The sequence below is a fragment of the Phascolarctos cinereus genome, unplaced genomic scaffold, assembly GCF_003287225.1.
Source record: "Phascolarctos cinereus isolate Bilbo 61053 unplaced genomic scaffold, phaCin_HiC Scaffold_7;HRSCAF=346, whole genome shotgun sequence".
NCBI classification, from domain to species: Eukaryota; Metazoa; Chordata; class Mammalia; order Diprotodontia; family Phascolarctidae; genus Phascolarctos; species Phascolarctos cinereus.
The window spans coordinates 79,431,449-79,575,627 of NW_027556180.1; the positions used below are offsets into that span (position 1 = coordinate 79,431,449).

Below are 144,179 nucleotides of genomic sequence, written 5' to 3' on the forward strand. Positions count from 1 at the left end.
GCTTCTGCATTCAATCTGTTATGATATTGTTCTGGTTGATTATACATGAAAAAAATCCAGACATAGTTGGAAAAAAGAGGAGTATTATAATAGGCAAATAAGTCTTAGTATCTTGAAAAGCTTCTTACCTCATGGATCTCCTTGAAAGGGTTTTGGAAACTCAAAAGGTCCATGGATCACATTAAGACAAGTGTTGCTCCAAGCTAGAAGACAGCATCATAGGCAAAAATGGAGTGGATACGGCTTTCTCATAGATATCCCCTTCTTTTTTCAAAGATTAGAGAAAAGGGAAGAGAAACATGTGGATAGCCTTAATTTTCTCAGTAGAGTAGATGAGGCTATTTTTTGAGAGGGAACGAGTTGGTGTACCTGGTGTAGGGGAGAGTTTCAACAGCCACCTTGAAGAGTGTGATAGTCAATCAGGGAAGTCTGGGATGGGATGACTTGAACCTGTAACAGACCCAGGCAGCATGGTTGTGGTGTTAAGTAGGTCAAGAGAAGACAGAGAGTGAGAGTCACTCAAGATATGGATTTGGCAGCCTGTCAATGGAAATCCATTCAAGGCTGGGACAGATAACTGAAGAGAGAGAAGTGAGGCCAGAAAAATAACTACAATCACTGAACATCAGTTATTTCCCCTAAAGTTGAACAATTTAAAAAAATCTTTAGAATCTTTTCATTTTCTAAAGAAAACAGGTGAAGAAATTATCCTCTTTCCCCCTAATACTTTAATGTCATGATCATACAATAATAAAACTTTTTACAGTACCATCTTGAGTTCAGTTATCTAGTTAGTCCAACCTCCCACCCACGTCATTCCTTCTCTTTCACTCACAGTCCATGTAACTTATTAACACCTTCAATTCACTCAATATAAATTACTGTATCCCAGTGGAGAATCCTGTACTTAAAATATGGGCATGCAATGATATGTGGCAACAGAAGATTTACTACAGTTTTCTGGTATTATTCTACCCAAGGATTTCTTTTATATGACACTTCTATTAGCATTTTTGCTCATGTAACAAAATGAACAAACATAGATAAAGCTCAAAGAATATCATTTGTCACTACTGTTTAAAAATATATGTATATCCCACCCCCAAAAAAGAGACATAAGCATTTTTAAAAGCATGTTTATGTGACTGCACATAAATGTTGGTGTAAAAAGGGCATTATGACAGTTTATACCACAAAGATTACAGTAAGAAAAAGCACTTCTTTATGACAATTCACAAATTCACAATGATCACTTTAATATACAAAGCAATTACTATCATTCTGAAACACAAAGCAGCTAGTATGTACATAGTGTTAATAAAATGCATTATAACTCAGTACATTTTTTCTTTTACATAAAGCACAAAAAAGATTTAAGTAAAAAAAAGTTAAAACAGGGATATTTCTAGAATGTAGGGAATTTTAATAGAAACTTGTTTTCCCTATTATAGTTCTTTATTTTTAATCCACTCCAAAAGAAATATTAAGAATTAAGATCAATACCCTGTTTTGTGCTGATGGTTCTGGGTAAAGTAAGAAATGGATAGAATTAATCTTTACCTCAATTTTCTTAAAAAAAGAAAATAAAACAACTCTAGAAACTTCCCTGATCATATTCTTTTTTAAAAATATGTTTCAAATTATAAATTTGGAGCAGAAATCATTCTTTCTTGGTGATGACAACCAAATGTGAATAAATCAGGCAGGGACAACTTTACACAGAAAACTGATAACCCAGCACTCTTACTCACCCCTAATAAATCCATACTAGCAGGAAATATTGAAGGTCAGACATAGGCAAGTTCTACAATTTACTCTCCCACTTTTAATATAAATAATCTTACTTCACACATTAAAATGGAGTGGCATCTGGATAAGATAACACATTCTATAGAGCATTTTACCAATCCAATTAACATAAAATAAAATAAAGCCCCCAAACACATGATAGACTACTTCACTTGGCCAACTAAAATAAGACCTTTATTTTCAGGGATCTCTACCTCTCCTCACCAATTTCAAATCATCTTAGATGTTCCCTCCCCTCAGGCAAGCTAGTCCGTTGAGGCTGAAATCTTGAAAATCCCATGCTTAAATAGGCAAGCATTATGTAACATTTACTCCAAATAGGTGAACTGATTTACCTGTTCCTCCACCCTTCCAAAAACATTTCCTGAGGACTGATTTTTTTATTTGCAGGTGAGAAAACCAACCCCAAATTGTCACGATATACTAACCCCCATTCCCCCCTCCCCTTTACTTCCCCGCTTCCCCCATCTAGGACCTGCACCCACAGTACCAGAATGCAGCCCACAGGTCAATATTTTTTACTTCTGTGCTAAACAATTCTGCCTGTTTACACTATCAACTTACTTTAAAGGCTTCACTGTATTTTTTAAGTTTTATATTTTTTAAAAAATAAATTTCAAGCTAAAACACCTGAAATACACTCATTCCTTTCAAACTGTATCTGGTCCCTCTTAAAATCTGTCTGCCCCTGAGGACACATACAAAGGCTTAAGTTACATTCACTAATTAATGTGAACTTATCATAAAGCAGATGAGACAGATGGAACTTCAGCACCCTGTTTAAAATTTATTTGAAATCCTTCCAAACTGGCTCAGCTTAATGATATGTTCAAGCCCCTCTCCTAATCATTGAGTCTACAAAGTGAAGGAAACCAGTTCCTAATACATATAGTTACAGTCAATTGCTAAAGTCAACATTAACAATATTCAGGATATATACCTAGGTCATCAATTCATCTTCATTGCTGCCTAACAAAAAAAAAATCTAGTTGTGCTTTTTATAAATGAATGAACAAATTATTCCATGCACCTTTTGTCTCTAGGTCAGCAAATTTTATTTTTCTTTCACTTGAATTAGACTTTTTCAAATATATAATCAGATTTAGGCTCAACACAACCAATTCAGAGTGAAAAATTCAGCACAATATTTTATTTGGTTTACACAATGACAAATACTTTTTTTTTTTCAATCTCTCACCTAAATGCAATTCATATGGATGTTTTGGTATCACATTGACAGTCTTAACGTTGGGGAAAAACAAAAACGGGAAAATTTTGTCAGAAGGAAAAAACTCAATTTGCTATTTGTTGAAAAAGAAGAAGACAGGATTTACTCTATTTAGTGGCCCTGACAAATCTCCCACCTTAGCACCTTAATGTAAGACTAATCTTCAGGTACTAATATTTCAAACACCAAATGTCTGTGTTAAAAAACAGTCACATGATTTAATCATAAGGAAGAGAAAGCTGGACAATCAGTTCATGATTACTTGCTAAAAGAAGCTTCTCATATTGTCAATACCCAAGTTCCTAGAAACTGGGTAGTTTTTTTTTAAAAAGTGCATTTTATACCAAACATTTACAAAGAACAGAATGCAAAAAGAACCCAAATAAATACACAACTTTTGTGTCCGGCCAGTGGAATATAATCCACTAGCAGTTTTCAGAGCTCAAAAATAGGAAAGAAAGAAGCTCCTTCCAAAACTCACTAAAAAGCTGTATTATTTCCACTATTCTCGAACCCTGAAATGACTTCAAAATTTTAACTTTAAGATACTAGGCCTACTTAAAATTGCAAAATGAAATAACCTTTAAATTTTCTAAATAACCAGAGCCCAGTTTGTGCTGGTGACCGGCTACAACTGCTCCTAAAATAAAAACTGATTTAATGTACATAAAGAAAAATCTAGGCTAAAAACACTTCAAGTAAGTAAAGCATTCTTGGTCAACCCAAACACTGTTGTTTTTTCCTAAGCCTTTGCATGATTCCAAATATTACCTCTCCTGGTGTAGTACCCAAGTGGGGATTGGGCCTGAGCAGAGAGAAACATCAGCCAGATGACTCCTCCTCGGATAGCCAGCCTGGCTGGAATTGTGCTTTCAGATCATAGCAATGTTGCTGACTGTATCAAAATACCATTTCTGATAACATCCTGCCTAAGTAAAACTCTTAAATCCCTCCCCAGAATGGTTAAGAAAACCAGTGGCTCCTTTTCAAAGAAATCTTCCAATTTTTTTTTAAACCACCATTATAGCTGCCAGAGACAAAGCAAAAAAAGAAAACAACAACAACAACAAACAAACCAACCAAAAAAAAACTTTGGGGGGAAGTTTTCAGGCAAGTACAAACATAATTTATAAGTATTAGCCTAAGAAAACTAACAATAAAAAAGAAACAAAATAGTTGGAAGAGTAATTAGAACATAAAAAATGCAATCACGAGCGCTGGAAGAACACAATCCAAACACTACTAAAAGGGATGCAACAGCACACAAAAATGTACGAGCTGTATCTGACCTCAATAGACTATAATACTCAGCATTCCTGACTTAAGAGCTCTCAGAGCTTCAGATTATATACTGTGTGTATATATATATATATATATATATGTATGTATGTACATATATTATACATATGTATTTTCTCAAGAATATCTAAATTAACAGAGCACCTCTGACAATGTCACAACTGTCAGCCTGGTACTTTTATTCGTAAAATAATGAAAATAAAATAAAATTTGAAACCAAATTTTTGTACTGTGAACATAATGGATCTAGCCCTTTCTAACCTGCACTTCTGTTAAACCCTACCAAAACCCCAAAACATATAACTTTAAGATATAAAAAATCCCCCCCACACACTTAGTTTTTATTAGACTTGATCTGTCCTACAGACAAAAGTGCCAACAAGCCCTAATTTGCAAAGTGAACAATATCAATTTTGCTATTTTCTACAACATACGTACAGATTCCTATGTTTTCTTTCCCTTTTGGCCAAAATGAAGAGTAAAGTATCTATTATTGGTAGCCATTATATGTTCTCGGTTAAAATTGATTTCAATGTGGGTTTCTTTTAAAAACTTACTTTCTAGATGATAATATCCATTTTCCTCAATTCTGTTATATGCCTGAACAATGAAACTTTTCTAAATTTTGTTTTAAAAAACAACCTGAAGGAAAGTAGCCTGATTTCTGTTTGTGGAAACTGAAGGATCTACAGTAAGTTCATCTTAAGAGCATACTCTCTTCTTTCCTCACCACACTGTGTTGCTGATTTCAATTCAGTGTTACAACCCTTCAGGTGAAAAGAGCTAGGTCACTCTTCATGACCCAAATATAAATAATATTAATATTATGCCATTATTTACCAGGAAAAAACAGGCAAACTGTCAACTAACTTCCTAATAAAGTGAGAAGTACCAACTTTTGTAAAACATACCTTTAGAGGGGAGAATCAACTTGCTAGGCACTAAGCTATCTATAGTTGTAAAAATTTTTTAATGGAATTCCATATTTGATTACTTAAAAAATAAGAAATAATTTTACCATGAAAACAAGTCCCTGGATTCACTTAGTTTTTTCATTATGGCCAATGCTGAGGATGTTGAGTGTACACTGGTACGCTAAAATGCCAATTAAAAAAAAACACCATTATTTGTCCAGGTAGCTCAGTCAGGTAGAACACTACACTTCTAAGCTGTTTGAAAGCCTTGAGAATTTCAAGAATGCATCCATATTTATAAGCTATATCACTTTAAAAGCTACATTCTTTAATGGTGTTCCCCCACTCTGTTTACATTAAACCCCCCCCTGCTATGACAATAAGCCATTCATAGCTTAAAATATTGCTTTTCAAAATTGATCCAGTAAAAGCCGACATGACTTTTGCATTTAATAGTAACAGTCTAACACAATTTGATTTCAAATGATGATGACCCAAGACAAAACATTAATCCTACAAGTTTTAGCATTTCTTAAATTCTCTTATAAAACTGAATGTAAAATCATAACTGCAAATACTGTGACAATGATCTTAAGCCAGCATTTTAAAATTCTTGTATTTCATGTGAATTATACCTACTTTAACAAGGTGAATATCAATTTTATTTCAGGTAGATTTAGTGAAAATAATTTAGCAATGAATATTTCAAAAATTTTTAGGTAATCATTGTGTGATACACACACACAGCCACACATTTCTTATTTAGGAGTTTAGACATGCAGTTACTTTATCAAATGACAAAGATCACATGCCATACGGAAAGCCTTAAGCATAACTAACCTTTTAAGGCAGAAACAAAAATTCAGGACTTTGGTGGTTTTGAATGTGCACGTGTGTATGTTTAAATAAATGAAACCCAAACTCTTTGACACTGCACTGAAAAAAAAAATGCATGCATAAATTAACACTGATGCTTTTCTGAATGTCCTTACAACATTTTTATAGCTTTCACCAATAAGATTCAGCTGGTATAAACTTATACTTAAATGAATCAATTTCATTTTTCCTACAACATTAATTTTCATTAATATAGTATTTCATTTTCTCTCTTTAGCATCTTGAAGGCTTTTTTGGTAATGATAAAATGTTAAGTGCAGAGGGGAAGAGCGGGTATTGAAATGTTTAAAAAATAGTAAATGATTACTGTTCTGAAGCCATGGACATGAATATTCATAAAAACATCTGTTTAATATAAAGGGGCTATTCTATTCTTTAACAGTTCTCTTCACTGAAAAATTAATAATGCCTTAAGTAAAAAGCTCTTCACACCTGTACTGGTTAATTTTACTTCACTTTTGACCCAAAGGCTATGCTATACTATTCACCTGGTGACTTCCTTAAATGCATTCAAAATACAGAGCACACAGAGAATTGCAATTAAGAAGGGAGTGACCTAAAAGAGAGCCAGCCCCAAAATGCTTGACAGGTATGAACAAGTTTTTAGCACTGCAGAAATTAGAGAATAGAAGATACACAAGAAACTCTTTGAATTAATTCCTAATTTTTTTCTATATATAAATCCCTCCTTTTGGGGTATATCATTAGCAACAAATTTAAATAATTTACAATGAATACAGGTCAATTTGGCAATCATCACTTCTTCATTGCACCTTACTTACTTTCTGCATTCAGTTCACATGATACTTCAAGAGGCTGGGGTGGGGGAGGGAAATGGAAGGGGGGACATTTCTGTTGCTAAGGCAATCAAGGAACTCAGCACAAACCCCTGAAATTATTAAAAAAAAAAAGGATTCTTCTCACCTTCCCCCAACAATTCAACAAATAACAAATTATTACTCCTTGAAGAGTGTAGAGGGGATAAAAAACAGAAGTCTCTTCTTCATGATCAGGAAGATGACAATTTCTTGGGGTGGGGAGAAGTGGAGGCAGGTGTCTGAATATTCACAGTTTAATGCAAAGCACAGATGAATGAAATTCTGTAGTTGCTTTCAGGCAGTTTTGCGCATAGAAAAAAAGAGAACTGTTTAGAAAACAAGAAGTTTACTTTGTCTTTCTGGCTGTGGACAAACCAGTCAGTTTCTCCACCTTAGGAGGTGAAAACCAAAATCCAAAATTAATCCGATTTGTGGCAGTAAAGGTCCTTAAGTGCTTTCAGCTCCTCAATCAGTGTCTTGTTTTGGTTCTCAAGCACAGCCACTCTGTTCTCTAGACATTTCACATATTCCTTTTTCTTCCTACGACACTCACGTGCTGCTTCCCTACAAACAGAAAAGAACATTTTAAAATAAAAGTCAAAGATAGCTCTTTGGGAGGAGCAAAGATGATGGGATACAGAGGGAAAGGCAGGTGATTAAAAACAAGAAATACCAACTAAAATCTATTTTAAAAATACATAATACAAAGTATCTTTATGGGAGCTCATTTTGGACTAAAGTAATTTGAAAACATTTTGAAATTAAGTTTCATGAATTAAACATTCTTAAATCTATAAGGAATTAAAAGGACCTTAATAATGAAATACCAATCTTACTTTCTACCAATAGCTCCAAACTATGCTGCCTCCCCTTAGGCCACCACGCCCACTAAATCTGACTCTGGCAGCAGCGCAACTCTGGGCCTTTGGACAGGTGAGCTTTTCCCTTAGCCTGCCCAGAACCAACCCTTACTTCCTGGCCACCACCCAAAACATGGTATCACATCCCTAACTCCTTCATTCAATCTCCCTTTGATGTCTTGTCTTTCCCCACTGCAATACAGAACGTTAAGTCCCTTGAGACCATCTTGCTCACTTGTATCTGGGTCCACAGTGCTTAGCATACTGCCTGGCACATGGTACATGCCAAATAAATGCTTGTGATATCAATTTGTCAACCAAAATATTCTATTATGTACCATATAAAGCATAAGCAGCATGAGGAGAAAGTTTGGTCACCACATCATCTCAGAAAAAAACCTCTGTTTAAAAACTACCAAATGAATTTTTTGTTCACCACTCCCATGTTAACACTGTCTACCTCTCCAGTTTTCTTCCTAATTTTGGCTCTGGACCTCTGATTTCATTGGGATAGGGAAGTCCTAGAGCAGAAACCCCTCTATCAATGCACATCTGCCATGCTCTTGGCAACTTCTGGTCTTAGGAGAGTGGCCCGGAGCACTGAGAAGTTAGATGACTTCTCCATGGTCACACAGCCATCATATGGGGGACTTGAAATCCAATCTTTGTGACTCTGAGGTGGGATATATATCCACTATACAACGCTGTCTCTTTCTCCCCATGTCACAAGATAATAATTTACCTATGAAGCTTAAAGGCATTTACTCTGACTTTAAAAGACCTAATAAAACATACGTGAAAAATACTTGCAACTGAAAATTTTTCTTAGTATTATTTAAACTTCAAATCTCTTCCAGCACACCAGCATAATTCTTTAGGTGTAAAAGTACCTGATCTTGGTACTTGATAGCAGAAGAAGCATTGATCTTGGAGTTAAGAGAACTGTTTTGAGTGCTGGCTCTGACAACTGAGACCTTGGGCAAATCGCTTATCATCTCACTGCTTCAGTTTACTCATCTGTAAAATGGGGGTAATAATAACTAGTATTTATATAGCACTTTAAAGTTTGCAAAACGTTTTACTCTCTCATTTAAAAAAAATCCTCACAACAACCCTGGAGGTAGGTGGTATTATCGTCATTTTACAAATGATGAAACTGAAGCAGACAAGGGGTTAAACGACTTGCCCAGGGTAAGTGTCTGAGGTCACATTTGAACTCAGGTCTCTTATGTCCAGTGTTTTGTCCCCTGTGCCACCAACCTGTCTCCAAATTGTACTTCTTATCTTACAGGGTTGTTGTGAGGAAAATGTTTTATAAACCTTAATTTAAAGCACCGTTAAAAAATGCCCAGTGCCTGCCACTCAGAGAACACTGAATAAATGCTTGAATTTAATGTGAATATATTAAAGTATGATTAATATTATGCCCAAAGCCTCTTTTAACACTTTTTCTCTCTGTACTGTTCTTGTGTACAAATCAAACTGTATCCTTCTTTGCTTTACTCCTCTTGCTGTTTTCAACCACCCAAACTGTTAATTATTATTATTTTTTTTTCAGAAGGCTGGCCTTCAAACATTTGAATATAGGCACTGGGTGCCCCTGACATCTTTTACTTTTCCAGTCTAAACATATCCAAATTCCTGTAATTTATTCTGTTACAGATTCCAGATCTCTCATCATCCTGTTTTTCCTTCACAAGACAGTCAACACTCCTCTTAAAATATGGTCCCATGAAAAATGTTAGTTATTATTGCTAAAGTTATGCAAAGGGCATGGATTATCCCATTTCTTAATTTTTAAAATTCTTAATTAAATAAATTAACTTAAATTCTTACTTTTTCTTCCCCCATAAAAACTGCTTGCAAGTCAGGTCTACTTTATACTTATATATATACTTATATATTCCCAAAAATTAGGTACCAAAAACATTTATGGGACTTTAGATTAATTTTTGTTAAATGGAGATATTATTTTTAATACTAAAGTTAGTAACCATTAAAAATTTTTCATTTAAAAATAAGAAACAATGAACTGTTTTCCCTACATCCAGTCTCTCCCTTTACTGATTCATCTCATAGACAATTGCCAAAATGAAATTCCTAAAGCATAGGAATGACCACATTCCAGAAGCTCTAATGTGCCCTCCTGCTTACAGGGTCTGCCTGTTTGACTTTCAAAGTCCTTCAAAGTCTAGCTCTACATTCCCTGTGCAGGCTTAGTCAGCATCCTTCTCTCTGTTACTCTCTACATTCCAGCTATTTCCTGTTCAAGACATCCCATTCTTGTATCTCCATGCTTCTGTATAAGGTGTCTCATGCCTAGAAGATATCGACTGCCTACTGAACTCCACCTTTGGAATCCCAAGGTTTCTTAAAGTTTCAACCCACGTACTACTCATTAATTACATTTCTCAATCTTGTCTTCAAGAATTTCATAATATTAAGAGGTCTTGCTGTTATCAAGATACATCAAGTCTCAGCACTCCCACAACCTAAATCTAAAAACCCTATTCAAAAAGGAAATGAGGTTAGTAAGAACTGCTCTAAAGTAGCCTTATGAACTCTTTTCTAAAATGGTTATAATCTTGTCTAGAATTACAGTGAGAATGAACATCAAGTTTACTAGTCTTATTTTCAGAATATCAGTCAAATGGTAAGGGTAAGAGTAGATGTTTATTAGGCACCTACTATGTGAAAGAAATTGTACTAGGTGCTGGGGGTGGGGGGAAGGGATGGACACAAGAATAAAGAATGAAAACAATCTCTACTCTCAAGTAGCTTAGCTTACATTCCAATGGCGGAAACAAGAGGTACAAATATAGCAAAAAGATAATGAACAAAAAGTAGTTAAATACAGGGTAGCAGTTAGAGTGATCAGGAAAGGTTTCACACTTGTCTGTATTGCATCTTATAGAAACTCAGGCTGAGATAGGAGGGTTAGAGGCATCCCAGGCATGGGAACAGAAGGTACAATGTCCTGCGGAAGTTTAGTTGAATTATAGGTGGTCATATGGTTAGACCTACACTCAAGGAAAATTACTTGGTCATCAGTATATAGGATGGACTGGAGTGGGGAGAAACCAATTAGGTTGTTGCAATAATCTTTATGTACCACTTCTTGTTGAAAATCATATCTGAACCCCCTCTAGGCTTCACACTTCCATCGGTGGTTTCAGAATCACACATAAGTTCTTTCAGGACACCCTGGAATGAAATCTGTCTGGGAAAGGAGCCACTCATTTAAAGTTGTTTTATTTGGAAGAGCTTCCTCAGAATAATCTTTTGGAAGCTCTTTTATTTGGAAGACTTTCCTTGGTTGAGAAGAAAAGCAGTAAATAGCTCTGCTTTCTCCTAATCAAGTATTGGCGTTAACAATCACCTCTGCTGAAACAGTGGCCCATGGATTCCTTATTCATTTTTGTGCTTTAAACATAACTAAAAAACATTCCTTGTTGTCATTTTTAACACACACAAAAAAAGCTTTAGTTCATTCTGGCCTTTATTCTTCCCAGTACTATATTTTCTAACTTTTCCTCCTATCTTTTGTATAATTTCTTTTTAGTTCGAACTCATTAAAGAATACCCTAGGGGCAGCTAGGTGGCAGAAGTGGATAGAGCACCGGCCCTGAAGTCAGGAGGACCTGAGTTCAAATACTGCCTCAGACCAAACACTTGACACTTACTAGCTGTGTGACCCTGGGCAAGTCACTTAAACCCAATTCCCTAAAAAAAAAAAGAAAAAAGGAAAAAAAAGAATACCCTATACTACTACTTGATTGGTTTCTTTAGCAGCCTTTCTCTTGGGTTTACCTGCAATTGTATAGTCAGAATTACATTTTATTTAAAATACCTTCCCATCTTTCAAGCTTTCCTTTTTAGAATCTCTGCCTATGGAACTGGAATACAATTATCATGCATTATTATTATTATTTTTAACAATCTGATTTTTCTAAAACCTAGGGCACATATTTATGTTTCAAAGGCCTTTCTTTAGCTATTATGAATTCCAAGACAGGATAATTACTTTTCCCTAGATTCATGTCATTTCCATAATACTAACAAGTCTTTCCTAGTTAGTCTGAATTAGCAGAGTCAAAATTAATTCTGAAGTAGCAGCTCCCCTCAGTACTTCTTTTGTATCTTTTCAGTGATATTATTGTCACCACAATAAGTTAGACACTCAGCTTTTAGGACAATCAGATTTCAGAGGCTGAGATAAAGTTCACCCTCAACATTCCTCCTTCTCCCATACACACAATTCATTACTTTATAATTGTTACAATTGGCTTTTGTAATTAGCATCTGATAACACTGTCCACATTCTTCATTTGCAGTTTACTCATCAAAGAAAATAAATTTAGCTACAAAATTAAGGTATCTTTTTTCCAGAATGTCAACAAAGAAATTAAATAAAATCAAATAGTGATTTTTACTTTTTGTGGATATACTGCCATGCAGATAGATGAAAGTCATGAGCTACTGCATTCAAAGAAAAACCAAGAGTCTTCAAAGCTTTAATTTTATTTTCCCACCATGATGCTATTACTACGTTTTAAATAACAGTACAGCTGTTGTCTCATGTAATAGAACTCATGTTCTCATGTAATATCTACGCACTCAACAACAGAACTGGTTGTCTAATAAAGCAATTTTAATTCATTAAATGTTACTTTCTGACAGGCCAATATGCAACTAAATAGCATTTATCAAATATCTTCCCATAGTGCTAAGCATAAAAAAGCAAGATGAGAAACTGTCTCTGGCTTCAAATAAATAAAAACAGGTGGTAATCAGGAAAAGGAAAGGGTATAACAACTTGGGAGATTAGGAAATGCCTCCTCTAAAAGGTGGCATCTGAAATGGACCTTGATGCAAACTGAGAATCCTAAGAAAGGAGAGAGAGCAGGTGAAAAGGCAGGGAGAGAGGACACAGAATGCCAAGGTCAGGGAAACAGCAAGTGGCCAGTCTGGCTGGCCACTGGAAAAGTCCAGGTGAAAGCTGGCTCTGAATGGAGGGAATGTGAGATGCAGTGGAAGCAGAATGGACAAGATGTAGCAACTGACTGAACGCAAGGGAGAGAGGGAGTCAAGAATGATTTCCAAAGGTGATTGGAAGGATAAAACTGGACACGTGTATTAAAAAAAACTTATCAAGATAATAAAATAACTTCCCACACAGGCAAGGTCTCATCTTGCCCACTGCCTTTCTCCTCTATACTCTGTCTTCCCCACAAGAAAATTCACAGCCCAGAAAGAAGGTACACATACACAAGTATGTAAGTACATTGCGCCCCCCCCTCCATCCCTAGTTTTAAGCAGCTATGAGAGAAAACGATACTTTCCCTACAGAATCAGAGAGGCACATGAGCTACTCAAGATCATAAAAGTTCAGTTAGCCCAATTTCCTCATTTTATACAAGAAACGAAGAAGTAAACTTTTCTTGCTAAAGAGCTAAGAGTGGAACCCAGGTTTTTTGTGCTAATCAATTAACATTTATTAAGTGCTTACTAGGTATCAAGCAACATGCCAGATATATAAAGACAAAAAAACCAAACTATCCCTGTCCTCAAGGAGCTTACATTCCGTTAGTGAAGATAACACGTACATGTAAATATCTGCAAAATACAAACACAGACACAGTTAAATTTCACTACACAATGTTTGGTTTCCTAGATGTTTCACACAGTTATATCTTTCCTTCCCAACTACAACCCTGGCAGGGTTGATGTCTATTTCTTTTGTATTTCTTAAAGGTGTCAGCCACACATTAAGTGTTTAATAAACACCTGATTTATTAATAATACCATTTTCTGACATTGCTTTATGGATTTGGTTTGCTCATGGAGGTCTGTGGCACTCTAGGGAAGCCAGATAACATTTTAGATAAATAAAATAAAATATGTAGGATGGCAAAGGAAGAAATGAATTATACTGAAACTAAGTCATCAAAATATAACACCCCCCCAAGTTCACAGATCTGAAGTTAAGAACCCTTCACTCATCTAGATAATGGAAAAAAGAAGTATCAGGAATAATTCACATTATTGGTAACTAATTAGATTTCCAAAGATCAGGAATATTGTCCCTATTAGCTTTCAGATTTATACAGTAAAGCCACAGAAGATAAGAGTGAAGTCAAGAGACAAATAGCAATGGAAGGGTTAATTTTAAGGCCAAATTTGAGATTTGGGATGGAAGGTAGTTTTAGGCAATATTGCATTAGGAAAAGGTATGAGAACTAGGTAGTTTCCCCTCAAAGAATTCTTCTTTTTTTAAACAAGTTTGTATTAACATTTTCTGTTTTTTACATCACTCTAGTGTTCCATGTAGCCCTTCCTCCTTGCCCTCCTAGAAAACCCCCATATAACAAAATTTTTTAGGGGAAAAAAATTATGTGCAACTAATCAATATGTTGAATAAGTCCCAACATGTTCAATGTGCAACACCTGTGGACCTTTCACCTCCACAAAGGGGTGGGCTGATCCCTACAGATTTCTACACAATCTAGGAGCTGTAGCTCTGATTGCCTTGTCCCTAAACTGGGATTTTTCTTTCTTTTTTAAAAGGAGGTGAGGGGGGGTAGGGGTGGGGGTTGGGGTGGCACAGCGAGGTAGAGCAGTGGATAGAGCACCTGGAGTCAGAAGGACCTGAGTTCAAATCTGACCTCAGACATTAGACACTTGACACTTACTAGCTGTGTGAACCTGGCCAAGTCACTTAACCCTGACTGCCTTGCCAAGAAAAAAAAAACAGTGGGGCTGTTTTGCCTTTTTATTTGTATCCCTAGAACTTCACACAAAAAAACATTAACTGCTTAAAGATATATTAAGAATTACCAAAAATACATAAAACCAAGGTAGGAGGTGCTCTTGATGGCTAAATGGTCAAAGGAGTCAGTTTTTGAAAGAATAGTAAGCTATGACCAACCTTTGGAAAGACTGCTTAAAATCCCTAATGAGAGAAAAGCAAATCAACCTGTTGAAGTTTCACTGCCAACTGACAGAGAGGACAAAACACAGTAAGAATCCGTGCTGGGAAGCCATAGTGAGATAGGAACCAACAGGCTGTTGGAAGAGCTGTGAAATGGCCCCACTATGCTGGAAAGCAATTGGGAACTTTGCTAAAAAAGTGACCACAATGTTTATACCCTTGGACTTGGAGATTCCACTGCTAGGCATAAACCTGAAGGATGTCAAAGACAGAAAGAAAAGCTCCATAAATCCTAAAGTGCCACTTTCTGTGGGAGCAAAGACCTGGAAATGAAGCAGGTGTCCAATGATTGGGAGATGGCTAAACAAACTCTGAGCATGAATATAATGGAACTTGCACTATACTTCATCTACTTCTTAAATGCACTGCACTAGTGCTGAGAACACAAAGAAAAAAGGTTCTGTTCTTGTCCTTGAAGAGCTTCGGTTTTATTGAGGAAACAGCACGCACATTGAAAATACATACAATGTTAAAAAGGAGATTTGGTGGGTAAGGCACCAGCAGGATGAAGACAATGAATTTAGAGAATACTTACACAGCAAACAGAACTAGACTCCAAGACCTGGCAGGGAGAGATAACATGCCTAACTTTCTTTGAAGCCATTGGGATAAATGATCAAAGGAGAATGGCTTGAGCTCTGACTGAATATAGTTCTCAATGTGGATAAGGTTGGTCCCTAGATACAGAGGGGGCATCAAGTAGTGTGTCCTGGGCATTAATCTTCTCTGGGTATCTTCCTTAGAGTTTCTGTGGAGACTGAGAGGCCTACCTTGCATTTTTGGGAAATGCTGTCTGCTGTCCTTTTGTTCCATGAGCACCATGAGTATGGGTTAGTCAGAAGACATTAATCTATTGATGTATGTTAATTACATTAATACACGCCAAGAACTGTGGATATAAATAAATACAAAGAATGAAAGAGTCTCTACTCAAGAGGACTGTATATTTTAATGGAATCCTCAATAACCTGGAAGGTATTTGTCAGAACGGTGATGAAATGCCAATTTAGACATTTTCTGGGGGACATGGCCCATGTGGGATCAGTTTTGCTTAAATATGCTTATTTGTTGCAAGGCTTCTGTGTTTTTCTTTTCTTTTTCGGGTTAACACTGAGGGGACGTGGAAAGGAGAGAAAATAGATTTTTGTTAATTGGAAAAAAAATTTAATAAAAAAACCTCAAGAAGTCAATTATTCTGTTATACTTATTGATACTTTCACTTCAGAACTTCAACTGTTCAGAGTAAACTCTATACCCAATACATTATGAAAATGAATAGGTATGTGTGTCTTTTGCTAGTTGACACAGGTAAGTTGCTGATACCTGGTTGACTGAGAAAATGAAGATTCCTTTTGGCAAGGTCTCCCTAAATGCTTAATTACCTTTAAGCCAGACAGGTTATTAGGCAGCTCCTTCAATTAGTAAAGGTCATGTCCCCAGGGCATGAAAAGGTCCACTATGTACACCTCCTAAAAGGAAAGGACTTTTTCAGTGATCCAACAGGGAGGAAATGGCGCGTGTCAGCAACATTTTAAATATTCCAGCATGTCTATCACATGATGCTCCTGAAGATTCAGAAGATAAGAATGAGAGTAGATTGGGCAATCTCTCTCAGAAGGTAGATTATCCACTGTTTAAGTTCAGGGTATATATATAGGACCCTATGTATACATCCTTTACAACTTACTAATGGGGATAATCTGCACAGGAATTGAGCTTTTAAGTTTTTATTGATCACAAGACTACAGACATGTCAGAATTTATTTTGGCTTCAGTTTTTTCATCCCACAAAATGAATACGTCCAGGTCATGATTAATGTGAGTTCAAATAATGCAAAATTCGATTTAGTACATATTGTAAAATGATACCAAGTTGCATTTAATGTGGACCAAAATTCAATTATTCTAACGCATGCAAGTTAGTCGACAGTCAGCCTTTGCCTTTTGTCATGTGTGGATGCGCTGCTGTGCACCATAATGCCAACAGTTGCATTAATTTTTTAAGAGTCCTTAACAGAATGGACAAAACGAAAGAATACTTGTGATAGGAACACTGCCAATACAAAAAAGGAAAGTCTTGTTATACTGAATCAAAACAAAAATTTGATGTAACTAAATGACACGAATATGGTCAGAGTAACTCTAAAATAGGACAAGATACTGAAATGTCTGAATCTACAGCATGGAGTATTATGAAAAAAATATAAATGAAATAAAAGAAAATGGCAAAAGTTGCAACAGCTTTTTGAGTTTTGAAAACAACTACTAGGAACAGAAGTGTTACCATGATAGAAATGCAATCAAAAACATTTTTCTTAGAGCAGCCATTTAGATAAAAGCTTCATTAATTTATAGTGAAAGAAAACAGTGAAGAAACTTTTACTGCAAACTTTGGTTGCTCTGATCACTTTAAAAATCAAGTTTAACTGTATAATTAAAATTACCAGAGAGGTGGCCAGTACAGATAAGGATGCAGTAGCTAAATATCCTATTTTTTGATGAAAACAACCAAATCAGGTAAATATACAAATCAATATATTTTTAATGTGGATGAAACAAACTTAATATGGAAAAGTGTTTTTTCTACAATTTAAATTTCTGAGAAAAAAACTCAACCTGGATTTAAAGTATCTAAGGATCATCTAATACTTTTATTAGGAGATAATACAGAAAGAGATTTTAAATTAAAACCAGTGCTTGTCTATAAGTCTCAAAATCCTTGTCCCCTAGGGGGCTACCATTGATCCTTCCAGTTTTTTGATGGTCAAATAAGAAATCAGTCAACCAATACACATTTATCAAGTGCATACTATGTGCCTGGCACTGTATACAAAGGCACTGGGGACATCAGAGGCTAAAGACAGTCTCTGCCCTCAAGAAGCTTATAACATAATGGGAAAACAACATACAAACAAATACATACAAAGCCAGCTATATAGATGATAAACAGAAAATAGTTAAGAGGGAAGGAAGTGGAATTTAGAGGGGTTGGGCAAGGCTTCCTGTAGAAGGTGGGATTTTAGTTGGGACTTAAAACAAGGGAGGTCGGTAGTTAGAGTGGAAGAAGGAGAGTATTTAAGGCATAGGTGCATGAATTACTAAAGCTGTATTTGAAGACTAGTTTTCAAAATATTTTAGCCCAGCTGTCCACAGATACAGCAAGGATAACAATATCAAGTTTAAAACGTTACTGATAATGACCCAGGCCATTCAAATATACTTGGTTCATTGTATGAGAATATGAGCAGGCTCTCTACACCTACTACTAGCACGCGTATGAAAATTTAAAGAATGAGAAATCGGTTGTCTAAACTGTTAAATATTTTAAACAACAATAATGACCTTTTCGCCATATAAGTCAGTATAGGCTTATCTTTGGGAGTCAATAATAATTTAAATTCTTTGCTTTATTTATATTTTGCTTTATTATTGTATAATAACCTTGAATCAGAAATCTAATTGTTTTTCAAGAACTGCCTCAAGGGTTACCTTTATTTTTTTGGGGGGGGTGGTGGTGGTGGTGATTCAGAGGGGAGATAGGAAGAGAAGACATGCTAGAAGATATCTCACATCCATTTCATTCATGAAATGCCTCACAGTGCTGAGGTGAGGAGGAGAGGGAGATACAGGTGTGGCTTAGTATTCCCCATCTTAATGTGTTATGATAAAATGGATGACAGAAGGAAGGGCGTCTAGGGGCAACTATCTATACTCATAGGAACCTAAGGAAAGGGGTTCGTAAGTCATCTCTGCTGCTTACTACCTGTATGACCTTATGCAAATCACAATCTCTAGGCTTCAGTTTCTTTATCTGTAAAACGAAGGTATTGGACTAGATGGCCTCTCATGTTCCTTTCAGTTCTAGATATATGATCTATAGGTACTAGTTGTGTGATTCTGTTTGACTCAGTTTCCTCAACTGTAAAATGGTGATTAAAAAAAAGGGGGGGAGGTTTAGCACAGTGCCCAGCACATAGTAGGTATTAAATAGTCAATTCCTTGCCCCTTCTCAGTTATGAATAATCTTCCTTCAAAGCATAATTCTCCAAACTATGGAGCATGCCAGTTTTAGAGGGCACAAGGCCTTCTCATGAGGAAATGTGAAGCAATAGCTAAGATTATAACTCCCAATAAATTCATTAAAGAGCATGTGAAGGTCAACAAAAATGAGCCAAAGACAATGAATCTGCTTCAAATGAATGAATGCACTACATAAACGATTTAAAACAGCATATACAGAGGACACCAAATTCAAGCTGGTATGCATCAAATCTTGACAAAGGTACTGATCTGTAATTGTTACCAAAAGCTTACAATACAGGTAAGTTGTGTGGTCATAGTGTTTGCTGCATGAATGTGAAATCTGCAAACTAAAAGTTAAATAATCTTTGTATGGAAGTAAAAAGTACTATATATTTTTCAACATAAATGCAACATCAACCTGGTTTCACTAGAAACTTCAATTTAAATATAATGGGAATAACTTGAAAGTACTTATAATTATTTGGACTTATCAATAAATAAACTTGTCTTAAATTTTTTGCCTCAACTTTTTAAATTTATCCATTTATCCACTCATTTGTTTATTGATTTGTTTGTTTGCTTGCTCATTTATTCATTCATTCATTTATTTATTTAGGGCAATTGGGGTTAAGGGACTTGCCCAGGGTCACACAGCTAGTAAGTGTCAAGCGTCTGAGGCTGGATTTGAACTCAGGTCCATCCTGACTCCAGAGCCAGTACTCTAATCCACTGCGCCACCTAGCTGCCCCTGTCTCAATTTTAAAATAAAAAATAAGGTCTTTCAGGATAATGTAATAACATAACCCATTTAATGAGAAAGCTGAAGCAAGCAAAGATAGTAGATACATTTTAAAATAACAAAAGTATAGAAAAACCAAGTAAAAAGCCCACATTCAGAAAATACAAACTAATATATTATAGTACTGTTGATAGGAGAGAAAGACCACGGTGTTTGCTTTGTAAGAATACTTTGGAGGCAGAAAACATTAAACCTAATAAATTGAAACATCTCGGATGTGCCGCAGACATCTCAAATTCAGTATGTTCAAAAACAGAACTTGTCATCTTCCCCCTCAAATCCTACCCTCTTTTGAACTTCCCTAACTCTGTCAAGGGTACCATCATCCTTTCAGTTACTTAGGCCTGCAACCTACAGATCATCCTTGAGTCTTCATTCTTACTCTCACATTTTTCCAACCCATTAGCAAATATTCTTTACTTTTATAACATCTCTCATATACATTCCCTAATTCCATTAATACATTCATAACCTCAGTTCAGGCTTTTGTCACATTGCATCTGGACTACAGCAAGAGCCTTCTAACTCGTTTTCTTACCTCAAATCTTTCCCCAATCCAGGTCATCCTTCACTTGGCTGACAAAGTGATTTTTCTAAAGTGAGAGTCTGAATATGTCACCTCCTCAGCCCCCATTGAGCTTATGGAGCTCCATTCACTTCTTATTACCTTCAAGATCAAATATAAAAATCCTCTGGCATTTGATGCTCTTCAAAATCTGACCCCTTCCTACCTTTCCAACCTTCTTACACCTTATTCTGTTCCAGGCACTGTACAATTCAGCTGCAGTAGCTTATTTGTAGTTCCCTGAATATATGTGACACCTCATTTTCTGACTTGTGGCCACTGCACCAGCAGTTCCCAATGCCTGCAAACTGCTGCCCCTTCATCTCTGCCTCTTGGTTTTCCCAGCTTTCTTTAAGACTCAATTCAAATCCTACCTTCTGCGTGAAGCCTCACATGTCCTCCTCTTTCAGATTACTTTCACTGACTCTATAGCTTATATTCACCTGGATAGTTACATGATGTCTCCCCTTTAAAATGTATGCTCCTTCAGAGAAGATACTGCTTTTGTTTCCTTGTATTTCTTTATATCCCCACACTTAGCACAATGCCTGACACATAGTAAGTTTCTGTTAACTCATTCAAAGTGTACATGTAGAATACACTGGCAATACAAGAATCTTTCCAGAGAAAATGAGATCTTTTAATCTGCAAAAACAAGTCTTTAAAAAAATCATGTCTGTGACATTGAAAAAGATTGCTTATATCACATAACGTTGTTCATACAGAACTTTCAAGTGGAAAAAGTCAAATTCAGCAATAGAAATGTTGCTATGTCCAGCCGCTGATGTATAGTTGAATCATGCAAAGTAGCTTCCATTAATGCCACTTGCATATAATATAGTGGGAAGGGAAATTATTCCTATGTCTGAAGACCTTTTTGATCAATTAACTGAGAAATCAAAATCTTGGTTATTTTCCAAAGCAAAAAGATAAAGCAGTAGGTACAGTGAAATTAAGATGCTCACTTATTTCATATGTGGTATTGATTGCTGAAACTCAGTGAAGATTTTTTTATTTTGCAAACCTATTAATAGCAATGCATATCAAGAAGAATTTTCAATATAACTGAATTTTCAAAAAAGAAAATTAAATATAATATGGAAGAACTGTATGGGACTCCATATTAATGGAACTCAATTCATGTCAGAACAAAGTTAAGTTTTAAAATGTGGCCCCTGCCTGCAATTTGGACACAGAATCACAGAATTTAAGTTGGAAGGGACCTCAGGGGCCATCTTGTTCAATCCACACAGAAAAGGAATCCCTTTTGTCACATGCCTGAAAAGTGGTCATCCAGCATTGGCTAGAAGATTTCCAAGGAAGCAGAGCCCATAACCTCCTGAAGAAATTCATTCTACTTGAGGACAGTTCTATGATGGTCAGTCTAAGGCCTCACTGTATTGTCTACCTGGTCTAGCCCCCTCTCCACATGCAGCTACTCAATTACTTTTAGATAGCTAGCAAGACCCCCCCCCCCCACTTCAGGATAAACAGGTTTAGTTCCTTTATCTGATTCTCATATGACAAAGATTCATGGCATTTCACCATCCTGGCTGCCCTCCTTCAGACACTCTCAAGTTTTCCACCATTCTCCTTAAACTGTATTTTATCTACAGTCCTTTAACTGTAGTGCCCCAAATAGAAAATGATAATTCAAATCAGGTCTGATTAGGGAAGAGTACAGTGGGCTTGTCATATACTTATTCCTAGAAATTATGCTCTTCTTAATGAAGGCCAAAATTACACTATTTTTTTCTGAGGGGGAAAAGGAGGGTTACATTAACCTCCTGATCCATATTGAGCTTGAGTCCACTAACCACCCCCTGCCCCCATTTATCTGTTACAGAAGTCATAACAAGTTCATTAAAAGCAAATTTCTTTACAAAATTGTGTGTGACAATATAGAGGCAACGGACAGGGTGCCTCCACATTACTGTGAAATACACTGTCCTGTCACTGTATTTCGAAAGATGTTTGAGCTAAAAGAGAAACTGCCATTGTTTCTTACTCAAACTGATCTGGAATCTAATTAGTTTTGGAGTTCCCTCCAAAGCTGTGGATCCCAACTCCTCTATTTCTGCCCATCCTTACCCATATCCTCCCCGAAGTTGTGTTGGACTAGAGGTCCACACAACATGGGTGAGATGTTCTTCACTTTGTCCCAACATCACGATAATATCTGTGGAGCATCCTGGCTGTTTACCTGTAATTCCTTTCCTTGCCATATGATCAACTAATTTTCGCTTTCTGTCATATAACTCGTTGATGGCACCCTTTACTACGGGTCTTCAGAGCTCCTCCTTGGTAATATATTGCAGCCTTCTCACACCCACCATGCCTCCTTTTCCATTAAACCTGTTTGTGATGCTTATCCTGAGCTCTTCAGAGGCAGTGAGTGGGTGGTACTCCAAACGTCACTGCCATTCACTATCACCAATAAAATGTTTGCACTGAAAAAAAATGGTCCTTTGCTGTTCCAGGAAGCTTGGGAAGGTGAGCTATACACAAATGGAGGATACCCTCAATGAGGGTATTTAGTAGGAAAGAAGCAAGCTTTTGCAAACAATATTCAACAATAGTTATTCACAACTGACTGAAATAAGATCCCATTTTTGCTTAATGTTTTGATTATGAAAAAGCATTTGAGTGGAACAAAACACCTCTTCACAGGCTCTTTTACAACAAAGTGTCTTCCATTTATATGTTAAGGGCATCTAATATTTCTCAGTAGCTCTAACAATAGAAAAATTCAATTTCAATTCTTCAAATATTAGGCTAGGCATAAAACAAAGAGCTGTATGTTTGCCAAAAGTATTCATCATTGTAATGGAAGAGGTTTCCAGTGAGGAGCACAAGTTAAGAAGGGATTCTTATGGATGGTGAGCTCCTGTTCGCTGATGACATTATGTTGAGTGTATCAAATCTCAAGCCAATGTACAGCCTTCCTAGAAGAAATGTGTAATCACTGAGTTTGGCCTATCCATCTACACAGGAAAGACCAAATGGATGAAGACTTAATGTCTCAGTTTTCAATAAGCACCTGAATGGACATTCATTAGAGCTTGTACAAGAAACAAGACAACAGGGGTGAACAATGAGCTGCGCCTGAAGCTGAAAAGGTTTGGATTCCTTTTGGGAAGCTGAAAAGCATTTTTACATTTTTCTTAGTGTTAAGGACAAAGATAAAGCATATGAATTTTATAACAAACTTCCCCATGAAACTTAGTTATTTGGCAGATTTTTTTTGGAAAAAACAAAACAAAACACAAAACCAACAACCAAAAAACCAAAACACAACTGAATATGCTAAATAAATCAATGCAAGGTCCTTAAATTCACACTCTCACCCAGAAAGATAAATAACTATGAAAAGTTGGAGCTATGAATAGTAAAGTTTAAATTTTTAAAAAAGTTTCTCAATTTAAAGCCCCCATCACTCCCAAGACCTACTTATTAATAATAATCACTTGTTTGGTTTATAAAAGTAATTCTCATTTTAATTTAAAGGCTAAGCTATTCTTAGATTGGCAAATAAAAAAGAAGAATTGTAATTGTTAGAGGGAGTTTGAGGAAGACAGACACATTGATACTCTATTGATTCACTTGTGAATTAGTTACAACCATTACAGAAAGAAATTTGGAATTATGCATATAAAATGGCCAAAATGTCCACATCCTTAATAGGCATATACTTCAAGGAAAGGACAGAGGGAAATGTAGGTGATGTAAAAAATAAAGTATAAATGAAAAATTAAGGAGAATGTCAGTGCCACAGTAAGAAACTCTGTGCCCCCAAATTAACTTTTTGTTATAAATGATACTCATAAAAGACTTTATTAATAAATAGCTTCATGTTGTTTGTTGTTGCTGTTCAGTTGTGTCCAACTCTTCATGACCCTATGGACCATGTTGTCCCTGGGGTTTTCTTGGCAAAGACACTGGAGAGGTTTGCCATTTCCTTTTCTAACAGACTACGGCAAACAAAGGTTAAGTGACGTGCCCAAGGTCACACAGTTAGTACATCTGAGGCTGAATTTGAATTCAAGTCTTCTTGACTTCAGGCCTAACTACATGTTACATTTTTATTATACGCTTAAAATGTTGTTATAACAACAGCAATTCATTTTTTATTTGAATAAAACAGACTAAAATGATTTGCATTCCTCGTTTTATGAAAAGCGTGGGGTGACAATTCTGGGGGAGAGAATTACTTAAAATTTGAAAATCAGAGTCTAAAAGGAGACTGTTTTAAGATTAAATAGTCTTGCCATTCCTTAGGGCAGAGAGGGTTCTCAGACAAAAAGGGTCTTCTTTCAAATCTAATTCTCTTCTTTCTGTCTTCCTTGCTCCCAGGAAAACCTTAGAAAGGATAGCCTGCATATAGTAAATGGAGTGAGAAGTGCTTCAAAAATAAGATGATACAACAGGTTAATAAGGTATAATCCCCTAAGTTAAACAGAGAATTTGGCCAGATGAGGTGGTATATACACTTGTAATATAACCTACTGGAGAGGCTGAGGCTGGATCTAGAACCTGGGAGTTCTGAGCTGCAATGGGTTATGGTAGATTGGTTGTCTAAACTAAATCTGGTATTAATATGGTGAGCTGGGAGGGTGTAGGGGGAGAAAGATGTTTTCTTAGGTTTCTCAGGTTTTCTTAGGAGGCATGAACTGGCTGGAGATAGATAAGGCCAAAGCTCCCATGCTGATCAACGGTGGGATTTCCAGCCTGAGCAAGATGGGGAGACCCAGTCTTAAAAGAAACAAACAAACAAACAAGAATCTTGAGGTAAAGAATATACCTTCTAACCTCTCCCTCCTTAGAAATCAGACAATAACTGAGTGTCCTCAATTAATCTGGTTGAGCCTTGAATTAACATCTTACCAAAGACATAAAAAGTAGCAGCTGGTAACAATGCTGAATGGGTTAATATTATTTTGGTCAAGATCTGTGATTTCATGGAGGAAGACATTCTTCTTTACCTATACAGATCTGCAATTTATAGTAGTTGAGAGCTGCCTAGCAGCACTAAGAAATTATATGAGTTCCTAGAGTTAATCATCAGTATGTGTCAGCAGCTTAAACCTAGGTCTTCATGACACCAAGGACAACTCTTTAGAAGCTATTCTAAGCTACTTCTCTAAAAGGTTAATGAATCCCTAATAATTTGTGCAGAAATGTTCCCAGAAGTATACAAAAATGAGAAGAAAAGGAAATAAAAATATTTCACAACTATGGCTATAGGTAGAATAGTCAACCAAATAAGGGATAGATGATAAAAAACAAAATAAACTATTTTAAATACTAAAAACTTTTTGTAAATGATGAAATTAGAGGAGAAACAGCAGAGTAGGAAAATACTTGCACAAACTATCACTGATAAATCAGCTGAAAACTGTGAAGTGATCCCAAGTGTTTTGGATTTCTTTTTTGAATTATGTAATAAAAGTGACCACATTGTCATACCAGCTACCCTACAACTAGTTACGTCCCTTCAGTTTTATCTTGTTTTAGGAGATAAAATCTGAGTCACTTATTTAAGAAGGATGAAGGCCACTATAAATGGATGAGGAGAAAAGTTCTCGGATTTTACCCTCTTCACAAATGTCAAACCCTCCCACCCCCACCATGATAAGCACTATTTATTTCTTCCCTAGACTTCAATTGTGGATGTGCTCCTGAACAGGCAGGGGAAGGCTGTCATTTTGTGGATGAAACCATAATACTATCTCATTCCAGTCAAATAAAACAGGAAAAACTCTAATTCAAAGGTGAGAGAGAAAAGAAAAAAAAATCCCACATGAATCACGAGAAACTTGGAAATTGTAATAAAACCTAAGTACAGCATCCTTCCACAACCTAAGCAAAAGCTACTTAACAGACTGTTTTGTGTTTGCAGCATGGAGGTATGGTTAGCTCAAGTTTTCCTTTATAGACTATGGCAGAACCTGGACTTTGCAGCTCATTCCACATCTGCTGCTCTGCTTGGTTTCAACCTCACTGAACAAGATGTTCCTGTGCTGGGTACCCTTGTGCCGAGTATCCTCTGTTACCTTCCCCCTGTTAGACTGTCAGCTTCTTAAGGGCAAGGACCGTTTTTTTCTTTTCTTATTTGCATCCCCAGTGCTTAGCATAGCTTCTGGCACATAGAAGACCCTTAAAAAATGTTTATTGAATTGAAAATATTTCAGAAGCACATGGAAGCTGCCTCTCCATTATGCTCTAAGAACAGCTTCTTTATTGTGGAAAATCCCTCCATTTCTGTAGCCTTCTCATTGTGGGAGATTCCTGACCCTGCAGTCCCTTCCCCTGATTGGTCATTACCTCCTAGATACTTCTATTTTAAGGAAGTGACCCAGGTCAGTCAGGCTCATTCCTTTATTCCTTTGCCACCACACCTGACCTGCCTTCTCACACTGGAAGACAGATCCCCTTGGGTCGACGGCCCTTTCCTCTGGTTGTTTCCTCCCAAAACCTTCACTTTAGGGAAAAGCACCAGGCCTACCATGTACATTGCTCTGGGTTCTACTCTTAATGCTCCAGAGTTTCATGTTTCCTCTGTGGGTCACCCCTGTCCATTCCTCCCCATATTTTCCAGCCTTTTTGTACTGTCCTCCCCCACTAGAATGCAAACTGCTTAAGGAGAGGAGAGGTTTTCTTCCTTTTGCTCAGGCTTAGCAAATGCCTGGAACAAAGCAGAGAAACACTTGTTGACTTGACACAGAGAAGTGTAGATAATTTCACACAGATTAGCATCACGGATTTATGCAGGAGATTCTGTAGTAAGCAGAAACCACCATGGCATGGGGAAACTCCCCTTGAGCAGAGATGACAGTTAACAGAAAACTATTACTATGACTTTTGATACATAAACATCCTAACTTTGAACAGCCTTGAGCTGGTCAAGTCTACAATCCTCTACAGCTACAGATATGATCTGGGGAAGTAAGATACAGATTATAAAATGTAACTAGGCTCCAGGGACTTAGAAAATAAGAATTGAGGTTCTAGAAAAAGATGACTGGAAGTGGGGATAGGAGGACAGGAAGCAGCAGTCTGTTAGGAAGAGAGTAATACTGAGCAAAATATAAAGTACTCCTTTTCAATACAAACATCCATGGAACAGATAGGAAAGGAGACAGCGTACTACTAGAATAGGAGATGTAAAGTCAGTGAACAGAGGGGAAAAATCTACGGTATGGAATCCTGGTAATTAGAAAGGCAATAACAGCGACGAAAAGGTACAAGGAAAGATGACAAGAGTTGGAACTACTGGCATGTCCTCAGCTATCATTCTCTGCTGTCCACAGATTTGCCTGGGAGGTCCCTTTGCTACCAATTCTATTGTTCTCTGAGTATGCCTTGTCAAAATTGCAGGGCTGGTGGGGACAATGCCAGCAATACTAAGAAGGAATTAAGAGACATTTAGTCAAAGTACCTATTATGTGCCTAGGCAAGTCCTAGTTTATCAAAACAACCTCCAGAAAGCAAATGGTAAGATGAAGCTTGGCTCAGGCCTTAACTATCATGTCTCTCACATTAACCTTGACCTCTAGAATGATCAGGGCCCCTGGCTCTCATGTCCTGCCTCTCCCTATCCAAAACCAGAAGCTGAGCAGGTATATAGCAGTCCTTTTTCCTTCATGCTTCTTCCATGCAGGCTGGTCATTTAATCAGATTTTAATAGTTACGAAATTTCTCCCACAAACACCACCCTACTCATACCAAATTTTAATGTAGGATGATTTTCAACGAAAGAGTGGGATGGCTTGTTGAGTGGCTTGAGTGTAATCTAGTGTAATACACTGCAGTCTCTGTCTTGGTCATACCCATATTGGCAGATTCAAAGATCAAAAAAATTTTCTCACAAGTTCAATGAAAAGGCCAAAGAGTCAGAACTGCTTATACGAATCTGAAAATGGACAGTTTAGAAATCTTGAAGGCTAGACAAGTACCTTTTGAGATGATACAAATTTTACTGCTGCTAAGCAGAAAAGAGACAAGAAGGGAAATAAAGTAACTAACCCTCTTTCTAGGAAAAACATTTTATAATTTGCCACAATCAAAAAGAAAGATTGTGGAAAATCTGTGATTCCAGAAATGACTGTGTATCCATGAGAGTTATTCAATGCCTCACAACTGCCACAGTCAGTAAATATTTGCTTTCCTTGCCAAGGAGAAAGACACGTCAACAAAAGGCAATAGCGGCAAACCATTATAGACAAGGCTGAAAATATGAGAATCACCTCAGAAAACAATGAAAAGCATTAAAGGTAAAATAAACCTGTAGGATGGCATGAGATTCATAAGCCATGGCATTTAAAAGGAAAACCAGAAAGAGGACAACAAATATATGTGAAATGGAATAGAGCCATATTTGGGCTCTTTCACATCTGCATTCCACAGACCATGTGAGGAAGTTGTAGTGGAGCTCAATAAGATTCAATATAAAAGAGCAGACCAAATACAAATTGAAGAAATTCATGGCAATTTTAAAGACAACAAATATCCTGAAAATTGATCTCTAAAAGATCACAACTGGTGTTTATACTGAGACAGATATCTCCATCCCAGGGACATTACAAAAAAAATCTACCCATGTTTACTTTCTAATTTTTAAATAAAATCTTCACACTGAGGGGGTCCTTGATGACGAAAACGTAAGATGAGAAAAGGTAGACTTAAGCAGACAATTTTCTATGTCTTTTCCCCTTAATGCAGCAGTGTCTTCCCTCTGAGATATCTCCAATTTATCTTGTTTCTTATTTGTACACGGTGGTTTGCATAATGTTTGCATTAGATTGTAAGCTTTTTATGCCTTTTGGGGGGTATTCTCAGCAACTAGCAGGCCTTGCACATAGTAGGCAGTTATGTAGTGGAATAGACAGAGTTAGAAAACCCAGAAAATATCACCCCAGAAAAAGAAAAACAAACAAACCCTGGAACAGCTGAACTAGAAGAAAGACGGAGAGAAGCAGGGCAGCAGCCCAGCAAATGGGTCTCCCAGTGCCTCAGCAAAAATAAGGGAAGCAGCACTACAAAGGGCCCCACGCAGATAAACACCCTGCAGCACCCATCTAAAGGAGCTGAAGAAAGCTAAAGGAAAGGAAAAGAAGGCAACCTAGAATTGCCTGAAAGTTCCAGCCTTGCTGATTCCAGCCCAACATGAGGTTAGCTGCCAAAACCCTACAGCCTCCAACTGCCAACATAAGAGGCCCCAGAACACAAAGCCAGTGACCAAGACCTAGGCTCCCAGCATAAGAAGCTTGAGTCAGTGCCCTCTGTTCCCCAGCAGGAGAGATTAATCTCTTTAAAGGCCAGGGAATAAAGAAACACCATGAGTAAAAAGAAAGGTACCATAGATTCATATTATGAGATGAGTGAAGATCATGACGGAAATTCTGAAGAGGACAACATTGTCAACAAACCCACATCTGCAACATCAAAAGGGAATATGAACTGGTCTGAAGTCCAAAAAGCCTTCTTAGAAGAGCTCAAGAAGGATTTTAAAAGTCTAACGAGAGAGGTAGAAGAGTCCTTAAAAAATACAATGGACCAATTGGAAAAAAAGTACACTGAAGAAAACAGATCCCTTAAAAACACAATTGGCCAACTGAAGAAGGAAGTACAAAAACTAACAGAAGAAAACAATCTGTTAAAAACTAGAATTGGACAAATGCTGACTCTATGAGACAGCAAGAATCAGTCAAACAGAAACAAAAAAATGAAAAAATAGATGAAAATATAAAATACCTCACTGGTAAAACAACCGACCTGGAAATTGGATCCAGGAGAGACAATTTAAAAAATCACTGGACTACCTGAAAATCATGACCAAAAAAAGACCGTGGACAGTATCTTTCAGGAAATCATAAAGGAAACCTGCCTGGAAGTCTCAGAACCAGAAGGTAAAATAACCATAGAAAGAATACACTGCTCACCACCCGAATGAGATCCCAAATTGACAACACCAAGCAAAACTCCAAAATTACCAGATGAAAGTGAAGGTGCTGCAAGCAGCCAGAAAGAAACAATTTAAATATCATGGAACCACAGTCAGGATTACACAGGACCTTGCAGCTTCTACATTAAAAGACCGCAGGAGCTTGGATTGCAGCCAAGGATCCACTACTTCTGCAAAAATGAGCATGATTTTTCAAGGGAGGAGATGGATACTCAATCAATTAGGGGACTTCCAAACCTTCCTCATAAAAGGAGCAGGGCTCAACAAAAAATTTGATCTTCAAGTACAAGATTCAAGAAAGACACAAAAAGGTAAATGGGACAGAAAGATACAATATGTTGTTAATAATGGCGGACTATTTACACCCCTACAAGGGAAGATGACACTTGCAACTCCTGAGAACTGTATTGTTATTACACCATGTTAAAGGAGTATATGTAAAGAGGGTGGATATTAGTTGACTCTGATGTAATGTAAAAAAAAATCTAATCAAGTGGGTTAAATGGATCCAAGTAAGTGGATTAGTCTGATCTGAGAAAGGAGGCAGACAAGGGCAAATTATATTACAGGAAAAGACAGAAAATCCTATTACAGCAGAGGGAAAGAAGGGAGGGGGGTGAGCATTGTCTGAACCTTACTCTCATCAGATTTGGCTCAAGAAGGGAATAACATAATCAGTTAGGTAAAGAAATCTAACTTGCCTATAGGCAGTAGGAGGGAAAAGGGGAAAGAAAAGGGAGGGAGGATTAGAAGGGAAAGAAGAAGCAGTAAGGGCAAAGGGGAAGAAAAGGGAAAGGGATAACAGAAGGGAGGAGAGACTGAAGGAGGCAGTGGTCAAAAGCAAAACACTAGTGACAGGGGGGGGGGGATAAAGAAAAGCATAAACGGGGGAAAAAAGATGTAGAAAAAGACATAGACAGTAATCATAACTGTGAAAGTTGAATCGCTATCTTTTTTTTCTCTTCTGTTGAGTTTTGTTTCCTCTTTCTGATGGTTCCTCCTATTGGTTTTAATTTTTACTTACAACTTCACTAATGTGAAAATATGTTTAATAGGAATGTAATGTATAGCCTATATCAGATTGTGTGCGGTCTTGGAGAGGGTAGTGGGGAGAAAGGGGAGAAAAATTTTAAACTCAAAAGCATATGGAAGTGATTGTTGATAAATCAAAATAAATTAATAAAATAAAAAAAGTAATAGATAAGAGTTAGCCTGGATACTTACTAGCTTTGTGATTTTGTTTAAGTCATTTAACTACTGTGGGCCTCAATTTCCTTATATAAAAACAGTACCTACCACTCAGGCTTACTGTGAGGATCAACTGATTGAGTATTTATAACATGTTCCGCAAATCTTCAGCTCAAATGTAATTATTATTAGTACGTGCTTAAAATGGTTGTTGACTTGACTATGCTAGATCACACCATTATTTTAACACACATGGAAGAGGTACACAGAATATCTAGTGTTTGTTGATTTTTATTCAATTTTAATTCAATTCAGCAAATATCTACTCAGCAATTACACTAATGATAGGCACTAGGGATACAAAGATTTGAGCAGTGGCAAGGAGTGTGAGGAGTGGCCAGAAAGTCTAAGTGTTGCCCAGTGGGAATAGTGGCTCCTTCCACTGAGCACAGAATTACAAAAGCTGGTAGGATGAGACATCTTGCCCTGAGGTAGGAATTTTGACCTGGTTCCTAATACTCCTATAAGACAGTGTATATCAGCATGGACCAAGCAAGTGGGAAGATCAGATTCTGTCTATAGATATCATACCAAGAGTGGGTGCAAGTGAGCTTATCTCCAGATTAATGTTTCAGAGACTGCCCAGTAAGGCACTAGGTAACTTAATATTTACCACTCTGTCAGCAGTACATGACCTTCCTACTTTACCATGAATATTGCTGCCACCTGATTCCTTTACAACTTAAAACCTCTCTTGAGAGAAGTGATAACTCTGAATGTAGATGGAACCAAAAAACTTTATTTTTACATTTTGTGTTTTCTTTTATAACATGGCTAATGTGGAAATATGTTTTGCGTTGACTTTTTAGGTACAGTTGGATATAAAATCGAGTGCCTTCCCTCAAGGAGGGAAAGAAGAAAAGAATTTGGAACTCAAAATTTGTTTTTTAATTGTTATTTTTTTTTACATGTAATTGGTAAATATTTAATGAAATAAAAATAATTTAAAAACCTCTTAACTCCATTTTTTTCTTGTACTTTAACAAGGCAGTTAGTTCAGCAGAATAAAATAACTTTGAAGGCTTTCCTCAAAAAAAGGTGTTTTCCACATGTATTTGAAAATTTCACGTAAAATTATGCTAGATGTGGTTGTGGAGACAATCTGAGCAATAATCTGAATATAATTACAGCAAGAAATGTGCAAAATAGGAAGACAAACTCACTCGAGGAGTTTCTTGTAGTGTCACAGAAGATGATTTCCACAGAGGTCAAAGCAAACAAATCCCTACGGATGGTAAGGTTCTCAAAAATGCTATTTGCAGAGGATATTATACTAACTGTACAGGATCCCAGAACCTGACAAAGTCTCTTTAGTGAAATCCATAGTAAAAGCCACTAAAAGATATTATTCTTCCACTGTGGATGGTTAAATCAAAGTGAATGAAAATGGTATATGTATTACCCAGGTTAGTGAATGGGAATTCATTGGGTTAGTTCAGCAATGTATTAATCTTGGACAGGTACTCTAGATGTATAATGTGTTCAGTTATTATAGAACAATCTATGCAATTCAAGCATAGAGGTCTCCTACCTCTAGAATATGGTAGGATGACATAGGACTAGATGACAAATGGGAAACTGCAAAGTGTTTTCAAAGACCTTGAATTATTTGTTGCTATAAAAGCCTATCTCTTCAATGTCAAAATTATTTTTTTGGTATATAAATTTATTTTTACCACAAGATTTTGAATTCCATATTTTTACCCCATCTTGCCCCTCCCCCACCCCAAGATGGCATGCATTCTGAATACCCCTTCCCCTGGTCTGCCCTCCCTTCTATCTCTCCCCGCCCTTCTCTCATCCCCTTCCCCTTCTATTTTCCTGTAGGGCAGGACAGATTTCTGTACCTCATTTCCTGTATTTCTTATCTCCCAGTTGCATGTGGAAACATTTTTTTTAAACATATGTTTTTAAAACTTTGGGTCCCAAATTTTCTCCCTTCCTCCCACCCCACCCACCCTCACAGAAAAGGCAAGCAAGTCAATACAGGCCATACGTGTGCAGTTATGCAAAACACTTACACAGTAGACGTGTTGTGAAAAATCAACTCTATTTCCCTTAATCCTATCCTGCCCCCCCATTTATTCTATTCTTTCTTTTGACCCTGTCCCTCCTCAGAAGTACTTCCTTCTGATTACCCTTTCCCAATCTGCCCTCTCTCTATCACCCTGCTCTCTTGTCCCATTCCTCCCCTATTTTCCTATGGGGTAAGACAGATTTCCATACCCAATTGAGTGTGTATGTTATTCCCTCCTTAAGCCAAATCCTATGAGAATAAGATTCCCTCATTTCCTCTCACCTTCCCTGTTTCCCCTCCACTGTAAGAACCTTTTCTTGTCTTTTTGTAGATAAACCCCATTCTACCTCTCCCTTTCTCCTTCTCCTAGTATAATCCTCCCTCTCCCCTTAATTTTTTTCTCCAGATATCACCCCTTCAACTCACCCTGTGCCCTCTATCTATCTATCCATATAATTTTCCCCCTCCTACTACCCTAATACTGACAAAGGTCTCATGAATTATAAATATCATCTTTCCATGCAGGAATGTAAACAGTTCACTTAATAAGTCTCTTATGATTTCTCTTTCCTGTTTACCTCTTCATGTTCCACTTGAGTCTTGTACTTGAAAGTCAAATTTTCTATTCAGCTCTGGTCTTTTCATCAAGAATGCTTCAAAGTCCTCTATTTCACTGAATGACCACTTTTTCCCCTGAAGGATTATACTCAGTTTTGCTGGGTAGGTGATTCTTGGTTGTAATCCTATCTCCTTTGCCCTCCAGAATATTATATTTCATGCCCTGTGGTTCCTTAATGTAGAAGCTGCTAAATCTTGTGTTATCCTGATTGTGTTTCCACCATACTTGAATTGTTTCTTTCTGGCTGCTTGCAATATTTTCTCCTTGACCTGGGAACTCTGGAATTTGGCTACAATATTCCTAGGAGTTTTCCTTTGGGGATCTCTTTCAGGGGAGATTGTGGATTCTTTCAATTTCTATTTTGCCCTCTGGTTCTAAATATCAGGGCAGTTTTCCTTGATAATTTCTTGAAAGATGATGTCTAGGCTCTTTTTTTGATCATGGCTTTCAGATAGTCCAATAATTTTTAAATTCTCTCTCCTGGATCTATTTTCCAGGTCAGTTGTTTTTCCAATGAGATATTTCACATTGTTTTCTAATTTTTCATTCTTTTGGATTTGTTTACAGTGCTTGATTTCTCATAAAGTCACTAGCTTCCAATTGCTCTATTCTAATTTTTAAGGAAGTATTTTCTTCAGTAAGCTTTTGGACTTCCTTTTCCATTTGGCCAATTTTGCTTTTTAGGGCATTCTTCTCCTCATTGGCTTTTTGGGCCTCTTTTGCCATTTGGGTTAGGCTATTTTTTAAGGTGTTATTTTCTTCAGTATTATTTTGGGTCTCCTTTAGCAAGCTGTGGACTTGTTTTTCATGATTTTCTTCCATCACTTTCATTTCTCTTCCCATTTTTCCTCTACTCTTACTTGCTTCTCAAAATCCCTTTTGAGCTCTTCCAAGGCCTGGGACTGATTCATATTTTTCTTGGAGGCTTTGGATGTAGAAGCTTTGACTTTGTCATCTTCTTCTGGTTGTATGTTTTGATCTTTGTCACCAAAGTAAGATAATATAGTCTGACTCTTTTTGCGAGGTTTGCTCATGATCCCAGCCAATTACTTGAGTTTTAAACTCTTTGTTAAGGTAAGAGTCTGCTTCCAATGTGGAGAATGTACTGTCCCAAGCTTCGGGGGTTTGTACTTCTAGGGACCTGTAAATTTTCAGTTCTTCCAAGGTGCTATGATAAGGGTGGAGGTATTTGCTCTTTTCCTGGCCTGAGCTCTGGTCTCTGAGTAACTGGCCACAAGCAGTCTTTTCTCTCTTGGAATTGTGAGGAGGGTCTTCTCTCCGCCTCCACTACAAGCTCCACCGTGCCAGCACTCCTCCTCACCCCAGGACCGCCACCCAGAACTGTGACCCAGAACCAAGCATGGGCAAAGCAAGAGACTCCTGTCTCAGCACTGGCAAAGAGATTCCTGAAATCCCTCTCTGATCGGCCACTTGATTCCCCCTCAGTCTGTGGGCCAGAAGCTCAGGACACAGCCACCGCCCGGGCACCCGCGCTCTGCACTCTGGGAACTGCCTCTGACCTAGCTCTCCTCTCACCGCAAAAACAGACTTTTCCCACTGACCTTCTAAGTTGTCTTTGGTGTGTGTGGATTCAGGAGTCTGGACACTGCCACAGCTGCCCGTGATTCAGTCCTCTGAGGCCTGCTCCAGGTTTGCTGTGGCCTGTGTGCCCAAGCCGCACTGTGCTCCGCTCCCACCCCAGCGTGATAAGCCTTCCCAATCAACCATCCAGGCTGTCTTGGGCTGGAAATTTGTTTCACCCTGTCTGTTCTGCTGCTTTAGAATTTGTTTACAGCCATTTTTTTTATGGGTATCTGGAGGGGTTTGGGGGAGAGCTCAAGCAAGCCACTGCTTTCATGCTGCCATCTTGGCTCTGCCCCCCACAATGCCAAAATTTTCCCAGTGACACTGTGTTGCAGGGGAAAGAGCACTTGATTTGGAGTCAAAGGAGCTCAGTTCAAATCCCACCTCCAATATTTACTAGCTTTAAACACAGGCAAGGCACTAACTCTCTGACCTAAGGTTCATTCATCATTCATCTGTAGACTCTATCTCATAGGGTTATGGTGATTATAAACTTTGTAAACTTTTAAGCACTACGTGGGGTACTACTAATACCTAGTTGTGAACCATGGGCTATTATAATCTCATAAGAATCCAACTTAAAAGTAACACAGAATAACGCAAAGATGCAAACAGGTACAAATATAAATAGAATTTCAGCACATTGCCAAAGAGCAAATAAGAAGGAGCAAAAGTAATATCAAAAAGAATATATATGTCTGAGAAGTAAGTGTCCAACTTATAGTGTGGTCTTATGGCAAGAATGATAATCAAGAGATGGATGGAAAGCCTGAGTACTATAAATGGAACCCCAAAGATAAATGAAGAGGGATTAGACATTGCACATGCTTAGAACTAGTGTTATTACTTGAATTAGCATCAATAATGATAAAATGATCATAGTATAAGATCCTTGAATTCACATGCCATTCATAAAGTGATACATCTGTAAAGTTAATACAATTATCAGGGAAAATAAAACATACACAAAACCTTAATGTCTTCCAACTTTTAAAAAAGAAAATAATTCAGTTAGTGCATCTGGTTAGAGCATAGTGCTAATGAGATAAAGTCTATACAACTGATTTCTCAAACAGAATTCCTACAGAAAAATGAAAACTCTTTGCATATAAACTGTATGCATAATAAGTTATCTAATAAATCTATGCTGTTGGCCACAAGTGAGGGCAGGGAGAAAGAAGTGAGTGAAATAGCTAAGCATACATTTCCAGAAGAACAAAATGTGCATCTTCATTCACAAAGGACAGCACATTTAAAAGATTTAAATGGTTTTTAACTTAACCTAAGTTAGTGCATTATACATACCTATTCTTCATTAGACGAACTTCTCTCTTTCGTGCTGCCTCTTCTGCAGGCTGGGTGGGAAGTGCTGGGGATGAGGCCATAACAACACCAGGTGCAATGGTACTGGTGGGTGCTGTTCGAATCTGGTATGTCTGTACATCTCCAGAGGCAGCTGAAAAGAAATTAAAAAATAGGGATATAATGCATGAGACTTTAAGGCATTGCAATTTGCAACTGCTAAACTAGTATCACTATAAACATGACAAAAGACAAAAGTGGGATCAGAGGATTAAAGGACTCTGGCATTGTTCGGGTCATCAATGGAAACTAATTCCTAATTTAATGTATCAATGAGTAAAGCCACTTGAACGGAAAAGGATTTGACCTGTACTGCTATGTATTATCATTTTTATTTCACTGAAGCATAATTCTATTCAGTTAACAGGCTTACCAACTTTAGATCTAAAAGGTAAGTAGGAAATAGCTTGCATTATCTTCTGAGACAGTGAGCATCGTCCTCAATGTCTTCTTTTGATTATAAGTAAATTCATATTTTAATATTTCAAGCAGAATCTCTTTCAAGGATATAAAAATGTCCAAGACTTTTCAAATGTAGCAAAAAGGATGAGAAAATAAAGCATTATGGTCAACTGTTATAATTTTTAAAATGACACAAAACTTGCACTATCAAAAAGTATTGTTGCTTTGAGACAACTAAATTATTCACGCAGACACTGTTTTAATTGGTAAATAAATTCACGTTGTGTTCTACTAACCAAAATAAACAATGATTATGGAAAGAAACACAACTGATATTCTTTCCAAACAAATTGCTTCTAAACTAGGCTCAGTATCTATACTCCCAAAGGAAAAGAAATTTAAAGAAAATTTCAAAGAATTCTGAAGTTTTCATGAATTATTTATATTTACTCCCAAGACCTACCACCACCTTATCAGTACCAATTAAAATGTGTAGTTTGGGGGAGAAAAGTTAAGATTTATATACTAAGACATGTTACCATCTTCAAACTGACGTTCAGAATTCAAATTCACTGACATCCTGCTTTACATTTTTTGAGTACCTGCATGTAAAGTGAAAAGGTGTTTTATTCCCATTAATATGCAGTATATTGTTTTTCAAAATGTTATTCTTTTTAGTAACAGGATATGTTCTGTAAATCTACGCTCTTTAAGTAAATTAAGAAAATATATATTTGATTTTTAAGGATTATTCAAAAGGAAAATATCTAAATTGAAAAGGCAAAATAGTTACTGCCTGACATATGGATTAAAGGATTATATCTGCAATGGAACATTTTTAAGGAAATAAGTGATAGGTCTAGTATCTATTACTCTAACTTATAAACCCTACTTTTAAAATGACAAATCTAATATCTATTATTAATTATTTATATTCTCAATGTGGCATGAATTAGTATTCTTCAAAGACTCAAATGGCTAAAAAACAAAAGCAAAAAGACTAATTCTTCGCTACATGAATTCTAGAGCCAAAATAGAAACGGGCTTTTTTCAAACCAAAAGTTGAATGAATGCAATTTCCTCTGGGACGAAACTATACTTGTCCTTCCAAAGAAACAAATCTAAATATTACTATCAGGGAATCACGGAAACAAAACTTATACTATTACCATAATCTTGGCATGAATGTATTTTTCAGCTTAATAAAGTATTTTAGGAAGCAATCCCTGATTAATTACAAAGAAGAGGTGGTAAAGTCTTTTCAAGGAAAAAAAACATAAAAATTTTAATGCAGAAAGGGACTTTAAAAAATCTAGTTCAACTTCCTCATTCTACAGATGTGAAAACTGACACACAAAGTAGTGGAAGGACTTGCCTACGTTACACAGCAAGTCAATGGGAAAGTAATTTCATTCAGTGCACTTTCCATGTTATGACATGACATGACATCTCATTCCTGAATATGCTCAAACAATAAGAAAGCAAAACCACATTTTAAAGCCTGGAAATAACTTGTTTTTGTGCCATGACATTCTAGTCCAACAGAAATGCTGAAACATTTCAGAAAGAATATTATAGTTTCTATAATTAACAAAACAAATGTTTAATCTTGGAACATTCTTTCCAACAGTGACTTATACTGTACTTACTTTTGTTGCTATAGTTTGTCAAGTTAACAGTCTTCTGGAACAATCCCAACACATTAAAAAATTCTGAAATTTTCTTACCTTGCACAACAACTTGGTTGCTAGGTACAAGGATCTGTTGTCCGTCAGTGGTCTGTGCATACTGCAGGATGGTAGTGCTGGCCTGAGTGGCAGCTGCATTTGTCATAGTTAATGTTTGTAGGCCCTGTACCCCATCTGTACCATTGTTAGCCAACTGTATTGCTCCTCCTTGGGTAATGGCAACTAAAACCCAAAGAATTTTACTGTTAAAATAAAAATAACAACCATAAAAGACTACAAGATACATATATTTACAAACAAAACAAAACCCAAAAAACACCAAACATTTATTGCAAGTAAAACCTCATCACAGCAAATGTGATGTCTGAAGAAAGGTTCTATCACTTCTGAATTATATGTGGAAGAGTTCTCACAAAGGTGTGAGTCCATGCTTATTATTTCATTCTGTTAATGTAATTATTAACTATCACTTACCTGACAGAAAATAATGTAATCACATCTGTTACTCAAAAAGAGCACTAAGATAACTACTCATCTGTAGTAAGTGGAAAAGTACTCTCAAGACCTTACAAAGGATATGTAGGTATGTCACTATTTTTATTGTTATTATTATAACAGAGATAATAATACTTGTACTAGCCATCTCACTGGGCTGTTCTAAGGCAAATATTTTATAAAGCTCTAGTGATATTGAAATGCAAAGTGCTGCTACCAGGATCCCACTTTATAGCATTACTTCATAAAATTAAGCACTTAACTGACTCAATGAAAAAGCCAAAATCATTTGTTACTGTATGTCAAAAAATGACTACAGCAGCAATGCAAAACAATGCTTTTTGGGAAAACTGCAAAGATATTCTTACAAACCAACACTAAAGATTTGAGTGGCTAAATACTAACTAATAAAATAATCAACAAGCATTTATTAAGTATCTACTCCATGCTAGCATTGAAAGGCAAAGACAAAAATAATCTCTCCTTTCATGGAGCTTACATTTTATTGCAGAAGACAACAGGTGTATATAATACCCCCACCTCCACCCCAGAATAAATGCAAAATAAACAAGAGGGGGTTTTGGCATGGTTAAACTAAACTACTAATCTTAAATGCCCCCTTGAAGCTCTTCTTCCTACTTAATTTAAATATAATATTTTATGGTAGTTATTCCTCAAGTAATTCCTTCAAGGGATAGAAGTCACAAAATGATTTTCAGACAACACTACTTTTAAGATAGGATTAAAATTTAACCAAACCAGCAGAGACAATATACAAAGATTATTGATATGGATTTGTTTTTTATATGACTCTCTACCTTCAAGCTTTAAGACAAATTTCTAAGTAAGTGTTCTCCAAGTTTTTTGGTCATCCACCTCATCAGTAAAAAAGTTCGAATATGCAGTCCCAATATGTGTGTATTTATACATAAATTATATACAAATACCATACTAATAGTTATATTATAAAAATAATTTTTTTTAAAGTGGGAATGGGGTGAGGGGAGACAGTGTACAGACAGAGAATTCAGCTGCTACATCTACCTGAATAGTGGTTAAGTTTTACCTGCTAGTGGTGGAAGAGGAAGGAATAAGAAAGTATTATATGACACTGGGTGAAGGGAGTAGCTGAGTTATGCATACACAAGACCATCACTGGCTGTCTCAGGATAAGTAAAATATGCCCCATTTCTCACCCTACAACTGGTTGACCACAGAGGTGTCGGGGTCAGAAGAAGCCTTTGCTTCTGTGACTGTGATTCGAATGGACAAACATTCTCTTGCCCAGTCTCAGTGAGTATCCTTTATGCTAGTGCCCCTGCCCCCTTCCAACTCTACATGAGAGACATAGCTTGAACCTGTCTCAGACACTTTACTAGCTGTGTGTCCTTGGGCTAGTCACTTAAACCTCTCTGAGCTTCAGTTTCCAAAATGAAAGGGTGAAGTCTTTTCTAATTCTAAGTCTACAATTTTATGAGATTAACGAGAACAGTATTCAAATCAACACTATCATATCCATTATCAATCAACTGTCCTATGAATCGAATCACCAATCACTTTAACATGTCTGTTAAAGACTTTCTTGGCCACCCAATGTTATCTTCCCTTAATGTTCATGCTCATTAATGCTCATTAAAGAGACTATTTTAATAGTAGTTTGTATCCCAAGCATTTAGCAATGAGCTCTTTCTTTCTTTCATGACAAAGTATCCCTAGTATATATATCTCCTACTCTGTAGACCACTAATCTAAAGAACTAGAAACACTGAATTTATATCTATGTTAGCTACACTCTTTTTACTTGGGGAAAAAAAATCAAGCTATCATGGTAATTACTAGGAAATCACTGGAGTTAGAAGGTGTAGTTCTGCTCCTTTAGCAGAAGATAACTGCACAAGAGAGATAGAGAGAAAATATTTACATCAGCTAAAACCTCTAATTTTAGGCATATGCCAGTAAGCATTATATTCTCCATCTATAAAATGAGGGAAACAGCCTTGATAGCCTTCCAGATTCATATCTGTGAAATATTTCTGTAAAATTATTAGGTGAAAGAAACTTTTCCCTAAGTTCTCTTTTAAATCTATCAGTTGGTTAGCACAATGATAAAAACTATTTTCCCAAACTGACTAGACTATGTAGAATGTATCATCAGTTTTCTTAAGATTACTGGCTTTGGAGTCAGAGGATATGGGTGCAAATCCCGCCTCTGACACTTAATACTTGTGTAACTTTCAGCAAGTCATTTAACTTAATTGGGCTTCTGAGTTCTAGAGGTAGGGATCTTGAGTCAGGGGATCTTGGCTCTAGCCCTCACTTTAATACTAACTACCTGTATATTCCTCAACAAGCTATATCTCTTTATAACCTCTCCATGCTTCAGATTTTGCTTCTGTAAAGTTATAATAATCAGACTTGCGCAGAGTTTTTGTAATTATCAAACAGAATAGGGGATGTTACTATACTTTGCAAAATATCAAGATCTAGAAAGACAGAAGGTACAATGAATTCTCTATAGTCTTCCCTTCTTGGTCAATCAGTCTTCTAATAGATCCTTATTCCCTTCCTGACTGGTACTTTTCCCCTACCTTAAAAAAAAAACCGTGCATAAACTCCCTCCCATCATAACTCTATTCACTATTTAACTCTTTCCCCTCTGTAATCAACTCATCTTCACTTAACTTTCTTTCAATTTAAATACCAAGGCAGTAATGACACAGATTATAATGGCTGTAATCACAAGTTTATTATTGCTACGATTACATATTATAAAAATTCTATAAAAAGGGCAATACTTTATTTTTAAAATATTCTGTTCATTTCCATTCTCCATAAATCTCTTCCTTTTTGATCTAAAGTATTTAGGTAATGGATAAGTGGAAATACGTTTCTTTTCATATTTAAGTTATTTTAAAACTCTGTTCCTTTTGCCTTTGAAAAATTTCAATTAGGAATGGCAAAATAAGTTCTTAAAGCAATAAGCAAGATTGATAAGGCCTGAGTAGGGAAGGGGAGCATTTTAGAGATTATTCCTTTGGAGAGCGATAAATTTTTAAATTAGAGATACTAGAAAACTAATAGTACCTGGGCTGAAAACATGACTTCAAGCCTGGAGAGCTGTGAACTGGCATTCATTGCTGAGGCACAAAGCACTCCAAACAACTGAGCTATACCATTCAGGGAGTTAGGGACATGGATGAAAATCAACATATAAATTTACTTACATATTCTTGAAAGCAAAGCCAGGAAGCTAAATGATGGGCAACACCAAGTTTTATATAAAAGGTATAGAAATTGAAGGGGTCTAAGTGAGAGAATTGGACAACAGAATATATCCACTATGAAAGGAAATCTCTAAATTTTTCAAGAGGGAATTTTATCTCTGAGAAGCAAAAAGCAGGTCCTCTTATTTTCAACAGTTTTCTATGTTAGGCCCACTATATTACCAAATAGAACTATATCAACTACTACTTTACACTAGAGATAGATTTGAATATGGCGAGCCACTACAACCAACCTTGAAAAAAAATTCAGAGATGGGAGTCCTTTCCAAAACTACACTATGGGGAAAGAATTCATTTTTAGAGATGAAAAGGAGGAAGGGTTACCTTTAGTCTTAAATGTATTCAAAATATATTTTCTTCATCTGAATACATTCTTTATACTGTATGAGTTGAAAATAGGGGTTATTTTGTTCATCTTAGAATCTCCATAACTTAGCACACAGTAGGTACTTAATTTTTGTTGAAATGAATTACTAAGTAAACTTAAGGAGAGATACACCTTTAAAAAAAATGAACCTACACATTGTAGTTACATTATACACTTTTGGAAAACAGTTTGTGTCATTGTTCAGTTGTGTCCAACTCTTCATAACCCCATTTGGGGCTTTCATGGCAAAAATACTGCAGTAGTTTGCCATTTCCTTCTCCAATTCATTTTACAGATGGGGAACCTGAGGCAAACAAGGTTAAGTGACTTGCCCAGGGTCACACAGCTAGTAAGTGTATGAGGCCATATTTGAACTTAGGTCTTCCTGACTTCAGGCTGTGCTACACAACTGCCCCCAGAAAACAGTTACTGCCCTTTATACAGAAGACAATGGCAAGAGAAATGTAAACAGCTAGAATGAAAAATCATATTGCATACATTTTGTAAACTCAAGAAGAATTTAGCCCCTCACTCTTCTCTTAGCTTCTCTAGATATAAATGTATATTACTCACTGTATTGCCCACTGCTAGTCTGGTAGATTGGAGTTGGCACTGTCACAGTTGTAATGGCTGGTGCTGATGTCTCTTCTTCAGACTTTTCTTCTTCAATCCTTGGCACTCCAGGTGCATCTGAGGATAAGTCATTCAAAATTTTCCTAGAAGAATAGTAAGCCATACAAATCAACATAAAAGTAAAACAAAGCGCCCTAGATAAAACCAAGGCAATAAAAAAGAAAGTTCAGAGAATAACAAAAAGTTACTAGCGGTTATGACTGACCACAAATTTGGGAAACTGGAGATTTACTAACTAAATAATGCATTTTACAAAAAACAAAAACAAAAAACCCCAAACACATAAACATTGTTAGAGTTAATACAATGATTAATTTTAGATTAAAAAGGTTTCATATAGTTTGTGTCAAAAAAGTAACTACTTTGAGGACAGCCTAGTACAATTGAAAGAGTCCTGGTTTTGAAGTTAATAGACTTGTGTTCCAATATTGGCTCTGTCATTTACTACCTGTGATGTACTGAACAACTAACTTAAACTCTCTGGGCTTCAGTCCGCTTCCAGTCCTAAAGCTATAATCCTACTGGAAGTAAAGTATGCCATTCATCATCATGAATTTGATAGCAAAAGCACAGTAATTTACTATGTGAATGAAGTCACTGCTAATGCCTTAAAAGACACTGTACTATCATATACACGAACACATGGAATGATGCTATAGATCAATATTTTCACCATTTTGAAGTGGAGGGGATTGGACCTACAATTTAATTGATACTAGAACTTCACATGAGGAAACTTCTTCTCTGACTATAGATTGGTACTTGCTTTGCAATTTACAGAGTTGTCTGGTGCACTGAGGGTTTCAAGGCTTGCTCACGGTCATATACTCAGTGTGTGTCAGAAGGAGACCTTGAGCCCAGGTCTTCCTGAGTCCCAAGACCAGCTCTCTCTTTCTTATGCCATGCTTCCTTCCTAGTTTCATAACATCAATCACACATTTTAATCATACCCCATTATCATGTCATGAAATCCAACCAGAAGGACTGATTTTAAAAAATAAAAAAAGAGTAAGCAATGAGTGGTTATTAGTAATCCAGCTAAGTTTGAGCCCCAGGCGGATTAACTTCTGATTAGTATGCTTTATGTGGCCATATTCCCTTCCTTTTTTTGCACTGGTCATTTTACATGCCCAGAATGTACTCCCTACTTACCTGCACCTTAGAGTCTCTCTCTCTTTAAGACCACCTCAAGCACCATCTTCTGCATGAAGGCTTACCTGATCCCCCCAACTGACAGGGATCTTCTCTCCAAAAACAGCTTCTATTTAATGGTTTTGTGTGTATGTATACACATTTATTTCACATTTATGTTGTATGTATTTATATGTCTACTTTTGTCTCTCTCATTAGAATGTACGCTCTTTGCAAGTAGAGATGGTTTCATTCTTTATACTTGTATGCCTAGAGCCCAGCACAGTGCCCAGCACACAGCAGGACTTTAACTGATGTTTGTTAATTAATAGTTAGTTCCGTCTACCTTGTTTGTGTGAAACAAGGCTTGGATGAAAACAACTGTCAAAGAACTAAGATCAATGCACTGACTAATCACCACTCCAGAAGATAAATCCATAAATCCAGATGAATCATGCTTCCCACTTCTCTGCAGAGAGGTACTGGACTAGAGACACAGAAACATATGCGTGTATTTCCGACACAGACAACATGTGGATTTGTTTTACTTGACTATAATTGTTCTTTTCAAGGGAGAAAAGGGGTACTCTGGTAAGCAGAAACATTTAACGACTGACTCTGGGAAAAATATATATGCAGGACCCACTTTTAAGTTTAAGCTACATTATTAACATGTCCAGACAATCAACAAATCAAACATTGATTTGTAGAATTTGATTTATGAGGTATAAATGCTCACACTAAAAATTTTACAATAGGTTCAGAGCCTGCACAAATCGGCTCCAGCATATTCCTGCAGGGAGGGACTGCCTTCTTTTTTTTGTTAAAGAGTAGGTGGATAGTAATATTAAAATAATGTAAGAAAAGCAAAAAACCCAACAAGAATGAATCATGTAAAAATACACAGAAGAGAGGAGTTTAAAAGCGGACATAGATAAGGCAAACGACATAAACGATTCAGTTTCCATATGCTTTTCCTTTCTGCTCAGTCATATAGGGAATTGTTCATGTTTGTCAAATTCACAATAATAAAGGAAAAATTTTAAATGTGATTAAAGTCAATTCAATAAGAATATGCTAAAGGTATACTTTGTGTTAGCTTGGAATTAGATGCTATTGGGGAATTTAAAAATGCATGCACAATCCCTAGCCTTTAGGAGTTAAAATTCTTGTTGGAGAGAGAAGACAGAAACACATTACAAAGTTGTGTAGGATTTAATTAGTGAGAGATGAGAGTTAGGACACTGCAGACAGAATAGTATTATGGACACAAAGCCAGAAACAGTGAGTTTCTGGAATGGTAAGGAAGTTAACCTAGCAAAAGGACCATGTTGAAGAATAGGGGGACTGTTAATTTTTTTACAAGATTTGTTTTTCCTTTTTTCACTGGGATGGTGGGGAAGAGGAAGAGAGGGCACCTAGTGATAGTGTTTCTCTACTTCTCCCCCAAAAAAGACCCAAATGTATAAAAATATTTATAGCCGCTTTTTGTTATAGCAAAGAACTGGAAATTGAAGGTACTCCCATCAATTGGGGAATGGATGAACAAATTATGATATATGAATGTAATAGAATACTACTGTACCATAATAAATGAAAAAAGATAGATCTGGGAAGACTGATATGAACTGATGCCAAATGAAGTGGAGAATCAGGAGAATAATTAAAACAATAACAATATTGCAAATAAAAACAATTTTGAAAGATTTAAGTATCAATGTAATGCAATGACAAACCACAGAGGATGATACTACCCATTTTCTGACAGAGAGGTGACAGCTGCAAGTTGCAGAAAACATTCTTTTTTTGAATACAGCTAATGGTAGTAATTTGTTTTGCTTGGATAATCATATCTGTTATATGGATTTTGATTTACTCTCCCCCCTTAAAAAAATGGGGAGAGAAAGGGGAAAGGTGGGGACTAGGGATAGGGTTGCCAAAAGAAGAAAAAGAAAAGAGAGAAAAGAAGGTCATTTAAGCATTAAAAAAAAATGCACATACTCTTTCACCCAACAATACCACTTCTAGGAGGGCATCCCAAAAAAATCATAAAAACAGGAAAAGGACTCACGTGTACAAAAATATTTATAGCAGCTCTTTCTGTGGTGGCAAAGAATTGGAAAATTGAGGGGATGCCCATCAAGTGGGGAATGGCTAAACAAGCTGTGGTATATGAACGTAATGTAATACCATTGTACTATAAGAAATGATGAGCTGGAGGGCTTCAGAAAGACCTGGAAAGACTTATATGAACTGATGCTGAGTGAAATGAGCAGAACCAGGAGAACATTGTACATAGCAACAGCCATACTGTGAGATAACCGACTTTGATAGACTTAGCTCTTTTCAGCAATGCAAGGATCTAAGACAACTGCAAAACACTCATGATGGAAAATGCTGTCCACACCGAGAAAAAGAACCATGCAGCCTGAAAGCAGATGGATGCATACTATTTGCTCTCCTTTTCTTTTTTCTTGTGGCTCCTCTCATTAGTTCAATTCTTCTACACATCATAACTAATGTGAAAATATGCTTAATATGAATGTGTAAGTAGAGCCTATATCAGATTACATGCTGTCTTGGGGCAGGGGGAGGAAAGGGAGGAGAAAGTTTAAAACTCAAAATCTCATGGAAGTGAATGTTGAAAACTAAAAATAAATTATTTTAAAAAAAAACAAAAAAAAGGATAGATGAAATAGTGAATCAATTCTGAATTCAGCACCTAAGGATAACTGAAATCACTGAAGAGATTGACTAATGACGTAACCCAGTTTTATGGGTAATAGTTGATAGATTTACTAGATTTGAACAGGTTAGAGTATTTCTCCCCCTGGTAATCTCTCCAACTACTCCAAAATGGAAAATTTTGCTGTTGTATGATCACTGCTATAATCAGTGAACACATGCCATTTAAAAGTAGCATAAAATTGGCAAGAAAAAGTATGATTTATTTTGCTTTGGGAGAATTTCAGAGAGAATCATAACCAGTACATCTGATAATTTAGATCAGATAGAAAATCCTTCAGCAATCTACAAATAAGAAGCGTGTATTTAATAAAAAATAATTCAATAGTTATTATGATTGCTTTTTACTACTTGGTTATATATCATATGCATAATAGCAATAAAAAAACATAATTCTTACTTGTGTCTTCTGCACTGCTTTAATAATTACCAAAAAAAAAATGCACAGAAGGGAATGAAAAGGCCAAAAGACAAAGACAATAAGAATTGTTTTAAAAATTACATGTTGGGGGCATCTAGGTGGAGCCGTGGGTAGAGCACCAGCCCTGAAGTTAGGAGGACCTGAGTTCAAATCCCATCTCAGACCAAACATGTGACACTTACTAGCTGTGTGACCCTGGGTAAGTCACTTAACCCCAACTGCCTTTTAAAAAAAAAGTTACATGTTGAATGATGACATAAATTTGAAAAATTATTGATAGGGGAAGCTAGAAGTGATGAGTTTTCTGAGGACGAGAATATACAGAAAATAACTGATGGTATAAAAGCATAGGAGAGGTGGCACAATGGATAGAGAGCACTAGGCCTGGAGACAGGAAGAAACATCTTCCAGAAAGTGAACAGCAATTAAGAAGCTCTTGATGAGGGTGAAAAAGGAGAGTGTAAGAGCTGGCTTGAAGCTTAATATCACAAAAGCTAAGATCTTGATAACTGGTCCCATCACTTCCTGGAAAACAGAGGGAGAAGAAATGGAAGCAGTGTCAGATTTGATATTCTTGGGCTCAAAGGTCACTACAGATGGTGACTGCAGCCATGAATTTAAAAGATGCTTGTTCCTTGGAAGGCAAATCTGGAGAGCATACTAAAAAGCAGATTATCACCTTGTCAACAAAGGTCCAAAAATCAAAGCTAGGTCTTTTTGATGGAAATGTATGGGGCTGTGAGAGTTGGACGGTAAGGAAAGCTAAGCACTGCAGAATTGACGATTTTGAATTGTGGTGCTGAAGAAGACTTGAGAGTCCTTGGATAGCAAGGAGGTCAAATCAGTCAATACTTACAGCAATTAATTGAGGCTATTCACTGGAAGGTCAAACACTGAAGCTGAAATACTTTGGCCCAAAAATGAGAATACCCTCATGTTGGGAAAGACTGAAGGCAAAAGGAAAAGGGGATGGCAGAGGATAAAATGGATAGATAGTATCATGGAAACAATGAACAAGAACTTGGACAGACTTCAAAAGATAGGGGAGGATAAAAGGGTCCATGAGGTCACAAAGAGGTGGACAGGACTGAGTGATTGAACAACAACAACATGGGAGTATAAACCTTATGGAACATCCAAGCAAGAAGAACAATAAACCAGAAAAAGCAACTGGAAAGGTAGGAGAAGCAGTCTAGTACAGTATCATGGAATTCAGGTAGGAGGATAGATTTATGGGAGAAAGGGATCTATGAAGTTACTGACATATGTGTTGCTGAGTCACTTTTCAGTTGTGTTTGATTCTTTTTGACCTCATTTGGAGTTTTCTTGGTAAAGATCTCCAGCTCATTTTATAGATGAGGAAACTGAAGCAAACAGACTTAAGTGACTTGCCCAGGGACACATAGCTAGTAATTGTCTGAAGCTGGATTTGAACTCAGAAAGATGAGTTTTCCTGACTCCAGGCCTCATACTCTATCCATGGTGCCAGCTAGCTGCCTTGAGATCATATATAACACAGAACCTTTTTTACAGACTAAGAAACTGAAGCCCAGAGAGTCAGAATAACAGAACAGCTGAGATTTAACTCATGCTCTTTGACTCCAAATCCAGTATTTGTTTTAGAAAAAAGTTCTAAGAAAAAATGGGTAGTTAATAGCCCAAGAGGAGAATAAAGCCTCAGAAACAGTCATTAGATTTGACAATGTCATCTTTGAAAAAGAAGCTTTGTGAAAGTGGGGATAAAAACCAGATTTCAGGAAATTAAAGAGAGAATGAGGTGGTAAAGAATTAATAGTTTAAATTAAATATTATTGCCAGAGAGAAAAAATACATATGGCTTCCTCTTACTTCCTGTTTTGATTTGCTTCATGTTAAAAAATGCAGTATAACCTGGCCTTAAGAGATACATAAAAATTTAAGTTAGAATGCTAAGTTGATATATCCTACAGGAAACAAAAAAGAGACTGACTATAAGCTGGTAAAAATATACCCACTTCAAGAAGAGAGTGAATTCAGTTAAGCAAAATTCCTGAAGGTTTCAATATTGGTTTATAAACATACATTTAGGAACCTGAATTTAGCTCCAAAGAAATGAACTGAACTGATTTGTCTTTAGACAATTAAAACAGACTACAAATAAGATGCAGCAGTTATTCTCCAGTTCCTTAAAAGAGCACAGAGAAACGCACATAAATGAGATATGACCAATAACGTTAGCTATATATAGGGTAATGAGAAACAATATGGCACAGCAGACAGAACCTTGTGGAGTCAGGAAAGCCTGGGTTTAAGTTCTGCCACTGACAAAAACCAGTTGTGTGACCACGGGCAGTTCACTTAACCTCTCAGTGACCTGGACAATTCTCTAAGATACTAAGTTGAATAAATGATGCTGATCAACAGTGGTAGAGAAAACTTTCCCACAGAGGTGTTTTTTAGGCTGAAAACACACGTCCAGGTCTATCCTCTCCACAACAGAAAACAAAAAAGTTGATTATCACCACTATTAATTTTAGTAAGGGAATTTGTGGAATTTTCCTTCATCTACGGTTCGAGCAAGGGGGAATCCTCACAGATCAAAGGACTCCAATGGCCAGAAGCAGTATTTATAAAGTAAAGTAGTATTGTAAAAAGAGCCCTGGACTGGTCTGCTACTACCTGAACTCAAAGTCTTCATTACTAACCCTTTAATTTGAAAGATGGTATCCATTATTCCCAAGAGCTGAGGTTGTATACAATCCATAACACCAGCCTCTAAACACAAGGCCATACACATTGTTTGAATTTCTGTACCTGTATGAGGGCCTCCTTGAAAGAATTTCTCTTCTTTTTTGAGAATCTGTGACACTATCTACTGATTCCTGTGAATCTTCACTCTCTGCAATAGTAGAAATCTGAAAAGAAACAAAATTGTACCACTTCAATTGAGCTCAGTTCACATAGTTATTTCACATATAAGAGAAAGTCAAGAACATAAGCAACATACTTTGGATGGAATAAAGGGTTCCACAAAAAAGATTAATGCTCATTCCTTTTGTCTCTCAGTCTCTTACCATGTAGAGGGCAAATATTCTCAAATAACTTATAAGATCTATAAGAATTTGTCAATGTTACCTTCATACTTAAACAAAAGAAGTCCTGAAGGAAGTTAATCTTGAGTAGACTAGTCATTTAACTTTGAAAGGCCCTTCAGTTTCCTCATCTTGTAAAATATAAGGCTCGGGAAGCTCTACAGGAGTCATGCAAGAACAATACTTCATAGTCACTGGAATGTTATACAACTGTATAATATTTACTTTATTGTAAATATTGAAAGTGGTCAACAGTCTTATTTTTTCTTTAAAAACAAAACCAAAAAACCTGACCTTTAAAATGCTAATTACTAACCACAGAGGTTTTCAACACTTCTTCATCCTTAAATCTAATCTGCCGAGATTAAACCAACAGTCCCAGCAACTTAATTAGGGAAAATTATTCCTGGGCCGGCCTTGGCATTAAACCATGCATCATTACTCCAAAGTCTGATCAGATCAAGCCAATGATGTAGTGGAGGTTCTCCATTCAAATGGTGTGGTGCATCAGTTTAATTGATTTCTTCATCGAAATTTGCTCTAAAATGTGTTCACAGAGTTCCTGTCTCTTGGTAGGTAGACTCCCAAATATTTTATACTGTGTGTAGCTATTTCAAATGGAATTTCTCTACTTCTTGCTGCTGGACTTTGTTGGTAATACATAGAAATAGTGATGTGGGTTTATTTTATATCCTGTAATTTCACTTAGGTTGTTAATTACTTCAACTAGCTTAGCTGAATTCTCTTAGGGTTCTCATCAAATCATCTACCAAGAGTGCTAAGTTTTATTTCCTCATTGCCTATTTTTATTCTTTCAATTTCTTTTTCTTGTCTTATGGTGTTAGCATTTCTTTTTTTTTCCATTTTATTAATTTATTTTGATTTATCAACAATCACTTCCATATGCTTTTGAGTTTAAAACTTTTCTCCCCCTTCCTCCTTACCACCCTCTCCAAGACCATGCTCAATCTGATATAGGCTATACATTTACATTCCTATTAAACATATTTTCACATTAGTGATGTTGTAAGTAAAAATTAAAACCAACAGGAGGAACCATCAGAAAGAGGAAACAAAAGTCAACAGAAGAGAAAAAAAAATATCAATTCAACTTCCATAGTTCTTTCTTTGCATGTGGATAGCATTTTCTTCACGAGGCCTCTGGAGATGTCTTAGATTCTTGTATTGCTGAGAAGGGTTAAGTTTATCAATATTAGTCATCGCACAATGTGGCTGTTATTGTGTACAACGTTCTCTTGGTTCTGCTCACTTCACTCAGCACCAGACCATACAAGTCTTTTCAGATTTTTCTGAAGTCAGCCTGTTCATCATTTCTTATAGCATAATAGTATTCCATGACATTCACGTACCACAACTTGCTCAGCCACTTCCCAACTGATGGGCATCCTCTCAATTTCCAATTCTTTGCCACCACAAAAAGAACTGCTATGAATATTTTTGTACATGTGGGTCCTTTTCCCATTATTAAAGATAATGACAACAATGAGACAACATAACAAAATTTGTTGTGGGATGCAGCCAAAGCAGTAAGAAAGGAAACATATATATCTCTAAATGCTTATATCAATAAAAGAGAAAGGGGCAGCTAGGTGGCACAGTGTATAGAGCACCCACCCTGGAGTCAGGAGGACCTGAGTTCAAATCAGGTCTCAGACCAGACACTTGACACTTACTACCTGTGTGACTCTGGGCAAGTCACTTAACTCCAATTGCCTCACCAAAAAAAATAAAGTAATTAAATTTTAAAAATAAAAGAGAGAAAGGACATCAATGAATTAGGCATGCAACTAAAAAAAACAAGAAAAAAATCCCTATCTAAACCACAGAATAGAAATTGTGGAAATCAAAGGATTAATAAAATTGAAAGTTTTTTTTAAAAAATTGAACTAATAAAATTAGGAGCTGGTTTTATAGCCCTTTGGGCATAGTTACAAATTGTTCTCCAAAATGGTTGGATCATTTCACAACTCCACCAACAATGTATCAGTGTTCCAATTTTCCCACACCTTCTCCAACATTTATCATTTTCCTGTTTTGTCATGTTGGCCAATCTGATAGGTGTGATGTGGTACCTCAGAGTTGTTTTGATTTGCCTTTCTCTAATCAATAATGATTTGGAGCATTTTTTCATATGACTATTGACGGCTTTAATTTCTTCATCTGAGAACCATCTGTTCATATCCTTTGACCATTTATCAATTGGGGAATGGCTTGTATTCTTATAAATTTGACTTAATTCTTTATATATTTTAGAAATGAGGCCTTTAGGTGATAGCATTTCCAACATAATATTGAGTAATAATGATGATAATGGACATCCTTGTTTCACCCTGATCTAATTGGAAAGGCTTCTATTTCATCTCCATTACAGATAATGGCTATCGATATACTGTACTTATCATTTTAAGAAAATCTCCATTCATTCCTATACTTTCTAGTGTTTTTTTTTCAAATAGGAATGGGTGTGGTATTTTGTCAAAAGCTTTTTCTCATCTATTAATATAACCACATGATTTTTGTTGTTTTCATTATTGATACCAGACAATTATGCTTTAAGTTTTCCTAATATTCAATCAGCCCTGCATTCCTGATATAAATACCACCTGGTCATAGTAATGATCTTTGTGATACATTGCTGTAATCTCATTGCTAATAACATTCTATTTAATAGTTATAATTAGTATTCTAAAATTTTAATGTTTTATTTATTTGTATCAATATTCATTATATTTATTAGGCAAACTGGGTTATAGTTTTCTGTTTTTGCTCTCCTGGTTTAGGTATCAAAACCATATTTGCATCATAAAAGAAATTTTGTAGAAATTTCTTAGCCTATTTCCCCCCCCCAATACTTTATATAGTATTAGGATTAATTGTTCCTTAAATGCTTGGTAGAATTCACTTGTAAATCCACCTGGTCCTGGGGATCTTTTCTTAGGGAGCTCACTGATGGTTGCTCAATTTGTTTTTCTTTTTTCTTTTTAATTTTTTTTTTATTAATTAATTTCTGGTTTTCAACATTCACCTCCATAAGCTTTTGAGTTTTAAATTTTCTCACCCTCCCTCCTCACTACCCCCTACTCCAGATGGCATGCAATCTGATATAGGCTATACATACACATTCCTATTAAACATTTTCACATTAGTAATATTGTAACGAAGAATCAGAACCAATAGGAGGAACCACAAGAAAGAAGAAACAAAATAAAACAGAAGAGCAAACAGTGTGCTTCGATCTGGATTCAAACTCCATAGTTCTTCCTCTGGATGTGGATAGCATTTTCCATCACGAGACTTTTGGAGATGTCTTACATCCTTGCATTGCTGACAAGAGCTAAGTCTATCAACATTAGTCATCGTACAACGTGGCTGATTCTGAGTACAACTTACTCCTGGTTCTGCTCACTTCACTCAGCATCAGTCCATACATGTCTTTCCAGGTTTTTCTGAAGTCTGCTTGCTCATCTTTTCTTATAGCACAAAAGTATTCCATTACATTCATATACCACAACTTGTTCATCATTTTTGTTTTTCTAAGATGGTTATTTAAGTATTCTATTTCCTCTTCTGTTAATCTGGGCAATTAATATTTTCATAAATATTCATCCATTTCAATTAGATTGTCAGTTTTACTGGCATTTAAGTGGGTAAACTAATTCCTAGTAATTGCTTTAATTTCATTTTCATTGGTGGTGCAATCAACCTTTTCATTTTTTGATACTGGTAATTTGGTTTTCTTTCTTTCTGAAAAATAAAATTAACTAATGGTTGTTTTAATTGTCTTTTTACCCTCCACAAAACCAGCTCCTAATTTTATTAGTTCAATTTTTTAAAAAAAACTTTCAATTTTATTAATCCTTTGATTTCCACAATTTCTATTCTGGGGTTTAGATAGGGATTTTTTTCTTGTTTTTTTTAGTTGCATGCCTAATTCATTGATGTCCTTTCTCTCTTTTATTTTTAAAATTTAATTACTTTATTTTTTTTGGTGAGGCAATTGGAGTTAAGTGACTTGCCCAGAGTCACACAGGTAGTAAGTGTCAAGTGTCTGGTCTGAGACCTGATTTGAACTCAGGTCCTCCTGACTCCAGGGTGGGTGCTCTATACACTGTGCCACCTAGCTGCCCCTTTCTCTTTTATTGATATAAGCATTTAGAGATATATATGTTTCCTTTCTTACTGCTTTGGCTGCATCCCACAACAAATTTTGTTATGTTGTCTCATTGTTGTCATTATCTTTAATAAAATTATTGTTTCTATGATTTGTTTTGACCCACTCATTCTTTAGGATTATTTACTTTTCAAGGTCCTTTATCGAATGTAATTTTTATTGCATTATGGTCCCCAAAGGCTGTATCTAATATTTCTGCATTTGTTCGTGAGGTTGTTATACCCTAATACATAGTCAATTTTTTGTGAGGGTGCCATACAGAGGTAAAAAAAGGTATACTTTCTTCTATTCCCACTCATTTTTCCCCTGAGTTCTGTGATACCTAACTTTTCTAAAATTCTATTTATTTCCTAAATGGTTAGATTGTCCAAGTCTGAAAAGTGGGGGATACTCACCAGTATAGTTTTACTGTCTATGTCCTCCTGTAATTAATTTAATTTTTCCTTCAAGAATGAGAATGCTATGTCATTTGTTGCATATATGTTTAGTCTTGATGTTGCTTGTATAGTTTTACTGTCTATGTCCTCCTGTAATTAATTTAATTTTTCCTTCAAGAATGAGAATGCTATGTCATTTGTTGCATATATGTTTAGTCTTGATATTGCTTGTCTATGGTACATTTCAGCAAAATTTAACTTCTCCATTTCTCTTTCCTAATTAGGTCTATTTTTGCTTTTGCTTTGTCTGAGATCATGATTGCTACCCCTGCCTTTTTTTTTTAACTTCAGTTAAAGCATACTAGATATCTAACTCTGTATATGCTTTTCTGTTTCAAATGTGTCTTTAGTAAACCACATATTACTTGATCTTGGTTTCTAATCCATTCTATTATTTTCTTGGCTTTTATGGGTGAGTCAATTCCATTCAAATTCACAGTTATGACTGCTAAATGTACATTTTCCTCTATCCTATTCTCTTCAAATTTTTTTAACCCTGTTCTCTACTTTAAAAAAAAATCTGTTTAGCTTTTGTTCACTGCCTCCTTTAATTTATTGCTCCCGCTCCTACTTTTCTGTTGGTTAAGATTAACACTATAACCCACAGTGGGCATATATAGATTTTTTTAAAATGAGAGTGAGGTTCAACGGCTGCCTCCTACCCTTCATTCTAAAAACTCTTCCTTGTGCACCTCTTTTATGTGAGAAAATCTTCCCCATTCTTCCTCTCCCTTCCCTTCTCCCAATACATCCTTTTCCTCTCAACCTTTCATCCTTTTTTTTGAGATCATCTCAACATAACAGACTCACATTTATGCCCTCTGTCTCTTTCTACCTGACCTAACAATGATAAAGTTCACCCTCCCATACAGAAATGTAAACACTTTAATAAGTTTCTCAGAATTTTTCATTCAAGGTTACCTTTTTAAGCTTCTCTTTGAGTCTTGTGTTTGAATTTCAAATTTTTTATTCAGCTCTGCTCTTTTCATCAGGAATGCTTGAAAGTCCTCTATTTCATTAAACATACATTTCCATCCCCTATAGGATTATATTCAGTTTTGCTGGGTAGGTATACTTGGTTAAAATCCTAGCTCTTTTGCTTTCTGGAATACCATATTCCAAACTCTCTACTCCTTTATTATGGTAGATACTAACTGTTTTGTGATTCTGACTATGGGTCCATGGTATTTGAATTCTTTCTTTCTAGATGCTTGCATAATTTTTTTTGTGACCTGGGAGTTCTGGAATTTAGCTATCATATTCCTACTACAAGTTTTCATTTTGGGATTTCTTTCAGGAGGTGGCTGGTAGATTCTTACAATTCTATTTTGCACTCTGGTTCTATTCTATCTGGGCAGTTTTACTTTATGATTTTCACATAGCCTCTTTAAGCTAAGGGGTCCCATGACAGCCTCAACCAAATTTTTACTTACAACTACCTTTTGCTATCCCCAATGCTTTATTTAACCCTAGGGTCCATCCCAAAGGACTCTTTAATTCAATTTATGGCTTTATAATTATTCTAAGGTACTTCATTTAAAAATAAAATTTTGGTTCATTCTATATAGGGATGATAAAGTTATTGCATGACATATTAAATATTTATTAAACACTGAAATTAGGCGCATTTATACAGTGGAGTAGGTTATTTGTCTTCCTTCAAATGACAAGTTATAATTATTTCAGCAGATTTGGGATCTCATCTCACTGGCATTAGTACTTCCCTCTATTGGTGCAAGATCACAAATGACCCACACTCTTTTATCTAGTGAAACTCCTGACCACAGATGTCCATAAATCTTCCCTATAGGATTTGTTGTCTACACATACTAGTAATAAATGATACTGTAATGTAATCAGAAAACAACTTCACCTGATCTCTTTCTTCCTCTCTATAGATCTACTAGGCTCTTCTATAGTTACTATGCTAACATTGTAAAGTGGTCTCCACTTAGAATATTTTTTATTACCTTCACTTATCTCATCAGCACACATACTCCTTCTACTGGTAAATATCACAATCCATCTGTCACCTCTCATCTTGAATATTTTTTGCCTATATCTCTCTACAGATCCTATATTGAGAATACATCTGCTGTGCTAGAAACTTTCCCAAATCATTTAGATTTAGAACCATGATTTTAAGATATCCTCAGTCATGCTTTATTTCATTTTCATCTCTCTTCTCTATGGCCTTTTTGACAATGGACTCAAGGTGCATAAGGAGACATATTTTTGGACAAAGTTACTGTGTACATTCATTTTGCTTGACTATGCTTATTTGTTACAAGGTTGCCCCCCCCCCCTTATAAAATTTCTTTTGGTTTTTAGGAGGAAGGCATGGTTTTTGAGGAGTTAAGTGATTCTTCTAATTATCTCTCCCTGAACTGTTTTCCAGGTTGGTTGTTTTTGATGTCAGGTATGTTACATTTGCTTCTATTCCTTAATCTTCTGATTGTGTTTTTACTTTTGTCTTATGGAATCAGTGTTTTCTTTTTGGTCTATTTTTGTTTTAATGGAGTTGGTTACTTGGGTAAGGTTTACCACTTTCTCTTCAAAGCTCTTTATTTTCCTTCCAATTCTTTGATTAATTTCTTCTAGGTGTTTAGATAGCCCTTGTGGGAAAAAACCATCTTCTCTTTTGAGTTATTTCTTGCAGTTCTTAGGTAGGCACACATTTTTTTAGAGATCTCTATTTCTACAATAATTTTTTTTATAATGGTGGGTATTTTGATTTTTTTCATCTCACTAGCTTTAGATCTTGAAATGGTGCTTTATGACAAGGCAGTACTTTTGGGTGATGCCTGGTGTCCCCTAGGGTTTCTGCGCTGACTTCCACTTCTAGAGTTAGGTCTTTATGATCTCTGAGATTGAGAGTGTTGGCTCTGCAGTGCCCTCTCTGATGTTGCAGGATAGAGTGCTAGGAACTGCCAAACCCCTAGACGCTTGGGTTTTCCCAGCCAATGAGTTACCACTCTCTGCGGCTGCTAAGGTCTCCAACTTGAAGCTTTTTCAAGGGATTCTTCAACTTTGATGCCTCTGGACAATGTCTTAAAGGTTTCTGTGGTACTTGTCATGTTGGGAAACAGGGTTTATTTGCCTGCATATGGACTGGCTTTGCTGGTGGCTCTCTTTTGGGGGGGGTGAGGCAACTGGGGCTAGGTGACAGGTCCAGGCTGGATTTGAACTCAGGTCCTCTTGACTCCAAGGCCAGAGCTCTATCTACTGTGCCACCTAGCTGCCCCATGGCTCTCTTTCTTATCTTATCTTGCTCACAAGATTCTTTCTGGCTAACATTTTATGCTATTCTGGGGTGGAAGAAGTCACTTACCATAGTTTCTTAATATTCAGTATGGTGTAAATTTCATTGGGAGTACATTATATGGGAACTGGGGAGTCTGTATCTTTTATTCAGACAGGTATCTTGGATCCTTTTACTTTCATATGCAAATGTTCCCTGAAAATATTTAGCTTAGCCAGGATTTATGTGTAAAACTTTCTAGGAATTTATTTTTTCCTTTCTCCTCCTTGGTAATGTTTTGCAAATGAGTTTATACTCTAAGCTAGCATTGAACTTGGCTGCTACATCTCTGCTCAGGCAGAAAATAAAGTGCTTGGTGAGTTTCTGGGCTCTTTTGGCCTCCTCATTTGGGCAACCACTTCATATTGGTTGCTTCCTTAAAAAAATAGTGATAATCAGAGTTAAGAGCTTTACCTTAGCCACTTTCACATTTTTTGAATCAACACCATAAAACTGATCAGATGGGAGTTTCTGCAATTGAGCATTAGTAGTTTCATATTCATTTATTATTGATTTTGACTTTTGCTCTACTCACTTTATGTTTTGGCTACACGAAGACAGCCAACTGTGAAATGGCTTCACAAAAATCATTATTAGTCCTATCTTGTAAGTTAAGATGTAGTCAATTTCATTTATTTTGTGATATTGTTCAATGCTTGCTATTTTTAATGCCTTGTTTCAAAAAGAAAATATTAATGATATATCAATGAGAACACCAATAGCAACATTTGACCTCTAATTTCTTCATCCTAAACCTTATCTTTCAAAATCATTTTTGATGGGTTTTTTTTTGCTCATTTTTGTACTTAAGTCAATGATTATTAAAGCAAATGCTGCTTTCGGCAGGGCTAAAGGATTTTGAGTCTGAGAAGCGATAACAGTACTTAAATTTTTTTTTTATTCTGCTAATAATTTTTTTGAAATCTTTTTTAATATTTACTTCCCCCCAATTACGTGTAAAAACAATTTTAAACATGTTTTTTAAAATTCTGAGTTCCAAATTCTCTCCTGACTTCAAAAGCCAAACAATCTGATAAAGATTATACCTGTTATGGCATGCAAAAACACATTTCCATATTAGTCATTTTTGTGAAAGAAAACTCAGACAAAAAACCACAAAGCTTTAAGTTTAAAAAAGTATGCTTTGCTCTGCATTCATACTCCATCAGTTCTTTCTCTGGAGATGGATAGCATTTTTCATTGTAAGTACCTGTGAACTGTCTTAAAATCACTGTATTGCTGAGAATAGCTAGGTTATTCACAGCTGATCATTGTACAATACTGCTGTTACTACATACAATGTTCTCCTGGTTCTGCTCATTTCCCTTCGCATCAGTATAATCCTATACAACAGTATTCCACCATAATCATAAACCACAACTTGTTTAGGCATTCCCCAGTTGATGGGCATTCAACAGTACTTTTTTTTTTTAAGCATCTTGTCAGGATGTTAAATATTCAACCTAATTAAATATCTATAAGCACAGTCCCTGAGATTCTCATTCTTTGCTAATAACTTTGTTGTTTTTCTGCTATCTCGCCTAATTGCAGCAGGGACATTTCATTTAGGAGAGGTGCTGAAGTCAGTCAAAGTTAGCATCAAAATTTAATAACATAAGAGCTGTTTCTTCAATACCTTAACCAAGACACACTGAATGCTGAAATGCCTGGTGGAATAATACAGTCTGATTCTATCTCTACATTATTTGGAAAGTATGTTAGGTATAAGATAACAAATATTGATCAAAAGAAACAAAAAAAAAACACAGCAAGGAGGGGTAGGCACAGGAAACAAGTGTTTACTTCTGAGATAAAACCACATTACTACGTATGTTTGAATTATTACCAGTTTTTAAAAAAGGAGATCAGTAAGGCTGTATGAAGCTTATACATATTCAGATTGAAGACTCTTTCATATGCATACCTGAACAGTTTGGACTTGAGGAGACTGAATAACTGATGGCTGGGCCGCCTGAATAACTCCATGGACTTGAACGGTTTGCCCATTAGGGAGCTGCACTAAGGTCACTGTTGGAGCAGATGAAGTTGCATGAGCTGCTGGCATAGAAACCTACAAAAATAGAGAAAATGTTATAACAGATACATTAGAGCTAATAACAGCAGCTCAAAATCATGTAGCACTTTATTAGACGGCAGTTCATGTGACAAAAGTTACAGTGAATTTTACAGACTCAATAAGCCAATAGAATGATATCTAAACTGCATTATGAGTGGCACGATGAGCAAGGTCTTTCCCAGTGTTTCTCACATAGCATTTAACTCATATAGTGCTTTATAAATGTTTATTGAATGAATGAATGCTGTCCCCTTGTATTCTGTTCTGCTTAAAGCACATCTAGAAAATTGTGTTTAGTTTGGATTCCCAAGTTAGGAAAGGTAATAATAAGATGTAGAACAAACAGGATGATGAAGGGCCTCAAGTTTATGCCACATCATGAATAGTTAAACGGACTGGAGATGTTTGGGCTGAAGAAGAAAATTATTAAGGGGAACATAATAGGATTTGAAGAGCTGTTACATGAAAGAGGAATCAGAAATTTTTTTGGGGGGCCCAGAGTAGGAACAATGGGTAGAAGTTGTAAAGAAGCTAATTTAGGCTTGATATAAAAATCTCCTAATAATAAGAGTTGTAGAAAGGTAATGGATATCTTACCTTAGGAACCGTTTGCTGAAGGTCATCAAGCAAAGGATGGATTACTCCCTATCAGATATGATTCAAAGGGAATTTTTTTTAGGAATGGTTTAAACAAAGGTTCCAACTTGGAAATTCTGATTCTGTACTATCTTTACAACAACTCTTGAACTAATAAGTGCCAAGTACTAATACCCTTATTTTACCAAGGTTAAGTGACTTTCCTTGGATCACAGAAGTGGAAAAGATCAGTAGGTCCTAAAATCAGTTTCTCTAACTTTAAACTCTTTCCTAGGTACTACTCATTTTCAAAACTAAAATTATTTTCAACAACAAAAATATGATGTTAACTGGGAAATATTCTACTATGTACAAGAAATTAGCTATGAAATGTTAACATTTTTTAAATAACTGAATATACTTGTTTCTTCTTCTATTATTTGATCCTACAGCAGACCCTTCAGGAAGAAAATGAAGTACTCTGCATAGTTCCAAACTTTGGGTTTAGCTTAAAGATGACGTTTCCAATACCAATGTTAAAAGTAACTGAAATATAAAAATGAATTTTTTATACTATTAAACATTATTTTAAAAAGTTATTTTAAAAAGTTATAATAAACAAAGTTATTCCCAAAGGGAGGGTGAATGTTTCTAAAACACATTTACAAAAGATTTGCTATAAGTCATATATGTAACTTACAAATAAATTGTTAATCATTTAATATAAAAAAATTCTATTACAAATGAGTCCAATATTGCTCCCTTGTAGATCAGTAGAAAGGGTGGCAATAAATCCATGTTAAAAGTCCTTTGTAGGACTGTGGGATTAACACATACAAATACAAGATTCTTTTTTCTACTTGGTTTCAGAGAGTAACTTGATATAACCTACAGAGCTACAAGGGAAATGGGTCAATTTCTACCTAGACACAATACTTTCCATGTATCTTTATGCATGAGTTTATGTTAAAACCTCTTTATATGTGTAAATAATGCTCAAAATATTACTAATGGTTTTTTCTTGAGATCAGAAATATAAGAAGAAAAATTATGTCAACACAGAATACATGTTTAAGAACTTTGAGGAGTGAATGAAAAAGGTGACACTTCATATTTGGGGAAAAAATAATGAATATATATTAATAGGGCTATGAAGATATAATTTCATTCATAGAAGGGCAAATACAAATGGTCTGGAGAAAGTGAAATAAAAGACAACACTTTATTTATAGGAGATTATTTTCTGGGCTTCACTTGTGATGTAATGGCTATGGAATAATTAACACCCCCCCCCCAAGGCAAAAGCTGAAGAAACTCCTACCAATATGGAGAAGCAATTGTTTTGCAACTTCCAGGCTTGGCGAACTCCCTAGGGCATTCCAAGTTTAAGTGACGCACTCAGGGTCACAGTCAGCCAGTATGTAAAAGAGGTAAGTAGTAAGAACTCTGGACCTTCTGACTCCAAGGCTGGCCCTTTATTCATATGCCACTTTCTTATATCACTTATGTTTATGTTAAAATGTGTTTTAATAATGATTGATTTATATAACACTTCAAGTTTGCAAAACATTTTATGTCTATCCCTCATCCAAACCTCTTGACAATTCTATGAGGCAGATACCACATAGTGATTATCAGAGGCAGCTAGATGGCACAGTGGATAGTGACAGAACCGGAATCAAGAAAACTTGAGGACAAATCCAGCCTCAGACTCTTACTAGCTGTGTGACCCTTGGCAAGTTACTTACCTTATGACCATCTCTATTTCCTCATCCGTAAAAAGGTGATAATACCAGCACCTACTTCCTAAGGTTGTTGTGAGGATCAGGTGAGATATTATTTGCAAAGTGCTTTGCAAACCTTAGAATACTATATAAATGCTAGTTATATCATTATCATCATACAGGTGAGGAAACTGTGGTTCACATAAACTAAATGTCATGCCCATGATCACCTAGGCTACCATCAGAGATGAAATTTTAATCTCAGTCTTCCTGACTCTATGACTTCTCCACTATCTACCATACTGTATTGTTTTCTGTTTGTAGACAAAAGATATGAAACTACTATCTTGGAAACTTACTTGTTTGAATAAGGCAATGAAGTTACTTATTACTTGTCCTATCTTCTGGGTTAGTACTCCAGAGAAATGGGCCACAATGAAAAAAGAGTGGTGTTTTCCTCTAAACAAACAATACTTTCTAAATATTAGGGAAAAATAAGAATATTTAAAAATTATAACTGTAGAGTAAGCTTTGAATAACAGTGGGTACTTTTCAGTTTTGTTATATGAACAGCTGTTTACAACAATTATGTTTATCTAAAGGAAAATAACTTCTAAAATTTCATATTTCTCCATTCATTCTAGGTATGCCACTATACTAAAAATTTTATTTTCTTTTAATCCAAAACACACATGTCCTCTTGGAAATTATACAGCTTAATGAAAATTCCAAAATTATCTTATACCTGTGCTAATGTTGCAATCTGTGGTTGTGTTTGTACAGCCATCTGTTGATTTTCTGCTTCCGTTACAGCTGCATCGCCACTCTGTTGGGTCTCTGCACCAGATTCCATGGTCATTTAGTTACCTATAATCATAGTGAAATATATTCTTAAATACTGATGTGCCTTTTTAATGGTTCTATAATCATTTCCCGACTCATGAATGGGTTGTATTTCAAAAAGCATTTGTAAAAAACAGCTCTCTAAAGCTCTGACTAGGGAGGCTGCTAATAATTGTGCTTAGGTTTCCAGGTATCTCAAAAAACCTACTATATGAAATACTGCAAAAGTAGTACTGTAGTTTCTAATTATTGTTATATAAAAATAGGCTTGGACTTGCAACTGGGAAATAGGGATGCCAGGAATACAATTTTCCTGCTTAGTCCTAGACATCTGAAGAGACTCTCTTCCTTCATTCCTCATCTTACAGCAGAAAATATTCTGATGAGGTATGAAGCAGATGGGAGTTCTGGGGATGGGAGGAGGGTAAGTAGTACACAAAGAGCTCTCATAAGAGATGGAAAGGTCACAGAGGCTCACACTGCCATGAATGGGGGGGTGTATAAATAAGAACCTGAGTGCCACGAATGAAGTTATTTGGGGGAAGGAAATCATAGCCTAGAAGCAGTAGTAGCAGAGAAAGAATACGATGGGCAAGTCAGGGTTTAAAGGATCCTAGATGTCTAATCTTCTATCTCACACCAAATGCAGGAATACTCTCTACAAACATCTCTGGCCAGATGATTGATCACACAGCCCCTGCTTAAACAATCTGCTGATGCGGAAAACTCAGTAACAAGGCCACTTATTCTATTTTTTGGACAGCTCTGATTACCGTAAAGTTTTTCCTTATACCAAGTCAAAAATCTGTTTATTGTAACTTCCCTCTCCCCCATCGAGCCACACTGCTTTTTCTACAGTTACACACACACACACAAAATCTTATTTTTCTTTTATATAAGAGAAAAATATTTGAAGACAATTATTGCAGGTACCATCCCCCCCCCCGTTCTTAATAACTGCTCCTCATATAACATTCAACAAATTCAACTCAATTATTAGCCATCTATACATTTAAGGCACTATGCTGAAAGATGAAAAACAATGGTTCTTATGCTCAAGGACCTTACTAAATATAGCATATTATACTATACAGTTTTATAAAGTGTTTCCCTCACAACAATTCTGAAACTTGGAATCTGATAAGGTAAGTGACTTGCCTGGCTCACAGCTAGCAACGTGGCCAAGTGTGGGTTTAAACCCAGTTCTTCTGACTCCAAATATAAGGCTTTTCCAACTGCCATTACACCACTCGTTGCTTTTTCCTGAAATATGCTACAAGCGTGTTCCTTTTTGTTACTGGTTCCTCTTAAAATGGGGTTCCTACACCTGAATATAATACTTAACACCTATTCAGACCAGTGTGGTAAAAATTTAGTGTGACTATAAACTCCTTTGATCTAGACAGTATACTTCTGTTGATATTGCTTAACAAGCTATCAGCTTTTTAGGCAGCTATATCACACTACATTCTATATGTAGTATAGCTTGTAGTCAACTAAGATCCCCAAGCTTTTCCCACAAGAACTGATATTAAACTAGTTTCCAAATCCTGTATTTGTACAACTAATTTTTGGAACCTAAGAAAAAGATTTTATATGTATCCCAATAATTAACTTTTTTGTTGATTTTACTCTATCATTCCAGGGATTTTTCTGAATCTTGACTCTACATTCCAACTTATTTCTTCAGCTTTGTGTCATCTTCAAATATGAAAAACGTGGCTTATGTGTCTTTATTCAAATTATTTATAATATCAATGGTTCTGGACTAAGGACTCAGTTGATAACTCAAGTGTGTATTTCAATTTAAGGGAACAAATAGCAATAAATATTCTTTGAGTTTTTAACCTGCTTAGGAATTCACACAATATCATAAGTGATTTATTTGGTCATAAGTTCTACTGAAATTCAAGTACAATACACATCCACAACATTGATGTTAAGTCAGATCTATTTCAGACCTGCAGTAGATCTAATGAGTAAAACAACCAATCACTTCACATGCATTTATTAAAAGCCCACGCTATATCAGACACTGTGCATGTAAGGGAAACGCCATGCCTAGAGTGAAACAATCCCTCTTTCCAAGGAGCTTGTCTCTTTTCCAGGTATTTCCAACAGCTGATGTTTAGCAGTGCTTTAACATTTGCAAAGTGCTTTTTTTTATGTGCATGACAGCACTTGGTTTTCACAGTGAACCCTGTGAGTGCAGTTATTATCTCCATTTTATAGACGACAAAACTAAGGCTGAGAAAAGTACATGAAATTATCACTTCCAGTTATATACTTATGAATTAGTTAACTAAATAATTTTGCTTAGCACTTTATACTGCCACGACGTACTCCTTGCTCTTCAGTATTATACTCATTTATCTTAAAGACTACTATATCTGTTGATAGCAGTGGAGGTAACATTTTATGGCAACTCTAAAAAGGAAGTGGAAATATTTCTACTTGTAGGAATGAACGTAAGTATTTTGAGAGCAAAATGAGTCCTATATCAACCCCACCTCACCTCCAATACTGAAGAAACTCAAAGCATCAAGAATAAATGTCAGAGGCAGCTAGGTGGAGTAGCGGATAGAGCACCAGCCTTGAAAGTCAGGAGGACCTGAGTTTAAATACGGCCTCAGACCAAACACTTGACACTTACTAGCTGTGTGACCCTGGGCAAGTCACTTAACCCCAACTGCCCCCCCCCAAAAAGAGAGAATAAATGTCAAACTGTAATTCTGATAGCTTATTAACACCACATATTTTTATGGGCAATCATCAGTAATATACTATTTGACTTGTAGTAAACTATCATCACAAATCCTTGCATTTTATATACACCCACAAATAAGCTTTACATAGGCTAAGGGTTTTTTTGGTTACTTATTCTGGGAGGACTGTACCTGTCACTTCATTAATGTAGTTATTCTCAAATGAGGAAAATCCCTCTACATTCTGATCAGCATTCAACTCTGCAATATACAGTCAGTCTCTGCACATAAATTGTTGCCTTGAGAGATTATGTGACTTGTCCAAAGTCATCCAGCTAATCAGAACTTGAATGTGGGTTTTCTGACTCCAAGTCTCTCTCTCTAATCCTTAGGCTGCTTCTCCGAAGCAACTAATAATCTTAAGAGTTGTATTAGGGTACTGAGTCATTAAATGACTTGCCCAGGTTTCTGGTAAATTCTTTAAGGGAAGAAGCCATAACATTTTCAGATTTCCCTCTAATCCTAGTAAAGTACTTTGCACAGAGTGATAAGTCAAATATTTCTTGCTATTTTAGGCATATGTATTTTCCTACTTTCCCAATACTTATTAAAATGAACCGTATTAATAGATGAGAAAGTATTTACTAAGGTGTATCTCACTAAAAGAATGTGATATGTGTTAGGTTAGAAGCCTTAAATAGAAAAAAAAGGGTTCTCACTTCTATTACTAAAAACAAAACAAAACCTTTAAGCGTTCTAGAGTTTTAACTATTCTATTGTTTGTTGGTTACTTAGTTCAGTTAGTTAAAACATGGGACTGAGATAAAAGACAAATTTTCATGATCACAGACTGTCTCCATAACTCCATCATACTATCTAACAAATATATATCATAAAACACACACAGACACACATCCATATCTAAGTCAGTAAATTTTCATATCCACCACTGGAAAAACAACCTAAATGAATAACTTATTCATAATAAGTAGCATTTTGACACACAATAATAGATAATGAGCCATTACTAAAATATACTAATAAAAGGCACAGATCCAAACCAACTCATTCCACTGATCAAAAAATCTGCAGTAGTTCCATATTTCATCTACAATGAAACAAATTCCTGACCCCAATGTAACTCCAACCTACATCTCTAGCTTCATTTCATATTATTTCAGGTCATGTACTTTATGTTCTAGACAAACTGGACCCTGAACTCAACTTGTTATCTCACTCCTCTCTACACTCACCCAGGTACCAGTCACATCTGCCCCCCACCTACTTTCTTCCCCAAATGAATTCACTTCTGCTTTTCAAATCCTTATGGTGACCCTCCCCCTGTGAAATCTTTCATGATCCTAACCACCACTTCCCTCAGCTAATAGTGTGTTCTATCTCCTCTTGATTAGATTTTTTTTTATCATTACATCAAAGTCAACTAATATCCACCTTCTTTATGTACACTCCTTTAACAAGGTGTTATAACAATACAGTTCTCAAGGGTTGCAAGTCTCATATTCCCTTGTAAGGGTTTAAATAGCTCCCCCCCTTATTAACAACATATTGTATCCTTCTGTCCCATTTACCTTTTTAAGTCCTTCTTGAGTCCTGTACTTGAAGATCAAATTTTTTGTTGAGCTCTGGTCTTTTTATCACGAAAGTTTGGAAGTCTCCTATTTCGTTGAATATTTACCTCCTCCCTTGAAAAATGATGCTCATTTTTGCTGGGTAATTGATCCTTTGTCTTACAGAATATCATGTTCCATGCCCTGTGGCCTTTTAATGTAGAAGCTGCAAGGTCCTGTGTAATCCTGACGGTGGTTCCATGATATTTAAATTCTTTCTTTCTGGCTGCTTGCAACACCTTCTCTTTCATCTGGTAATTTTGGAATTTTGCTATTATATTTCTTGGCGTTGTCAATTTGGGATTTCTTTCAAGTGGTGATCGGTGGATTCTTTCTATGGTTATTTTCCCTTCTGGTTCTAGGACTTCTGGGCAGTTTTCCTTTATGATTTCCTGAAAGATACTGTCCAGGCTCTTTTTTTCATCATGATTTTCAGGTAGTCCAATAATTTTTAAACTGTCTCTCCTGAGTCGATTTTCCAGGTCGGTTGTTTTACTGATGAGGCATTTTACATTCTCATCGATTTTTTCATTTTTTTGTTCCTGTTTGACTGATTCTTGCTCTCTCATACAGACATTAGTTTCCATTTGTCCAATTCTAGTTTTTAACAGATTGTTTTCTTCTGTTAGTTTTTGTACTTCCTTCTTCAACTGGCCAATTGTGTTTTTTAGGGACTTGTTTCCTTCAGCATACTCTTCTGTTAGATTTTGTACTTCCTTCTCCAACTGGCCAATTGTGTTTTTTAGGGACTTGTTTTCTTCAGCGTACTCTTCTGTTAGTTTTTGTCCTTCCTTCTTCAATTGGCCAATTGTGTTTTTTAGAGACTTGTTTCCTTCAGCATACTCTTCTGTTAGTTTTTGTCCTTCCTTCTTCAATTGGCCAATTGTGTTTTTTAGGGACTTGTTTTCTTCAGTGTATTTTTTTTCCAACTGGCCAATTGTATTTTTGAAGGACTCTTTGACCTCTCTCATTTGACTATTAAAATCCTTCTTGAGCTCTTCTAAGAAGGCTTTTTGGGCTTCAGACCAGTTCATATTCCGTTTTGTTGTTGCAGATGTGGGTTTGTTGACAATGTTGTCCTCTTCAGATTTTCTGTCTTGATCTTCACTCTTCTCATAATATGAATCTATGGTATGTTTCTTTTTACTCATGGTGTTTCTTTATTCCCTCGCCTTTAAAGAAATTGAGCTCTCCTGCTGGGGAACAGAGGGTACTGACCCAAGCTTCTTATGCTGGGAGCCTAGGTCTTAGTCACTGGCTTTGTGTTCTGGGGCCTCTTATGCTGGGAATTGGAGGCTGTAGGTTTCTGGCAGCTTACCTTGTGTTGGGCTGGAATCAGGAAGGTTGGAACTTTCAGGCAATTCTAGGTTGCCTGATTTTCCTTTCCTTTAGCTTTCTTCCTCTCCTTTTAGATGGCTGCTGCAGAATGTTTATCTGCCTGGGGCCCTCTGCAGTGTTGTCTCCCTTGTTTCTGCTAATGCACCAGGGGATTCTTTTGTGGTGGAGTGCTGAGACTCCTGGTGGTTTTCTGAGCTGGTTTCCACCGGTCCCCCCCCCCCCCAACTGAGGCACTCGGAGGTCCAGGTGTTGGTGTTTGCCTGCTCTACCACCTGGGCTTCAGGATTTCTTCACAATTGGAGGCTTCAGGGCTCCTACAGCTCACCTGGTGTTGGGCTGAAATCAAGGAGGCCCGGGCTTTAGGAAGCCTTTAGGTTGTTTTCTTCACCTCCTTTCAGATGAATGCTGCAGGGTACTTATCTGCCTGGGGCCCCTTGTAGTTCTGTCTCCCTTATTTTTGCTGAGTTACTGGGAGACCCGTTTGCTGGGCTACAGCATGGCTGCTCCTCGTCTTTCTTCTAGTTCAGGTGTTCCAGGGTTTTTTTTTCTTCTGGGGTGATATTTTCTGGGTTTTCAGAGGTTGATAGGGAAGAGTGAGAGCAACTACCTTTTCACTCCCTATCTCCTCAAATATTTCTAAAACGGTTACAATCTCTTCATTCCCTTTTCACTCCCTACATTTATATTTATCTGTATTGATGCTGTATTATAAGTAGAACATGAGTTCCTTGAGGGCTTTTAAATGCCCTTGTGTTGTCAGTATTTGACAGCTTAATGCCTTGCAGAATAGGTGCTTAATAAATTAGTTGAAATAAATAACATTAAAAACTAATTTTAAGGTGCTATTTATATGAGCTTTGCCTAGCACATAGGAGGTGCTGAATGTTTACTGACTATTTTTATAACAAAGATTTGCTACAAAAAGAATTTTTCCAAATACATATAAGAAAAAGAGCCATTCCCCTGTAGACAGTAGTCATAGGATATGAAAAGGAAAATTTCAGAAGAAAATGAAGCTATCTGTATCCCTAGGGAAAAAACCCCCAAAATACTAATAAGAGAAATGCAAATAAAAATAACTAAGGAACACAGTAACCATAATATAAATGTGAACAGAATGAACTCACCTATAAAATTGAGGCAGACAGCAGAATGGATTAGAAACCAGAATCCAACAACATGTTGTTTTAAGATAGACACTTTAAACAGAAAGACACATAGAGTTGAAAATAAGGGGCTGGAGCATAATCTATTATGTTTCAGCTGAGATAAAAAAGGGAGGGGCAGCAAAAACAGACCTAATTAAAAAAAAGGTAATCAGGGAAATTACATTATACTACAAGTTGCCATAGACAATGAAGCAATATCAATACTAAACACATGCATCAAATGGCAGAGCATCCAAATTCTTAAAGGAACAAACAAAATCAATGTAGCCAGAATTAAAAGGAAAGCAAGAAATGGAGGGAAATTTTTTATATTTTTTTTTTGATAAAGAGTCTCATTTCTCAAATATATAGGGAACTGAGTCAAAGAGCCATTCCCCAAATGACAGTCAAAGGATATGTAAAAGTAGTTTTCAGAAGAAGCAATCAAAGGTATTTATAGTCATGAAAAAGAAATGCTCTAAATCACTACTGATTAAAGAAATGCAAATTAAAACATTTCTAAGGAACTACCTCAGACCTATCAGATTGGGTAACATGGCAGAAAAGGAAAATGACAAATATTAGAGGGGATGTGTGAAAAAATGAAGTGCTGGTGTTCTAAACTCGAGAACAGTTTGGAACTATGCCCAAAGGGCTATAAAACAGTGACCCAGCAATACCACTACTAGGTCTGTATCCAAAAGAAATTAAAGAGAAAGGAAAGGGACTTCTATGTACAAAAATATTTGTAACAACTCTTTTTGTGGCAGCAAAGAATTGGAAGTTAAGGGGATACCCATCAATTGTGGAATGGCTAAATAAGCTGTGGTTTATGATTGTGATGGAATACTATTATTGTGCTGTAAGAAATGAAAAGGATGGTTTCAGGAAAACCTGGGAAACCCTGAACTGACACGTGACACAGAGTGAAGTGAGCAGAGATCACTGTATATAGTAACAAGAATATTATAATGATGATCAACTGCGAAAGACTTAGCTACTCTGATTAATACAATGACCCAAGATGAAAAACGCTATATACCGCCAAAGAGAGAAATGATAAACTCCAAAGTGCAAATTAAAGTGTAAGTTTTTCACTTTCTTTGTTTTTTTTAAAAACATGGCGAATATGAAAATGTTTTGCATGATTTCACATGTATAATTAATATATTGCTTGCCCTCTTAATGGATGAAGGGAAGAGAATTTGGAACTCAAACTTTTTTTAAAAAAAATGCTGAATAAATAATAAATCAGTTTTTAAAAATGAAATAACAAGGTTCTACCTCCCACCCATCACACCAGCAAAGACGGCAAAAAAGAAAAATGCCAACTGATGGAAGGGATGTGGCATGGCAGGCACCATAATGTCCAAGATCACAAAGCTGGAAAATACTAGAGATATGATTCAACCTCAGATGCTCTTTCCAAAGAGAAAGATAGTCGACAAAACACAACCTTTTTGGGGGTCCCAATTTCCTAAATCCATAAACTGAGAGGACTGGACTAAATGGCTCCTATGGGTCCTTTCCATCTATGAAACCAGGAAACACAAATTCAGAACTGTGAGAAACGTGGGTCAGCAACTCATTGCTCCCCTAGAAACATACCATGTGGAGTTTCGTCCTCCCTTAAGAAACAAAACTTAAAATGAAGTGAGAAAAGGGATGTTTATTTATTTACGGTTCTTGAGGTGTGTGATACCTTCCCCCCAAAAAAGAAAAAGGGACACACACACACACACACACACACACACACACACACACACACACAGACACCAGAGTAAGCCTTTTATGCAGTTAGTTCCTTCTTGTCCCTCCCTTCAGAGCCAGAATTGGTCCCTGCCCTTCTGGGTTACAATCTTCCTCATACTCCCACTTCATAACAGGTCCCTTCTCCTGCTAACATATGAAATGTGCCTAGTTCTTTGCTACTGCTCCCCTCTGTGAGTTAGTATTAATAAGCCTATTACGAATGCGCTCTCTAAGTAAAGCTTAGCCTTTGTCCTACTTCGGGCCTCTTTAACCAAACAAACAGCTTCATCCATTTTCAGCATGTCCAAGAACCTCTTGGCTACTTTTTCTCTCAATTCCCTTATATGGAAATATAATCATTTCTTCCCTCTCATAGAATCATCACAATTTGAGTTGAAAATGAAGTTCAGAGGCCATCTAGTCCAACCCATAATTGAGAGAGACTCTCCATTACAACATACCCAATAAATGGGTAAAAAACAGCTTTCGTCTGAAGACTCCCAATGACGGGTAGCCTTTCATTCTTAAAGCAGTTCATTATTTGGATACAGCAAACCTAAGTTTGTCTGTTTAGAGTTTCCACCCACTATCCCTCATTCAGCCTAGAGGAACCAAACAGCAAAGTCTCTCTTCCACATACTATCCCTTTAAAAAAAATAGATGTGTCTCCCCTAAGCCTTCCCCCAATCCTTACATGGCATAAACTGGAGGCTCCTCCCAATTCCAACTGCCTTTTCCAGGATATTGTCCAGGTTAGCAATGTCCTGAATAAATCATAGTGCCCAAAGTGGAATGCAATAGCCTAGTTGTGGTTTGACCAGGAAAGACTACAGAGGACTTTCATATCACTCTTTTCCTGGAAGGTATGACTCCCTCTTAATGGAACTTAAGACTGGATTAGCCTTTTGAACTGTCATGTCATTCAATTCACTTACATTGAACTTACTGCCCACTACAACACTCAACTATTTTCAAACTTTTGTCTCCTCATGTCTCTGCCATTTTATACTTGCTTAGTCAACCTGTACCTTTATACTTTATAGGCCAAATGTTCTAGTTTGCCAATAGCATTTGGGATTTTATTAACCTCTGTATTGACTATCCTTGACAGCTAAGTTACCTGCAAATTTGAGAAGCATGCTATCAATGCTTTTATCCAAACCACAAACCAGGAAGGATGATTATGAATTTTCCAAGAGTACATCTGTCCTCTCCTTCCTTTGTGTGTTCATATAGGCTCTTGTACAGAGTGGGAACACATTTCCTCATTATCCCTTCTTTGAAATCCCTCCTTCAAGGACCAACATAAGCACCACCTTCTCAATGAAACCATTCATTCCTGTTTTCCTCTTCCCGAAAGTAATTTCACTCTCCTCAAATTTTCAGTAGCACCTTTACCAAATCTGTCCTTTGCCCTTATTACATTTTATCTAGGGAAAGAACAGTAGAGAGGAAAGAGCACTACAACAAAAGTCAGGAGAAACCTGAATAAGAATCCTATCTCTGCTAATTATTAGTATTTAAGGTATAGAAAATCATTTAATCTTCCTGAGCCTTCCTTTGCTAATCTGTAAAATGGAGAAAATAATACCTACCAGGGTTGGTGAGGACCAAATAAGATAATGTCTATATAATGCTATGTAAATGCAGGTGTCATCACTACCTTGTATCATACTTATCTGTACAGTATTGTTCTCCCCCATTAGATTAAAATTCCTTTGAAGGATGGAATGAAATAGTTTTTCAGGATCTAGCCTGGCATACTGTATGTAATAAATGCTTAATAAATGTTGCACTGAATTTCTGGTCAATTAATTCTAGTTTCATCACAACCTCAATATGGATTACCTTGGTCTGTTCCTTCACCCCCAAGCCCATAGCTATAATAAGACATAAGTACTTAAAGGATGTAAATATCTATAAGAATAGAAAAAATTGTCTGAAATAATATAGAGAGGGAAAACACGTTCAGATAAACAAATTCTGAATGACAAATAGTATCCCAAGATCTACTAAAAATAAGCCACAAAAATCCCCAAAGCAAACACCCAATACAAGAAACTGGCATCATCATCATCTGCTTCATTCTGCTTTCACAAATTCTGACTTGAAGTGGTAATTCCAGAAACACCAGCAACTTCGTCTTTTAAAAAAACCAAACTCAAAAAATCTTTAATATTTTAAAATTTATATTCAAAGTAAATCTTAACAAAATTAAACTTTCCTATTAATTTTTATTCACTAATTACTCTTTTTTTTTTAACCCTTCTCTTGGTAGCACTGTCTCCCCTACCAGGGAGCCAGTTACCTATATGTGAGTGTCTTTGAAATGTAAATATATGCTCTTGTGTTTAGGATCCAAAGCCATTTAAAAGCATTATTTAACTCAGAATAGGTTACTATGTATCAGATACTACTGACAGTAGTATTATCATGTGAGGAGCTACAAAATTTTATAAGTTGGGTGTACATCCTAAAAAAGATGGGGAACCACTGGACCTGGAGTTATCAGGTCCCAATTTGTGTTCTGCCACTAATAATTAACTTTGGAACCCTGGGCAAAACACTTGACCTTTCTGAGCCCTGGTTTCCTCAACTCTAAGAGCAGCAACATTCTGTAAGAAAGCAGAATACCAAAGTAAAACAAACACCGACTTATTTTACCATGCAGGCCCACTCACTCCAGCATTTGCTGAATAAGATAGTAGATGTAAAAGGGCTTTGCAAACTTGCTATATGTAAGCCATTATCTTTTAGAAAGAGTAGTGGCCAGCACATAACAATTAACAGACAAAATAAAACAGTCTGTGTAAAAACAACACCAATCTAAATGTTTATTAAGGTAAAGCTAAAGTTCTCCTTAAGGGCCTTTAGCATACTAAAATGGTGCTTGTTGATACAAGTAAAATAATTACTGTTGGAGAACAGCTGATTGAAGCATTTCAGCGATTAGGATTTACATGGAGCAAATACTAGGCTCACAAGGTTGTATGCTATATTCCACAGAAGTAAACAGACTTGTTCAGGTAGTTTATGATCTAGTTGGGGAGATAAGCCATACTAAGGATAAAATATCATTTACTGACTTATATTGTCAAGTGAACTATAAAATAACAGACAATAAGTGCTATGAGAGTTCATAATAGACAAAAATCACTTCTGGTTTCAGTGGTCAGGGAAGGCTTCACATAGATAAAATTTGAGCCAGACTTTGAAAAGGGTAGGATTTCACTAAGTGGAGTCAGTATAGTATAGTGAAAAAACTGCTAGACTTGGAATTAGGAGAGCTATGTTCAAATCCCTACTCTGACACTTAGCAGCTGGGCCATTAAGTGCAAATCATGTCACTTTTTTTAGCCTTAGTTTCCTCACTCATGAAGTGTGAAAATATTTATAATATTTCATGGTGTTGCAAAGAAACTCTGTATCTTAAAGCACCATATAAATGGGAGCTATGATTATTCTTGGATAGAGCAGAGGGGGAAAGGGAAAGAAACACTGCAGGAATTAGAAAAAAAAAGTATTCCTATTGCATGGGGCTGAGTGAACATTTGACCAGAGCAGGAGGTTTTGGAGCTATGGAAAAGGAGGTTGGTACTATGTATAATGGAATGGCTAGAAAAGCCTACTAACAGCAGCAACAATAACAAAATGATGGAACAGCAACCCCACAAATTTGAGTTGAGTCTGCTATTCTTTAAAATATATGTGACAAGTTCTGAGGATAAGGCCTTTATCTTATTCCAGTAAATCCTCTAGTACATAACACCTAGGAGGTATTTAATAAATAGCCAAACAAAGTATCAAGAATAGAGCAGTGGATTCTGAGGCAGAAAGACTTTGGTTAGAAAGAATCCTGTCTTAGACACTCAAGAGTAGTATAACCCTAAGCAAGTCACAACCTTTGTGATTCAGTTGGACTCAATTCTCTGAGGTCCTTTGCAACTTTGTATCTATGTAAAGTGATAGTTGTGAAGTCCATAAAGCAAGAAATACCAACAAATCTGTTACTATATATTATGCTGCAAAGTGTCCTGGGAGAATCTGCTTCCTAAGAGTAAGGAATAAACTTATCTTTGTACTCCCAACATTTTCATTATTTTTATCAATATTTATTATTCATTGTAGCGACCCATAAATTATGTTATGTGGTAACTGAAAACATTCTGTTCATCATGAAATATTGATATGCAAATACTTAGAAGAATTAAATATATTCATATTGCTATGAAAATTTTATTGGTTTTTGTAAATTTGCAAGTTTAAGCACTTTAAACCAAACTGTGATCAAGCAAAATCTATAACACTCCAGCTTTTGCCCCAAGAGTTGTTAAAAGACAACGTATGCTGCATGACTCAATATTTTGAATTTGAAGGCCAGGAACAAACAGGGGACATCCAGTCGATTCTATTTCATGGATTCTCTAAAAATCAAAGTCCATGAAAAACAACTCTCTCCAGGATAATACACTAGGGAATTCTGAATAACGAATTATAACACTGGGGAAAGTTAAATGCAATCAGGAAGATTTCTGGCTTTTTCCTGTACTTGTTTTGTTGCTGCCTTTCCTCAGCTAACCATACTTTAAAATACTTGTCGTTCACCAATCTAGCAAAATTGAAGAACATGATTTCAATACTAATATGCTAGCTATATTCCAGGACCTTGGTGCTATTACCATCCATTATTTCAAAAGCCAGATAGAACATTTAAAGCAGGTTCAAGTTCCAAGTATCTAGGCAAGACGTTAAGCTAATACGTCTAAAGTTGATTTGGTCTGTGTGCATGCACAGTATACCACATATGATATAGGCCCTCTGATAAACATCTGGAATAACTTTGGCAATTCTCAAGACAAATGCATTTTTGACATTGAATCAAGGTTTGCCTTGTCTACGTATGCCTTGGTCACCAATTTAAATCAAATTCCCAAATCTAGCTTTCTCTTTCCCAAAAGTAAACAAAGATAAAGCAAGGACTAGAATGAGGAAATTGTGCATTATGAGATAAATCAAAAAGCAACTCTATTATATGAAAAAATTTTGCAAAGCTCTAGGGAAAACTATATTCAATTGGCTTCTTACCAATTATTTATGCTAGTAATTGGTTTAAAAAAAAACACACCAGAAACCTGATCCCACTTGTAATAGTTCATAACTCTAGTTTACTATACATGTAGATGGCATAAAACAATCACTAAAAATTTTAATGTTTTTGGTATGTGCTTGAATTCCAAAATTTTTGGAATAGTATATTTTGTGACATATTGGGGTCCTGAGTTATCACTAGAATTTTATAATATTGGGTTAAATGAATATGATTCTTATATTCTGAAGCCTAGAATTTTTTCCAAAGGAAATATACTGGAAAGGCACTGTGTGCAACATGGTGTTCTGTGGCAAGAAAACCATCTAGATCAAGAAGTATGGATTTAATCCCAGATCTGCCATTAGTTAAATCTGGTAACCTTGGGGAAATCTTTTTACCTTTCTTTGGGCTTCAGTTTCCTTACCTGTAAAATGAGAGAACTGGACTAGACCACAGGTTCCCAAAGTGGGCAATACCGCCCTCTGGGGAGTGCTGGACCAATGGGGAGGAGGGCAGTAGTAAGCCTCAGCTACAATTGGGGGACGTTGAATAAAAATATGGGGGCTGTAAAAGCATAAGGAAAGAAGACAAGAAAATTTTGAAAAACTGTTCGTACATGTTTCATCTGTTGTGTAACAAAGTTAAAGTCATAGTGTTTACATTATTTTCCAAATTAACACACAAAATCCAAGTAATAATCTATCAGTGGTCAAGTCTGCTGACAGGTCTTAATAAGCAAGTGTTGGCAGGCGAGTGTTTTGCCCACTGTTTGGAAGTCCAGCATGCATTGGCAGCAATACATGCATGTAATGAGGTAGGAGTATGTGTGTGATGACTTGTTTAGAATACCATGAAGCAATTGCATCACCAAAATTTTAATGCAGGAAAAATATACAAATTTACAAGATTATTAAATTTAAGACATGTCATTTTTTTAAAAAAATTTATATTTTTTGGAAATGATGCAAATTTTTAAAAAAACTGTTAAAAGGTTAAAGAAAGTAGATTTCCAAGGGTGTGTCAAGTAATTTTTTTTTAAAAGGGGGAGGTAGGCCAAAGTTTTGGAACTTCTGGACTAGATGATCTGATGTCCTTTCCAACCATGGGACATGTTTAAAGTTTTTGTTGACATATATTAACATCTTTTTTTTTTGCAGAAAAGTTTCATTGCCTTATTTTAATTTCCTGATGAACTGAAACTAAAATGTCACGGTTATTTTTCTATTTATTTTTCCAGGTTCCTTTGGAAAAAGAAGTGAATCCCTTTTCACACACACACAAAAATTTACTAATAAAAATAAATGGTAAAATGTTTTGCAGAGGTGTGAAAGCAACTTTGTTTTTATAGTTTATCACCTGCTTTTTGAAGGTCCCTCTTACCTTTCATCTCTTTTATTTTTTGATACTGACCAACTCATCCCAACCTGTCCTGTCTCATCCCATCTTGCTCCATTCCTTGCCCTTTTCTCTAAGCTGAGGACCACATCATACTTTACTAAGAAAAAAGACCATCAATTAATGATGTGTCATCAATCTCTCATTCTTTTCTCCTTCACTCCAGTCTCTGATGATTTTGTGATCTTTCTCACCAAGGCCAACCCCTCTACTTGCCCCCTTGATCCCATTCCCAGATTACTCCCATAATAAAGTACTTTCTATAACCCTTAATCTTCCCCTAACTGCTGGCTCCTTCCATGTTGCTTACAAAAGGCACAAATCTTTTTAATATGGAATAACATCCTCACTAGACCCCACTATCTCCTTCTTGTTATCTTACTTACTTTCATAGCCAAAATCCTTAGGAATAATAAAAAAAAATTGCACTTCCTGCTTGTACATCCTCTCCTCTCACTTACTTCTTAACCCTTGGCTTCTGACCTCACTTACTTAGCTGAAACTGCTTTCTCCAACATTCTGTTGAATCTGATGGCCTTTTCTCAATCCTCATCCTTCTGGACCTCAATAGCATTTGACAGTAATAACCACCGTCTCCTCACATTTTTGCTTGGTTCTCCTACTCCTCGTCAGTTTCCTTTGTTGGCTTGTGGTCCATGTCATACCTGCTATGTGTGGGCGTATACTCCCAAGGGTATGTCCAGGGCCTCATCTATTCACTTCACATTCTTTCATTTGGTAACTTCAACAGCTTCCAAGATTACCATCTTCATATAGGTGACACCCAAATCTATTATATGTAGTCCTAGTCTCTCTTGAGCACCCATTTTAACAATTACTGGATATTTCAAACTGGATGTGCCACAACTATTTCAAGCTCAGTATGTCAAACACTTAACTCATTAGCTTTCCCCTGAAACTCACCATCTTCTGATTTTCCTGTTCCTGTCAAGGGCACTATTAACCCTTCATTCACCAGGTTTACTCAGTATAGTCCTCAAACCCCTTTTTATTCTTCACCCTACATAGCTAATCAGTTACCAAATCCTGTAATTTCTACCTTCACAATCTCTTTAGCAGCCATGTCCTTCCTGGTGTCCACCCCAGTTCAGGCCCTTATCATCTTTTATCTGGACTGCCACAATAACCTAATTAGTGTCCCTACCTCAGCTGCCATATTTCCCCACAAGTTCAGGAACGACTATGTTACTCACCTACTCAGTAAACTCTAGTGACTGCCTATTACCTTTAGGATCAAATATAAGTGCCTTTGTTTAGCTTTTAAAACCCTTTCAACCTGGCCCCAAGCTATCTTTTCCAAGTTTATTACTCATCACTTCTATTCCTGCCCTCAGTCCAGCTGAACTGGACTTCTTGTTTCTCACACATGACACCCCCATAAATGAAATGTATTTCTTGCCCATTTCTGCATCTTAAAACGTTTACTTCTAAATTCTGCTCAAGTGCCACCTTCTGCCTATAGCCCTTTATAATTATTCTAATTACTAGCATACTCCTAACCCCGTTGCCTTGCATTAATTTTGTATATTTTAATTCCCCTGAATGTTCCTTTATAACAGGATTTGTATCTTTGTATCATAGTAGATTATTTTTCATAATTTGCAAGGAATGTTCACTATAAATGATCTTTGTAAAGTAGCTTTTTAATAATTAAGCATCCACCAAAAATGTACTAGTGAATTTAAATATTTATTTAATCACTGTACTACACAGACTAAAAAATGATAGTTTGTTCCATGGAATTTAATAATATACTTTAGAATTTGGTTTTAGAAAAAAAAATTTCTCTTGCGTAGTTTCTTACAAAACAGCCCTAGACAAGTGAAAAAGAATACTGGTTTCCTTGAGGAGGCAATATGAAAATCACAGAACTGAAATAACCAGGAGATCTGAGTTTTAGTTCCAGCTCTGAGATTAGCTAGGTTTCTGAATAAGTTAATTAACTTTTCTAAGCCTGTTTCCTTATCACTAAAATGAAGAGAACTGAATTAAATTGCCTAAAGGGTGCCACCTCATTTTTACTGATCAGTCCTTCCTTTTATTAACATAGTGTTCCACAGTTTTAAAGGTACTTTCACATACATTATCTTACCACAGAATAAATCTGAAGTTGTGGTACCATTTCTTTTTTACAAATGGGGTAACTGGGGCTCAAAGAGATGAGAGATTTGCCCAGGGTCACATGGAAAGTGATACAGCAGGGATGAGAACTCAGTTCAAACTTCAATGTGTTCTTTCCACTGTATTAGTGATTACATATATGCTGTCTCATTCAATGCCTGTGGGTTACTTCCATTTTAAAGATAAGAAAACAGAATAATTATTAAGTGATTCGAAAGTTATTTGTTCTACAGCCAGAACTAAAAACCCTGGGTTTTTAATATGGCTGTAGAGGTTTCTATATTGCCTTCAATAATCTAAAAGAGTGGATAGTTTTATTAAAAGTTTACTAATTTACCTTACTAATTATCTTAATAGCATAGTTGGCTTTGTTTAAGTGAATGTTGAATAGAAAAAGGAAATAGCCCAAGATCATACTTGGTATGGGGAGAGAAGGGTCAATTTAAAAGAGAATTGGCCATAGACAATCCATAAAGTTAATCCACACAGATAATTTATTTTTTTTACATATTCTTTATTTCTAATAAGGACAGGGTGGGAGGGTGGGGGAGTGGCACAGACTTAATTTCAAGTCTTAAAAAAATGCTGGAGTATAAAAACATTGTCAAATCTTCTGTACCCCTGACTTAATCAGGGAATGAGGAACTCTCTTTTAATCTACAGAGACTCCTGGTAGCTTAACTTTCATTATTTTATTAATTGTAATATTGTTCACATTTCAGAGATGAAGATAATGCTAAGTTAGTAAGACATTTGAGTTATTGGAAATTCATAATAGAGAAAATTTCTATTCAAGCAGAGAATGCTTTTGCACTGCATATCATATCATATGCATATCATAAAGGGTGTGATAATACTTTCCTAAACTGACTGAAATGAAACTTAACATTCATATGGACATTATGGCAAGTACATTTAGTTTCTGAAGTAAAAAAACTATTCTAATCCAGTATTATGAATTCTGAACTGAAATTTACACGCATGTCTCCATTATCCTACACATATATCAGAAACTTATGAGTATTAGAACTGACTTAGCAATTTGTCCCATTAAAGATTACCTGTGTTTTACACATAAGTGGTAAATTTTGCTAGCTCAAAGCACTTTTTACTAGTCTATAGTAATATTATGTATAATAAAATAAATGAACTTTTTTTCATTAACTACCAGCCTCTGGTTATGTCAATGAAAGTTAACAAAAGGGAGCAATTAGGTATCTCAATAGATATGGCACCAGCCCTGGAGTCAGGAAGACCTGAGTTTATTAAGACATTTGATATTAGCTGTGTGACCCTAGGCAAGTCACTTAACCCCAACTGCCTCACTCCCCCCGAAAAGTTAACAGAAATCGTGTTTGTATCAATAGGTGCAGAAAATGCTTCTGACAAAATACAATACTCATTCCTATTAAAAACACTTGGAAGCACAGGTATAAATAGATTTTTTTCTTTAAAAGAAAATGGTTAAGAAGTATCTACCTAAAACCATGAGATTTATCTGTAATGGGATAAGCTAGAAATCTTCCCAATGAGATCAGGAGTGAAACAAGGACGCCCATTATTACCAATATCATTCAATATTGTACTAAAAATACTAGCAATATCAATAAGAAAAAGAAATTGAAGGAATCAGAATGGGCAATGAGGTAACAAAACTATCTCCTTTTGAAGATGATATAATGATAAACTTGGAAAATCCTAGAAAGTCAACAAAAAGCTAGTTGAAACAATAATTTTAGCAAAGTAGCAGGATATAAACCCACATAAAAGTTATCCTGACTGAACAATTTACAAAACCAGAATAACTTTGTTTAGACATTTTGCACTATTAATGAAACAGTCTATTAACTTAGCGTCCTAGTTCCACTAGCTGTGACCGTAAACCACTTAATAGTTCATAGTCTAAGTAACCTAAACTACAACGACCCTTTATCCAGGTCTAAATTCTATCTGTTGGTCATTAAAATGGGGATAACAGCACTTGTATTTGTCGTGTGTGTGTGTGCGCGCACACACACATATCCACTTGCTGATTGGTACTTCATGTAATTTTTGTAAAGAAAACACTTTGTAAAACTATACAGCAACATATAAAAATGAAACGATTTTATAGGTTCTATGTACCCTATGAGTTGCATGAGGGCATATGTAAGTATATGAAATATATAACTGGGATTTGAATTCAGGTCCTCTGACACCAAAGTCAGTTCTCTTTCCACTGTACCATGTAGCAGGGTTGGTCTGTAGCTGGGAGAATTAAGAAGACTGCCTTAAGAGTCAATAAAACGGCTGTATCCTAATACCTTTATTCTTTTAACATGTTTTCCCTCTAAAAATCTTTTTATTCTCTATCCCATTAGTTTTAAATGCCTCTATAGAAAAACATGTATAAACATGAGGAAAACATGTATAAACAATGAGGTAAAATCTGCACAATGACTAATTATTATGCATCTATGTATGCGCCAGGAACTGGAGATACAAAGACAAAAATGAAGTAGTTCTTCCCCTCAAGAAGCTTACATCCTATTATACATATAAAGTAAATAAAAACAGCACTTTTAACTGTTACTGCCAATCTTGGCCCCAGAAGACAAATGCTGAAACGCAACATCTCACCAGATGTCTATGTCCTGAACCCATTCTGATTGACCCTTTGACCTGGGCTGATCCATCCCTCCTTAGACCGCTTGGAGGTTGCTCCCACCCTCTCTCGCCACTGGGGCCCTCCCATGTCAAACTTAGCGGGGACACCTAATTGGTCGAGTCCCATTGAAACTTCAGACTCCTAAGTTCAAGAGATCCACCAGCTTCAGTTTCCCCAGCAGAAGGGATCGCAGGCATTGCATGATTAGGCCTGGCTCTATGTAATTTGTAATGCTGCAGCAGAAAGAGTCATCAATGGTTGGTCTTACCTTTTCATATTAGAAGAGATGATGTAATTGTTTGTGGAAGGGAGGTACTTATTGTAGACAGTCTTCTCAAGAAGTTTAGACATGAAGGGCAGAAGAGATATAGGCTGATATAATTAGCAGGAATAGAAGGATCAAGGGAGAGTTTTCTGAGGATGGGGTAGACACAGGCATGTTCGTAGGCAGTAGGTAAAAATCCAGACAAGGGAGAGATGGAAAATAAGTGAAAAAGTGTATGGAAATAAGGAATCGGACAGTGGGGAAAAGGGTTTGGATTTGATATCATTGACATGTGTGGGCTATGACCGAGTGCAGGTTAAACATTGAGTGGTACTACTCTTCTTCCTAGAGGAGAATGGAGATCAGGCAAGAGATATAGGCACCAGATGGAAGGCATATAGTAAGATGGGATTCATTTCTTCTTCCCTCTGAAGGCTGAAGAGCAGGCAGAAGTCGGCACAGCAGAAGAATAAAATCCTGCTTCCCAATAACTTTGCTGTAGCAGGAGACAGAAGGCCCCAGGTCAGAAAGGTCCCTCCTCTTTGAATCCAGAAGCTCTCCTCACTGCAGGACGAAGGACATCACATTGGCATGAGGCAGAAGTTGTTCTTCGCTAGTACAGACGTAAGTCAAGCCCCAGATCAGACAGGTGGAGCAGGAAGTAGAAGTCTTGGGGGGAGGGTGGAAGGGGGGGAAGGAAGTAAGGGACGTAAGCTGCAGACCCCCTCCTCCAGGGAAGGGGTCTTCCTCTTCCAGGGAACATCAACAGCAGGAGATGCAAGGTAAGAATAAGAGGAAAATCTATACCCAAGTCCTAGACTCAAGCCCATTCATTTTCTATTACACCAGACCCAAGTCTACAATTTAAGTATTTTGGAGAGTTGTCTGATGCTCAAAGAGGTTAAGGAACTTATCTTTGGTCACATGGCTAGTAATTATCAAAAGGGAGACTCAATCCCGTCTGGTCTTCCTAATGCCAAGTCTGGTATTCTGTCCATTAGGTCAGACTGCTCCTAAAAATAACTTACGTATTTGAAAGTAGTATTCATTTAAGAGTACAAGTTGATCTGAATGAACAATGCCTTTCAATATGACTATGAATAGTTTAAAATAACTAAGACACCATAAAAATGTGAATTATCATTAAACAACTTAAAACAGATCTTTTTAAACCTCCAGTGGCACATTATCCACATTAACAGGTAAGAACATTGTAGCTAGAGCTACAATGTTACAGTTAAAATCAAACACTAACAAACAGGCACATCACTAACTCATCAAATAAAATTGAAATACATAGTACAGAAATAAAAGCAACAAACTGAGAGACAGAAGACCTCAGTTCTAGCCTCAGCTCCACCATTATCTAGAGTTTTGGCCTCTAGCACATCCTTTCACCTCTTCTGAGCCCATGAAAAAAAAAATTCATGATAGGGAAAAATACTGGCTTGTCTTATTTTACTATTATGAGGATCAAATGAAATGCAAAAGTTGTTTTTAGAATTATTAGGGGACCATGGGGTATTTAACACTGCACCTTTAGGTCACACTTGCTTGATATATGGGTTAGTTTTGCCGAGTTGCTCCTTTTCTCACTTTTAAATCAAAAGAATTACACAAAAGTATTACTCTATGTGTTCACCAGTGATTTTTGGATCGTTTAAGAAAAAGAGTTTCATTTCTACCTTTGGTAGCAACTTTCAAAACTTGATTAAAGTTCCCTTCCTAAAATTTGAAAAACAATTTAATCAGTCTCTCTTATTAGCCTTTTCCTCTTACATCATCCTTACTACTATGCCCTCTAATTCTAAAATGCAATTGCTTAGCCTACTGTTATTCTTTCCCCATCCAAAGGACATACACACCTCCTAGAACCAGATTATAAGAAATGGTGATTAAATGGCTTCAGGTTAATCATTGGACAAGTTCTGACTACTGAATTTAAGATCTTGAAAGGTTTTTTTTTAAAAAGTAGGTGTCCTGGGGCAATTAGGTGGCAGAGTAGATGGAGCACTGACCCTGGAGCCAGGATGACCTGAGTTCAAATTATGCCCCAGACACTTACTAGCTGTGTGATCCTGTGCAAGTCACTTAACACCAATTGTTTTAAAAAGAATTAGGCCCTCTTAACTCTCACTTATAATCAAACACTGCTTATTTTATTTCCCCATCCAAGCTGGACACTAATAAAAGATATTATCTGAATTTCTAAAATTTATTATGGAATAATGATATTCAAAAAGAAGAAAAGCAAGTGTCAGTGCTTTTAGGTTGTTGCTTCCTGCCTAAAATATAAAGTATAGTACTATTAATTACAGGGCTGTTCAATTAAATACCACTAAATTTACATAAAGTATAAAGGAGACAAGCTTTTCTTAAACTAGGTCAGTTTCTAACACTAAGCATCAATGTCATTGCTACATGGGTACCTTAAAGTGGCTGGCAGAAGCAAAAGGAAAAAAAAGGTCAAATAACTAGGATGAAGGAGTATTTTCCATATTTGACTTATGTTGCTATGTAGCACCAATGTCATGGATTAATAGTAGTTAACACACAACTACCATATTGTAGAATAGGGATCAGCAAAAACTAATATTGTGAGTCTGTGGCAACTGATGACAGTATGAAAGAAAACAGTATTGTCCATCTATGGTAAGCTTTTTAAGAGGAACTGTCTCACTTTTATATTCTTTTTTTTTTTTTTTTGGTGAGGCAATTGGGGTTAAGTGATTTGCCCAGAGTCACACAGCTAGTGAGTGTTATGTGTCTGAGGCCAGATTTGGACTCAGGTCCTCCTGACTCCAGGGCTAGTGCTCTGTCCACTGAGCCACCTAGCTGCCCCCACGCTTTTATGTTCTTATTATCTATTATTATGTCTGGCAGCTTAATAAACAAATTTTGACTGATTCATCTCATCAAGACAGCCCTTTATAAAGTAAAACCCTTTGTAAAGTCCCCTTTATAGGTTAAATGAAAACAGCTCCTCCACTTACCAAAGGGAGTCCTGGGTTGAATCCACCAAAGAAAAACATTTAAATATATCAGAAAGCCTATAAAGATGTTTGTACTTGCAGATTTGATACAAAAGGCAAAAATGACGATGTGCTAAAAAAAAAAATCACCTTTAGTATAGGGTGTTATTTTAAACAAAAATCACGTAAGAGATCATCAGGGTAAAAGAAAAATAGATACAAAACTAAAAAAATTTGAATTTTCAACTTGTGTAATTTCAGTGTACAAAAGACAATCCTACATTAAGGCAGCTGCACTTAAAGGATCACAGGACTTAGAGCTGAAAGAGACCTAATCTATTTTACAAATAAGTTAATTAAGGTCCCAGAGAGTTTGCCCATGGTCACACTGACATTTGAATCCAGGTTTCCTGACCACAAATTCAGCACTCTTTCCACTACACACACTGAAAACCATTTTAGAAATAGAAACATAATACATTCTTGTTTCTCGATTATAAGTTATTCATAAAAATCACTATTAAATTCAGAAAGGAAGTAATGGATCCAAAAGATAGCACTGTAAGTATCTGACACCTTAGGTTAAAAAAAATGTTCATATGATTGTTGAAGTATAATATGAATAAATGGCTTTTGTTTTTTAATTGTGTCGTATGTATCATATGACATAGCTGGATTTCCAAAATAAAAACTTGGATGAAAAAACCTTGTATACAGTAGAGCTTTACATACCAAAAGAAGTTAAAATTTCAGTTTGTTTGGGAACCAAAGTTGAAAACCACTCTAATGTCTCTTTCTGAAACATGACAAATATTGGTAAACCATCAAGAAATCTGACGTGCAAAGGCATTCTGAAGAATGATCACTAAACATAAAAATGCTGAGAAACTATGTTTGAAGCACTTTTATGACAGTATTTCTTACCACTACAGGAGTTAAGTGTTATATGCAACAGTAAAAAAGAGAAAAAAATCCCACAGAAAAAGCAGGTCAGCCAAAAATATTAACTAGTTTAGGAAAACAGCTCTGCTTACCATAGTATGAATTTGAATGAAAAATGGTGATACTCCAAACCTTCCATGTTTATCCACAACTGTATTAATTATTCTGTGCAAAGTAAAGTTTCTTTAAATTCAGAAAATCAGGTTTCTGCAAAGTTTTCAATGAAAGGTCCTCTCATCCTTTTACAAGATATCTTGCCTACAAATCCAGATGTGTATAAAAATAACATGTGTGAATCCCTTTGCTATACCTAAAAGCTTTAGAAATTTAAGGTCCTAATCTTGTTATCTTGTGGCATACCACTAACTGTAATAGGCACTGTAAGAGCCCACAGTGAAGGCAGGAAAAAAAAATCTTAACATTTTTTCATTCATTAGGTATACATAACAGATCTGAACCTTACCTTTCAAAGAATTGAACTGTTTCAAATGGACAAACAAATAATCTTCCAAGAATATACACACAAATAGCTGGCTGGATGTGTATACACAATGATACATGTCATATATAAATTACAAATGAGTCAAATTTAGCTTAATATAAAGTAAATAAATGCTCCAACATGAAATTACAACTAGGATATGGACAGATAAAATTTACTTTTTTTAACTCAAAGCAAAAACAGAAATAATGCATACTTGTTTAAGAAAACAAAAATGTTACTGTTCTCTACCTATTCAAAGGGCCTATGACATTTCACAATATTCAGAACTAATCAAAACTGACATGCCAGAAGGATTAATGATTCAAGTGGAGATGAAGAAACGTCACTCCCTCACTGTAAGCATATGAATTACGCCAACAGTAAATTTAAAACTGTCTACCTAAATTATCACATTACTAAATTTTATTTAGGTTATCTTGACAAAACTCCTAACAGTATGTTATCCCTACAAACAAAAATACACACAAAAAACTCAAGTACTGGAAAATCCAAAGGCATAAACTAAGATTAAATTAGCCTTAGATTTGAATTTGCCATTTGAATACTTCCAATTAGAACACTTCCCCCTCCCCATCCTTTTATGCTTATAGTACATTTACTCTGCTACATTCAACAGATAGAAATTAATTGTTTAAAAATAGACATTTGGGAGGATACTAAATCATTTAAATTCAGCACCATAAGTGCATTCAAATATTGATCAGACAATCCCAAGGTCTACAAATTAAGAAGTTACACATTACTCTAGGTTGGGACTACAAGAAAAATAATCTAAGAGCAATAAAATACTTACATATTAGAGTCTGTTCTTAGTTTCTACAAGGGTGAAAAAGTACTAACATTTGCTAGTCAGGCTGCACTATAATGTTTTATGAGCAGATTTCCTTATCAAGTTTCCCCTTAATAAAACCAATACTAAAATAAATTATCCCAAAGATGGCAAACTAAGAACATGGAATTTTAAGTGCATGTGTATGTATGTGTATACGTATGTGTGGTTGGGGAGGGGTGACTGCCTAGCTGTCAAGTAAAAATACCTGATTTTTATGTAGCATTTTAAGATTTAAAAAGCACTTACATACATTTTCATTTGATCCTCACAACAACCCTGTGAGATAAGTACTGCAGATGTTATTACCTGTTTTACAGATGAAGAAACTGAGGCTCCAAGATTGTAATGTGCAAAATGTAAACTTTTGTTTAGTCTAAAATTCTAGCTACAGATCACAATGCTCATCAATTATATGTCGATGGGTAAAGATTGTAGTTTTATCTTGAAAAATAAAATGCCTTTAAGTCAAGTGTGACAGTTCCTCCAAATTATAAAGGCTTAAGAGATACATTTTTTCACCAGATAAATAAGTCTAAGGAAGACAATTTTAAATCAATAAAGTGTTCGTAGAAAAATGTTAACTTCACCCAGTCAGAAATATTCTAAATTTAAAACATGTTAAAAATTTGCATGCAGATATTCTCATCTGAAATCCTAATTTACTGGTGTGAAAAAATACAGGTAACTGAAACAGATCATGCTCAAAGTTACAAAAAAAAAAGTCCCCCCTCCCATAGCCAATGTGCCAATGAATTTAAAAGAGGTTCTTCTTGCCCCCAATTAAAAGAAACAAAAATGTGTAAACAAAAGTTGCTTTTTTACTCCAAGATTAAGGTATGTGCTACATAGGGAAAAACCAAAAATGTGTAAACAAAAGTTGCCTTTTACTTCTCGATGAAGGTTACTGCATTACAAGGGGAAACAAATACTATTTAAAAAACCCACACAACTTCAGGGCTTTACTAAGTCCCTACCACTTCTGACAGCTAAATATTGTCAAGAACATGAATTGGGGGTCAGGGGGATGTGGAGAAGAGAGACCAAAACATATATAACACTTCACAAGGTTTGGAAGAAACACTGATGTTCACCCCCACAAAGACTTTGAAAAACGTGTTGTTTTTTTTTAAAAGACAAGTTTCAGAATGAAACGGTACAAGTAACTTTTACCTCAAAAAGGGTTAAATCCGAAACCGCCTAGGAGCCGTGGCTTCCCTTTTATAAAAGTTTTTTTTTAAACTAAAGAGTTTCTTGGTTGTTTAAAAAGAGAGAGAGAGAGAGAGAGAAACACACACACACACACGCACACACACACACACGTAGGTCAGTGAACACGGGGCTCGGTTTCCAGCCACCTTGCCCTCTTCTTAAAAAGGAGGGAAAGTCAACTAAAATGAACTGCAACATTAACCTCCTCACAACTGCGCAGGAAAAAACCTCCATAATTTTCCCAAAGGGGATGGCTGGGTCCGAGGTGAGAAAAAAAGTGCAGCAATAAAAATACGATACGAAAAATGCCTTTGGTTTGGAACTTTATTGCACAAAAGAGCAAAGAGAGAGAAAGCAGATTAAACGTTGCCTTTTTTTTTTTGCACTCCCCCCGAAACTGGCGTGGTAGAGGGATTTTTCAGGAAGCAAACCCCTTCGCCAACAAGAAAGTTCTTCCCCCCAAACTTCCTTTCCCTCACTCCTCAAAAAATATAAAGAAGGATTAAAAACAACAAAAACTCCCGGGGCCTGAAACTGCTTCTTTCCCTGTGACCCGGCGGTGCAGGAGAACCTGGTGAGGAGCGCACGGGAGGGGGAGGGGAGCGGGGAAGGGGGGCTTCGCGGGGGGGAGGGGGGCCCGGCGGTGCTTTCCCGCACATGCCCCCCCTCCGCCCGGCGGGAGAAGCAGGGCTCCGGCTCCCTGCCGCGGGCGCCCCTCACCCCTCCGCCGCGCGCCGGGGCCGCGGGAATGCGGGGGTCCCGCTCCCACCGCCCCCTCCCCCGCCGCGCCCCTCCCCGGGTGCCCCCGGCCCCCCACCCGCCCGCTTGCCCCCCGCCAGGAGCGCCGCCGCTGGCTGCAGGCAGAGTCGCTGCCGCCCCGGCCGCCGCTGGCTCCAGTCCGCCGCCATTATTCTTTGTTCGCTGAGAGCGGCGGCGATGTGGTCGGGCTCGGGCGGAGGCTCCATCTTTAACGCGGCCCCTCCTGCGAGGGGAAGGCCCCGAGCGAGGGTGTCCGGCGCCTCCCCGTCCCCCCTCCGTCCCCCCGGCTCTCTCGGGCTCCTGCCTCCTCCTCCTGCTCCTCTTACCGGTGGTACTGGCTCCTCCGTCACTGCTTTCGTTCGCGGCCCGGATCTCGCTGGAGTTTTATTCTCTCCCCCACGTAACACACCGCGTCAAACTACACCTCCGCCGCGTCACTCACCAACACTCCGCTTCTCCCAGCCGCCCGGGCCACAGGCAGCAGCAGCCGCCGCCGACTGAGGAGCCGCAGCCAGGGAGCCAGCCAGCGCCGCCCAGTGCCGAGTGCGCAGCGGCGGCCGCGCACGGAAACGCCCGAACTCGGCCGGAGACGCCCGAGTGGCCCCGCCTCGCAGCTCCGGAGGCGGAACTAGCCGAGCGGCTTCGGGCGCCCCTGGCCCAGACTAAGCGGTTTCGACGGGGGAGGGGAAGCAGGAAGGAGGTTGCGGCATTTGCAGCGCTAAGCCCGTGGCCTCAGGGAAGGGAAGGGAAGGGAAGAACCGTTTGTTTGTCACCCAGCGGGCCGAGAAAACGGTACAAAGGGGGAAATTCCTCCGAGGTTATGGTTTATTAAGGCAACTCTGCCCTACCCATTTTCCCCCCTCCCCAGTCTCTTCCCACGAGGAAAAGCGGCGGACTCTAGGGCATTTCTGGCCAAGTGACCCGGCGGAGGGACACATAGATCCCAACGTGGAAACACGCCGCCGTTCCCCGGGAACATTCAAACGCCGAGCTGCGCTGGCAGCCGCAGGAATGCGGTGCTAGTACTTTGGGGGCATCAGGGATGGGGTTTGCACCCGCAGCCACAGTGGAGAAGCTACGGGTCCTCACCCACTCTGAGACACGTGCTTACTCCCCCCCCAGTCTAATTTCAGAGTAGTGGTGAAGCTGGTAAATTTCACATCCCAGCCCCCCACCCCGGGATTCATCCTGGGCAATCTGCCTAGCCCGAACAAGGATGCCCTCTCTGAGATGGAGAGCCTGCTTTGTCCATCAGCCCCGGTTGACTTGGGGCGGGCAGCCAGCATCTCTTGGACCCGGTGGAGGTGATGGTCTAAGCGGAGTGTGCAGAAGTTGGATTAAAGATGTTCTTTGAATAGTTGACCCCGGCTTTTACTTTGGTTTTCCTGTTATCCTAAGGAATCAAAGTTCCTTGCATCACTGTGAGGGTGACTTCCCGATGTAATCTTCAACAGATAATGGCTCTCCCCGCCCCCCCTTGAAATCCCTGCTTTCCTTTAAAACTGAAATTCGTGCCGTCTTCTGCACGTGAAGCTGCCCTTCAACTAGGAGCACTGAACTCAGATCTTAGCTGCTCATGGCTGGGCTCCCAAAATTACCTTATTTTCATTTTGTGTATATTCTTTATGTAATATGACTGACTCCCACATTTATCAGGGAATTGTGTGTGTGTGTTAAGACCAGAATAAACATATCTTGATTCTCTTGCTCCCACACTTCTCCATGGGATATTTCAATTCCAGCCAGGAAGAGGCTGCAGTCAGAGGCTGGCCACCACTCTGCTCTTCTCATAGAGACAGGTATACAGGGTAGAATGATATCCTACCTGCTCCCTTAAATATTGTTAGTCCAGAGAACATAGTTTTCAGATTTAAACTAAACTCTTGATAGTCATTTCTTAAGGAGGAAAGCCCCAAGCTTTATGCATCCAGGGCTTCACTTCCTTTCCTCCAAATACCAGTTCCACCATGAACACATGAGTAGCAAAGACCCATTTATCCAAGTTTGTAGCAAAACAGAAATCAGAAAAATTTTCATATGAGAATATATACCAGACAATACAGACTGAAGGAGTTCCCAGGTTGGGATGTACGCCAATTCAATCAGGAGGAAGAGTCCTAGGTTTCCCAAAGGGAAATTCCCTGAAGTCTCTAGTGTAGCAAATGGTGAATTCGGGTATGATCAAAGTTCTACAAATAGGCATCTCCCTCAGAGCGTTTTTCTCCCTTCAGCAACCTGAAGTGGGATGGGCATTGCTCATCTTGAAGTTGAAGACAGAAGATCATTAAAGAGACTCAATAGCTCAGCTACCCTCTCCCACTCCACAAAGGTGTGGGATATTTATCTCTCCCAGTGAGGAGAATCCCATACCAATGGGTTTGGGAGCTCAGATTTCATGTATATACTTGTGTATGTACGTGGTCAGAATGTAAACCTCTTTAGGCCAGAAACGGTTCTACTTTTGCCACCTTTGCAAGGTGATGATGATGTGAATCCAGTGTTGGGACTTGGTATCTGGATGGCCTGAGTTCAAACATGCCCTTAGGCACTTAATCATCTAGCTGTGTAACCCAAGGCAAAGGACTTAGTCTCAGCCTCAGTTTTCTTATCTATAAAATGGGGATGAGAATAGCTTCTATCCCAGTTTTGTGAGACTCAAGATAATGTTTGTAGAGCAAACCATAAAGTGGTATATAAATGCTAGTTATTATTATATTTCCAGAGCTATGCAGAGTGTCTCCAGTGCTTAATAAATGTTTGTTAAGTGATTGACTGTAAAATGAGGTTGTCCCTAAGAATCCTTTCTGCTCTTTCATAATCCAACTTTTCTAAGGAATGGTTTACACTCTAAACCTATTTGCTTCTCACCCACTCCCCTCTCAACCAACTTCCCTAGAGCTGTACTTACCACCCCATACTAAAATTATTCTCAAAGACCTTTTTGTTAAATCTAATAGCCTTTTCTCAGTTGTTCTCCTTGAAGGCATTTGTTTTTTGTTGAAAACTTTGAAGTTCTCTCTCTTGGCGTCCTTCCTGGTTCTCCAACCACACTTCCCATTCATTTGTACTCTTCAGCCTTCTGTGATTGTCCTTAAAATCCTTGGTCCTTTGCTCTTCTCTTTACACTATCTTCTGAGAGTGCTCTTCCTTCCTCAAGTGTCTTTCCACTCCATTCTGTCCTCAACTCAGCTACTGTTTTAGTGGTTTTTCTAGACCATGTTATTCCCTACTGAATAAACTCCAGTGGCTATTGTAGCAAATGGTAAATTCAGATATGATCAAAGTTCTACAAATAGATCCCTTTCTGTTTTTTTAAAAATACTTTTACAACCAGGTATACATTATTCACCTTCCCACATTCTACAGACCCACCAAACTGGCTGTCTTATTGTTTCTTCCACCCAACACTCCATGGATAGCTTTTGCACAGCCTATCCCCCAATGCCTGGAATGCATTTTTCCCCATAACCTCTACCTCTTAGAATCTTTTTTCTTCCAACATTCAGCGTAAGTACCACCTTCTACATGAAGCCTTTCCTGATCCTCCAAATTGCTACTATTCTCTCCCAAATTATTTGTATTTGTGTTTTATATGTACACATACATACACCTGTGCATGTGCACACACATGTATAATGTGTACATGCATACATATATATGTATATTTTGTATATACTTATTCTCTCATCCCTGCCCCAATAAATAGTATGTAAGTTTCTAAAGACTTAGACTACCAGGCACAGAGTAAACTCTTAATAAATGCTTATTTATTGATTCATTGTATCCCCAACACCTGATACCAAGCACTTAAATGCTTGCTGAGTGATTAAGAACTTATCCAAGTTCATGCTTTCAATTATTCCCTCCATACTGGGCACTTCCAAAAATCTATCTCCAGGCCTCTCTCACCTGAATTGTAGATCCCATCTCCAAGTCCCTATGACTTCTTTTTTCTTGGATGTCTCAACCAACTTTCAAATCCAATATGTTCAAAATTGATCTCACCACTTTCCCCAGTTTTCCTTTCTGTGTCATCATCCCAGACACCTAGACTTGAAATCTTGGAGGGGTCACTGACTCATCCTTCTCCATCTCTTATATGTCATGAATCACCACTACCCCGGTCAGTGTTTCCTTTAGAACAGCTGATAGCTATCTTTTTCTCCCACTGTCGCTCTCCTACCTCGATTTTCTGACTCCAGAACTCTCCTCAATCCTCAATTCATTTTGTATCCCTCTAATATTTCTTAACTGTTTTCCTTCACCACCTTCACCAACAATCATTCATCATTATTTTGCTTGACTAGGCTTATTTGTTACAAGGGAGGGAAGAAGGGGCAGCTAGGTGGTGCAGTGGATAGAGCACTGGCCCTGCAGTCAGGAGGACCTGAGTTCAAATCCAGCCTCAGACCAAACACTTGACACTTACTAGCTGTGTGGTACTGGGCAAGTCACTTAACCCCAATTGCCTAAAAGTAAAAAAAAAAAAACAGGGAGGGAGGGCTTTTATTGTTTGGAGGGAGAGTTGGGGTGAGTGTGGGCTAGTGATAGAGATGCAAAGAAAAAAAGAATAGAAATATATAAAGGAAATATTTTTTTAAATACTCAGAAGAAAGCAGAAGGAAGTTCAGAAGGAGATGCAAACAAGTAGGGCAATATTGATCCTACAGTATTTAATATATATGCAACAGTTCTTCCCCTGCCCCACTCTGCTTAAAGGCCAAGTGTGTTACAAACCACACACACACACACACACACACACACACACACACACACACACACACACACACACACACACCCTTCTCTTACGGTGTGTGGGGCTGTCTAGTTTCTCTGTCATGTGTTCAATCCGGCTGCACTCAATTCCTTGCACTCCAATTCCATGCCTCCCTCAGGATACATCCATCAGCTTTGATACACAAAACACCTTCTCAGCATTCTCAATAGACTCTCCTCTCTGATGGAAGGCCTAGAAGGGGGAGCAATGACCCAAGGGCTCCCTTTTGTTTTGGTTTCTTTTTTGTTTGTTTTTTTGGTGAGGCAATGGGATTAAGTGACTTGCCTAGGGTCACACAGCTAATAAGTGTCAAGTGTCTGAGGGCAGATTTGAACTCAAGTCCTTCTGACTCCAGAGCCGGTATCACTTAACTGCTTCCCAAGGGCTCCCTTTTTTGAGAGCTCAGAATTTTCCAGCTAACTTCATTTACCATCAGCTGCTCAGCTTGGTTTCAACTCTGCTAATATAATGTCACTGCAACCTTCTAACCTCTGATTCTCCCTTTTCCCTTTTCAGATTCCTTTTGTGTATTGTCTTCTCCCATTAGATTATAAGCAATTTGAGGCTATGGACTGTTTTTCTTTTTGTTTCTATTGTATCTCCAGCTTAGTACACACAGCCTGGCACAAAGGAGGTATTTAATAAATGGTTTTTGACTGATTTTAGGGATTCCCTGCACTCCAGTTCCATTTAACCACTTAACAATCAACTTAGCTCTCACAAAGGAATATTTACTTCAAAGGTATAGCAAGAACAAACATACAACCCCAACACGTAGGGACATAATTCTCCCTTATACCACCTCAGTCTGGGGATGGCAAGGGAATTAGGTTGACAGCTTTACTCAATTCCTAAATTTGGTCCCACCAAATTCCAAGTCCTCTGACTTCTCAGGGGTTCCCTGCTGGGGTATCCGAGACATCCAGCCTAGAATGCTGGCTCCGGGCTGGTCATGGCTTGAGCCCCCCCATCCAGTTATTCTACCTCCTTGGCCTAGAACTGAAAAGGACAAACAAGACAGACAAAAGCCCCAAGCTCATTTCTTGGGAGCAGGGGACTTAAAAGGTAGGGGAAGTAGGTAGCCTTTCACCCCATCCAGCTTAGTTCATACTTGTGCTATGGGTGAACACTACCTTCAACCCTTGAATGTTGCTAGGAAGAGAGAGTGGCAGGGTCTGGTAGTTTTTTTTTTTAAGGCAATTGGGGTTAAGTGACTTTTCCAGGGTCACACAGCTAGTAAGTGTCAAGTGTTTGGTCTGAGTCTGGATTTGAACTCAGGTCTTCCTGACTTCAGCTCAGGTGCTCTATCCTCTGGACTACCTAGCTGCCCCTGGGGCCTGGTAGTTTTAAAAGATGTAGCCTGCTCCAGTTACCCAGCTAATGGAAGAGGCTACTCCCACTCATGTGGTAGGAGAATGGAGGGTGCCTTTTCCTAGAAGCAGATCCCTTCCATCTCCCACATGGGTGCCTCCATCTTAAATGAGTTGGACATGAACATCAAAGTCTTGATACATATACTCTAACAAAAAATAATCTATATGTAACATAGATCTGGCAAGCATTTATTTAGTATTTACTACCTGCCAGCCACTGTGCTAAGCATTAGGGATACAAAGAAAATTTAAAAATGGTCCTTGCCCTTGAGCTTACATTCTAATGGGGAATACAGAATGTGAATAAAAAGGGACATAACAGGTAAATAGTATAGACAACTCCTTAGAGTTGAAGGGACTGAGAAAAGCTGCCTGTAGAGGAGCATGGTTTTATATATGTAAGGGAGAGGGATGCCAATGAGCACCCAGTCCTTGGGGTAATAGGGTCTGCCTGCTGACAATGTGAATGGAAACTTGTTTATGGATATGCATGCTGTAATGAATGTGCCTTTCCCAGATTCAGAGCATGCACAAGTATTCTTAGACTGTTTCCAATTGGCTTACTGCATAGTGATGAAAAGTCTTTTAATTGGTTACTGAGCCAGAACTGAGCATGCATACAAAGGCTCCAATAGAAGAATTTGACCGCTCTGTCTGGCAGCTTTCGAGTGAGGAAGAAGAAATTCTGTAGGCCTCTGGTGGGAATAGAAAGGTAATAGATGCTGCTGCCTTATACCCACACTGCACCATGTGGTCATAAATGCATGGTGCCTCTTGTTTCTTTGTCTCTGTTGTGTTTCTCCTTTCTCTATCTTAGGTAAATGGATATTGGAGATGGAAGAGATCACATCTAAAACTTGTGAGCTTCAGAAGGTTGGAAGAACAATCAAAAGTCCAGCAACTAGGGTCTATAATAATGTCTGCCATCAGCCAACTGGGCTCCAGCAGTGAATCAACATCACAGCTGTGAGGTTCCACACTGGGTAGTAACACACTGTGTCCTGCAAGCAAGGGAGCTACTCATCCGTCAGCCACATCTAGAAATGAACTTGGGGGGAATGTTTAGCAGCAGTCACTTTAAGCTTAGAAGAATAATCAGAAATCCAGTAACTAGAGTCAATAACAAAGCAGTCGATTGTTTTTTTCTTTTTTGGTGAGGCAATTGGGGTTAAATGACTTGCCCAGAGTCACACAGCTAGTAGGTGTCCTGTGTCTGCGAATGGATTTGAACTCACGTCCTCCTGACTCCAAGGCTGGAGCTCTATCCACGGTGCCACCTAGTTGCCCCCAAACCAATCCATTTAAGTTTACGTGTGTTCTCCCCAGGGAGAGAAGTGGTAGAGGAGAGAGTGCTCTTGATTTCAGAGGATTTTTTTTGTACTTTAGATCTTAGTATGCCTTTTCAGCAAATATCCTCCCTTTGTGAAAACTAATTGATATTAATTGGTTAGCAATGATATTGTGGAAATGTCCAAGGGTAAATTGATATCAGGGAGCTAATTGCTAGTTAGATAATATTGGGGGGAAAGGAACTAAGTGTATAAAATTAAGGAGCACACACTGGATGGGGGCTCATGACCAATAATGCCAGAGAAAGACACCCATGGCCCTTCTGATCAGCTGAGGTGGCCATCAGGAGGGCTCTAAGCAGCCATGGCGCCCAGCCGAAATGGCATAATTCTGAAGCCCTATTTCCACAAAGACTGGCAAAGATGAGTTGCCACATGGTTTAACCAGCCAGCCAGGAAGATCAGAAGGCAAAAGGCCCATCAAGCAAAAGCACGTTGAATTGCTCCTCCCCCTGCATCTGGTCCTATCTGGCCCATTGTGAGGTGCCCTACTATCCGATACCACACCAAAGTATGTGCTGGTAGAGTATTCAGCTTAGAAGAGCTTAGGGTGGCTGGTATCCATAAAAAAAGTGGCATGGACCATTGGTATCTCTGTGGACCCTCGTCGCCGAAATAAGCCTACAGAGTCTCTCCAGGCAAATGTGCAGTGGCTGAAAGAATATCGTTCCAAACTGATCCTCTTCCCAAGGAAACCATCTGCACCCAAGAAGGGAGATAGCTTTGCTGAAGAACTCAATTTGGCAACCTAGCTTACAGGACCAGTTATGCCCATCAGAAATGTCTACAAAAAAGAGAAAGCTCGAGTCATCACTGAAGACGAGAAGAATTTCAAGGCATTTGCTAGTCTTCGAATGGCCTGAGCCAATGCCCATCTCTTTGGAATCCGTGCAAAACAAGCCAAGGAGACTGCAGAGCAAGATGTGGATAAGAAAAAGTAAATAGTCTCTGAGAACTTTCAATAAAATAATACAAAATGTCAAAAAAAAAGACACCCATGATCCTTAGGGTTTACCCTTAGAAGTCTGAGGGGAGCAGTACCTTTGCTCTGGAACCCAATCTGCCAGTGGGAGTTGAGGGAGCAAGCCCAAAGTTTACTACATGTAGAATCTTTTTGTTGTCATTCTTTGTATATGGAAATGTTCATGTTTGTTGATTTTTGTCAAGTCCATAATTTTTTTTAAGAAAAGAAAATTTGGGAAAATTATTAATCAAATATTTATCAAGCACAAAATCAAATACTCTAATGGATCAGTAATCTTATTGATGTGGGTATTTCCTCCAACTATGCCACTGGTATGTATTCATCTTGTGTAATTCTTGTCCATGTCTTATTGTAAATTCAACAGAGGGCATTGACCCAATGTGCTAGTTTTTCACATATTTCTCCTGACACCTATGGGGATACCAAAAGAATATACAGACTTTCTGGCTTTATCATTTGACCAACTCACCTTTTCCACTCATACAGTATATTTCTTTGATGTCATCTTTACCTTCTGTACTCCGCTTCTTCATATTTCTTTCTTTGTAATGTATTGCAGCCTGCTTACACCCATCACATACCATTGATTGCTCTGTGGGCAGGAGTATGCTGGCAAACATTTAACAACTGGATCTTCCCCCCCCCCCAAATGTGAGCAGGATGCACTTTTAAGTTTAACCTGTCTTATTAATGGTTTTTCTTAAATCTTAAAATCAACATAACAATAAAAGAAACCCCGATTCATAGGTTTGCTGATTTCTAAGGTATAATCGCTCGCACTGAAAATTTAACAATTGGTTCTCATGAGGTGGTGTATACTGACTCCAGCACACCTTTGCCTATGGGTGATTTTCAAATTCAGTTCTTCAGAGACAGTAATTTTCCATGACTCTGCCAAACAATGTCATCAGAAGAATATTGGTATTAAAAAGACATACTATTTTCAAATCATTTTTGTCAGATGTCCAGACCTGTGATTTCATCTGTGTAGGAAAATTCCAGAAGGGAAACTCTCTCCTCTTACTGATGAAGATTAACAACTGTCTATACCTTAAAACTTTTGAGGGGTGCCTTGGCACAGGAAGGGTAAAGGATTTTCTTATGATTATGTAGCTAGTATGTCAGAGGAAATACTAGAACCTGACTTTGCCTCACTCCAAGGCTAGCTCTCTGTCTCTTACTCTCCATCCCATCTGATTTTGTCAACACATTTACTTCTACTTAGGCCAACGTATTCACTGTCCCATGAGGATGACATTCATTCTTTCTTCAGTACCTTTGTCCATACTTAGAATACCCTTCCCTTTTTTCTTTCTGCCTATTGAAATGCTACCTAGATCAAAACTCGCTTACTCTAATAATTCCCCTTACCACCACAAGTTTTCCCATTGATCTTCCTTTCTCTGTATTCTTATAACATTCATAATTTGTACCAAACAATCTGGCATTTGATTACATACTGTCCTGTATGTTTCACTCCTTTTTTGTTTGCATTGGGTTTTGCCAATCACATTTAAGTTTCTTGAAGGCAGGAGTAATTTTTTGTTCTTCTGTATTCTTCACAGGGTTTAGCACATGGTAGGTAATCAAGTATTTCATTGGTTTAGCCCAGATCATAGAAGTGTTTTCTTTTTTCCTGTATTTACAAAACACAGACATTGCACGCATGTGCATGCCACTTGGATTTTTTTTTTAAGATGGTCACCATTATTGTTCTAGTTTTTCGGTAGGAAGTTTAACCTTGTTCGTTGCCATTTTATTTTTTGGTAAGAAAGATACTCAATCAATTTTACTTTTCTGGGCATCACACTTTAAATTTATTTATTTTTAGTTTTCAACATTTATGTCCACAAGATTTTGAGTTCCAAATTTTCACCCCATCTCACCCCTCTCCCCACCCTAAGATGGCATGCATTCTGAATATCCCTTCCCCTAGTCTGCCCTCCCTTCTTTCTCTCCCCTCCTTCTCTTATCCCCTTCCCCTTCTGCTTTCCTGTAGGGCAGGATAGATTTCTGTACCCCATTTCCTGTATTTCTTATTTCCCAGTTGCATGTGAAAACATTTTTTTTAAATATGTGTTTTTAAAACCTTAGGTTCCAAATTTTCTCCCTTCCTCCCTCCCCACCCACCCTCACTGAAAAACCAAGCAATTCAATGTGGGTTATACATGTGCAGTTATGCAAAACACTTCCATAGTAGTCATGTTGTGAAAAACTAATTCTGTTTCCCTTAATCCTATCCTCCCCCCTTTATTCTATTCTTTCTTTTGACCCTGTCCCTCCTCAGAGGTGTTTGTTTCTGATTACCCCCTTTCACAATCTGCCTTCCTCTCTATCATTCCCCTGCTCTCTTGTCCCCTTCTCCTCTTATTTTTCTGTAGGGTAAGACAGCTTTCCATACCCAATTGAGGGTATATGTTATTCCCTCCTTAAGCCAAATCCTATGAGAATAAGATTCACTCATTCCCTCTCACCTTCCCCTGTTTCCCCTCCACTGTAAGAGCCTTTTCTTGTATTTTTTTGTAAGATAATTTACCCCGTTCTACCTTTCTCTTTCTCCTTCTCCCAGTATAATCATCTCTCAACCCTTATTTTTGTTCTCCAGATATGACCCCTTCATCTTCAACTCACCCGGTGCCCTCTATCTATCTATCTATATCTATACATACATATAATTTTTTCCCTCCAACTACCCTAATACCGACAAAGGTCTCATGAGTTATAAATATGATCTTTCCATGCAGGAATGTAAACAGTTCAACCTTAATAAGTCTCTTGTGATTTCTCTTTCCTGTTTACCTCTTCATGTTCCACTTGAGTCTTGTGTTTGAAATTAAAATTTTCTATTCAGCTCTGGTCTTTTCATCAAGAATGCTTGAAAGTCCTCTATTTCACTGAATGACCATTTTTCCCCCTGAAGGATTATACTCAGTTTTGCTGGGTAGGTGATTCTTGGTTGTAATCCTATCTCCTTTGCCCTCTGGAACATTATATTCCATGCCCTGTGGTCCCTTAATGTAGAAGCTGCTAAATCTTGTGTTATCCTGATTGTGTTTCCACAAAAACTTAAATTGTTTCTTTCTGGCTGCTTGTAATATTTTCTCCTTGACCTGGGAACTCTGGAATTTGGCTACAATATTCCTAGGAGTTTTCCTTTGGGGATCTCTTTCAGGAGGAGATCTGTGGATTCTTTCAATTTCTATTTTGCCCTCTGGTTCTAAAATATCAGGGCAGTTTTCCTTGATAATTTCTTGAAAGATGATGTCTAGGCTCTTTTTTTGATCATGGCTTTCAGATAGTCCAATAATTTTTAAATTCTCTCTCCTGGATCTATTTTCCAAGTCAGTTGTTTTTCCAATGAGATATTTCACATTGTTTTTTAATTTTTCATTCTTTTGGATTTGTTTTACAGTGTCTTGATTTCTCATAAAGTCACTAGCTTCCAATTGCCCTATTCTAATTCTTAAGGAAGTATTTTCTTCAATAAGCTTTTGGACTTCCTTTTCCATTTGGCCAATTTTGCTTTTCAGGGCATTTTTCTCTTCCTTGGCTTTTTGGACCTCTCTTGCCATTTGAGTTAGGCTATTTTTTCAGGTGTTATTTTCTTCAGTATTTTTTTGGGTCTCCTTTAGCATCACTCTCAGTTTTTCCTCTACTTCTCTTACTTGCTTCTCAAAATCCTTTTTGAGCTCTTCCATGGCCTGGGACCAATTCATATTTTTCTTGGAGGCTTTGGATGTGGGAGCTTTGGCTTCATTGTCTTCTTCTGGTTGTGTGTTTTGATCTTCTTTGTCACCGAAGTAAGATAATATAGTCTGACTCTTTTTGCGCTGCTTGCTCATGATCCTGGCCAATTACTAGAGTTATAAACTCTTTGTTAAGGTAGGAGTCTGTTTCTAGTGTGGAGAATGTACTGTCCTAAGCTTCAGGGGTTTTGTGCAGTTGTTTTCAGAGATACTTTTAGGAACCTGTAAATTTTCAGTTCTTCCAAGGTGCTATGATCAAGGGCAAGGTGTTTACTCCTTTCCTGAACTATGCTCTGGTCTATAAGTGACCACAAGCACTCTTTTCTGCCTTGGAACTGTGAGGAAGATTTCCTCTTCACAGCCACTATAAGCTCCACCACACCAGAGCTCCTCCTTGCCCCAGGACCACCACCCAGAACTGTGCACAGATCTAAGCATGGGCAAAGCAAGAGAATCCTGCACCAGCAGAGAGATCCCTGCAATCCCCCTCTGATCAGCCACTGGATTCCCCCTCAGTCTATGGGCCAGAAGCTCACGAGGCAGACCCCGGCCCGGGCCACGCTTGAGGAATGGAGCTGAGACCTTGCGCTCCTCTCTCAGCACCATAGAAACAGACTTTTCCTACTGACCTTCTAAGTTGTCTTTGGCATTCCTGAGTTGAGAAGCCTGGAATCCTCCACAGCTGCCTGTGATTCACTCCTCTGAGGCCTGCTCCAGGTTCACTGCTGCCTGCCCCCATGCTGCCCTCCTCTCCTCTCCCAGAGCAGCGCGATATACCTTTCTGATCAACCATCCAGGTTGTCTTGGGCTGGAAATTTGTTTCACTCTGTCTTTTTTGTGGGTTCTGCTTTTTTAGAATTTGTTTAGAGCCATTTTTATAGGTATTTTGAGGGGTTTGGGGGAGAGGTCAAGCAAGTCATTGCTCTCACTCCGCCATCTTTTGTTGGTTGCCATTTCTACTATAAAGGGCACCTTTCTGGATAGTTGAGGTTTCTAGCCAGCTTACTGAGAGGGATATCAATAAAAGTAATGAACATTATAGGAAAAGTAAATTGAAGTTTTGAAAAATCAAAGTTTTGAAAATAAAGCCTATATCAGATTGCAGGCCATCTTGGGGAGGGGAGGGAAGGGTAGGTAGCAAGTTTAGAATCTTAGGGAAGTGAATGTTGAAAACTAAAAATTAGTTAATTTTAAGAAACCCCAACAAAGTTTGCCTAGGACAGATAGAATTCACATCACTTTGGTACTTTGCACAATTAGATGTCTCCTTGGAACCTGGAAGGTCTATATGAAACACATTTCATTTGATCACTTAGCTGAAATTCCTTTCTATCATCTGGGCAGTAAATGATTTGAAACATATAGGAATAAAATAATGAAAGATCATATATATATAGCTGTTCTAAGTAAACCTCTCTTTGGGAAAATGAGCCCTACAGGACAAAGATTTCATCTTTATACATTTTCCTGCTCCATTTCTGAAAGCAGCTAGTACTCTGGATCTAATGAGTAGTCAAAACTGTTGAACTGCTGGTGTTTGATGTCAGCATCTGTTGTTGCTGATGGGTAAGTGGTAGAGCTGTGATGAGGCAGATTTCAAAATGCTGTCCTGTCCCTCTTAAACTGAAGATGTGTTTTCAGCACTGCCTCTGGAAAACTGCCAATGGGATGGAAAAGAAAAAGAAGACAATGCAGCAGCCCTCCCCAGTAATTCAAAAGACATTGTACCTGGTCATTGGCAGTCACCTGGTAGCTCAGTAAAGCAAGTTAAGGAGACATGGTTCCTACTTCTTATGGTCCACTGAACACATATACATTTCTAAATTTTTCATTAAACACTTAACAGAAAAGGGCATGCCCAATGATGAATTGGAGAGGGGACAGGGAATTGGGGGCTGGGGAGCACCAAGTGGGTATATCCTGAGAGAGAGAGAGAGAGAGAGAGAGAGAGAGAGAGAGAGAGAGAGAGAGAGAGAGAGGGAGAGGGAGAGGGAGAGAGAGAGAGAGAGAGAATGTCCAGCAGAATCCTGTAAGATGACCACTTGGCCTGGTGGTTCACTTAAATTAGGAGCCACAGACCCCTTCCCATGGCCAAGGAGAGGTTGAGTCCTAGTGTTGGAAGGTACAAGCAGGGACAATAGAATGACAGGAGGAACATATAGCAAAGAACAAATAAACCAGGGAAAGCGAGCAGGCAGAGCTGCTCAGGAAAGAGCTCAAATGTAGCATGGAGGTCTTTCTGGAGGGCATCATGATGATGTTTAGGAAACACTGGACTAAGACAAAGACAAAGAGAGAGAGGGAGAGAGAAGGGAAAGTGGGATTGAGGTAGATGGCCAAGCTGTACTTGTTGATGGTTAAATTTATTTCCTATCTGATGTGGTTAATCATCTAATATAACTAGCCTTGTACCTAGTTGTAGGCAGGTTATTCTTTCCAGAAGGGGTAAAACTATCTATTGTGTATTGAGCCCTTTCTTATAGCAATATCTTTGAGAAATAGGACTCTTCCTTTTGGCACTACACTACCTGGTTTTGAGAGTGGAATGAAATAATGAATAAAGAGAGAATGAATGAATGAAAGAGAATTTAGGAAAAATAGAACTTTGAGTAAGTAAGAAAAATTAGGTTATCATAGGTCTAGTGAAACGATTACTACTTAAGGCAAATTAATTGATTATGACAGGCACATTCCCAATCTAGCTGACAATTTACTCCATATCCCAAGGCAAAAATGAAATTCCTTTACCACTAATTGCATTAAGGGGTGACCAAACAAGTAGTCAGGGGCTTATCTGATTTCTGTACCAAGGGAGAAGAAGACAATTTGGACAATTTCAAGCGATTTACTTGGGAGCAGGGGTGGGGGTGCTGGGGTACACTTAATGGGATAAGGGTGCTCCTACATGTTCCTAGACCCTTCCTAAGTGCTAGAGGCAGGGCTAGTCACTGGGTATCAGTTTCCAGAACATTTATGTGGATGGCCAGGAAGGGTCAGATGGGTATCTATTGATTCTATTGCTTGATTTTCTGTATTCAATATGAGTAAAAGAGAAACTAGAACATCGAGTTCTGGGGAAGAGGAGTCATTATGTAATAACACCTGAGGCACCAATGGGGGCCCTAAAAGCATATATAGAGATGTCATGCAAATAACCCTCTTCCTCTTTTTTTTTTCTGAGTGACCCCACAGAACCGTAGAAGTTTAATGATAATAGTAATAATGACTGACATATGAGAGGCAGTGTGATTTAATGACTAGAAATCTAGTCCCCATGTCAAACATCTCTGGGTTCAAGTCTCAGCTGTGAAACATACTGACCCTGGGCAAATCACTGACCCTCTCAGTGCCCTAGGTATCTCCCTAACACTTTGACATGTAGCATAGTTGGTCCACCTCCTCAGATGGAGTTTACTCACCAGAAGTTCCTTGCATCAATGAAATTACAATTCTAGACTGAAAGAAAAAATAAACAAACACCCCAACAAATTGATACGTGGATAAATAGATGATCATTTTGCAGACTTTAAAGCACTACATGTTGTCCCCCAATTTCCTGAAGTGGTCACTTTTTTGAATTTGTATTGCACTTTTCCATTGGGCTGGAACCAATGACCACATTCTACATCATTATAACTTCAAATAGAGTGCATCTGGATTCATGTAATCACTTTAGGGGATTCATTATTCACCTAATCAGGACCTAATTGTGATAAATAAATATGTGATAGAGTGTTCCAGAAGTCTTAGTGTAGTCTTAAGCTACTTAAGCTAATACTTTAAAAATAAAACTGCACTAAATTTCTGGGACAACCTGTATATATAAATAATATACATGACATAGATGGATATATGGATGACATATCTATATTTTTTGATATGTAGTATATTTATATTATATTAGTGTAAACCTGTCAGTTTGTTTTTTTATCTCTCCTAACTATGAGGTAAGTACTATGGGCATTATTATTGCCATTTTACAGATAAAGAACTGAGACTAAGTGGTTAACTGACTGGTTCACATAACTGGTAAATGGGGGAGGTTTTATTTGAACCCAAGTTTCTGCTACCTTTATGTCTAGAATTCTTGCTGAGACTGGACCAGAGAGAGAAGGAAGTCATATGTGATAAATAGAAATCATTATATGTAGTGTGGAGGGAATTATGGTTTTCATGATAATTGATATGATATGTATAATGAATATACTAATAATTTAGATTTCTCAAGAGCTGCCTCTCTGGCTCAGGAGTCAGACTTGCAATGTGGCTGGAAATGATGGATCAAACCCTAAATAACACTGTTACCATCACTTCATTCTTGTGCCTGCGTACCTTAAGTGAGGCAAATCAAAGATTGTAGAGCCTGTCTTCCTCATAGAACTGAGGTTCTGTGCCCTAGGGTGGGGTGGGGGTGGTCACCACCCCCAAAAACTTGACTCCAGAATTGTTGTATTATAGACTCCTGGGGTTGTCGTGGGAAACCACTCAGGCCCTGGGAAATGATTGTTTGTAATCTGCCTTCCCCACCTGTGATTTATGTATGTAAGCTGTGCTTTTGCTTCAGTTTAGAGAGCCTTCCTCACTCTGAAACTGATTAATTAAATCACACATTGATTCCTGGCACTCTGATCTCTAGGCCTGCTTTGTGTGGTTTCCAGCATTCCCAGTTCAAGAGACTGGCTCAGCAACATCCTGTTAATAGTAGTATAATATATACAACACCTTACGGCTGTGATAGACCATATTAGTATAGACACTTTCAATCAGTTAAGACTAGCCATAGGCTGGGCATTGTTTTTACTGGGGCCAGACAGACTGCCTTCCAGGTTTTGTCTTGCTCATTCTTAATTTCAGTTTTACAGAACTGCATTCAGTTGCCATCCATATGTATTTTTATGTGTTCATCTGTATGTGCATGGGAGGATTGAGTTGGAGCCTACTCCATGGAGTTACTGGAGCACTATGCCCTCTTCCTTTCCACTAAGGGACTCCTCTCAGCCAGTTCCCATACATAGGGACCAAGTTCATTCCTGGTGGAGCCTGACCATCTGAAAAATGATATACTGATAGACAGCCTGGAACAGAGCATAGAATGCTGGACTTGGAACAAGGAAAAACTGAATTCAAATCCTGCCTCAGATGCTTACTAGTTGTGTGGCCACAGGAAAGTCATTTAACTGCTGAGACACTCGGTTTCATCACCTGTAAATTAATAGGGCTGGACTCAGTGTTCTGTAAGGCCCCTTCCACTTCTAAATCTGTGATCCTACAACCTTAAGAAGGGTCAGGCTCTTTCTTTCAATCTTTATTTCTTTATACTCTCATCTTAGAATTTCAGGGGAAATTTAGCTAAAATTTAGGTTTTTGGCTTATGTCTGAGGTGTCCCCAAAAAGAGGTGGTAGAAAGGTACTCAATGTACAATGTAGACCAGGCATAGAACAGCTATTTATTTCCTCTACTCCAAAGACATGCTTAACACATAAGTGCACATTGACAAAAGACTTCCAATAGGATACAGTAACTTAAACTACTGTCATACTCTCCTAACAGGTTGATAATTAAAACATCAAGACATGATACAATTTGTGGGACTGCTGAAAAGGCATTTTATAATTTTACCTCCAGCATGCATGGTGCAAACAGTTCCCTCCAGGTCCATATTTTCTGTCAATCCTGGTTAGAGTGTTGAGCTCCTCGCTCCATCAGTGGTTACTCTCGTTGGTTCAGAAACTCCACCTGCTGACAGCTAGCTCTCATCAAAGGCTCCAGAATCTGCACCCTTCTCAAATTCAAAAGATTGTCTCCAATGCTAGACATGTCCATCTTGTGATCACTGCTTGGTTAGAGATGGAAACACAAAGCAAGAAATAAACCCAGGAAAAGGCAATCCATGACCTAATCAGATGTGGGATGTGTTTGCAGCTTTGCCCTGATCTGGGGGGGGGGGTGTCCTCTTTCTTTGTGGGTCATAAGACAACCTCTAAAGCCTCTGCCTATGTCCCTTCCCAATACCTAGCTAATGCTTGGCTATCACCTCTTTCTCTCACTTTCCCTAGCTCTGAAGACCAGGCCTGGAGTGGGGGTAATGGCGGGGAGGGGAGCTCAACCTTCTTCTAGAAACAAGGGCTTGAGAGACGATCCCATCTCTTAACATTCTTCTCAGCATAGCTCTCAGCATGGCCTCATCAAGGTCCATTCCTCTCTTTTAATCTCTTCTATAGCTTTCCTTTCTTAGTCTGGGCCCTCTTCATCTTTTCTTATTCTACAAATAGGCACCTGAGTGCGGTCAGTGGTACTATACCAGCTCTGAGTCTGTATGTTTCAGTTTTTAGTTTTCTTCTTCTCTCTCTGTCTCTTAAGTTGGAAAAAGCTACAAATCAGGGCTTGCTTTACTATTTTATTGATTGGTTCTAGACTCCAGAAAGTTATGGAAAAATGCTAATGATTCAAATTAAACTTAAAAATATTTCCTATGTAATTTCTTTTGGGGAAAGCTGGATGTTAAACATTTACCAGTGATATCATTACAGGTGCAAATATGAGTTATTATTTTCACAGTAAAACCAGATAAAGTGTGGTTAACCCATAAGGTGGGTGTGGCTTCTGTCTCTGGAAGCCAATCTTTAAGTACACACACACACACACACACACACACACACACACGTGTTTTATCTCCTCTGATATAAATGTACCTTAGAAGTTTTTTTTGGGGAGGAGAAAGGTGAGGGAGTGGAAACAAGGGAAAGTCTAGAGCAGGCCTGTACAACCTGAGGGCCTGTGGGCCAAAGGATTTCCTCTACAAACAAACGATGTTTTCTTCTATATTTTTTTTTGTGGGCAACCTGAAATCCTTTGGTGTGCAGCAAGCAGCCCAGACTCAGGTTGAGTAGGCATGGTCTAGAGACCTTTATCTCTGTGCTTTTGTGGGCTATGAGAACAAGAATAACTGAAAAGTTTAATAACATGTTTGCCAGTCTCTTAGTATGTACAGACTTTTTCTAGTGAGAAATCTGAACCTGACAGATGAACTCTTGTATGCTATTGTTTGACAAGATGGTTTTCTAAGGAGCCTGTTAGAAATTGCAATCATCAGGGGCAGTGCAGTGGATAGAGCTCCAGCCTTGGAGTCCGGAGGACCTGAGTTCAAATCTAGCCTCAGACACTTGATACTTGCTAGCTGTGTGACCCTGGGCAAGTCACTTAACCCTGATTGCCTCAACAAAATTAAAAAAAAATAGAATAGAAATTGCAGTCATTTACTGCATGTGTTGGTGTATTTTATGTGTTCGCTGTTGAAGAGGTTCGTTTCAGGAAATCTTTTCTCGTCAATATAACTTGAAGGCAGACACATTTTCCCCCCATAGTGACTAGCAGTTTTTTTTAAATTTTGCAGACTTTTTGATCGTATTTATAGATCAGAAAATTTTCAGTCCAACTGAATCTAGTCCCTGTAGGCATCTCAAACTCAATAATGTACAAAACAGAACCAATTATCTTTCCACCCAAACTCTCTCTTCCAAACTTTCCCTGCTGAGGACACCACTATCCTCTCAGTAACTCAGGTTGGCAACCTTGGTGTTACCCTTGATTCCTTTCTTTCATTCACCCCATATAGCCATTCCTTTGTCAAATTTTCTTCTTACATTTGCAGCATATCTTGCATATATTCCATTTTCTCCACTTACACAATCACCCTAATTTAGGCTCTCATCCCCTCTTTTTTATTTTTAAAATTTTATTATTTATTTTAAGCCTTCTTTTCTTTTAAAATTTTGAGTACCAAATTCTCTCCTTCCCTCCAACCTCTTCCTTCACCCCTTCCCCACCCACTGAGAAGGCAAGCAATATGATATCAATTATACATATGAAACCATGCAAAATACATTTCCATGTTAGCCATATTTTTTTTTAAAGCAAGAAAAAATAAAGAAAGTAAAAAAAAATATACTTCAATTTGCACTCAGTACATCAGTTATCTCTTTGGAGGTGGATAGCATTTTTTTATCATGAGTCCTTTAGAATAGTCTTGGATCAGAGCAGCCAGGTGTTACTATGCACAATGATATCCTGGTTCTTCTCACTTCACTTTGCATCAGTTCACATAGGTCTTGCCATGTTTTTCTGAATTGCTTTCTCCCCTTACTCCTGCCCCGCCCCTTCTTCCAGTTGCTTAAAGTATTTTCTCTTTAATCTGGGAGCTCTGGAATTTGGTTATAATATTCCTTAGAGTTTTCATTTTGGGATCTCTTTCAGGAGGTGATTAATGGATTCTTTAAATTTCTATTTCACACTTTGCATCTAAGATATTTGGGGCAGTTTTCCTTGATAATTTCTTAGAATATGATGCCTAGGTTTTTTATTTGATCATGGTTTTCGAGTAGTCCAATAATTATTAAATTATCTCTCCTTGATCTATTTTCTAGGTCAGTTTTGTTTCTAATGAAATATTTCATATTTTCTTCCATTTTTTTCCATTCTTTTGACTTCGTTTTACTATTTCTTGATGTCTCATGGAGTGATTAGCTTCCACTTGCTCAAGTCTAATTTTTAAGCAACTATTTTCCTCAATGAGCTTTTGTAACTCTTTTTTCTGTTTGGCCAATTCTGTTTTTTTTTTTTTAAGTTTTCTTCTTCAGTGAATTTTTGTACCTAATTTTTCATTTGACCTATTTTACTTTTTAAGGAGTTCTTTTCTTTACTATTTGCTCTCCTTTTCTTTTGTTGTTTTGTTTCTTCTTTCTCATGGTTCTTCCCATTGGTTCTAATTCTTCTTTGTGTCATGACTGGTGTGAAAATATGTTTAATATGAATGTATAAATAGAGCCTATATCAGATTGTATGCCATCTTGGGGAAGGAGGAGGGGAGAGATGAAGAGAAAATTCAAAACTCAAAATCTTATGGAAGTGAATGTTGAAAACTAAAAATAAATAAATTAATTATAAAAAAAGGAGTTCTTTTCTTCAATGAATTTTTGTGCCTCTTTTACCATTAGGCTAATTCTGTTTTCTAAGGTGTTATTTTCTTTTGTAAATTTTTTTTGCACCTCTTTTATCAAGCTGTTAATTCTCTTTTCATAATTTCCTTGCGTTACTCTCATCTCTTTTTCCAATTTTCCCTCTATCATTCTTATCTCTCTTTTTTTAAACTCTTCTAAGAATTCTTGTTGGGCTTGGGTCCAATTAGTAATTTTCCTTGAGGTTTTGTTTGTAGCTGTTTTCACATTATTGTTTTCTTCTGAGTTTATGTTTTGGTCTTTCCTACTACTATAGTAGCTTTTTATGGTTAAATTCTCACTTTTGTTGGTGTTTTTGTTTGCTCATTTTTCCAGCCTATTTCTTGACTTTGAACTTTATGTTAAAGTTGGGCTCTGCTCACCTAGGGATGAGGAGACATTGTCCCAAGCTTTAGGCTTGTTTATGCTGCTATTTTCAAAGCTCGTTCTGGGGGATCTGCAAGTTTTTGATGCTTCCAGGGTGGCATGATCCAGGGAGAGGTGTGGTCCCTGTTCTTCTGGTCTGTGGGCTGATCTTTACCCAGGAAAGGTGTGCTAGTGTTCTCTTTGTCTTGAAACTGTGAGCAAGTCTTCTGCAACCTTCTAACAGACCCTCTATGTCTCTCTCCACCCTGGAATTGTGATGGAGAACTGTATATGGGCAATCGAGTTGCAAATCAGTGCCAGCTGTAACCAGTTCCAGCAAAAGGTCCCCTGTAATCTCTTTCTGACCAGTTGTCTGAGCCCCTTATCATCTCTGGGCTGAGAGCTCCTGATGCTGCTGCCGCCAGCACTTATGTGGGCTCTGGACAAGCTTCCACCCCAGTGTCACAAACTTCTCTTGCCAACCTCTTAAGTTTTCTTAGGCTAGAAAAATGTCTCACCCTGACTTTTTGTTGGCTCTACTGCTCCAAAATGTTATTTGAGGCTTTATTTTAAAGTTCTTTGGAGGGGAATGTTGAGAGGGTTCAGGTGGGTTGCCTCTAATCTGTCATCTTGGCTCTACCCCACTGCCATCACCCTCTTACCTGGATTATTGCAGTAACCTTCCATTTGGTCTGCCTGACTCATCTCTCTCCACTTTAATCCATCTTCCACTCACCTGCCAAAAAGATTTTCCTAAAGTCTAGATCCATCCATGTCATTCTCTGACTTAATAAATTCTAGTGGTTCATTGTTACTTCTATGATCAAATATAAAATCCTCTGGCATTGGAAGCTCTTCACAATCTGATCCCTTCCTATCTTTCCAATGTTCTTTCACTTTATTCTTCCTTACACACTCTATAAAACATCTACTCTGGCCCAGTTGGCAGTTCTGGCCCAATGCCTTTGCAGGGTTGTCTATGACTGTCTATGCTTCCTCCTTACCTCTTTGGTTTCCCTGGTTTCCTTCAATATTCATCTCTAATTTTGCCTTCTACAAGGAGGCCTTTCCAAGTTCCCTCAGTTTCTGGTGTCTACCCTGAGTGAGACCCTAGGTCTCAAAAACACCCATACATTCCAGACATTTTGGACAATCACAAACCCTGACACAGAACTACAGTAGCATTTTGACTTGCCCCATGTAAATCCAGAGTTTTGATGATTTTAGCTCTATGTAGCCAGTCAACAAAATACACTTAATGAATGTGCAGAAATAAAAAAGTGTCTTTCCTGAAGGAATTAGTAATCTAGTAAAGGAGACAGAGTACATGAGCTTTGAAAAGTAACTACCACGTCTTGAGCAGAATTGTTGACGATACAGAATTTTCATAAATTTAATTTTAGTCTCAGTGCACTGCTTAGGCGTACATGTACAAAGAATGGTAAAAAAGACCTCACGATGCTGAATCTTTCACCATCAATCAAAAAACATTTACTAAATGCTTTCTATGTGCCAGGTCCATGCTAAGTGCTGGGGATAGAATGAAAGGTAAAAATATTCCCTGTGTCCAAGGACCTCTCATTTTAGTGGAGGAGACAATAGGTAAATAACTAAGTATATGGAAGATAGATGCAGGGTAGATGAAAGATGAATAATTTTGGTGGGAGTGAGGAGGAAGCTCTAGGAGCTTCCTTTGAAAGTGACATTTGAGCTGAGTTTTAAAGGAAACTAGAGATTCTGAGAGATGGAGGTGAGGAAGGAGTGACTATCAGGCCTAGGGGGGACAGCTAGTGAAAAGGTACAGAGAAGTGGAAGATGGAATGTTCTGCACAAGGAATAGCCCAAAGGCTTGTGTGACTGTACCATAGAATGTGTGCCAGGGAGGAATGTATATTAAGGCTGTAACGGTTGGTTGGGGATAGGTTGTGAAGGCCTAACATCCCTCACTCTGATATTTTCTGGAAATTTCCATACAACATGCTTATAATACTATTTGATTCATGGCCAAATGCTTAACATCTGCCTGCTTATGATATCAGAGAAAGGAAACTGACCAGGTGTAGCTGAAAGAGAACTTAGTTCTTTCCTATAAAGCTATAACTTAAAAAAAAATCTTAGTGAACTTCCCCGGTGTAAAGCCAAAGTAACTCAGAAATCTCTGTACCAAGTAGTAGTAGAGTGGGGCATGCCAATTCTATGTGCGCTTTCTTTGAAGGAATATGTGGATCTCTCTTTCCCCTTCTTCTCCCTATAGTGACCTAAAGACCATCACACTCTGTGACGCTGGACTAAGATTTAGAACTGAAGGGAACTTAGAGATTATCTTGTCTAACCTTCTCATTTTACGGATGAGGAAACTGAGACCCGGAGAGATTAAATGTTTGTCTAGGGTCATGTAACCATTAAGTAGTGGAGCTGGTGATTGGAATCCAAAGCTGTTGTTCCACATCAACTCTGCCCTCACCTCCCCACCCTAGATTCCTGCCCACAAGTGTTTCATTTTAGGCCCTGAGTCTCACCTTTTATGAGTCTGACCATACCAATCTCGTGCTCAAGAAGCTTCAGTGGTTCTCCATTGTTTCTAGAATAAGATGCAAATTCTTCTTTTTGACATTTAGAGCACTTCACAATCTGGCTTCAGCCTATCTTTCCAGATACAAGCATTTAGGGTTAGGGTTGAGGTTTAGGGCAGTGATGGGGAACCTGCAGCCTGGGGGCCACCTGTGGCCCTCTAGGTCCTCAAGTGCAGCCCTTTGACTGAATCTAACCTTCACAGAACAAATCCCCTTAATAAAAGGATTTGTTTTGTAAAACTTGGACTTAGCCAAAAGGCTGCACCCGAGGACCTGGAGGGCCACATGTTCCCCACCGCTGGTTTAGGGTTAGGTTTAGGGTTAGCCTCTTTCATCTAGTCTATATTGTAGCCAAGTTTGCACATTTTAGGGTTAGGGTTAAAGTTAAGGTTAGGTTTGTCTCTTTCGTATACTCTGTATTGTAGCGAAATTCATCTACTTGCTCTTAACTGAACTTGGCATTCCATCTCCGTGCCTTTGCATACCTGTAGCACCACCTCTCCTCACTTTCTCACTTGGAACTGCTAACTTACTTCAAGGGTCAGCTCAAGTGCTGTCCTTTACAAGAAGCCTATCTTAATGACTCTAGTTGTTTGTGCCCCTCCCTGTCCGAAATTACTTTGTATTCATTCTGTGCATATTTTTATGTGTTTATATGTTTATCTGTTGTTTTCCCCCAACAGAAAATAAGCTCCTTGAGGCCAGAGACTTGTAATGGGGAAGTGGCCCATGAACAGATCACTCCCGCTGGTGTCTCCACCTGGCAGAGCTGGTAGGGACCCTGCCTCTGGCAGATTCATGATGCCATGCCATGGAAGTGGCTTGGGGGGAGAGTGGAAGGTATGCAGGCATGTACCTGGTTCTGATCAGCTAACCACAGGGCTCTTCGACTGAAGGACATGCAAAAGGGTCAGAGTCAGACTTGCCGTTTTCTTTTCAGCTGTTGTGCACTTGGTTTGACTTCTTCACTAACAATATCCAGGGACAGATGAATCTGTGGGTCTCTTCCCCCAAAGCTTGGTGGCTTTGAATTCTTGGCCAGTTTTGTCCATTTGTACTTTTCCATTTCAGGTGAAAGGAGAGGAGAGTTCTGGTATCCCAGCATCTGGGTTTTGTAGCCAGCTCGGTATCGATGGCCCAAGACACAAAGAGTGACCTTTGTGACCCAGGAGTAGCTAAGTTGAGGACTCGTCAGGTAGGGCTGTTGTGTTTGAGTATGAACTTCTTGGGGACAATGTGATGTAAAACCTAAGCTAATAGTGAACACACTCTCCCAAGACTGGCATGGTGTAGGGATAAGTATATCTCTGAGGTGTTGGGAGAAATACTTGTATGTTTGTTTTTACTACATTTTTTGAAGTAAATATCCATTTGTAAAACCTAATTGATGTTAAGAGGTTAAATGGAACAGATATCCTAGTCACTGGCACCTAATATTGGGGAGGAGCACAGCGAGGAGGGTCAATACAATGACAGTAAAAAGAGATACAAATACCTCAGTGTTCCCTTAGACTACTGAGGGGGAAGATGTATCAGGCCTCACTTTGGGAGAGTGACGCCAGAATGTAATCCCTATAAACTTCTATGTGTGTCTTTATACTCCTAGGGCCAAGCACAGTGCCTGGTAGACAGCAGGGATTTAAAAAGTACTTGTTAATGATACGGAAATGAAATGTTATGGCTAAATAGCAATTGCAGCCCACATTTACAGTGGACAGGAATTTTTAGCGTTAACTTGTTTGATTGAATAAAACTGTTCATCTTTATTGTGATATTGGATGGCAAGTGATGATAATTCCTAGGTTATTTTAGCCAACACTAGTGTTAAATCTGTAACAGTCAGATAATAAACATTTATTAAGTGCCAGCTATATGCCAGACACTCACTATGCTAAGCACTGGGGATACAAAGAAAGGCAAAAACAGTCTCTGCCTTAAAGGAGCATGAATTTGCAGTACCTTTTGAAAATATCCATAACTTCCGCCCAGCATACGCAGGAGTCTCAGACAATGTCATACCCCCCTTCCAGTCTGCTCCTTACCGCTAGAAGATACTGATGTTGCTCAAAACCAAATGTTTAGAGTGAACTTGTTTTTTGAAAAAGTCTTGATGACTATTTTTTAAATATAATTGATTTCCTTGGTAACCCTAAGGATTTCATTTTATGCATTTAAAATGTATCAGCTGTTGCTGTTGCTCTCAACAGTTTGCTACATTTGGGAAGGTAGGCTTGTGCAGCAATGTCAACAACGCAGCGGCTGCCTTTTAGAGTCCTAACTTTTCCTCAAGGCTCAGCTCAGCTTCCACGAAGCTTTCCAAGATCGCTTATTACTATTCTCCCTCAGACAATTCCTAGAGGGGTGAGAGCTCTTCTTTGCAATCTTCCTTGTTATCTCCATGTGCTGAAATCTTGGCCTGCCAATAAGAAGTGAACTCCTTCAGGAAAAGGGTTGTATTACTTTTGTCTTGGACGATGCCTTCCACGTTTTAGGTGTGTTTAAAACACTCGAAGTCCTCCCAGCCCCACCCCTACACCCCCATTCCTCTATCCCCACACAGTCTCTCTCTCTCTGTCTCTCTGTCTCTCTCTGTCTCTCTCTGTCTCTCTCTCTCTCTCTCTCTCTCTCTCTCTCTCTCTCTCTCTCTCTCTCACACACACACACACACACACACACCCACACCCACACCCACACCCAAACACATAGAGTGAGGAATGTAGTTAGCTAGAAGATAAAAGATCTTGGCTTAGATTTTCAGCTTGCTTAGAGTTATTTGCATAGCAGATACAAAAACTATGGAGTCTCAGGGCTCTGTGGGATTTGTGTGGAAAGGTTCCATTGAAATGAATTTGGGGGTGCAGGATCCACAACTGGGAATTAAATAGGGAGCCATTTGGATTTTCTGAAATTAAACTTGAGAGCTTAAAAAAGATATAATTAAGACGATAGACACTAGCTAGTAGAAAATACCTGGGAATGGCCCTACTCCTACTCAGTTTTCTAAACATTTGTTCAACCTCTCCATCTCACTACTCATTAGGTGAAAGTAAGAGCTAGGTGCTTGGGGCAAATTCCTCCTTTTGGAGAAGAAAGGCTATACTAAGAGAGAAAGGGGTGGACCACTCTTTGTAAGAAAAATAAACAAACAAGCAAAGCAAAGCCCAGCCCAACCCTACCCCCAAGATTCCTTCCCCTACTTTATTCCTTCCTACCCTATCCCTGCGAACCTTAAGATTTTGTGCCTTTCCCTCCATACCAGAAGTTCGTAGCGTGCACGTGCGTGTGTGCGTGCGTGTGTGTGTGTGTGTGTGTGTGTGTGTGTGTGTGTGTGTGTGTGTGTGTCTTTGTGATGGATCCCTTTGGCATCATGGTGAAGTCAAATTAAATTAGCAAGGATTTATTAAGTGCAACTATTCACCAGCCACTGCTAAATGTTGAGGACACAAAGAAAGGAAAAACAAACTAAAGATACACTCATGCACAAATACACACACACACACACACATGCATATATGTATGTATATATACACATATGTAAGATATATACAAGAATAAGTACACAAAATGAGAGACAATCTCAGAAAGAAGGCACTAAGATTAAGTAGAACCGGCAAAGTCTTCCTAAAGAAGGTGGGGACTTGAGCAGCGACTTGATGGAAGCCAGGAAAGCTAGGAAGTGGAAATGAGGAGAGATCTTCTGGACTTCTTGTTAGAATAACGATTGAGTTCCGACTAAATTCTTTTCTTTCACTTGAAGCTTTCCCCAATCCCTCTTAATTCGAGTGCCTTCCTTCTGCTAATTACTTCCTATTTATCCAGTATATATCTTATTTTGTATACATTTTACATATTGTGAGATTATAGGCTCTTTGAGAGGAGGGGTTGTCTTTTTTTTTTCTTTTTGTATTCCCAGTGCTTGGCACAGTGCCTGGCACAGTGGCTGCTTAATAAATGTTTATTGATTGATTGATTTGGTCCTGCCAATCCAATGGAAACTGAAATCCAGAGGTTTAAAATGGCTTGTCCATGGGGGCAGCTAGGTGGTGCAGTGGATGGAGTTCTGTCCTTGGAGTCAGGAGGCCCAGAGTTCAAATCCAGCCTCAGATATTTGATACTTGCTAGCTGTGTGACCCTGGGCAAGTCACTCAACCCCCAATTGCCTCATCAAAAAAAAAATGGCTTGTCCAAAATATCAAAGCTAAGTAATAGTGGCTAGGTGTTCTAGAATTTAAAGGCAGCTAGATAATGAAATGAATAGATATAGAGCTGGGCCTGGAGTCAGGAAGACTTGAGTTCAAATTCAGTCTCACATCCAGCTGTGTGACCCTGGGCAGATCAGTTAATCTTGGTTTGCCTCTGTTTCTTCAATTGTGAATGGGGTTAATAATAGCACCTACCTCCTCAGGTTTTTATGAGGATCAAATGAGATAATATTCGTAGAGTGCCCAGCATGTGGTAGATACTTAATGAATATTTGTTTCCTTTCTAGTAGCAGAGCTGGGACTAGAATTCAGGACTTCTGTCTCCCAGGGCATCACCCCCCCCCCCCATTCATTACCTCCAACAAAGAACTGATAGAAATAAAAAAAAGGAATCTCAGTGGGGGGGAGGGAAGAGGGGGAGGGCTGGCAAAGCTCTTTTCATGATTTAGTTATGATAGAAGAAGAAAGATGTGGGAATTCCTCAATGTGGGTATTCCCACCATTACTACAGAGCACAACCCATCCATGCTTTCTCATTTTGTAGATCCACATCCATGTTCTCCCATTAGATTGTGAGCTTCTTGAGGGAGTTTTCTCTGGATCCTTAGTACAGTGCCTGGCACCACACAGGGACTTACTAAATGCTAGTTGACTAGATCCTTCCCAGAGAAGATCTACCCAGTGTGCTAGAGTCCTTTCTCAAGATGGTTTTTATTTGTTGGGCGTGTGGTTGATACCGTGATGGCAGCTTATGAAAGGAACTCTTGTTCCTTTCCTGACCATGTGTTTCCTGGATGACATATTTTACATTACTTCTTGTGTCTTACACCATTGGAAATATCATCTCTTTATTGCCCCGACATTACTTACACCTTTGATTCTCTGGAGATTGTGATGTTTTAACATTGGTGTTATTTAAAAAACTGAGTTTTTGTGTTGTGGACACAACTTAGCTTCTTCTTATCTTCCTGGTCTTCTTACACTTGACTCTCCTCTACCTACTCTACAATTCAGCTAGACTGACCTGCCTGCTGATCCCACCACATAACACTCTCTCACCACACTGTCTTTTTACTGGCTGACCCCTATGCCCAGAGTGCTCTCCTTTCCTTGATTCTGCTTCCTGGCTTCCCTGGGCTCCTTCAAGACTCAGTTACCCCCCCCCCATCTTGTCTCTCCCAGTTATTTTCTCTGAATAGAAAACGAGATTACATTCTATATATGTTGTGTATATACACATATATAGAGTATATATATAGTTATTTGCATGTTGTCTCCCCTATTAGAATGAAGGCAGGGTCCTTTTTTCTTTCTTTTCTTTTTTTTCCTTTTCTTTTTCTTTTTTAATTCCCATTATACAGCACAGGGCTTAGCATATAGTGCTTAACAAGTACCTGTTGACTGACTGGAGCAACTTGGTATAGTTAAAATAGGAAATGTTTAATCTGATCATTGGCCACTAGATGGCACTGTCTACCAGCATTTTTAAGAGCTATTATTAGCCTCTATTTCCCGAGCTGCGCTCAGTCAGATTGGGTAGGAATCAAATTATTTTTTAAAATGTACAGTAAGTTGTATTTAGAAATGTGTATGGGGGAGAGAGGGCAAGGAAAGGGAGAGAGATTTAGAACCATCAATATTTTTAGGATGAATCAACAAGCATTTATTAAGCACCTGTTGTATGCTAGGCACTATACTAAGTGCTTACTTACATCTGTTATTCCACTGATGTAGGTCTACCCTACAATGATGCAAATTGCTGGTCCTCCATACCTTAAGGGATAGTTTGCATGAATTGCTACAGTTGTAAAGCATTCAGGTGTCCAGCTTTCTAAGTTCAGTGAGACCAGACTCTAGACAAACACACAGTCAGTCCTCAGAACCATAGCTGAAGACCTTCCAGATTGGTAGGACCTGCCAAGGCTATCCCTTTACTGGGCTAGCCTACCTGAAAACCATGGTGATGCATCATGGAGTAGAACTTCTGTGAAGTAACATGTCACTCAAGATTTAGAGTTCAAGAGTAAGATTTTGAGCTGAAAGGGATTTTAGAGGTCATCTAATCCAAATCACTCATTTTACGGATGAGTGATGAGATAACTAAGGTCCATAGAGTTTAAGTGATTTACTCAAGGTCACATAGTAGAGGCAGGATTCAAACTCAGGTCCTCTGACTCCAACTTCTAGCCTTCTTGCCATTGTTTTCCACTCATATTTTGCTTACCTTATCTTATAATTAGTTAGAAGTCTTCTTAGGCTAGCCTCAGACTTAATCTAGGCGATTATTTACTGATCCCAGTGAAATTAGTTTGAAATAAAACCTGACCAGAACCAACATAGATGGGATTTTTTGATTTGTTCAAATTCTTTTCAAATAGTCCAACGCATCTACCCTCTTAAGAGAGTGTCAGGATATGTTCCTGGTTGATTAATTCTGTGTTCTTCTATCACTTGAGTGATTGTCTAGTCAGATAGATGACACTTATGATTTCTATTATCTATCTTGTACTGAGCAGCTAGAATGTATCTAGTGTTTGCAAAGGCCTCAGCACTGTTTAGGTCATGGGATCTAGAGTTGAAAAGAATATTAGAAGTCATCTTGTGCAGCACCTTCATTTTACATAAGAAGAAAATAAGGCTGAGGGAGAGCAAACGACTTGCTTAAAGTCACACACAGAGTAAGTGGAAGAGCAAGAATTTGCATCCCAGTTCTTTGAATCTTGATGGAGAGGTGATGGACTCCACGTGTTGGACACGGCCAATACAGGAATTTATTTTGTTTCACAATGCATATTTGTTTTTTGTTTTTTCCTGGTAATTGGAGTTAAGTGACTTGCCCAGGGTCACACAGCCAGTAAATGTCAAGTGTTTGGTCTGAGGCTGGATTTGAACTCAGCTCCTCTTGACTTCAGGGCTGGAGCTCTATCTACGGTGCCACTTAGCTGCCCCAACAATGCATATTTGTTAAAAAAGGACTTTATTTATTTTTAAGTAGGGAAGTAGTTAAGGAAGACAGGGGGACTAGCAATAGGGTTGTCTAAAAAAAAACCCCCCCAAAAAAAGATAGAAAAGAATATCATTGAATAATTTTTAAAAAATGCACAGAAGGAAGGCCAGAAGGAAATAGAGACAAGTATGACAGTTTTGAAAGTTATATGTTTAACTTATTATGTACTTAAAATAAAAGTAGCTACATATAAGAAAGACTTGCAGTTCATATGCAGTCTCTCTGTTCTACTTTGTTTATGGAAATGTTCATCTATTTTGTGCTTGTTAAGTTCAGAATAAAAATAATTTTAAAAAGCAAAGAGGTGATTGTACAATGTAGTTCCTGTAGAACAGCCAATTAAGTCTGACAGCAGGAAAACTCTTTAGAGGACAACAAAAAGAATCTAGACAGAGGACCGTTGGCCTCCCCCACCAACAGGTTAAGTCACGTGTTCAGGGTTACACAGCCAGTATGTGTCAGTGGCTGGACTTGATCCCCCAGGTGATTAAGAGCAGGTGAGGTCTTTAGCCACTATACTACATTAACTACCTGGAATGTTATTACAATCCAAGGAATGTTGCATATGAGGAAGTCAGAGAAATGTGGGAAGAAGTACAAACTGATATATATATTGAAGAAAGCCAGCTTTTCATCCATTATGCCATGTTATATAACTAATACACAGTGTACAACATTACGTTTTTTTTTTTTTGGGATTTTATTGATTTTATTGTTGTTGGGAACTCTCTTAAATAATGCAGATCAGCAGCTATTCTACAGTTACCATCTTAAGGAGTTGCCTGACACTATATAACTTCTTCACTGTTGGTCTGCCAGTGTGTTAGAGATTGGACTCGAACCCGAGTCTTCTGCACTCTGACGCCAGTTCTTTATTTACTATATCTACGCTGTTTCTCTAGAATATTATCTCAGTGCAAGAAATGATGAATGTAAAATACTCAGAGGAACACGGGAAGACTCATGAACTGATATAGAATGGATAAAAAAGCAGAAGCAGAACAATGACTGCCAGAATGGAAATGAAAAAACAACACAAATTGACAGCTAAAGACAGAGAAAATGCAATGGCTCACCTAGGTCCAAAATGAGAGCTGCTTGTTGCAGTACACAGTGAGGACTTCTTGAGTCTGAGTTTAAAAATGGAGAAACTTTATCAGTTCTCTTAATTTATTTCCATTTCTTCTTTTGGCAGGAAATGCCTCTCCAAATGAATAATTATGTGTTAACTCATGTCTACACACTAGGGAAGGGAAAAGAAAATTCATGCATCAGACTTATGTATCCAAGGAGATTTATTCATTACAGGAGATATTCTTTACAACTAACTAAAGACAGGACTAGGATGTCATGGGCCTTCAAATCTGCGTCCAGCTTGGGGTGACGGTGTGGTAGTTCTCCAGATATGGGTGGTATGATAATTGCAAAGATGGCTTCCTAATTCTGCCTTTTTGAATAGGGAAGTTCCCATCTCTGACATGAGTTAAAGGTGCTCCATGCTTTTGGAAGTTTCCAGGATGGGACTGGTGAGGAGCAAGGTGTTATCTGTCACCTGGATTTCCATTATTTACTATTTGGGATCTGTGAGTGGGGAGGAGGATAAGAGCATGGAACTGGAATGTTCTGTGGTTTAACGAAGGTTAGCTAATTAGGGGAATATAGAGGGGCTTGAGCATACTCAAGTGCCAGGTGTTATGGACGTATCTGAGCAGCCCAGATGAAATCTTATCTGTAAAGTTATTGTTAGGAAAAGAGGAGGAAATTTCCTCAGTGGGTTTTAGGAGTGAAAACAAAAAGAACAGTACACTTAACACTTACAAGCTACATGTTAATTTTCTGACAAGTTCCAGGAGCATGAACTTGGGTTGTTTCAAGTGAAGAATCAAAAACCTCATAGAAATGCTTATGGTTGTTTTCTCTCAGAATTCTACATGTGAAGTGCTGACTCAGATTTCAAAAGGGAGGGGGAATAAATTCTCAGTACATAAAGATTCTGGATTGCTAGGAGACTTTCCTTATCAGTGTAACTGTGTATGTATAAATGCATGTGTGCAAGTATTTACAACATGAGTTTGCATTGGCCTCACTGTCTCAGGGCCAGGTCTGTTACATCTCTCCCCGAAGTTTCTCTGGTACCTTGACAGGGTTGGAGGGGTCTCTCTTAGCTTATATTAACTTGAGCACTGACTAATTGTGTTCCATAATTTTAGGCATTTTCTTTTCTTTTTTCTTTTTGGCTAGGCAATGGGGTTAAGTGACTTGCCCTGGGTCACACAACTAGTAAGTGTCAAATGTCTGAGGTCAGATTTGAACTCAGGTCCTCCTGTCTCCAGGGCCAGTGCTTTATCCACTGAGCCACCTAGCTGCCTCCATTCCACAATTTTAGGGTACAATAAGTAGTATTTCAGTTTCATTTGCCCATTTAACATCAAATTAACTTTTATACAGGAATATTTACTTCAAAGATATAGCAAGAACAAACATACACACATTCTTCACCCCCAAAAGATTCCCTTAAACCATCTCGGTGTCTAGAGAGAGTGTCTATAGCAGTGGTCCCACGAACTCAAGCCCAGAGCTGGCATCCTGGGATTCTGGCTTCTCAGGGCCTCTCTTCTGGGTTATCTGAAACATCTAGCCTGAATTTCTAGACTCCCAAGATCCCCATGGCTTGAGTTTCCCAGTCAGGAACTTCACTTCCTGCACCTGGAACTGAAAAGAACAATTAAAACAAGACCAAAAGCCCAAGCCTGTTCTCAGGGCCAGATTGTGTAAGAGTGGTGGTAGGGGAGGTGGCTCTTGGGTTCTCACCCTTTATCACGCGGCATCAACTCCTGGGAGTGGAGTCTTTCACCCTTGGACAAAGATGCCAGGAGAGCTACTGTGCTAAGTTAAGGCATTTAAAAGCCATAAACTATGGCTACACAGCCAATGGGAAAAGAGGCTGCTCTGTACAATATGGTACACTAACACAAAATGTCCACTAATGCACCAGTCCTAACTCCTAGAAGCAGGGCCTTAGCATCTCTCACATAGGTGACTCCATCTCAGATGATCTAGGCATATGCTAAAATATACATACACACAGACATCATGCATATTTCTGTAGTAAGCAAGAGTGATTCATTTTACATTCTTCAAAGTGAGGAAGGATGGCATTTGCATTTAGACAATTTAAAGAAGCAAAATCGCGTCCTTATACATAGTGATAAAGGGTTGTAGAACTGCAGAGACAAGACATTATGGAAAGCATCACAGCAATTAAAACACTGTTGATCCTGCTATAGTCCCCAAGAAAAGATGATGAAACAGACTTCTTTCCTTTCTTTGGGGTGGGGGAGAGGAGGACACTGCAGGTGTCAGATGCAGTAAGCTAAGTCAGTTAATTTTCTTTAACTTTTTTTTGTTTACCATTGCAACCATTAGAGGTTTGCAATGTTTGGCTCAGTGTCTGATGAAGCTGGTATGAGAATCTCCAAACTGGTAGTAATTCTGCCCTTGGAGGTATAGTTATGAAACAAATAACATAGTCAGGGCTCCAGACTATGCCCTCAGTTAGAGAATGCTAATTCTCTAATAACGGGCAGGGATCTCAGCCCTACCCTAGCAAAGATCACACTTTCCTAGGTGGCTCTTAGAGCTATCCAGCACCCTGATGGATACAGGGCACAAGTAAATTCAAAGGACAGGGTAGAGCATAGATGTTTATGAGTAATAAGATTAGATTAGTCAGATGTAGGGTTTTTTAAAAAAACAAAATAAAAAATCATTTTTTAATAAATAGGAACCAGTTATACCAAGGTGAAGTAATGCTGAGGAGAAAGGAATTGCTAGTTTTTCTATATCTCTCTCCCCCTCATCTTAACGCTCTAGCCACCCGGGTGCCTCTGGTCCAACAGCAGTAGCAGCAGTACAAAAAAACCAGTCTGCCACCTTCCTGCTTTACTGAAGAGAAGACTTACAGAGAGGAACTACCAATGTTACTGTTTCAGCCACCCATGCAGTCACGCTGCCTCTGCCAGTATGTGGGTGTGTGTGGGTGAGTGGGCGGGACATTCTATCAGCTCCCTCTTCTTCCGTCTTTGTTTTTCTTTCTCTTCTCTCTGAAGAGATCCTTAAAACTTCTTCTCTAGGGGAAAAATTTTGCCCTCCAGTCCTGGTACCAAATTAATTTCCATTCTTCCCAAGGGAAGAAATACAACTCCCAGGGTCTTTAGCGACCTAGCTCCCCTAGCAAGGCAGCCAGTCCAATCCTTCCCAGAAGGATTGTTTCACAGGAAGGGTTATATTGAGGACCGGGGCATAGTAGGAAATAACCATTATAAAAAACTAAAGACATAATTAAAATAAAAACAAGAAAATATAGGATGTTTCGCTGAATTAGTTGTAATGTGATTTAGATTCTGACTTCCATTTGAATACATATATGTTTTTTAACATACCTGATCTTAAGGTTCAGTATGCTTCATACAAAATGGATTCTTGTTGTTGAAACATGAGTGTACTTTGTTTTACTTGAAGATTATTTGTAAAGGAAGGATTTTAAATAACCAAGGTAGAGTTTTTGAAAAATCATTTTAGATATTTCTGAAGAAACAATTCAATTCAATTCAACAAATCTTTAGTAAGTGCCTGCTAAGTGTCAGGCATTATGCTTAAGTGCTGGGGATTCAAATAAGAAAAAGAAAGTCCTTGACTACGGGGAGCTTACAATCTAATAGGGGAAGGTAGCACACAAAAGGAAGCTGGTGGAGGGGTAGCCATCAAAGTGGGGGGAAGGGAAGATTAAGGGGCACAATCTCTTGGAGTTGAAAGTGAATAGAACTAATGATGGAAAAATGGGAAGTCACCTGGAAAGTTCTGATCTGAGCCCCCTATTAAAGAAAGGCTTTGGGAGGAGTTTATGGCTTCAGCCTCCAGACCTCTAAACAGAGGGGAGAGGCAGCTGGAGGAGTTGAGGTGTTGATTATCAAAAACTGAGTCAGCATCTCATCAGCTCATGCTTTGATCAGTGATCACCTTATTTTGGGAAGGCAGGATGTTCCATGGAGTCAAACTGAGAAGTACTGATGGAAAATACCTTCTACTCCCGTTCTGTGTCATTGTTGCCCACAGTTACATGCTCTGTTTTCACAATTGAAAAATCCTTCCATTTCTTTCTGTTTCCCTAAGTATCTGTGTTACTATTTTTTTGAGCTACAGGTCAAATACTGTCACTTAGAGATTCTGAAGTATCACCCAAATTATTCTGTTGTGCTGGATTGCTGTGTATGTGTGTGCTGAATACTGAGTTTTGGACTGAACTTTGCTGTTAATCCATGAACTTTCTTTTCATCATGGAGATTTGTGTAATAATAGGCAGCATGATGTCATATAAAAAGTATAGACAGTACCAGAAAATCTCAGTTCAAATCCTGACTGCTGCTTCTTTATGGGACTTAAACAAATGACTTTATTAATAAAATGACCTATAAAATCTCTTTATTCTCTAGATCTTCCAATTTCTATGAGATTTAACTAGCATTCTGTGTCTCCTCCCTCCCCCCAAATAATAAGGTATACTTCCAAACTGCAGTATTCTAGGAACCATCTCATAAACTCATAGTATAGTGTCTCTCTCTCTCTAAAAAGATAATTCACAGTGTGCAACTCCCAAAATAACACTGACTCTTCCCCCCTCCTAAATGTTACATAAGAATGCTGCCCAGTGTACTTACCCTTACTCCCTTAATCTCTTTAAGTATCATTACTGACTTCTTTCATCCTTCCAACGTCTCTTGGACATCTTCCAATGTCTAATTTGCATCTTCCCATGAAAATTAATTTGATTATTTTCAGCCCATCCTTCTAATTTCATTATTTCTTTATGCTTATGTAACCCATGTGTCAAGGGAGGCTCCTAATCCCCCCTACTTTTGGCAGTCATACCAGATTCTATCTTGGGGACTTTCAATAATAACTCATCTCTTTGGCTCATGCTCCCACCCAAAATCTCCTTCTGGGAAAAAAATAATCACATGTCTGGTTTGCTTTATCTCCCGTCAGGGGCATTAGATTCCATTCCTGCAAATAATTCAAGGCTTCCAAGGCTTTTGAACATAAGATACATATTCAGGATGTAGCAAGGTTACTTCATAGTATGTCCAGGGCACAAAAGGGGCTAACATCCTAGTTCCATTTAGTAAATTCAGTAGGGCTTAATGATTAGTTTACTAGTTACATAATCACAGAATTTCGGAATTACAAGGTGACTTAGTGGCATTTCATTTAACCGATAAGAATCCTTACTACAACATAGCTGAGAAGTGGTCCTTCAGCCTTTGCTCAAAGTCCTAATGTGAGGAGGAACCTATTATCTATTGCATGGGGCATTCAGGGAGCACTAGCACCTCTGTTGTGAGGGCCATTTTCAGGGCTGTTTACCCACCTTTGGTGTTCATCTCTCACCCAATTCTCACCTGTGGCTCCAAGAAGCTGTAGCATGTACCAGCCCCACCCTGGTAAAACCATCTTGGCAAATGGGCTAAGCCAGATTGAGGATAACTGAAGGGCCTCAAACCTGTTGGTGAGTTAGAAGGGTGTTTACCCCAAGCGTATGAAGACTTCCTCCAGTGGAATGAGTGGATCAGAGCAGTTTGTTCCAATGGCTATGAAGGCAGCTGGAACAGGTCCTATGAAGAGCTTAGAACTTGGTCAGACACAGAAGATACCAAGGTCATCCACTTCATCCTGGGCTTTCATTGTCTTGACTTTTGTCTTGCCACTGATGACGATGTGCAACTCTGTCTCACTTAAATCCAAATCACAAGCAAGTCAAGATGTCACCCTGTTATGTGGTTGGTCTTCTTCGAAAACGAAGGACCAACAATTACCTCCTAAGGCAGCCCATCCTCCTTTTGAAATTGTTGGGAAATTTCTTCCTCAGATCAAGCCTAAATCTGCCCTTGTAAACTTCTCTCCATTGCTTCCAGTTCTGCTGTCTGGGGACAAAAAGAATAAGTGTAACTCCTGTTTCACAAGGCAGTCTTTCAGTTACTCGAAGATAGCCATCATGTCCCTCTTGACTCTTCTCTTCTTCCTTCTAAACATCCTCAGTTCTATCAACTGGTCTTCAGATATCATGGACTTGAAGACCTTGACCAGATTTTCATTGTCCTTTCTAGATGTGGAGTATCACTTCCAGTTCTGGGTACCACCAAAGTAGAGTATAGCAGGACTGTCACCTACTTGTTCTAGGAAGCTATGCACCTCTTTTTTCAGTCCAAGATTTCATTGTCTTTTTTTGGCTGCCATAGCATACTGATGAGTTATATTGAGCTTGCAGTAAACTAAAATCTCCACATCTCTCTCTCTCTCTCTCTTTCAGACAAACTGTTATCCAAAATTGCCTGCCTCATCTTTTACTTATGAAGTTGATTTCTTGAGTAGAAGTGTAAGCTCTTACATTTGTTGCTAGTAAACGTCATTTTCTTAGATTCAGCCCAGTGTTCTCACCTGTTAAGATCTTTTTGATTCCACATATCCCTGAGGCACTCTAGTGGAAACTTCCTTCCATGCTGACATGGAACCATTAATGATTACTACAGCTACACAGTGTAGTGGAGACAGCAGGGAACTTGGAGTCAGGACAACTCAAGTTCAAATGTTGCCTCAGGCTCTTAGGAGCTGTGTGACCCTAGGCAAATCACTTAACTCCTATCAGCTTCAATTTCCTCAGCTGTAAAATGGGGATGATAATAATATGTTAGGGATTAAATGTTATAATATATGCAAATTGCTTTGCAAACTTTAAAGTGTTGTACAAATGCTAGTCATTTATTATTCTTTAGTCCAGCCATTCAACTAGTTCCAAATTCATCTAATGGTAATATTGTCTAGCACATATTTTGCCATCATTTCTGAAAGGACAGACACTTTATCAAAGTCTTTGCTATAATCTAGATAAATTGTATCTACATCACACTCCTGTTCTACTTTGTCAGTAACCTTGACTAAAAGGGAAATAAGCTTAGTCTGTCATGACCTCTTGAAACTATGGTGGCTTTCAGTGATCACCTTTTGCTTTTTTAAGATGTTCATCAACTAGCACCCTTAATGATCCATCCTATAATTTCCCCCTCCCTCCCTCCCCAGGAGCCAAAGTTAAACTCACTGGCCTATAGTTTGTAAGCTCTATTTTTTTTCCTTTTGTGAGAATGACATTTGTCTTCCTTTGGTCCTCTTGTTCTCCACCATCTTTCAAATGTCACTGACTAGTTCAGAAATCACAGCTGCCAATTCTTTCAGTACCCGAGTTTGTAGTTTATCTGGGCCAGGTGACTCAAATTCATCAAAAGGAGGTAAGTGCTCTTTGTTAATCTTGGGTATTCCTATTAGCCCCTTTATTCTATGGTCATTGTTCTTAGTAGAGGCAACTAGATGACTCAGCAGATACAGCACTAGATCTAGAGTCAGGAAGATTTGAGTTCAGATTCAGCCTCAAACACTAGCTGCTTGTCTCTGGGTGAGTCACTTTACCTCAGTTTTCTCATTTGTAATATGGGGATAATAATAGCACCTACCTCCCAGGGTTGTTATGAGGATCATATGAAATATTATTTGTAAATTGCTTTGTATACCTTAGAGCATTACATAAATCCTTATTGTTATTGTTATACTAAAATAGAATAAGAATCAAGCAGATTTTTATTCCTATATCCTTGGAAATAGCCCTGTCTCTTCTTTAATCCTCTTTTTTCCCCCAATGACAATTAAAAAAGAAATAGGAGCCCCCACCCCCTTTTTCAGTCTTAGCTTTCCTTACTAGCAGTCACTTATTCTGAGTTTTAGCACTCTGGATGCTATATTTATAGAAAAGTGTCACACTTCTGTTATCCATCCTTCGTTACTGACTTTTGCTTCCATCTTTTGTATATACCATGAAAAACTCAAGTTGGTTGAGTTTTCTTTATACCCACTTTACTTCTTCAGACAACTCCCATTTTTTCCCTCATTGAAATTATTTTCCTTTGTGTCTTCAGAACTTCATCCTTGAGAATTTCCTCTCCCTTCTTTCTGACATTCCTGATGAAAGCTGATTCTTATTCTTTTTTCTTAAGAGGAGACCAGTCTTGGTCCTTGAAAACATATGCCTTCGATAGGGGAAATGTAGGGGAAGTCCTGAAAGCCTGAATGCATGAGATTACGCATTACAGGGACAGATTCTCTATACCTGTCTCCTCTCCATTCCACTGGTGCTCTTCTATAGGTGGGTCTATGTCTCTCTTTGCTGCTACTGCTGCTCACTTCTGCCTCTGTAACTTCCGTCTTTCTCCTACTGCCTGTGATCCTATTTAGCTCCATGACACCTTTCTTAGTGAGGTCCCTTCAGCCCCAAACCAGCGTTATATTGAAGAATTCCTTCTCTTTCATCTTCCTGATCCTTTTCTTCTCTTTTTTCTTCTTCTTATTCCTTCCCCTGCAGCAATAGCAACCAAGAGTTTAGGATGGGTATTTTAAAAAAAATAATATTTTATTTCACCCCCAATTACATGTAATGATAATTTTGGACATTCAATTAAAAATTTGAATTCCAAATTTTCTCCTTCCCTCCCTTCCCCACCCCCCAAGATGGTAAGCAATTTGATATAAGTTATATATGTACAATCATGCAAAACATATCTCCATATTAGTCAAGTTATGAAAGAAGAAACAAAATGAAAAAAATAAAGTGAAAAATAGTATGTTTCCATCTGCATTCATTCTTCATCACTTCTCTTTCTCTGGATGTGGATAGCATTTTTCATCATGAGTCCTTTGGGATTATCATAGAATATTGCTGTTACTGTGTATAGTGTTTTCCTGGTTCTGCTTGTTTCACTCTGCAACAGTTTGTGTAAGTAGGACAAGTATTGATTGGTAATGTAATTCCATGCTTTTTTTGGAGATGAGAGGCAATGTAGTATGGTAGAATGAGTACTGCATTCACAGACCAAGGGCCTAGGTTAGAATTCTGCATCTGCCACTATCTATCTATGTAAGCCATGTTTCCTCTTTTAGATTTAGATTTAGACTCATTGACATTCTGGAACCAGCTTCTCATACCAGCTGAATTTTCAGTGTGAGCATTTATTCTGTTTTTTTCTGTTTTAAAAAATTTTTAAAATTTATTTATTTTTAGTTTTCAACATTCACTCCCACAAGATTTTGAGTTCCAATTTTTCTCCCCATCTCGTCCCTCCCCCCACCCCAAGGCAGTGTACATTCTGAATACCCCTTCCCCTTATCTGCCCTCACTCCTGTCTCAATCTCCTTCTCTTATCCTCTTCCCCTTCTATTTTCCTGTAGGGCACGATAGACTTCTGTACCCCACTGCCTGTATATCTTATTTCCCAGTTGCATGTGAAAACAATTTTTAACATTTGTTTTTAAAACTTTGGGTTCCAAATTCTCTCCCTTCCTCCCTCTCCCCATCGGGAAGGCAAGCAACTCGATACATGTTATACATGAATTGTCATGCAAGATACTTCCATAGTAGTCATGTTGTGAAAAACTAACTATATGACCCTTCATCCTATCCCACCCCCCATTTATTCTGTTCTTTTGACCCTGTTCCTCCTCAGAAGTGTTTGCTTCTGATTGCCCCCTCCCTCAATCTGCCCTCCCCTCTCTTATCCCCTTCCCCCCTATTTTCCTGTAGGGTAAGATAGATTTCCATACCCAATTGAGTGTGTTTGTTATTCCCTCCTTAAGCCAAATCCTATGAGAATAAGATTCACTCATTCCCTCTCACCTTCCCCCACTTCCCATATATCATAAAAGCCTTTTCTTGTCTGTTTTATGTGAGATAATTTATCCCATTCTACCTCTCCCTTTGTCCTCCCAGTATAATCTTCTCTCACCCCTGAATTTTATTCTCCAGATATCATCCCTTCATCTTCAGCTCACTCTGTGCCATCTATCTATCTATCTATCTATCTATCTATCTATCTATCTATCTATCTATCTATCTATCTATCATCTATCTATCTATCTATCTATCTATCTATCTATCTACCTATCTATCTATCTATCTGTATAATTTTTTTCCCTCCAGCTACCCTAATACTGACAAAGGTCTCCTGAGTTACAAATATATCTTTCCATGCAGGAATATAAACAGTTCAATCTTAATGAGTTCTTTATGATTTCTCTTTCCTGTTTACCTCTTCATGCTTCTCTTGAGTCTTGTATTTGAAAATCAAATTTTCTATTCAGCTCTGATCTTTTCATCAAGAATGCTTGAAAGTCCTCTGTTTCACTGACTGTCCATTTTTTTTCTCCTGAAGGATTATACTCAGTTTTGCTGGGTAGATGATTTTTGGCTGTAATCCAATCTCCTTTGATCTCCAGAATATTATATTCTAAGCCCTCCAGTCCCTTAATGTAGAAGATGCTAAATCTTGTGTTATCCTGATTGTATTTCCACAATACTTGAATTGTTTCTTTTTGGCTGTTTGCAATATATTCTCCTTGACCTGGGAACTCTGGAATTTGGTTATAATATTCCTAGGAGTTTTCCTTTGGGGATATCTTTTGGGAGATGATTGGTGGATTCTTTCCATTTCTATTTTACTCTCTGGTTCTAGAATATCAGGGCAGTTTTCCTTCATAATTTTTTGAAAGATGATATCTAGGCTTTTTTTTTGATCATGGCTTTCAGGCAGTCCAATAATTTAAAAATTATCTCTCCTGGATCTATTTCCAGGTCAGTTATTTTTTCCAATGAGATATTTCACGCTGTCTTCTATTTTTCCATTTTTTTGGGCTTTGTTTTACAATGTCTTGATTTTTCATTTGCTCCATTCTAAATTTTGTGTGTGTGTGTGTGTGAGGCAATTGGGGTTAAGTGACTTGTCCAGAATCAACATAGTTAGAAGTGTTATGTGTCTGAGGCCAGATTTAAACTCAGGTCCTCCTGACTCCAAGGCTGGTGTTCTATCCACTGTGCCACCTAGCTGCCCCACCTTCTAATTTTTAAGGAAGTATTTTCTTTAGTGAGCATTTGGACTTCCTTTTCTATTTGGCCAGTTCTGCTTTTTAAGGCATTCTTCTCCTCAATGGCTTTTTGGATCTCTTTTGGCATTTAGGTTAGTCTATTTTTTAAGGTGTTATTTTCTTCAGTATTTTTTTTTTGGGTCTCCTTTAGCAAGCTGTTGACTTGTTTTTCATGATTTTCTTGCATCACTCTCATTTCTTTTCCCAGTTTTTCCTTTACCTCTCTTACTTGCTTCTCAAAATCCTTTTTGAGCTCTTCCATGGCCTGGGACTGATTCATATTTTTTTTGGAGCCTTTGGATGTAGGAGCTTTGACTTTGTTTTCTTCTGGTTGTATGTTTTGATCTTCTTTGTCGCCAAAGAAAGATTCTATGATCTGACTGTTTTTGTGCAGTTTGTTCATGATCCCAGCTAATTACTTGTGTTATAAACGCTTTGTTAAGGTAGGGATCTGCTTCCTGTGTGGAGAATGTACTGTCCCAAGCTTTGGGGGTTTTGTGCAGCTGTTTTCAGAGATACTTCTAGGGATCTGTAAGTTTTCAGTTCTTCCAAGATGGTATGATCAAGGGCAAGGTGTTTACTTCTTTCCTGGCCTGGGCTCTGGTCTATGAGTGACCACAAGCACTCTTTTCTGCCTTGGAACTGTGGGGAGGATTTTCTCTGTACCAAGGCACAAGGTCCACCATGCAGCACTACTCCTTGCCCTAGGATCACCACCCAGAACTGTGACCCAGATTCAAACATGGGCAAAGCAAGAGACTCCTGCCTCAGCACCAGCAAAGGGATCCCTACAATCCCCCTCTGATCAGGAACTTGATTCCACCTCCATCTGTGGGCTGAGCTCCAGAAGCAGTTGCCGCCTTGGGGCTGTGCCAGGAATAGGGCTGGGATCAATTTTCTCTCTCACCATAGTCACAGACCTTTCCTACTGACCTTCTAAGTTGTCTTTGGCGTTTGTGGGTTGAGCAGTCTGGAAACTGCTGCTGATTCAGTCCCCTGAGGTGTGCTCCAGGTTCACCGTGGCCTGTTTTGCCTGTGTGCCCACAATGAACTGTTCCTCTCCCAGTCTGGCATAATAGACCTTTCCAATCAACCATCCAGTTGTCTTGGGCTGGAAATTTGTTTTACTCTGTCTTTTTGTGGGTTCTGCTGCTGTAAAATTTGTTTAGAGCCATTTTTTTTACAGCTATTTGGAGGGGTTTGGGGGACAGCTCCAGCAAGTCACTGCTTTTACTCTGCCATCTTGGCTCCACCCTCGTGTGCATTTATTCTTCAGAAATTGGCAAACACTATACAAATTAGTGCTTGATTTATTGTTCAGTTGAAGGGGAACTACTTGACAAGTAGGAGATAGCACATCCAGGAACACATTCTAGAATATATGGGATACAGAGTGACAGTCTCCCACAGGAAGAGGAAAAGGCTTCTAGAAGCATGGCTCCTGGCAGCAGAGAAGAGAGTCAATCACCCAGGAAAGGCTTTGTGAGCACTCTGTGAAGAGAGAAAGAACTTTCAGGATCTGGAGTACCAAGAATTGTGTATTGCTTTTGCCATATATGTGGGATTGTGTTGGAGCCAGCCTCAGAAATTGTTGAACACTACAAATTAGAAATTGATTATTTTGTTGATTGTCTAGACTTAAGAAAGTGATGGGAAAATGTTACTAATGCAGGTTAAGTTTAAAAGTGTGTCACATTATGCGTTTTTTAAAGTGCCAATTGTTAGACATTTGCCAGCATACTCCTACATACAGGTAACATTTACATATACCCAATACCATTGTATTCTAAGTTTGAAGTTATGCTTCCTTCCTATCACCATTATATGTATTTGTGGGAAAGTGTGATCCAGGTTTGTGGGGGAAACAGCTTCTTTATAAGCCATTTGAGAACATGCCTTTGACAACTATGTCTGCAACGCCAGGCCAAAACCCATTGCTATGGGACTCTCATCTTATTGGTGGAGATCAATGCCTTGCACCTAGCTCGGTGTCCTACTCAGGAGTGTGAGGAATTGGGGAGAGCCAAAGAGTGCCATTGTCTTTAGTTACTTCATTTTTCTTCAGGTCTTCTTCAAATTCTCTTTAAGCTTTGAGTCTTTCTGGGCTCTGCAGTTGCTTAAGGAACTCCTGGCTTACAGCTTTGAGAGAGAGGATGGAAGATGCCAACCCACTTCAGGTTGCTGAAGGACAAGACTCTGGGAAGAAGCCTACATGAGATGACCTGGCAGTCTCCATCGTATCCCTGTCCCCAGCTTGTCACGCTAACAGGGAACTTTCCTTTCGGTAATAGCTAGGCATCTCTCTCTTGGTTGAGCTGTTACCTCACCCCCAATGGGATAATGCTTTCAATCTGTATTGTCTGGTATAAACACACACACACACACACACACACACACACACACATACACACACACACACACGCAAACATATACATATACTTTCTGTGACTTCTATTTTGCTACTGCTTTGGATAAACTGGTTCCTTGGATAAGTTCTATCTATGTGTGTTCACTGTGGAACTGATATTTGGCAGGGAAGGGAATTAAACCTTGGATGTAAAGCTTAGGGTTCTTTCCCCTCTCATTCCCCCAATTTAGTCAGTTAATGATCAGAAGTTGGCTTGAACCTGAAAATCTCATCTCCTAGATTAATAATATTTAAGGGAGCAGATAGATCTAATTCTAGCCCAATAACCCTCCCCCTGCAATTTCTGAGGACAGCAGAGTGACCTTGGGCCCCAACCTCCTGATTTCCCTCTTGGAAGGAATTAAATTCTCCCTTGGAGAAAGGTAGGGGGAGAAGAGGCTAGAGATGTCTATTCTGCCTCCCTTTATAAGCCGCACAATGACACCCCCATGCTACGTGTGGTAGGGGGGACATTCCTTGCCACGTGTGGGATGCCTTATGACATGTCTAAATGTAGGGGCAGCTAGGTGGCACAGTGGATAGAGAACCGGCCCTGAAATCAGGAGGACCTGAGTTCAAGTCTGACCTCAGACCAAACACTTGACACTTACTAGCAGTGTGACCCTGGGCAAGTCACTTAACCCCAATTGCCTTAAAAAAAAAGACATATCTAAATGTATCTACCAGATTACTGTTAGTGGGTATTACACCAATGGAAGTTTGTGAAATATATAGTTTTAGGCATTGTAGACCCACATGCTTCTCCCTAGAACCTGAGATACCAGCCACCCTCTGGGGACCCAAATTTCAATTATAAGTGTAAATTGGAGGAGTAGCCCAGGAAGGGTACTACATGTTTATGAATGCTATGTTTTTGTCTTTAAGGGTTATTATTAGGAATTTTATTATCAATTTAAAGGAACTATTTTTGTTAAATTTGAATGTCTATATTAAACTAGGAATTTCTCCAAAGTGTCCATGTTCTTATAAGTACTTACAAAATACCCATCTTGACTAAAGTCATTTCTCTTTATTGAGTAAGGTTCAGCCTACCATAGCATTCTATCAGTCACTTGCTTAAAAGGTCCTGAGAGCTGCTGCTTAGGAAGAGGGAGTCAGTCAGCTGTGTCCCAGAATCTCTTCCCGGAACAATGTTATTGTCACATTGGTTTGACCTTTCTGCTGTCCTCTACTTCCCTTACTTAAAGATACTACTGTGAAATCAAAGGAGCTGCACCTCTAATCATACTCCCTCATTTTCCAGCTGACTGTCAACTGTTCATCTAAGCTCAGAAATGACCCTTTTGTCTAGATGAAGCCAAATGATGTCAAGGAAAGTAAAAGACCTCAATGTCGTGACTAGGCAAGTTCGGTCCAGGCAATGTGACATGGTAGGCAGAAGCATGATGTGTTCGGGGATTTTGGGGTCTAAATTATTTGAGTAATTGCTTCAGACTATCTTTGGAATGTCCATAGGCTTACTGATAGGCAGAATCTATGGTGTAATTTCAGTAATCATCTGTTTTTTTTGCAGTTTTTTTTTCCTTTTTAGGCAATTGGGGTTAAGTGACTTGCCCAGGGTCACACAGCTAGTAAGTGTCAAGTATTTGGTCTGAGGCCGGATTTGAACTCAGGTCCTCCTGACTTCAGGGCCGGTGCTCTATCCACTGCGTCACCTTGCTGCCCCTAATTTCAGTAATCATAAGGAACAATTCTTGCCCTCAAATATGCCCTCCAACCCTTTATACTCCTTGCAAAGCCACCGGCAGAGACTAATTTCTTTATTATAAGGAACTGCCTCAACTAGACTCCTTTTATAAAATGGAAATACCCATGGAAGCAGTAACACATTAAGGTGTTATAAGTCATTCACAGCCTAATCTGAGTTAGTTCAAAGGACTTAAGGCATTAGAGATCATCTAGACCAGTGGTAAGGATTTATTCTGTAAAACTTGGCCTCAGTCAAAAGGCCACACCCAAGGACCTAGAAGATCACACATCACCTCGAGGCTGCAGGTTCCCCACTCCTGATCTAGACAAACTCCCTTATTTTGCAGAAGAGGAAATGAAAACCAAAGGGAAGTGACTTGCCCATAGTCACATGATTGAGTCAGGGACTTGATCCCACCTCTTCTGATTCCAAATCCAGCTCTCTTTGCACAATCCTACCACCTCTATTTTATCATCTTTGTTGCCTCCCTGACAGCTTGCTGTGATCAGGGCACTAGAGGAGTTGGAGTTTTGACAGGAAGGAACAAATTAATTCTGAAGTAGAAAGTATTGCCAAGAAAGTCCAGGCTTAGATAATAATGATAATAACTGGCATTTCCTTAGGGCTTTAAGGCTTGCAAAGTACTTTATATATGCTATCTTATTTGATTCTTCTAACCCTGTGAGGTGGGTGCTATTATTATCCTTAGAGATGAGAGAATGGAGGAGAAGAGGTTAAATGACTTATCCAGAGTCATACAATTAGTTAGTTTCTGGAAAAGGATTTGAACTTGGGTCTTCCTGATTCTAAGTCCAGTGCTATATCCACCAGTTACTTAGCTAGTTATCTTTGCCAGAGTATGTTTGTAGGCACCATAAGTTCTTTGGGTATTTAGGATGGAAAAGGAGAATTGTGGGGAAGGAAAGTGATGCTGCAGAAACAGGTAGCAAAACAAACAAGATTTTTCACAGTTTTCCCAAGTTATGTAGTTATGTAAAATTGGACAAATCACTTAACCTTCCTGAAACTCAGTTTCCTCATCTGTAAAATGGGGAGACAGAACTGAGCTTTGTTGAACTAGATGATTTTAAAGATCTTGTCCAGATGTAACACTCTATGGATTGATTATCCTCATTCAAAATTTTTGGAAAACAACATTTTTTGACAAAAGAAATATCAAGGCTTTATTTCCATTACATTGAGAATAACAGAAATGTTTGATTGCATTTACCTGTACAACAACCATTTTCACAAATGAATCAAAATAAATCTTAAAAAAAAAGAGATTAGGAGATGAACATTTAAAAGCAGAGATGAATTTGGAGTCCTGAAAATACTCAGAAAGGCTCATAAAGCTCCAAGAATCAAAACCCACTCTCAGATTCCTAGCCATCTATTTCTAGTCATCCTAAGTAGCTAAATTAAGTTGTTTGCATTCATTTTCAAAGAATAAATCTTTTTAGTTGGCTTGCATATTTTTTATTCTTCCACTCATCATGTTATATTTTATTATTTATTTAGAACCAGGCATTTTTAATTAAACATAAGTCAAAACAGGCATTACATTTTCTCTCTTACCTACACATAAGCAGAAAATTAAAAAAAATGCTCTTTAAGATAAATATTTAAAAAGAACTATCTAGAATGTTAACATAAAATTGTATGTTATGCTACACTTTACTTTTTAAAGTTTGGTATCAGTCTCAAAATTTCAATTTATTATAAAGACATTTTTGTTAGTTGACATTGAAAGACAAAATAACAATAACACAGAACCAGGGGCAAACCAGGATGTATTTTTCTCTAGGGGTTCCTGCAATATTACAGGCTTTGGAAAAATGTGGGAAGAGTAGGTTGTTTCCTCTTTCACTTTCTACCCACTTTCTCTCTCCCTCTCTCACTTTACTTTTGGGGTTTTTGATCATTATCAGATTGTTCACCATGCAATAGTTTTAGTTGGTTACTGTATCATTTCTGGCTGACATGCTGGACCTGGAGTCAGAGGACCTAAATTCAAAGCCTGGGGCTACTACTCACACTTGTGGCTAAGTAACTTTACCTCTTTGGGCCTCAGTTTCCTTATCTGAAAACGGAAGGAGTTAGATTGGATGACCTCTAACATCCCTTTCAGCTCTAAAATTCGAGTTCTATGATGTTATGATGCATAATGACCACTGAACCTATCTTCCCCTCTTTCTTTTCCATTAGAGAAGGCCTGACAGGCTAGTGCCTGGTGCTGCTATGGAGTTAAATGCTAGGATATCCTTAGACTACAGCTTAGCATCAGGTCTCCCTTGTCACCTCCTAAGTCATCATTGCTTGGAGATACATCCAGTTGATGTCCCCTAAATATTCTTTAATTTTCATAATTCCTACTTTATTATTTAGTTGGAGATTATTCTGATTTGTTGTTACTCAAGTTTTTTTTTAATTGCATGTGCACCTTCATTGATTTATTTTTTTCTATTTTTATAAACTTTTCCATCAGAGCTATTTTAGCTGAATATCATAAGTTTTGGTATGCTGTCTCATTATTGTCATTTTCTCCGATGAATTTTTTTTAGTTTTTTCTTTTTATGTGAAAATTTTTATATTTTTAAAAAATTACAAATTTTAACTTTCATTTTTAAAAATTTCAAGTTCTAAATTCTTTCTCTCCCTCTCCCTCCTTGAGATGGTAAGCAATTAGATATAGATTATATATGTGTAGTCATGCAAAACATATTAGCCATGCTGCAAAAGAAAACACAGATTAAAAAAAACCACAAGAAAAATAAAGAAAATTAAAAAGTATTCTTTGATCTGTATTTAGACTCCATACTTCTTTCTCTGGATGTGGATAACATTTTCCATCATGAGTCTTTTTGGAATTGTCTTAGATCATTATATTGCTGAGAAGAGCTAAGTCTATCAAAGTTGATCCTCGAACAATGTTGCTGTTCTCCTGGTCCTGCTCACTTCACTCAGCATCAGTTCATGTAAGTTTTTCCAAGTTTTTCTGAAATCCACCTGCTCATCATTTTTAATAGAACAATAGTATTCCATTACATTCATATACCACAACTTGTTCAGCCATTCTCCAATTGATGGGCATCCCCTGAATTTCTAATTCTTTGCCACCACAAAGAGCTGCTATAAATATTTTTTGTACATGTGAGTTCTTTTCCCTCTTCTATGATCTCTTTGGGATACAGATCTAGTAGTGCTATTGCTAGATCAAAGGTTTTATAGCCCTTTGGGTATAGTTCCAAATTGCTCTCCAGAATGGTTGGATCAGTTCACAACTCCATCAACAATGCATTAGTGTTCCAATTTTCCCACATTGTCTCCAACATTTATCATTTTCCTTTTTTTTGTCATATTAGCCAATCTGATCGGTGTGAGGTGGTACCTCAGAGTTGTCTTATTTGCATTTCTCTAATCAATAGTGATTAGAGCATTTTTTCATATGACTACAGATAGCTTTGATTTTTTTCATCTGAAAACTGCCTGCTCATATTCTTTAATCATTTATCAACTGGGGAATGACTTGTATTCTTATAAATTTGACTCAGATCTCTATATATTTTAGAAATGAAGCCTTTATCAGAGACTCTAGATGTACAAATTGTTTCCCAACTTTCTGCTTCCCTTCTAATCTTGGTTGCACTGGCTTTGTTTGGGTAAACCCTTTTAATTTAATATAATCAAAATGATCAATTTTGCATTTTGTAACGTTCTCTATCTCTTGCTTGGTAATAAATTCTTCCCTTCTCCATAGGTCTGACAGATAAACTATTCCTTGCTATCCTAATTCCGCTTTTCATTTCTTATAGCACAATAGTATTCCATCACAATCATATGCCACAACATGTTCAGCCATTCTCCAGTTGACAGGTATCCCCATAATTTCAAATTTTTTGCCACTACAAAAAGAGCTGCTATAAATATTTTTGTGCAAATTGGTCCTGTTCCCTTTTCTTTGATTTCTTTGGCATGCAGACCTAGTAATGGTATTGCTGGGTCAAGGAATATTCAGTTTTATAGCCCTTTGGGCATAGTTCTGAATTGCTCTCCAGAATGGTTGGGCCATTCACAATTCTACCAACAGTACAACAGTCCTAATTTTCCCAATATTTGTCATTTTCCTTTTCTATCAAATCTGATAGGTATGAGATCTTACCTCAGAGTTGTTTTAATGTGCATTTCTCAAATTAATAGCTACTTAGAGCATTTTTTCATATGACAACAGATAGCTTTGATTTCTTCATCGAAAAGGCCTTACCTTAAAAAGGCCACGGTCTCCCATTACATCTAGGGCCATTTCCAGTCATCATGATCTATGTATAACTCACCCCTGAACCCAGATGGCTGGTGACTTTGTACAGGCCTCCCTCACTTAAATTTAATTCACTTGAATGTCACGGTATGGCATCATCTTCCTGATGTCACGGTCCTCTTCTAGAATGAAGGACAAACAACCTTTGTGAGCAGAAATAGGAGGTGCCCCACTGGGGACCCAAATGGAACTGGCCTGTTGGGTAACACAGCTCCCTTCCTTCCTTCCTTCCTTCTTCCCTCTCTCCCTTCCTTTTCTTCTGTCCATATAGGGTATCATATCCTTACCTGTGGGTGCTCTACCCAAAGGAATGTAAATTTTGATCGTTGAAACCTTTTTCTTTGACCATTCATCATTTGGTAAATGACTCATATTCTCATAAATTTGACTCAGTTTTCTTGTTGTGGGTCCCTTGTTCTTGAAGAGGAGCAATGACACCAAGAGGGTGATGTCTTGACTTGCCCATGAATTGGATTTAAGTGAGGCAGAGCTGCACAAGGTCTCCAGCCTCACTCTCTCCTCCAGAGTCATCAAAGTCCAGTGGCAAGGCAGATGTTAAGATACCTGGCAATGGTCCAGGATACAGTGAGTGGCCTTGGCCTCCCTAAATGTCTCAGTTCTCTATTTCAGAAATGAAGCCTTTT

The 144,179-nt window shown here is 38.0% G+C and overlaps 1 protein-coding gene and 1 pseudogene across 3 annotated transcripts; one reads left to right on the forward strand and one right to left on the reverse strand.

Moving 5' to 3' along the window:
- Window positions 1-1,120: 1,120 nt before the first annotated feature.
- Window positions 1,121-92,126, reverse strand: CREB1 (cAMP responsive element binding protein 1). 3 transcript variants are annotated; one of them, XR_013483359.1, is made up of 9 exons: window positions 92,039-92,126; window positions 64,287-64,408; window positions 61,089-61,235; window positions 50,957-51,057; window positions 43,807-43,949; window positions 39,127-39,309; window positions 36,941-37,091; window positions 8,716-8,842; window positions 7,442-7,529 (listed from the first exon to the last, which is right to left on the reverse strand). XR_013483359.1 is itself a non-coding variant. In XM_021008676.2 (8 exons), the coding sequence occupies exons 2-8, from the start codon at window positions 64,398-64,400 to the stop codon at window positions 7,385-7,387; spliced, it is 984 nt and encodes a 327-aa protein (XP_020864335.1). In that variant the 5' UTR covers window positions 64,401-64,408; window positions 92,039-92,126; the 3' UTR covers window positions 1,121-7,384. The 3 variants fall into 3 exon arrangements, 2 of the variants coding, with proteins under 2 accessions (XP_020864335.1, XP_020864336.1); XM_021008676.2 differs by lacking the exon at window positions 8,716-8,842 and having other exon boundaries at window positions 1,121-7,529; XM_021008677.2 differs by lacking the exons at window positions 8,716-8,842; window positions 39,127-39,309; window positions 43,807-43,949; ... (2 more) ...; window positions 64,287-64,408; window positions 92,039-92,126 and adding an exon at window positions 37,939-38,028 and having other exon boundaries at window positions 1,121-7,529.
- A 7,382-nt stretch (window positions 92,127-99,508) lies between these two features.
- LOC110223323 (large ribosomal subunit protein eL13 pseudogene) lies at window positions 99,509-100,152 on the forward strand (annotated as a pseudogene).
- Window positions 100,153-144,179: the final 44,027 nt, after the last annotated feature.

What these genes read in the sequence shown, in the direction of transcription:
- CREB1 (XM_021008676.2), bottom strand. Translation starts at nt 64,400, where the DNA reads ATGACCATGGAATCTGGTGCAGAGACCCAACAGAGTGGCGATGCAGCT. An exon ending in CAACCAAGTTGTTGTGCAAG is followed by an intron (nt 37,092 to 39,126) that starts GTAAGAAAATTT and finishes ATTTCTTTTCAG; the next exon opens with CTGCCTCTGGAGATGTACAG. An exon ending in GTTCGTCTAATGAAGAATAG is followed by an intron (nt 7,530 to 36,940) that starts GTATGTATAATG and finishes TTCTGTTTGTAG; the next exon opens with GGAAGCAGCACGTGAGTGTC.